The sequence below is a fragment of the Hippoglossus hippoglossus genome, chromosome 20 (genome assembly GCF_009819705.1).
Source record: "Hippoglossus hippoglossus isolate fHipHip1 chromosome 20, fHipHip1.pri, whole genome shotgun sequence".
Lineage (NCBI taxonomy): Eukaryota > Metazoa > Chordata > Actinopteri > Pleuronectiformes > Pleuronectidae > Hippoglossus > Hippoglossus hippoglossus.
Window position 1 is genome coordinate 6,485,497 of NC_047170.1, and position 144,179 is coordinate 6,629,675.

At 41.6% G+C, this 144,179-nt stretch overlaps 2 protein-coding genes and 1 pseudogene across 14 annotated transcripts; 2 read left to right on the forward strand and 1 right to left on the reverse strand.

Moving 5' to 3' along the window:
* The first annotated feature begins 216 nt into the window (after positions 1 to 216).
* On the forward strand, positions 217 to 1,359 carry LOC117754015 (annotated as a pseudogene).
* Positions 1,360 to 21,691: 20,332 nt separating this feature from the next.
* col11a1a (collagen, type XI, alpha 1a) lies at positions 21,692 to 96,930 on the reverse strand. 12 transcript variants are annotated; one of them, XM_034572220.1, is made up of 68 exons: positions 96,476 to 96,856; positions 91,732 to 91,893; positions 91,257 to 91,470; positions 88,436 to 88,598; positions 80,833 to 80,958; positions 78,586 to 78,675; positions 77,501 to 77,686; positions 77,179 to 77,277; positions 75,345 to 75,629; positions 74,151 to 74,216; positions 73,927 to 73,968; positions 73,761 to 73,823; positions 72,310 to 72,384; positions 72,140 to 72,223; positions 71,149 to 71,205; positions 69,938 to 69,991; positions 69,766 to 69,819; positions 68,847 to 68,900; positions 68,656 to 68,709; positions 67,440 to 67,493; positions 66,998 to 67,042; positions 66,729 to 66,782; positions 66,589 to 66,633; positions 65,481 to 65,534; positions 64,632 to 64,676; positions 64,269 to 64,322; positions 62,373 to 62,417; positions 61,933 to 61,986; positions 61,761 to 61,805; positions 60,170 to 60,223; positions 59,968 to 60,075; positions 58,266 to 58,319; positions 57,271 to 57,324; positions 56,672 to 56,716; positions 56,476 to 56,529; positions 56,235 to 56,279; positions 54,028 to 54,081; positions 53,350 to 53,403; positions 50,266 to 50,319; positions 50,040 to 50,147; positions 47,689 to 47,778; positions 46,455 to 46,508; positions 44,115 to 44,222; positions 43,902 to 44,009; positions 43,048 to 43,101; positions 42,801 to 42,854; positions 42,328 to 42,435; positions 39,408 to 39,461; positions 39,273 to 39,326; positions 39,025 to 39,078; positions 38,453 to 38,506; positions 36,573 to 36,680; positions 36,126 to 36,179; positions 35,933 to 35,986; positions 34,837 to 34,890; positions 31,998 to 32,051; positions 30,577 to 30,684; positions 30,220 to 30,273; positions 29,769 to 29,822; positions 28,752 to 28,859; positions 27,226 to 27,279; positions 27,095 to 27,130; positions 26,939 to 26,992; positions 26,593 to 26,839; positions 25,718 to 25,830; positions 25,407 to 25,475; positions 23,495 to 23,728; positions 21,692 to 23,051 (listed from the first exon to the last, which is right to left on the reverse strand). In XM_034572220.1, exons 1-68 carry the CDS (start codon positions 96,588 to 96,590, stop codon positions 22,905 to 22,907), a joined length of 5,616 nt encoding a protein of 1,871 aa, XP_034428111.1. In that variant the 5' UTR covers positions 96,591 to 96,856; the 3' UTR covers positions 21,692 to 22,904. The 12 variants fall into 12 exon arrangements, with proteins under 12 accessions (XP_034428111.1, XP_034428100.1, XP_034428101.1 ...); XM_034572209.1 differs by lacking the exon at positions 77,501 to 77,686 and having other exon boundaries at positions 91,257 to 91,473; positions 91,732 to 91,896; positions 96,476 to 96,930; XM_034572210.1 differs by lacking the exon at positions 77,501 to 77,686 and having other exon boundaries at positions 22,905 to 23,051; positions 91,732 to 91,896; positions 96,476 to 96,930.
* Positions 96,931 to 115,373: 18,443 nt separating this feature from the next.
* On the forward strand, positions 115,374 to 131,470 carry rnpc3 (RNA-binding region (RNP1, RRM) containing 3). 2 transcript variants are annotated; one of them, XM_034572796.1, is made up of 16 exons: positions 115,374 to 115,461; positions 115,847 to 116,030; positions 116,113 to 116,160; positions 116,313 to 116,422; positions 116,878 to 116,967; positions 119,235 to 119,346; positions 120,010 to 120,078; positions 121,855 to 122,000; positions 122,754 to 122,879; positions 123,277 to 123,425; positions 126,170 to 126,355; positions 127,192 to 127,286; positions 127,450 to 127,508; positions 129,200 to 129,332; positions 130,920 to 130,992; positions 131,121 to 131,470. In XM_034572796.1, exons 2-15 carry the CDS (start codon positions 115,878 to 115,880, stop codon positions 130,986 to 130,988), a joined length of 1,545 nt encoding a protein of 514 aa, XP_034428687.1. In that variant the 5' UTR covers positions 115,374 to 115,461; positions 115,847 to 115,877; the 3' UTR covers positions 130,989 to 130,992; positions 131,121 to 131,470. The 2 variants fall into 2 exon arrangements, with proteins under 2 accessions (XP_034428687.1, XP_034428689.1); XM_034572798.1 differs by having other exon boundaries at positions 131,406 to 131,460.
* The last annotated feature ends 12,709 nt before the right edge of the window (positions 131,471 to 144,179 follow it).

Sequence of the window (144,179 nt, forward strand, 5' to 3'; positions counted from 1 at the left end):
TTGTTTCGCTCGCATGACGACGTTGTCTCCTCTCTGGAGCAAATGTTTGAAAAATGTCAGAGAGGAATGCAGCTAATGATACAGCGGAGGCAAGTCCTTAAAAGTGTGAGAACAATTCTTCAAAGAAAATAAATAAATGCACATGGTTGAATCATATTTCTCTTCTTTCCGCAGCGTGAGTGTATCTCCGTGCATGTTGGTCAGGCCGCTGTCCAGATTGGCAATGCCTGCTGGGAGCTTTACTGCCTGGAACATGGGATCCAGCCGGATGGACAGATGCCCAGCAACAAGACCATTGGAGGAGGAGATGACTCCTTCAGCACCTTCTTTAGTGAGACCGGAGCTGGAAAGCACGTCCCCAGAGCTGTTTTTGTCGACCTGGAGCCCACTGTCATCGGTAAACTGTTGTGAAAAGTAGAAACCACGGTTACTCTGATTTCCTTAAAATCATAACTCTTGAGTCATTTCTGACTGACTCTGTCTCTTCAGATGAAGTACGCAATGGAAGCTACCGCCAGCTGTTCCACCCTGAGCAGCTGATCACTGGTAAAGAGGATGCTGCCAACAACTACGCCCGTGGACACTACACCATTGGCAAAGAGATCATTGACCTGGTGCTGGACAGGATCCGCAAACTGGTGGGTAACTTTACATCAGGAGTTAAACTTTTATTAATTTTGACAAACGTCAGACTAAATCATAATATTGTCTCTCATATTTAATCCGTCAACCTCTCTGTCTTCAGGCTGACCAGTGCACTGGTCTTCAAGGCTTCCTGGTTTTCCACAGCTTCGGAGGTGGCACCGGCTCTGGCTTCACCTCACTGCTGATGGAGCGTCTGTCCGTCGACTACGGTAAGAAGTCCAAGCTGGAGTTCTCCATCTACCCAGCCCCCCAGGTGTCCACCGCTGTGGTGGAGCCCTACAATGCCATCCTGACCACCCACACCACCCTGGAGCACTCTGACTGTGCCTTCATGGTAGATAACGAGGCCATCTACGATATCTGCCGCAGGAACCTCGATATCGAGCATCCCTCCTACATCAACCTGAACAGGTTGATGAGTCAGATTGTGTCCTCCATCACTGCTTCCCTCCGTTTCGATGGTGCCCTCAATGTTGATCTGACCGAGTTCCAGACCAACTTGGTGCCATATCCCCGTATCCACTTCCCTATGGTCACCTACGCTCCTGTCATCTCTGCTGAGAAGGCCTACCATGAGCAATTAACGGTGTCTGAGATCACAAATGCCTGCTTCGAGCCAGCCAATCAGATGGTGAAATGTGACCCTCGCCATGGTAAATACATGGCCTGCTGCCTCCTGTACCGTGGAGATGTGGTGCCCAAAGATGTCAACGCTGCCATCGGCACCATCAAGACCAAACGCACCATCCAGTTTGTGGACTGGTGCCCCACTGGTTTCAAGGTCGGCATCAACTACCAGCCGCCCACTGTGGTTCCTGGTGGAGACCTGGCCAAGGTCCAGAGGGCTGTGTGCATGCTGAGCAACACCACCGCCATACTCTGTATGTGGAACTCAAACTCTTTATGACTCAAAGAACTTGTCTATTGTAAGATCAGTTCTTGAATGTAGTGATGCCAGCCTCATGCAGTTAGATGCAGAACTTTATCATAACGCTCCCCTGTAGGTAACTTTTACCACTGGTGTAGGATAGAAACTTTATTTCTAAAAACTTTATTAGAAGGATTTGACAGTAGTTCTTCTCATGTTCTCTTAACCCACAGATACTTGCTGTATTTGGTGTTTGTTGCATTTTCTTATGCTCTTTGTTACTTCCCATTTTTACTCACAGCAGCAAAGTTATGGGTCTTTTACTTTAGTTGAGAGTTCATGCATTATATCTGCTATGTTTTAAGCAGTGTACTGTTCTCAGGTGACGTGCTGTGTTCAGACTACAGCACAGCGCTCCCTCCATGGCAGGTAGGAAAAAAATCCCCTGTCATACTTTAAAGCTACAGGGAATGAAACAGCTTTTCAATAAATCACTTTAAGCAGTGCCTACCAATGAGATCCTTCGACTCATCCTGCTTTAGAGTTTAAAGGAATCTTTGGCATTCAAAAGGAAATAGGCTTACATCCATGTTTGCATGTTAATTAGACAAGCATGGCCTCTAGTTTTTGGTGAACTGATGAAAGGAATTATTTAAATCCAAACTATAAAATAGATTTGGGAATGATGCCATGTCTTAACAGCAGTATGATGGAGCAGGTTTAATAGAGCTACTTCAGACAGGTAAATTGGGGGAATTAAAATTAAATAGACCTACTAGAGGAGACCAATGGGCTAATTTCTATATTCTTTCAGAAGATTGTGTTTGAGGACTCCAGGCTGTGCTGTAGAATCCCATGCCGTGGCACAGGCACCAGATCTCAACCCAGTTGAACACCATTTAGGACCGACTTGTTAGACGGTGCTCTCCCCCAACACCATCAAAACACCAAATGTGTCACGTCCAATGCAAGATGAAGACCCAAATTCAGACTCCGTAGGCCAAGGTATTTGATAAAGCAAGCAGGCAAACTTAAAGTGACTGACAGAGGAGAGTGGGAAGCACAGAGACCTTAGGTGTGTCTCAATTCATGGGCCGCATCCTGAAGACCGATTGTGTGACAGTGGTGCAACTAGGCTATCCCAGCTCCTTCTAATGCGGCCAATAAATGCATTATTTCCACCCTGAGATACAAAGGCTCCAGCGGGTGGGTCCTTCCCGTTCCAACCCATGCCAGGGATTCATTGCACCTCGTTGACAAATGAATTATCAAAGCGGTAAGAGTTAGTATCATACTTCAACTCAACCAGACAACTAACAGGAAACATTAAAAATCCAAGGGCAATTAAAAAAAATCCTAATGTGCAGCTCTGTTGCTAGGCGACAACAATAAGGATAGGACAAGTTGTTGATGCCAATAATCTGTCTCTTGACCAGACTGCCTCATTTTGGTTCGCCCTTCACAGTCTATGGGGCCTAAGAAGGAGGCTTCATGGGCTGCATAGACAACGTCCTCTGAAGGATTGAATTGAGACACAGAGAGAGACATACAAGTTTATAAAAAGTTAAAATAAAAGAGGAAATAATGAACTAAAAATGCAAAGATAAATCAGAAGTGCATAATGTAAACAATACTTACAACAGAACGTTTCACAAAGGTAAAGCAAAAAAAGTCTAAATACAATAAGTGTCATAAAAAGTTCAAAACTGGAGCACAATTAGGACAAAATGATTAAAAATGTTTTAGAATAACGGTGTGTTTAATTCCAGTAACATCCGGAGATTTGTAGAATCAAAGCCAAAGAGCACTGCAGCTGTTCTGTTCCTAAGACACTTTTGTTTGTGTTTCACCCACATGTCCATCTATGTGTAACGCCTCTGCATTATTTAACACTCCATTATAGGCCATTTAATGGAGAGTGCTAATTTTAAACATCTGTCTCATCTCTGCTTGTTCACACCTGGAAAGGGCTCCGACTCTTAAGGAGTCCTCAACAGCAGTCGCTCTGTAGCGAACTCATAAAAGAGCTTAGGTCTATAATGTGTCCATTATTTAAAGAAACACAGGACATTAATGGCAGCAGATTTCACATATCAGACGTGAGCTGTTGCTTAAAGGTTAATGCATCACTGAGGGATAAGTGTGTGTGTGTGTGTGTGTGTGTGTGTGTGTGTGTGTGTGTGTGTGTGTGTGTGTGTGTGTGTGTGTGTGTGTGTGTGTGTGTGTGTGTGTGTGTGTGTGTGTGCGTGCGTGCGTGCGTGCGTGCGTGTGTGTGTGTTTTGCATGTGTGTTCATCTGCATTAATTTGCCCATGAGGACGTCTAATGAGTTGTCTGGGGAGAAAGAAGTGTCATGAGGGAGTCAATCTGGGTCTTGGTAAACAAGATTTAGCAATACCAACCACAGTGTTGTCTTCCAATGCTATTGCTCTAAACACGACCCCCTGCAGCTTTAAATAAGCATGAAGGACTTGCTGTTTAATGTTATTTGTCATCTCCAAACTGGTAAGAACACACAGCTGAGAGGAAGCATGTCCGTCCGTCCAAACAGGCTTGGTGACAACACAACCTTTGCCTCGGGAGTTTCTGCTCCTACACTTGTCACATATGTTAATGAGCTGTGGAACACTTTGAAAAACATCACATATCCCCGAGGTATCAAGTATCTGCAAAGCATGGCCCTAATCTGCATTCAGCTTATTCAAGGAGAGGCGTCTATGACCTCCCCATCTCCCTGCACACCACAGTTACTGAAGGACCAGTTCAGCAGGATGATCTGGGTCACTGACATAATGCTTCACAAACACAGACAGACTGTCGGTTGACAGGAGATTCTGTGTATATAGTTGAGTTTTGCAGGAAACTGCTGATGCATCAGATGCTCCCGTGACTCTGTCAAACTGCACTTAAAGCAGTGTCAGTAAAAATCTTTTAGGTGGCTTAGCTGCTTATTAAAAGGCAGGTTTCATTGCAGGTTTTACCACATGTTGTAAATCCCACCAAACACACTGGAACAGCCACCTGAAAGTGCAGCAGTTAGTCACAGTGGTGACACATAATGGAATCAATCAGAACCATATCCTGCCTGCAAAATATTTGGGTGTAATACTGCACCATCACATATTAAATCAGGAGAGATTTAATTTAAAAAATGAACTAAATGTATTGCCAACCATAGTAAGAGATTGGAGTGATGTGATATGAATGAGAGTCTGTGTTGCGTTTAACCCTGTGTGATGTTATCAATGTTGAAAGGGGGTGTGGCTGCATAGTAAAGGAAACTCTAGAAACCCCAGGCGGTGGTTGATGGGATCTAGAGAATGTTGAATGAGATGAGATGAAAAGAAAATGAAGCTTGACTGGAGTGTCCCTTCTCGATACCCCTTCTGAGAAAAAAGTGCTGCAAGCCACCAGCAGAGCAGTACTTGTGCAAACCAGAGGGAAATCTGAGGCAACCAAAGAAGCTGAGAGGGCCACTTGGACTTTGAGCTGGGTTAATTTGAGATATGCACTTGAATCGTTCAAAAGTTCCCCTCCTCTGCTGTGACATGACGCATGAGAACATCCCAGCTGGGTTCAAGCACAACCGGGTTAACTGATGTTTATGAAGACGCGCTTCTACACTCGGATTTCAGCTCAGGGGTAGAATTCCACATTAACAGATTTCAGATGGAAATACACCTGTCTTGCATCGGACACTCTCGACCCCACATCACCTACAGAGAATACAAATAAGCCGGCTCTCATCGGCAATTATTACACACACACACACACACACACACACACACACACACACACACACACACACACATGCATGTACGCTTCCACACATACACACCATGAAGGAAAATTGCACAAAGCTAAAACAGACACCATAAACCTACGAAAATATAACCAGATACAGCTTTTATTCATTTATTTGATAACGAACTTTATGGTGAAGCTCTATGTGAACTATTATATGATAATGCATTTGTGCTCTGGTAAGAAAAGCATTGATTTTTGGATCAATTGACTTCATTACATACAGGAACCCCTCCTACTGCTGTTGCTGCTGCTACCTTAAAACAATGAGTGACAGACAATAGGCTGCCACCCATATATCCTAAAAGGCGATAAGCCAGTGTTTGTCCTGTCGGGGCTTGACATTACATTAAGCATGAAAATGGTTCCATTGCTGCTCTCTCTGCTCCTCTCTTCTCTGAAGCATTTTGTTCTAGAATTGCCTTCCTGCCCTTTTGCTCAGCTCATTAAAAAAAAAAAAAGACACCTTATGTGCTGCTGCAGTTTCCTCCTTCCTCTGTCATTCCCTGCGCTGCACTTTCCCTTTTCCATTCTCACCCTTGCTATTTTCTGGCATTAGTTGCCCAGCAACATCAAGTGGTATGTGATGGTACATAAGAAACGGCACATTCACTGGGAGGGGTCCTTTGACATTTTGCTCCTTGGTCTGAAAAGCACTTGGGTCTGTGAGTGGAACTGGGATTAAACAGTTCCTGATGCTGGTTAATGGTGCCCTGTGGAGGTTCTCAACACGCGTGGTGATGTAGCATTGATCTTTGATGGATGATTCCCTGTATTTTTTTATTATCATTGTTATTCAATTGCACAGTGACTTGGATGCACATTATGACACTCCATTATAATAGGAGTGATTTCTGAGGACTGCTGACGTCAGTAGTGTGTATCGACAGCTGGTGTTAGCAATCGGCTGTAAAAGGTTTTAAAGCGTCGTTAAAGTGAAGAGGTAGAAGACTGGAGGCTGCCGCCACCAAAACATTTAAAGACATCCAAAAAAAGGTGCTGCAAGATTTGGTCAGAATGTGTGTAAGACCTGAAAGAACACACACACCCACACTGCCATTTTTATTTCCGACTGATAAGATATGTTTCAACCATGTATATAAAGATGAACAATGCGAGTCCAGAAATGAAGATAAAATATCCTGTATATGAACATGGCCTTCTCGCATTTAAGACATTAAGGAGCCAGAGTCTGCACAGTAGCGATCGGGGTATGGCGGCGAAGTATCGAGGTCCCACCAATACACGTGCTTGACCAATCGCTAATCGTCTCAGCTGACAATAATGTTTCACCCTGCGATTCACTCCATTTTTATACCATCAAATAACTAACGAAAACTCATGTCTGAGAGGAAACATCACATCCTCTCACTGGATTTCCTAGAAATAAAGATCTGTTTGATTTTACAGTGCATACAAATGAATGTCACTTAAGAGATATAGATTGCACTAAGTATGCACACAATTGAGATAATGTACAATTTAATAAGAGTTTTTCTATCTTGTGGCTTCATCTATACTTATATATTTTGTAGTAATTGCACTTCATGAATTTTTTTATATGTTGAAATTCTTTATGTATTTTTTTTTTTAATTGACAAACTGATTTCAGGTTTTCGATTTTAAGTTTTCATTTCCATTTCTCTTTATAAGCTCAGGCACTTTTTAAGTGTTTGAGCTACATGCAATACAACAGCTCTGCAGCACTTTCAACCATTACTACCAGATTCTGTTGACATACAGGTGTTAATGGCATGTTGTTTTTAAGATAAATGATTACAAAATTGTCAATGTAACACAACCTCCATCTACAGCCTCCAAGCTCCAGTTCGCAAGTTTGGAAAAGTGGAGGGACCCAGGGTTTTAAGGTGATACAATTTTTTTTTAATTACCTATTCAAGACTTATGGGAAATGTTTGTCTGGTTAAGGTTATACAGACCACAAGATTATAAAGAGCCCCCAGAGACGATTGGTGGAGTCGTGCACTAGGAGTGGGCAATAAAGATTTCCATTCTATTCTATTGTCTGCCTATGCTGAACAACAGCTGCTTCATAGTCTTTGTATATGAAGGTTCAGCCAAAGTTTTTGAAAGCAGAAACATTATTTATTAAAGCTACCTTCAGCCATCACTGACTCCATCTAACGACTGAATAACTGACTCAGAGGCAGCAATTAATGGTCCAGCACTGGCCCCATATATCAGTCAAACACTAATGCATATTGAGCACCTGATTCTCCACTTCCATCACATCTGAATCCAGTCAACACGGTGAGAAGCTCAAACACTTCCCACCCACAAGTCTCATTTGCTTGTTTGTGCCGTCGGCCGCAGTCCTGCACTTTCTACTTGCATTTCTAATCAAAACCTGGATGCAAAAAGTCTAGGCCTGCTCTCTGGGGATAGTTTGAAGTCCTCCTGGGAAAACAGAGGACATTATTAGGAGAAGAGAAGTAAATAGAAAGAGGCTGCGACTGCAGAGTAAATTGCAACATTTCATTCCACAGCGACTCCTGGAATACACTGATTATCATCGGCTGATCAAACCTCAAAGCCTGAGATTATTCGAGGATAGATGTTTCCATTATGATATTTTTTGGGGCTGATACTGACATTTGCACAAAACGCCTTCATCTTCATGCAGAGATTATTTCATAACAGTTGAGCATCAAATTGTTATGAGCTGCCTCTCTCTTCATGTTAATCAAAACTTTCATCTCTGTTGGATTTTCTGCTCTAAAAATACCCGTTGTTCTGGCTCTGATGTATTGTGGTTTGGCAGGAGAAAAATGTAACGCTTTTTGGGTCCATGCTTGCACAGTATAGTGGATTCGTGAGTTTTTAATTTGAACAGTAATGGCAGCTGGACTTTCCAACTTTCTCAAGTTGGCATCAAATTAATATTTGAACAGAGAATCAGCCGACATGTTTCCTAGTTCTCATTGATTTGTTTCTGATCCTTGTTCATTCCTGTCACGGAGGAAAAGCCTCTGAAACTGCAATTAGACCAGGTCGAAACCTTAAAACACAGAAAATATGCCTAAGTAAGACAGAAAGAAGTTCATGCAGGACTCCTGCTGTTACCCCACAGATGGTTAAGCACATTTCCTGCGAAGAATTTCCACCCTGTGAGGAGGCAGATCTGTCGACACACTTGTGAGGTTGTTTGAATGATACCAAACTGTAAAGTAAGTCTGATATTGTGATGTTGAATGTGATTCTTTTCAATGACTTGAAACTTCACGAGACTCCACAAACTGGGACCTGGGATTAGAGCCAGAAACCTCCTTGCTGTGACCTCATGCCGCCTGATGTGGCTACAGTTTTGGAGTAGTTTTAACGAAAAATGTCTTACCCCACTGGCATTGGTCTTTTTGATTTAGGATTATTTTACTAGTAAGGCTGAATATCCATTGCATTGTCACAAAAAATTCTAAACTGCTTGGTTTTTAAATGAGTCACACATTGTTTGTGTGGTAACAATACCAAAGGTGTCATTGCAAATACACAGATGTGCTATATATAACTAATGGGGGTGGGGATTAGCAAACAGCCAATCATATTTCTGATGCTGCAGAGAGAAAACAGAGCTTTAGGGCACACACACTTTGAGTATGTGTAATTAATGTGAGGGGCAGATGAGGACAAAGGTTCTGTGACTCCTTCTTTGACCATAGGAAAATTAGCCTTGCAATGAGCCATTAAAGTGTCAGCTTGGCCAACTGATGGTCAAACGCTCGATAAAAGTGAATTCATCATCTCTCTGCAGTCAAAGCTTTACACTTCACCACCAGCCCTTTTTCCAGTCACAATAGAAAATCAACCTTTTAGATTTAAACGCAGATATATAGTCTCTGCTTCTATCTGCCATCTTCAATTACTGGAATTTATTGTGAATGAATACAGCTACATTGAGAGGCACAGAGCGCTGCCCCTCTTTAATCAACAAGGCCTGAAGTGATCAGGCTGTTGAAAATGTGATGAAATGAAACTCCACAATGTGTGGAAGCAGCTCCGTGGCCTCACTTCTCAACTTTCGATGGAAATAAAATGCAAAGTGATTCTCGTGGCACTCGAAGCCACATTTAGTTTTCCTCATCACATCGCAGTATGTCTCGGATAAATGACTTGCCATTTAACAGAGTGACGCTGAATGAGGTTAGATTACATCATGTCATTTAATTACACATTCTGGCTTTTAAAAGTCAGAAAAACAAGCTGATACTGTGGCACTATCACCAAATTGCAGTAACTCAAAGGTGTCCAAACCTGAACATAGCAATCAATATGTGCAGTTAAGCCCAAAATCATTCAAAATGATACCAATTTCTGTTCTGAACAATTGCAAATGTGTTGAATTTCACCTTTTTCATTCTTTTTCTGGCGTTACCACATTTAAACAGTTCTTGTAGCTGCTAACACACTTCTTGCACGTCTCCTCTGGGATTATGGACCTCTATCTGACTTTTGTGAAGATCTCCAGGTCTTTATGGTTGGAATCATTCTCCCCATCACTCTGGTCTTTAGTTCCCACCATAAATTCTCCATGGGATTTGCTTCTCGACGTTCTAGATTTAGAAGTGTCCTCTTTTCTCTTCCACTTTGCCAAGATTGCCTGGCCCACTGAAAAACACCCCCTGTAGCATTACATTCCCATCACTGCTTGACCCTGCATGGGGGAGGCTGTCACTTGGGGGTTTAAAGCTTCACCTTTCTTTCGCCAAACAAAAGCTTTGTCTCGTGCTACTATGAAATTGATGAAAGCTTTCCTCTTTGTCCAGGTGAGATTCAGCAAAGGCCAGATGAGCTTTCCTCTGCCCGTCTTGGTCGGCATCCATTGTGCACACTCCTTGCAGTGTCTGTTGGAGTGTCTACCTTAGGATGAGATGTTACTCAACTCATCAGAGTGGCCTTGGTGGGGATTCTCTGATTCTTTTGAACCTCTCACACCGCCGTTGGTTCCATGTCAGGGGTCAATTTAGGCTTTTACAGTGTGGAATTTGACTTTAGTATATTCTTTGGTTTTAGTCTTTCATAATTTAGCACAGTGGCGTATCTAGGATTTTTCGAATTAAGGGGCCATAAAGGGGCCTTAATTAACAAAGAGGGGCCAATAAGTAAGTCATTTACTTTAAGTCATTCCTTGTTTACTGTCGCTCTATAGCTTTGAGCGAAGCCACAACTGAATATATTTTGAGAATTGTTCCTTACCCAAAGATATTTATACTAACCCTAACCCTTTATTTGTTAAAGATTACTGATTGGACAGGTGCACTTCTGGGGCCAATGCAGGGCCAGGGGCGGGGCTGGTGGCCCCCTGACTCCGTGGCTGGATCCGCCTCTGTTTTAGCTAGTGAATATTAATGAACCAGTGGACCACTGCATCAGTTTTGCATTTTGAGTAAAAACATAGAAATTGCCAAATAACATTATGAACATCTCTAACACAATGCCTTTAGTCCTCTTCCACTTGTCTCTGTCATTTTCAGGCACATGAATCATATTGGCAAAATAGAAATTCACTATAAATTTAAATTTGGCATTGGTATAAACACTTGTGGGCTAAACGGTACATCAGGACGTACTGTACAACCAGAAGCCTACAGACCACACTGTGTGGCCTCGGAGGGCTTCTTCAACGCAAAGGATTAGACCACTGATGTGTGACATCATCAATTTATACTTCAAATAGGGGATTTAGCTTAAATAAGCGCTCCATCGCCTGGTCAAATAGAGGTGCACGACCACTGCCTCTAAATATGTCGGCTCTGACCGGTTTGTCAGAATTTATGGATTGAATATGGATTTTTATCATGTAAGTCAGATGAATGAGTCTTGAGGCTGCAGACTGGAGCTGCAGTGTAATAATGTGCTATTTATTACCGTATGTTGTTATTTCAGAATGTTGTGCTGAGGTCACCTTTGCAGATCAACGCAATTTCAACGAAGGTAAAAAAAGTTAATGGGAACCAGAAATGCTAATAATGTTCAACGGTGGGGGGGAAGAAAAGCAGTGTGGACATAATGTGAGCGCTTCAAAATAATGACAGCTCTTTCCTGGGGTATCGTCTGTTTCCAAATGAAAATGCCAATCTCTCAGGTGGAATATTTCCTCTCTCTGAATGTGACAGGACTTCAAATGGCCTTGATGTGAACACGGCTGTAGAGCAGACGTTGGTTAAATATCAAATCCATCAGAGGCAGGTCGATAGTTGTGACCTTGTGTAGAACCTTCTTCCAACTTGTCTCGGAGGTGACCAATTTCTCATATCTGTGACAACAGAGCAGCATCTGTTAAGGTGGAAACACGGATGAATTACTCTTTGATTCTTTCACTTTCTTTACAGCTGTCTGATTCACCTTCATGTCTATTTTATTTTTGGCCAAAGTCATTGTGTAATGTTTCGGTATAACCGAAGACATTCAGGCCTTATCTACACTACTTTATTTTATGAATAGCTGCTCAAAAATTAAAAAAATAAAATAAAAATCTCCGTCCACACGACCGTCCTTTCACAAAATGTCTCCAGACAAGTATACAAAACGACTATAGACACTCAAGTAGGTCAGTGGGTGGCGATAAAGTCTACGATCCGTGAAAATACCAGAGAAGAACATAGGGAGCACGTTCAGTAATCTTACTGTGAAGGTCCCATGCATCAAGTTGTGGTCGTTCTGACTTGTGTTTGTGTAGTTTGAAGTCGCAGTGTGGCTGTAAACAAACTTTGATCATGCACATGTGAGTGAAGGACATAAAGTCTGTAAGTGACTATTAATAAATAGTAAAAAAAATATATTTGACAGGTTTACATTAAAAGCTTCTATTTTAGAGCTCTTTATTGTAAAATTATGTTTAATGGTTTATATATGATGACATCAGCAACTAAATGATAAAAAGTCGCAGACTTTCCGAGTTATTGTTTGGACTTTAGATGGTACACTTTCACAGTAAGGAACAAATTTTTACAAATATTATTGTTCCAATCCAATTGCTATTGTCGTTGTTGTTTCTGGCTCACGCTAATTACCCAATGCAACAGTGGGCATGCACGAAGGATGCTGTGACGATATCATTTCCAAAGTGCTCTGTTTCACATGTACACACCTAAATCAGAGTTTTTTTTAAATCTGCACTCTGGAAGGCGTTTGTAAAAATCCCAGTTTTAGTCATTTAGTCAGTTCATTATGATAAATATCCACATTAGTGTGGATGGGGCCTCTGCTACCGAGAATCCCTCAGGCTGAGAAACAAATTATAAACCAGTTGAAGCAGATGTTAATGTACAGAATAAGAATGTGAACATATATAAGATTCATAACTCATTAACAAGCTTATAAACAGGGATATGATTGATTGTGTAAGATTCATGAGCTGGAAAACCGGGATGTGAATATGTAAAACCAAACAAACCACAATTAGGTTTCACTGCTCATAAAGAATATACTGATGAAATCTTAAAACCAAGAGAGCAACAAAAGAGGGAAATGGAATATCCCACATACACACACACACTGACCAGATTATTGCTCATCCAACCAGCCACAGCCTTTTCACAGAACACTTGATTCACAAAATCAATTCAATGATAATGATAGCAGCAACAATTCAAATAATAAAGAGAGAAAGAGACACAGAGAGAGAGAGAGAGAGAGAGAGAGAGAGAGAGAGACTACGGAATGGAAAAAACTAAAAGTTAGTGACGTGTAGTAAATTAAATAAATGTGTGGGCAGAGAGACAGAGAGAAGGGCAGAAGTGCTCAGTGCATGATGGGAGTTCCCCCAGCAGTCTAGACCCCCAGCAGCATAACTAAGTGATGGTTCAGAGCTCACCTGATCCAGAACTAACTCTAGGCTTTATCAAAAAGGAAAGTTTAAAGTTTAACATTAAATGTAGAGATGGTGTCTGCCTCCCGAACCTAGAGTGGGAGCTGGTTCCACAGGAGAGGAGCCTGGTAGCTGAAGGCTCTACCTCCTGTTCTACTCTTTCAGGGTCTTTACAAACCACAAAAGAGGCTGTGTTTTGGGAGTGAAGTGATCTATTTGGATAATATGATATGAAGGGGCTTGATTGTTAGGGCCTTTGTGTGTGTGGAGCAGGATCTTGAATTCTATTCTGAATTTTACAGGGAGCCAATCAATTGTGCAGCTGGTCACACAGAGAGAGACACGCGCGGCGTCCGTAACAAGCTTCACTCGATGTGTTTTCATCCAAAATACACCCACAGGTGCCAGTTTAACCAAAGCACTGTTATTACACTGCTTCAGTATATACAGCTTTTCCCCACAGTCAGATTTGTTGGACTTAATCCCCATTCCAACATGATTCATTAAACGTGAACATGGACAGCTATCCCCTGCTTGTGTTGCCCACTCCTCTTCCTCCGCTTCCACTTTCCTCTGAATCCGCTTTCACCACCTTCGAGTGAAGAAATGGCTTTTAAAAAGTATACCTGTTAAATGTTTTATCAGGTGCTGCGAAGATCTATCCTGCGCCGTCTCCCCGCCCTGGGAGATTTGCCTCCCTTGTCCTTGGCTGGTAAACACAATCTTCACGCTTGTCCCTTTACCTGCTATTTAAGTGCGCAGCGGCTCACTAGCTCCCGGGTGGATTTGCACTTTAGGATTTATTGGTTGGGAGGTCAGAGAGCCTGCTGTCCTGTTCAGGATTCATTCCCCCGCGTGGCCGCGATACACCTCACCCGCCGGATGGGGAAGAGTGCACAGCGGGGGCTCATCTGAACGTATATTCAAATGAGAGCGTGCCTTTGAAGCAGGGCGAGGCGTGAGCTTTGTTTCGGGCCCCCGGTGGACTGTGCTGTTGACAGTCTCAGGTTTTCTAATGAGAGGAGTCTTGGCATGTGCCTCAGGGCCAGTTCACAATCACTTGGTGTGCATCTCTGATCACTCCCTCGCGCTTCTTTATCCCCACTCTTACACGTGGCCTTGAAGTCCTCTGGAGGATATTGAAAGGCAAACACAGAACAGGGCTGTGTACACTAGGTGGAGGTTCACCACTACCACAGGAGTGTCATGTAGTCCGCTGAATCATTCATGACTGCAAGGATTTTCCTCCAAGGATGTTTTGGGGTTGACTGATGCCAGGAGTCCACTTTGGCTGCTACAGAGGATTCAGAAAACCCCTACACACTCACCGCTGACAGTCATAATCTATCTTATTATCACCCCTGCAGCCACTGGGAGATTAATATTACTTGACAGTTTACTGCAGAAAAAGATGATACCATCTATTAACAATCAGGTAACCATAATTGTTTAAGTATAATAAGTATACCCTTGAAAAACTTTGGGAAATATTCTCAGTCTTAGCAAAAGTTAGATGAGAAGATCAATGTCACTCTCATATCTCTAATGCTTAACATTAGCTAGAGCTATAGGAGATGTTAGCTCAGTGCAGCACAAAGACTGACAGAGGAGGGGGGAGCTATTAATCTTTACAGATGTCTTAAGTGTAAGAACAGTAGTTGTGGTTTTATGAGAGGTCATGTCAGCAGAGACAAAGTCATTGTGCAGCGAAGAAGCTGCTGGGAGCAGCTGGTCAGTGTAGTTTAGCACAAAGGCAGGAATCTGAGGAAATGATATTGTACGGAGGAAAAAAGGAGCTATGACATGGTGATTAGTGATAAGGAGGTGCTGGTGAATCATGTTTTTAATTCTCCACAGTGCGAGACCAACTCTTTCCAGTCTTGACATTAACGTAAGGTGTATTTGATTTGAATTTTTGTGAATTTGATACAAATAGAGTTACCATTAGAACGTTCTGCCTCCAGGAAACAGCTAAAGGCTGCACTCTCAACTTCTCCTTACTCAGTTTTTATGTTACCAAACTAACTATCAGACATATCGACGATAGCATCACAACCTTAAATAGTGTTTAAAAAGTTCTGCTTGAACCAGTGCAGGTGGTGACTGACAGCTCTGGTTTTGATTGTGCTCACTGCTGAGACCATACAGTCCATGGACTTTATTTAAAGTTGGACAACATGACAGCTCCACTTAAGTGAAGCCAAAGCCTCTTAATCGCCACCTGGTGGCTGACTGCAGTATATGCCATACACCTTGCCTCATCCATGTTAGTGGATGGGACATGGACCAGATTAAAAAGTACATAAAGCGTCCTTGAAAGGCACTTCATTTAAAAAAAATATTATTATTAATATGAAATAAATGTTTATTTTTCTCGTAAGTTTGGTTAGTTATTTGATGCTATAGAAAATGGGTGAATTGTCATGATGGACAGCTGAGGCGGACTCGTGATTGGTTGAGCACATGTATCTGTGGGACCACAGCTCCATTCCAAAATCACAACTGCACAGACTCTGGTTTAAAATAACATAACCAGCCCAAGATGGCAGTGTTCATATCGGTGATGTTTTGGCTTCATTTCTGGTTAGTGGGGGGAGGTGGAGACAAGTTGTCCATCTTTATTTAAAGTCTATGGTCTGGTCCTCCACACCTGAAATAACACTTAAAGGTCAGGATCCAGCATATATCCCAGCTACCACATGAGTGAAATGTACCACATGTGCAACGTGCATGTTAAATATAACAACAACACCAACTGCACAAAACCTGTTGATCTGGAATGGAATGTGAATGGATGTACATGGGTCAGAGAACAACAGATTATAAACACTCACAACTCAACTCAAACTTCTCTTCAATATGGTTTCCTATCTGAAGGTTTATGCTTTAAGAAAACTAAGGAGCATTTCCATTTAAAACTTAACCTCAGCATGTTACATACTGCTGATTTACAGAGAGAATAAAGTGTTGATGGGAAAAATGCATATCCACTTAAATCCTTGAAAATCCCACGTACTTTTGTGTTTGACGTTCGCTCCATCCTGTTGTGGCTGATGCGCCCAGTATGCGATGAGAATATTTAGATGACAAAAGCAATGTTTTTGACACGTACTGCGTCTCACATTTCAGTTTCCTCTCAGCAGGACGTTTCAAATTGTTACGAAAATTGTCAAAGTTGGACAGAAGCATAAGTATGAATCACTACGCTAACTGCTTTTCACTTGTCTGATCAGAGAACAGCTTTAACGTCAGTCTGAACAGAGGACGGAGAGTGACAAGAGTCTGAAGAGCAGATACTCTGTACAGACCCACGGCAGAAACATGGCAGTGATGTACACACATGTAATTGTGAGTTGTTATAGAATTAATTTCAATCTCTCTGGCTCACAATAAAGCATCATCAGGTTGCTACTTAACTGCATCTCAGAAATAGCTTATTAAATCCACACAGCATTTGGTAAAGTATGGATGTGACTGTGACATAATTGTTAAGTCAAGGGAGTTAAGAAGGGAGGATCCCATGTTTCCCGACCATGCAGTCAGTGTATTGAGCAGGTTTCCCAGGCTCCCTTTTCTGAGAAGCCCTGTGGATTGCCACCAGCTCCTGATTTGTGCTGACCGAGCACTCTGCCTGCATGTTTAATGCACTGCTCTGGCCAGTCGTATAGGAATAGTAAAGATGACAGATGCTGAAAAGCCATGTCTTATGCAGAGAGGCTCCCTGCTGTATGTGTTGTGAAGCAAAGGTGATCTAAAAAGTATATGGACGGTATAAAACGTGGCGCGGGGAGATGGATACTGTACATCAGTGCATATGAGAGGGCTTTTTATTTTATTTTTGAGTGAGGGAGCAGAGTGTGTGTGTGTGTGTGTGTGTGTGTGTGTGTGTGTGTGTGTGTGTGTGTGTGTGTGTGTGTGTGTGTGTGTGTGTGTGTGTGTGTGTGCGTGTGTGTGTGTGTGCATTATAGAAGTTAAAACCCTCCTATAAGTTTGAATAAGACATTAAAAGGCCACTCGTTGCATTGTGACAAACATCCTGTGTGTCTCCAGCTACTCTCAGGCTCCGGCCAGCAGCATCACAATTTGATATTGATTGTCACCAGAGAAGTTAGATTGGATTAAAGCTGAGTGGGAGCCTCCTCTCGGCTGCTGCTGGGCCTCATGTGAACCAGAGCAGCTGCAGCCATCGACTGATGCGAGCCAACTACTGGGACTGAGACTGTGACAACTCCCCAGTCTTAGAAATATATTCAATTAAACCCCTTTTAACTAAATTGCATTTATTTGTGGAACATCATGAAGAGCATTATTCTCGTTCTACTTGAAAACAGAATTATTATAATTGAGCAACACAAAGCATTTAATTTAATTTTCCAATATGCCCAGTGAGACATAAACCCCCCGATGTTAAGCGCCCTGGGCTGTGTGCACTGTATTTGCTGGCCTCTCTTTTTTCACTAATTGCAAATAACAAAAATTATCTCTTGAAAGGGTGATGTTGGAATAATGAAGAATACAGTTTGTTGTACCTCATAGTGGGTGGGAGGGGGTATAAAGGTCCATCCATCATCTATACCGCTTATCATAGGAAGGTCGTGGGGGGGGGGGGGGGGGATTCGCTACTAAGAGTATAAGCAACAGAGGCTTCAAATATTAGAAAAAATGCAAAGCCAAGCAAAGCCCATTGCAGCAGAATGTGAATAATTAACTTGTTTTACCACCAAAATCAACAAAAAAAACTTTACCCGAGGAACTCAACAACACAAACTGGCTTTTACTTGTTGTTGTTTTTTTTTTACGATTTAGTAAAATTAGTTTTGACCTGAGATTAAAAGGAACCTGCTTGCTGTAGATCAGGGTGATTTAAAGTGAGTTCAAATCTTCTTTGATGTCTCCAAATAGAAAATTGCAGCTCTCCTGTCTCCGATGAGTATCGTAGCTTCTCTTAAAGGCCACTGTGTGACTCTGAAGTCACTGTGTGATCCTGGGCTGCTGCGTAATCTCTGCACATCCTCTGATCCAGAGGAACCAAGGAGCAATTTGCCTTCCTCTTTTATGTTGGTGCAACATGGAGTTTTTCTAAAGCTTAAACGCTCCCTGGAAGTCACCGTCCCTGTAATTATGTACATACTGCAAACGGATAGCAACAGTAACTGTAATGTATAAACTGCATTTATAAAAGTGTAGATGTTTAGAGCCAGTGTGACCTGGATGGTAGCCACTCAGGGACAGAAATGTAATAAAAAAGAAAATCTCTTGGCGTGCGATTTCCTTTTGAAATCTCAACATGGGTTTTTGCCTCTTGACATTTGAACGTAGCAGCTGCTCTTTGTTGTTCACAGACAGTCGTGGTATTTCTGCTCCGCTCCTCTCAGCTGTCATGTCAGTCATATACAGGGCAGTGATGGTCTGATGATGTGTACGCTGTGTCTCAATTCAGGGGCTGCATTCTGGAAATGCATCCTTCCATCCCCGAGAAATGAAGGCTCCACCCAACCTATCCCTGGATTCATTGCGCTTTGGTGATAAACTGTTTTTCGCAGAAGCTATGGCGCCGGCAAGCACTGACACATCCAATGCTTGAATATTGCGCTTCAACTCAACCGAACAGCTTACGGTAGACATGTTTAAAAAGCAACGGGCATTAAAACGTTCTTGTTTTCTCCAACTGCAGCTCTGTTGCTATAATGAAAGCATTAAGGCCTTCGTGGTCCCCGCCCCTATATTGACCGTGCTTAGCCCGTATCCTCCAAAGGACATTGGGACACAGCTTCAGTGTTGGTGGTTGTATTGGCTAAAGAAGTGACAAACACCTCTTCCCGTGGAGTGGAGGCTCCACAGAAAGGACTGATCACACAGTGTTTACAACAGCAAATGTAAACGCTCTTAAAAGTGCATACACTTCAAATGGCTATTGTGTTTTAGTTGGTAACAAAAGTGACACTTATTAATATGGTAATGTGGGAGATTATTACTGTGATCTCTCACAACAGCTCATGTAATGTTGATTGCTTCATTTAAATGAAGAGAGCGCCCTTGAATGTGTAAAAAGAGCCATTAAGGATGCGAGTAATCTCCCGAGACAAACGCAGTATTTGTCAAAGGACTCAAAAGCGAGTTGAAAGCATAAGAAGACTGCGGAGCTGAATCCTCCTCTGAAGCCACGGGGAGTGTCTCTTGATGTTTTTCCTTGTGTGTGGTTCCACATGAGTATTCGCTTTGGTTCGCCTCTCCACAAAGACCTCCTCCCCAAAGAAAGGCAGATAAAAAGACAATACAAAGCCCGGTTCTTCTGCCGCTCCGCACACACTTGTCACTTGTCATTATGTGGATTCCTTTTGCGCTCTTCGAGGAATAAATGAAAGGCTCCGCCGTGGTCAGTGCTTTTTGAAGTGACGCGGGGCCGTCGTCGACATTTGTTTCAAGGAGACACAGGAAGAACGTATAGTGAATAATTAATTTGTCCTGTTTTTTGCTTTTCTCCCTTAATTTTCAAAGAGACAGAATATTACAGTGATGTGGCTGCAACAATGTGTAATGTTGAAATGAAATTTAAAACACAGGATTAATTCAATGACATAGATCAAAGAAGTAGAGAAACTGTTTAACAGTATTGGCTTTCTTGCCAAAACGTAATGTTCAGATGTAATATCTGAATAGTAAATATGAACACACAGCCGACAGCCACTTAGCAAAAGGACTGGATCCAATAATGAATTGTTTTTATGCACCAGTCTATCTTGGCTGGGAGCAGATATACATACTTAAATATAAGAGTTCAGCAGCAATAAAGACAAGGAGATTACAGTTTGTCAACCAAGTTGCATCTGCTCTTTTAATTAATAATAATATAATAAAAACAGTGTCAGTTTCTGTTTCACTCCATTCTTGTGGAGAAAATATACACAAAATGTCCTTTAAATAGTTGAATTTTTGTCTTGGCAGTTTTTAAAAAGTTGAAAAGAACAAGATACATGGTGTTCGTTTTGTGTGTGTGTGTGTGTGTGTGCGTGTGCGTGTGCGTGTGCGTGTGTGCATGTGTAAAAGCAAATCCTCCATATCGATTGTTTACCTGAACTGGGATGGAGGTAGCTAATTATTTCTAACTCTGATCCTTTTAAAACTGTGTTGCAGCTCCTCTGTCCTCTTTGAATTTTAAGGAAGAAAAGGACTCATCAATATTCTGTCCTCCTGAGCTCATGTGTGCTGTTTTTGTTTCGTTGATTTCACCAAGGTCAATTTTCATTTGTGTAATTATTAAGTGGGATTAGCTCTGCACTTTGAAACCTCCTTCAAAGAGAGAGCCTCTTCCAATACAGCCATTTGCAATAAATGGTCCTTTGCTTGACTCAATTGTCTGAGACGAACATGCAAACCTGCAACAAACCACCGAAGAGACCTCTACAAAATACAGGCAGTTGCTTTTTGTATGGTTTTAGGGAGCCATGTGTGCATGAGTGACCTCTAGTGGTGCTGCTCCAGTATTAATGCTAAGTGTTATAGCTACATAGACGCTGTGTTCCAAGTCAGAGAGGCATCCGTCGGCCTTCATGGGCCGCATAGACTGCAAAGGACGATCTGAAATGACACTCTGGTCTACGAAGAATTTCCATGATTCGTGTCGCCAGCTTCTCCCACCCTCATATCGCTGTCGCCTAGCAACAGAGCTGCAGTTGGACACTCCAAGAACGTTTTATGTAGACGATGTAGGCATCGGACACTTTGGTCAGTTAGTAACTGGAGTGCAATGAATTCTGGGATAGGTTGGCCTGAGAAGGATCCACCTGTTGGAGCCCTTGTTGCTCAGGATGAATGGACATATTTTCTGAAAGGGGACGGCCTAGTCCCGATTGGAAACCACTATTTACTGAACACGTGTTGGAGTGTTATCACCCTCCCGCAAGCCGAAGAAAACGATCACACATTACAAATTAGACAATGCTCTCTCTGCTTTATACGCTGCAAACAAAGAAAACACTTACAGGCCTAGTTCTTCTTTAACTACTGTAATTCAGGTTTTGCAGAAAAGACTTGAGTCACTGAAAATAATTCACAGTTGTCTCTGTCACACACATGCTGAGATTACTGGAGTGAGCCTCAGTGTTTTCCTCTATTCTCTTCTAAAAAATGGTGAGCGGCTGTGAGTGTGTGTGTGTGTGTGTGTGTGTCTGTGACATATATTACACTCAGATACATATATATATATTTTTATAGTATATTCCAGCTACATATTAAACCACAGCTAATGGTTCTGAGACACACATGGAAATAAGCAGCACATGTGGCACTAGTGAAAGAGTAACGTGATTTTTCTTCCATTCTTTCTCTTACAAAGAAAAGAGGACATTTTTGTCGTCATTCTTCACGTTTCCATTCATGTACTCAGAATGAAAAGCAAATTACTGTAAGATTGTTCTTTATTGGTTTCAAGAGAGAGAACCAGAAACTCGACTCAACATATCCTCAATTTTAAAGCATTTGAAATGTACAGTAGTTTGATCTACCACCCCCCCCCCAACGTCATCTCACACAAACCATCGAGACATTAAGTTCACTGAATCCAGTTTTTAATATTTAAATGAACTATAAAAAGCACATTAAAACATTTTCTCATTTTAGTTACAAAAATGGGTCACCTAAAGGGCTTCTCATTGCATTCATAGAAGGATTTGAACAGTGGATGTTTAACAGGTAATGTATTTTTCTCTCTCTTTAAAAAAAAATAAATCCCCACCCAAAATATATAAACTTAATTGTTTAACCAAGGTATATACAGGGCATAGCATCCTTGCATTTTAAAGGTTATCAAGAAAGTTTGAGGTATACAACCAAAATAAAAAGCCTGTCGGAAAACAAAACAGAAAAAAAAAAAACGACAAATAGAATTAAATAAAGGAAGATGAATGCCATGGTCGCTTCCTACGAGCACAGGATCACAACATTAGTGGGAGATGTTGCCGTACGCGTGCTGGTGTGATACTTCCGGTTGTTTCGCCTCTGGTCACAAGGGCGAAACAGCAAATATCCTCAAGCTTTGGACTGTCAATATATACAAAGGGCATACAGTCTAATTTAGCAATGGGGAATTGTTTGAATGCTCACTTTATTTCCTTCGTGACAGGTACACACAGTTATGTGTTGAACAATAACAAATACCTTGAGAAATATATTTGATTGCGTGATGTCTTAAACTTACACTGTAAATCTTTGAGCCAACATTGAAATTAAAGAGCCAGAAGCAGAATCTGATACACATGCAAGTTTTGAAAGTGGATTCAGAAATAACAGTATTGTACAAAATAATAATTACAGTTTTTTTTTATAATTATCAAAATACACCTTCTTTCTTAGCACCTCTTTATACTTTTGTGTGTTTTGAACAAGCACCATTGTAGTCGTTTTCATACAGCACCGGGAGATCCAGAGAGGAGGTCCGTGTCCCCTCGTGTCACCTGACCCCCTCTCTTGGTTACCTCCGATTCACCCTCCTCTGCCACGCGTTCTGATGTCCTTCACCTTTTCTCCGTAACGTGGTTAAGTCATGTGGTTCGAGCCCTACAAGGGCAACAAGTATTTTCCTGGGTTTACACGTACATACATGGAAAGACATGTTTGCTACACCATCTCTTATTCAAAACTTGCATGTGGCATAGAAAAGGGTGGGGGGCTAGAAATGGGGTTTGGTGGTACCCGAAACGTCTCAACTTGACTTTCTTTGCTGACCCCATCAAGTCCTTTTTTTCCCTCTTTTTTTCATTTTTATTTAGCCAAGGAAGCAGACGGGCCCAACTTCAAACCCAAACTTCTGGTTAGGGTCCCCAAAGTCAGTAAACATGACATCGACGATCGGAACCTGATCGATTTTGGGAGTGTTAATCTCCATCACAGTCTTTCCGTAGCCCTTCCTCGTCTGCAACAAGAGGGACACAGAGGGAGAAGGCAAACAGTCAGAACAGCACATCCAAGAAAAAATACACACACTATTACATTTCTAACTGTCACTATCACAACTCTACACTGCACCTTAATGCAAAACTAATGTGATTTAATTGAAGGAATAACACTTCTGATGAGATACTTACGACTATTCAACTTTTATTTGAAATACCACAGGGGCAAATGGGTCCGATCTTGCTTGATTTTTTGTGGAAAACAATCTCTAAATGCATTAACTTTTTTCTAAAATTCTCCCAATAACGAGGTTTACTCATCCAAAAAATCTAACCTGAAAGAAACCTAAAAACAAAAAGTGTACACAGTAACAAACTCGTTCAGTTTGAATAATGCTGGTAACAGTCCGAGCTCATCCCTCCCTGCTCTCCTAGACAAACAAGATCTACGAACGGTTCTTACCGCGCATCCGTCTGAGATAGCCTTGATGTAAGGGTTGTTGTCGTAGGACATCTCCTCGTCGTTGGCGCCCAGGAAGCGCAGCGCCTTGTCGTAGCTGCCGCTGGTGGCGTCGTGCCACGCCACAGACTGGTGGCAGCTGTAGGTGAAGTTTTGCCTGGCCGAGGCCGTCAGTAGTCTGAGGAAGGTCATCTGCACCATGTTGATAGAGTTTCCGTCAGCGTCAACATAGGAAAGCTGAAAGAGAGACAGAGAGTTAATACATGAAGCAAACATCATAAGAGAAACATGTCAAATAAGAAGTAAGAGTGAAACATAATAATAAAGCTATGTATAACAAAGCAATGATTTCATGAACGGATAAAGATGATTGTATTGAAGTAATTTAGCCAGTTACCATATAGAGTAAACATCTGATGCACACATAGCTTTTGCAAGGCAACACCAGTCACTTTGTCACAGGTACTTAAAACATTACTAAATAAACTGTCAGCACCACCATCCGCTCTGCTCACAATTCATCTACTGACATCTGATTCAAGCATCTCGTCAACCTCCACACGGCAGAGCAGCACGAGGAGACACTGCCACATGAGGGACTTACTCTAAAGAATTAATTAGTCTTAGTAATTAGTTCTTTCATTCTATCATGGTCAACGTTATCTCATTTCTACGTTCAATTTAGAGTCTTCTTTAGAAGGCTAATGCACAATGAAGAGGACAGGACAAACTGGTGTGTGAGAGTTTAAACAACAGAAAAACTGGGGGACAGACTGTTAAAGCTTGTGTGAGTGGAGGAGTGCAGCTGGTTCCGCCGTTTTTCTCTTCCAACCCAACTGAGTCAGAGACAACTAACCAAGCTTGAACCGAACCCAGTGTTCTTTCCGATTACATGCACGTGCAGTGCAAAACATCAAGTCGATTTAGATGTTCAGACAGCCCAGCCAATGCCACCGAGCCCGAATATCATTTCAACATCTTTGTCCGGACCCTGCCCAGACCGTCTGGACCGGTCGGGGGTTTCATGTCGGGTGTGCACGCTGTAATTTGTGTATGTACACTTATACTGTGCAGAAGTTTGACAACTTGATTCTCAGTTGAATATAATATATATAATAAATCTTGACTTTCCCACCCTGTTCAGTTCTTCTACAACGTTTGAAGCTGGATAACCAAGGTCCCTACATCTCCGATGACCCTGATATTGACATCAACTTAATGTGAACCTTGTGTGAACATGTGCATTGAAAGCACCCTCAGTTCAGAGAATGGTGAGGAGGGCGGTACTGTTGATCCCACAAAGCTGTGTGACGTCCTGTGTATTCTCTGTACATCAACGTACACAACTGTCTGATGGAGCGCGACAAATGTGCGTCTTTCATTCCCGACAGAAAGAAGCAGCAGCAGATGTTTGCAGAGAAACTGTTCAAGGGCAGAGTGAGGGCTGACTGCTGGAACGCTGAACTGCTGAGGTATTCTGCTCCAATCCTCTGCAATGTTTTATTTAATGCTTTGTTCTTTATATGGAACGCTCTAAGAATTGTAATGTGCCTGCAATGACTGAAAATGGGGCAGTGGTTCAAAAGGAGGTGGATTATTTAACTAAAAACCAATCGTGCACTGATACTCTCTCTGTTCTGGCTGTGCCTAAAATGAATGAGTGAACACCCTCAAACCATTAGGTGGCTCTTTATGGGGAGCGACTTTGTGTCACTCCCCCACAATTTCATGGGTGGTGCTGCCATTTGATGCTATTAGAATCTGTTTGGCATTATGCGGAATCCCTGCACAGGTTCATGGGAGAGAGCCGGAAAAATATTGGTGGGGGTTTGGGGGTTCAATCCATTTACTAGACCTCTGAGTGAAGGAGAAGGAAGGAGGTGGATGAGAGAGGGAGGAAAAAAAGACGACTTACTATTTTTCCACGCTTAAATTCACTGAACCACGACCCAGGAAGTTCTTTGGGCCATGAAGATATTCTGACCTGTAGAAACAGACATACATTTTTTATGAATAATGCACCAAACATGGTTCCCTTAAAGCGCAGCCTCAAGGGAACCATATCAATTTGCCTTTTGGTAGTTTTTTGTGTAGCAACAGAGCAGATATCAAACGTCTCCAAGCTCGGCCCTGAAGCTTAACACGATGGCCCAAAATTTGGTGAGAAATCCTAATTAGAAAGAGGCAGTTATGAATCTAGTGTTTGTCAAATCCAGTGTCACTTACTCCATTGGACTTCTTATCTGGGTAGATGCAGCTTTCGCCCCCGGCGGTGAAGTTACAGTAGACTTTGAAGGAATCCCCCGAGCAGCCTTGGTTTGGATCAATCCAGTATTCGCCTGAGGAGAACCAAGAAACGCTCAAACACGCTGTTCTACTGATGTCACAGAAAATGGCTCAAAGCTTCATGTCAAAGAGAAGTGTGATGGGTTCCTTGATCTGGGGCGGATTTTTCTGCCTAGGAGTAATTTACTACTCATTTTCCTGGCTGACACGCTGATGGATAAAGTGTCATTATTATACCCGAAACAGGTTGTAATATATGAGCAACACATTTTTAGTTGCTTTTTTCCTCCAAACAAAACCAATCCATAGTTCTGTAACAGTCATCTTTGTCCTGAACAGCTTCATTGCTCCACTTTGCCTGTTGCAGTACTGAGCACCCAGAAGTTATATAAAACTCTGCATTAAACTTGAAGTGTCAACAGTTGGCAGATATTTACTACAATGGACACTAGCGTCTGTACTTGTCACCAAAAGCTCTTGAATGTCGCTGTCTCTCCAAGCGGACATCTTAGCCGGAATCTTCTACACCTATTTTTCATCCTGAGATTTATGGTCATTTTCCCGCTGTATTCTCACATGGGCTCACTCAGACATTTTACAGACATTTTACCAGGGGGCTGGCAGTTAAAGTCCAGAGCATACAACTCGTTCTTTTGCGTTCTCATATCCAGCCCCTCGGGAAAATGTCTGGACTTGTGTATGTTTGATCAAGCTCCTCCTAACTGACTTGATTTGATTTACTTGATTTATACCAAAAAGAAACACTAATAAACGAGCCATTCAGCTAAGAACTCTCCTGTTTTGATTCGACTTACCATCAGGGAACTCTGGGTGGCACAGCTGCAGGTCTTTGCACGTTCTGGCGGGGTTGTTTTGCGTGCCCATGGGGTACTTCATGCGTTCAATGTCCTGTTTGAGGTTGTTGAGTGAGCCGAAGATGTCCTCCATGCCCTCGCCGTAGTCCATGATGGTGCCTGCGGCGTCTGACTGCATGTCACTCGAGCGCTTTGTCTTCTTAGGTGACCGGATGGGCAGCGGCTGAATCACCTCACCAGGTGGGCCCTACAGAGTGGGGATGCGAAATAATGTTTTAGATCTGATACAAGTCGGAAGAGAGGGGAGGTTTGCACAGTGATACTATGAAGAGTAGTGAATACTCACAGGAGGACCAGGAGCACCAATTATACCAGTGTCTCCTTTTTGACCAGAAGGACCCTAGGTGAGACATGAATGGAAATATTATCCGGGCTGGATTTCACATCAACACGTATTATCACAGTGACAGTACACCTTCAAAAAGACAATGATTCTACTCACGGAGGAACCCTTGGAACCCTTGGGACCTTGAGGACCCTGCATTAGACAGGACAAAAGCACAGCAATTTAGCAAAGTCATTCTATATGTGGTGTGGACTCTAAATGAGTGAGAGAATGGGTAAAAGACTCACAGGCAGACCAGGGGGACCTGGGGGGCCGAGAGGACCGGCAGATCCACCAATACCCTGTTGTACAATGAGATAAAAGCTGGAGTCAAATATAAATCAAAGAAACACTGGAGACAAAAGATTATTATGATGCTTGAATAAAAAGGATCATAATCCTTTGCAAAATGCAAGAAGAATGGCATTTTGAATTATTTATTCATTGAGATAGAGATAATATTATTTTAGCCATTAAGGGATGGCTAAAAGCCCTGCACTTGTTTCCTTGAACTCAGCAGTTCTACTCTCATGGTTAGATTTTGTCAGAAAATAAAGCCAAACTAGAAATATCGCAATTATCTATTATTAGATGTTAGAGAAATATGAGCGTATTAGAAACAATACAATAGATAGAAGATCCATTAAATAGGATTCAAATCCTAAGGGGTCACCCTTAGTCACAAGCTGTGATCTGGGAGTAACCAGCAGGGCTCCATTATCGAGAGGGCACACACCAGATAAATCAAAAAAGTATTTGGGAGCGAGACTGTTTAAGGCCTTAAAAGCCAGAAATCTAAATAAAACAGGGAAGGAGTGTAGGGAGGCAAGAACAATGATGGTGTGGTCATGACTTTTTGTCCCTCCAATAAGTGGAGGGAATGTTTTGTATCAGCCATTTTCAAAAACCAGTGTTGTGAGGTCACAGTCACCTTCACCTTTGACCACCAAAATGTCATCAGTTCATCCTTGTATCAAATTTGTAGAAAGTCACTCATTACTAAGATATCTTGTTCACAAGGGACGGACTATCTGAAAACATAAATGGAGGCATAACAACAGATTTCCTAGTTCGAGGCCCTAAAACAGAAATGGTAAACTGCTTGATAAACTTTTTTGAAGCCCCTTTGTGCTCTGACAAAAAGCGACATTACAGTTTCATTAGGGTTAATCCCAAAACGCTCCATCGAGCCCATCACCTTAAATCATTGAGTAAGGGCAGGCTGAGGACACAGCAGGACAGACATTCAGTCATTCTGCAATGTTTATTTAAAAATGGATGAAGGCTGCCATCAGTGCTCTGTCGAGATGAGGTTTAACCTTCTTTCAACACTGTTGAGTAGTTGTAGTAGTTGTTATAGCACTGCTCACTGGACAACGGGGAATATTCAAAGAACAATGGTTGGACACCTGCCGATAGTGGACAACTAGAAATAAAGTTAATACAAATAAATAATACAAAAATAAATAAGTAAGGAAGTGAAGAGTTCAGAACAAGATACCTCAGAGGCATGTGTATAAGCTTCATCTGCATTAGAGCAATTTGAATGAATAAACCAGTCTGTCAAAAGCTAGAACAAACAGAATGTTTGCTCTCTGTGAATATGCTGAGGGAGCAGATGTGCACTGCACTGCACCACTCAAATGCACTACATAGGTTTCAGTCAACAGCAAATGACCATAGCAAGACTTGTGGCCACAGAAATGGGCAAAGGGGCCGAAAAGATGGCAAGAGGTGGAGGGCCAGCGTGGGAATGGAGTCATCAATCACTTACACCGTCGCCCTTGCCACCATGAGAACCTTGGGGTCCAGGCAAACCTCGGTCTCCTTTCTCTCCTTGCTCTCCGGGGGGTCCGATCAGACCGATCAAACCTGGGTGACCCTGCAGGATGAAAACAAATGTAAACACACAGAGAAGAAGCAAAGATTACAGCAATGTCCCTTTGTGCAGTCAAACTTTAAAGCCACTGCATACGAGTCTGACAAGGTCAGAGCTAAAAATGAAACGGGGAGCTATGAACGGTGACGTTTCATTACAATACAAATCCTCAGGCTTTATAATTGAAATGTCTGTTCAGCAAAAGAAAAAGTAAAACAAAAAGATTCTGAAGAAATGCAAACTGGACTTCGGTTTAGTAACTTTATACGCTCACACATGCAATCATACACTCAATCTGCCATCAGAAGCAGCTTGGGGTCTTGTGTCTTTGGGCCCTGCAGCTCGTGGACAGGAGGAGTCAGGGATTGAACTCCCAACCCACTCTACCTCCATGGCCACAGCCGCCTCAATTCACATCACAAGGATGATGACTTTGAAAAATTAAAGCCCCGACCATGCCCGGTGGCTTGACAGCATTAAAAACATCCAACATGGTGCCTGTATTGTGCGCTTTGAAACTGCTCTCTTTCAAGCCATCATGTCAGTGTGTGGGAGGCAATTTAGATAGAATAATGTGTGCTGTCTGAATGTCCTGTGCAGTTATATTTCACCGGCAAATTCGACAGAGGCAGCAAAGAAAAGATTAGACGGTTTATAGAGTTATATATCACAATTGTGCTTCATATCCAGTCCTGTTCAGAAACTAATTCTGTTTCCTAAATGTTAACATAAGCCTGCATTGGTATTAACTCTGCTTGGTAATTCCAAAAGATGTGTTATGTAACAGAGGCTGTGTGCAATCGACAGCAGACTCAGGATCAGTGTCCAAAGGTTCCAGTCGCTGTTCTCAGGTGTATATTTCTGCCGATGTGGAACTTGGTTAAAGGAAAGGGAAGAAAGGTCGACACTCACCTTTTCACCCTTAGATCCGGGGTCACCTTTGAGACCAGGAAGACCGGGAGGACCCTGAACAACAACAACAACATCAGAGGTTAAAGTCAGTTTTGCAGAGGAAAGGCAGCAAGGGAAGTGTGAGGCAAAGACACAGGAAAAGAAGCTGGGAATACAGATCGAGACAATAAAGACAAAGAAACATAAAAGGGACAAGAGAGGAAGACAAAAAGAGTCAAAATGAGATGGAACGGAAACAGAAAAGAAGAAACATATAAACACACATGAATGAACATTTCTAAGATTGTTTATTTGTCCAATAGCAACATTTTCAGTACAGTGACACTGTAGGTTTAGTTTAAACTAAGGACTAGGAGAGGGAACCTGCTCCTAAAGAGAACAATTTGAGTTGGATAGATAAATACTGAGAGAGAGAGAGAGAGAGAGAGAGAGAGAGAGTATGCATACTAACCATGGGACCAGGTGGGCCATCTTGTCCTGGGGAGCCGGGTAGTCCTTGTTCACCCTGTAAAGAGCCGTTCAGTTGTAGTGAGCATTATAGCCTGCTGTATTTTCTCCCACTTCCCATTGATTTTCTGTGCTCAGCCCAATGATTAATAGCCCAAAGTGGGGAAAAAAGTGTGCTGGAATAAACAAGTGAAACTAAATTATAAGCCAAATGGGAGTATTGATTATTCCATGAAGTCCATCATCATGCCTTAGCAGGACTTTTCTATGTGTGCACACACTGAGTGTGCTTCAGTTTCAGCCTGTGTGAGAGTGCAGCTGAATGTATATGTTGCATTTAAGAGGGAAAGATCAGACTTACAACAGGACCGGGGATTCCACGTAGACCCTCTGGACCAGGCTTTCCCGAAGGTCCCTGGGGCCCAACTGGTCCTGTTTTACCTGCTGGACCCTCTGAACCAGCCTCGCCCTGTATGTGGATATACAAGCATCATGAGAGAATGACAAAGGCTAAACAATATCTGAGGAGTCCAATGGGGTTGAAATACTACTAATAAATCTGTAACTGTAACAGTAGAATTTACCTAAAGTGTAGTATTAACATGTTCGGATCAAAGATGCTGATATTTCACTGACATTTTGAGAAGCATCAAATTTATTTAGTTTATTTATTTAGTTTTCAGTTTCTCTCTCATGGTGGCAGAAAACATCCGGTAATGGAAGACATTGAACAAGACATCCCTGAAGTTATGAATGTCTTTAACAAAAACTTTGGTTAAATAGGATTACAAACTTTAAAACTTTAAAATAGATTGTGCACAGGCAACATTAAAACCTGCTGAAAATAATAATAATTTGTAATATTTGGTAACGGTACAGAATTAAACATCAGTTCCAACTTCTGAAATCTGCAGCACTTTAGAGCCTCTCGGCAGCGCTGGATATTTTTATCAGAATTCAGCAGCGGGCGGCTCTTAGCTTTAATTTATGCTGAGACAGTTTGCTGTATGCAGATCCGGTAAATGGGAACAAGCAAACAAGAGCCAAATGAGGGAAAGAGCTCCTGCTAATCCACATTAGAAGTGTATGAAAAAAATCAGCATGGCCACAAGACAAACAGTGACAGTGCTGACCGGCTGTAATCTGAACGATGTCAATATTCACGCAGAGAGCTCATGGAAAGATGATTGTCATGTTTGAGGTGCAACATGTTTACAGGTCTAAATGCGTTCACATTAAGCAGATACGAACAGAACAACGGCTATTTTGGCATAAAGCTGTTTATTATAATGTTAGGTTTTATTTCAAAGAAAAGAGAAGTCATTTTATAGTATGTATGACTTATATAAAACACGAATTGTCTGATGCTAACTGATTTTACATGCAAATCTATGCAAAAAATGCATAGATTTAGAAACATGGAGATTTGTGTAAAACAAGAGGGAACTACGGGGAGAAAATTTCCCTGAGCTCCCATTCCCACTAAAATAGAATTGCACAGTCACTCTGAAGACCCCAGGGCTCGACATAAAGAGCGTCATCTCCTTTTCGTCGGCCTTGAAATTAAGCCACACCACAATGCACGAAACAAATGAATCTTCATTTTACTCAAATAGGCTGCGTCCATAAATTTCCATCTCATCTATGGTGCAAGTGAAATGACTTTTGAGTTTTTTTTGTGCTTTTAATTAAAGAGGGGTAACAATGTGAGGGTGCGGGTGGTGGGGGCAGCAGAGGGAGTCGCTGCCGTTAAATGTGCAAAGGATGAATTGATTGTGTTACCTTAGCGCCCTTCTCTCCTTGCCTGCCCTCTGAACCTCCAGCTCCCGGGGGTCCCTGAGGAAGAGACGGGACACTGCGTTAGTATTTCATCACATAGCAAATAAAACAAAACTGTACAGGTGAACGTTCATCTTTGACCTTTGTCACCAGGATGTAAATAAGCAGAGATCTATTCATTATGGATCTGTTTACATGTTGGTTTGTTTCATGAAAACATGGAGTCGCTGCAGAGCTGCCAGGTCGTCTCCACAGCGTTTCAATTTACTTCAGTTTAAAGATTTCAGTTTGACCAGTAGTCTTGTCTGATAAATACATGGTGGGTGCTGCCTTTGAAGAAGAAAGGTAATCCATTGTCCTTGAGCGCGCATTACTTCACTTATGTCAAGATCTATATGAATGAGTTGGACAAGCCTTTGTCTGCCCGTGAAAACATACAACCACACAGCCACACAGCCACACACACACACACACACACACACACACACACGCACACACACACACACACACACACACACACACACACGCACACGCGCGCACACACACAGAGCCTTCATCAGTCACACCCGGAGCTGGCAGGCCATCTTTTCTTTCTGGTCAGGATCTTTCAGGCCCACAATGATTTCTTTCAACTCCACCTCCACTCGTCCCTCTTTAAACTCGCTCTCCATCCAAACTCCACTTGTGATCCGCGGCCAGTGTGCTGCTGACTGAGAGCCCGTAGTGGGAGTGCACCTTCTGTCTTCGAGCTTTCATCTTCTCCTGATACGTGCCTCTTACTGGTGGTGAAAAGGCAGCCTCTTGATCAGCACAATTGTAGCACGATATACAGCAGCTATGGTGGCAGGTGTTTTCTTCTTAACAAAGCGGGCCGATGAAGAGCAGTGGTGCCATCGTCAGAGAGTGAAAATTAGAGTGTGCAAGCTCTTTATTTATTCATTTTTTTCCAAGGCTGCCAAACCATCTTTCTGTGTTGGCTCTGCAGCATCAACAGTATGAGACACTGTTTATTATTGCTCTGAATTGCATTAAACTGCTCCCTGCTACTGAGGAAAGATAAATAACGTACAAAAAAACAAAGGCGCGACCTGAACAAAAAAATATATTATTATAGCTGAATGAGAGTAATAATCTTTTTCATATTTCTTTTATTCAAGAAGCAAGGTTGAATACATTTCCAGTATCAAGGCATTTATCAAATCAGATGAAACTAAATCCGCTGCTACGCTAAAAATGAAATGGTTCAGAATCAGGACCTGGGCAGGAGAAAATTATGACTGGAGCTAAATTCAACAAAATACTGAAAGGACCCACAAGCCAACCGATCATATACAATCCAAACTGTGTGATTATGTATTCAGGGCAGCAACCTGTGGCGGATCATAACAGACCCATTTATTTTCTAAGTGGGTTAAGAGCCATGTGTGATAAAATAGCCCTTTTCCTAACCATAATCCCGAGGCCATTTAGCTGGAACATATGCTGATACCATGCTAAATGCTCCGAATGCAAAATTCCTCAGAAAATGAACAAACTCTGGTTTCAAAATGCAAGACATGTTTCCCTGTGCCGCCAAGTCTTCCTTTGAAACACAGCCGCTCACTTCATATTGTGACTTTTCTTTGAAATTCAGGAGAATGGCTGGTCGTTTTCATGTGGACTGAGCTTTCACATCAGATTGAAGAAATGTTAATGTTTCATCTCAGATATGCATTAAAAAAAGAGCGGCTGCTTTGATATCTCAGTGTCTCTGTGTCTCAGTGATCATCAACTGTACGGTGAAGACACATCAAAGACACGTCAGCTTTTAATGTGTTAAAAGTTTTACGTCTTGTTTTAAGACTTGTAACCTTGATAGGTTTGCTCAAAGTAGAAGTAACGGCTGACCGACATTAACCACTTCACTATCAACACAAAGATTAAATGTTTTATCTAAAAACCACTCAACCAATGTCCACAACCAGTTAGGGATTAGGCCAAGAGAGCACCTATCAATTTTTGGGCCAGATCTGTTAAGAGGGATAGATTCTAGAATGTTTTAACAACTTCCTTTGGGACTGATAACCAATGCCTGTTTGCACTTATGTTCTATCATTGGAGGGTTATTGGGCCGTGGTGGAGGTTTGCACTGCAGTGCCATTCCAGTTTCCTTTTTCTGTTGGTCACTCCAAAAGCCTGCTGTTCTCTTCTCATAACCTCTTAACAACTTTACCCCGTCCATGTTATGCCTTTGTTGTGCTCCAGCTGTCAGTCAGGGAGCCATGGATCAATAACGTGTCAGACTTGCTATATCTCTCTCGCTTTCTTCCCACTGCTGAGGACATAAATGAGTTTGGGACCTACAGCACCTTTTTTCCGCAGCTAGTTTTTGGTAAGTCTTTTCTATTTCTTGCTAGGGAAAAAAAAAGGTGAATGATTTTTTACATCTCGACGTTCACCTCTGGGTCGTCTTTGAGACAGCTTTTCTTCGCCTTGACCGCTTAAATTTCCACTTTGTTTGCCTCACTCTGTTTTTAACAAAAACGAATCTCCTGCTTTAGTGCCAAGATTGAGTTGTTGAGGAGGTGGGAAACTGGTCCACTGGCTGAGGCCTCAGTGGGCAATGCCAACAGGCAGACATTCATTTATTTCTAAAATAGGGCTACGACATTTCACATGAACTTATCGAGCCGTAGTTTCATCATGACAAAAGCTTTGGTCAGAAAGAGAGTTCATGTCAAACAACTTGAAATTAAGAAATGCCAACGACGACAATTGGACTGGTCAATTTTGGATTATAGCTGGAGGCACACAAGTGGAGCACGCACACTAATACTGAAATAAAATAGGATTTAATACTTACTCTCTTGCCTGGTGGTCCAGGTGGGCCAGCTTCTCCTGATGGACCTGGAGGTCCCTGAAAACAAGCAAGGACAAGCAAGATGTGCCATTAAAATAAACAATTTGTATTCACAAACAAATCAGAGCTGTGAATTCTGATGAGTGTTCAGCTTGCTTCACCAAACCTCTCATTTTGTGTGGTAAAAGGACATTAACTTTTAGGGAAAATTCGGACACAGAATAGTCCGAAAGAGTTCAGGCCAAACCCACAGATGGATAAGACACTGCAGTGCCTGAAATAACATACTGTGCTCCCAGGGACACTGTCATCCAATTATCTCTGGGCTAATTGCAAGCAATCAAAGGATTTGTTTAATCATTTGCATTAGTAAATATTCCCGAAAATTAAAAAGGAAAAGAAGAGATTTATAAGCTGAGTACATGGTTGTATGCAGGGAAAAACCAAAGCATATATATGTTTTCTTGTCAAGAACAACTGAACATATGTTAATTTGCCTTCTAAACACTATTTTCCATTTTAGAGTTTTAGCATGCAATCAGAGTTCACAAACAACAACTCAAAAATGTGATACTCATGGAGTAAACATTTTCTGTTTTTCTTTGGCTAATTTAAATTCATTCATGTTAATGAGAATCCCTTATTCCGATCCACATTAGCTTCGACTAAAGCGCTTGCTAATCTACCCGATGTCGGCGAGTTGTGATTCACTGCACTTTACACAGGGTCAGCACATTACCATTTGCCTATTATTTCTAATTATACTTAATGAATCTGCAAAGCATATAGTAAAAGTCCATTTACCTCACACCCAAGAGAATGAGGCAAATATCATAAATTAAAATGCTGTAGTGTATATTATTTACTCACTAAATATAATTACAGCTTTTACTGCAGGGAAACTGGTGGTAGATGAGTACATTATAAAATAAACAAAAACAAGAGATATTCATACCCGTTCATACAGAAAGACAAGGTGACTGATTATTAAGATAATTGGATTACTGTTTATGTCTTTGTAAAACATCCCTCCAATGAAGTGTGAAAAGCACATGATCTACTTTCATTTAGTCATTTGTTCAGTCTGAACACAACTTACCGCCTGACCGGACTCCCCATCCTCTCCCTTCTCTCCCGATTCACCATCAGTGCCCTGCAACAGACAGATGTGCAGGTTAGACTATGACACTGGAAAAATAGATTGTTTAATTCATGGATTTAACACAAAGACCCACACAATTTACTAAACATGGGTATTTTATGGGGTAATAATTGATTAAAGATTTACTTACAGCAACACCTGCCTCTCCAGGAGGGCCAGGATCTCCAGGGAATCCAACGGGACCCTTTAAGAGAAATGAGATGCATGAGGTTAGCAGAAGAAATGCAAGGCGCCGCTGCCGAGAATTAATCTCCCTGGGTCCAGGCATTAAGAGCATGCTTAGTAATTTAGACAGTGATTTAGTCCTGGTGTACCTGCTAACAGCCACTGAAGGCAAATTGATGGACTTAATGATGATGTTGCAAATCCATGAGAAAAAGGCTTCACTGCATTCCATTACCATGCAGGCATAAAATATAATCTCCTGCAATAAAAAGGCTTTTTACCCCTCAAATATGTTCTAAGATAAAACTGCCGCCTGCCTCCAGGGTGTGCAGGGGTGGGGGGCTTTTCCTTTAAAGCCGTATGTTTTAGTCTGTGTGACTGAAAACCTCCTTTGCAGATTTGGCTGACTTACAGGGTTGCCCTTTGGACCATCGTCTCCAGGGGGTCCTTTGGCGCCAGCGGGTCCAGCTGCTCCAGGGGGGCCAGACTCTCCTTTCTCTCCTCTTTCACCTTTGGGTCCCTATGGTGGACGGGAGCACATTTATTACACCAGTACCACAGAGGGCAGCCTTTTAAGAGTCTAAGATTGAACTGAATAGGGGATAAAAACTGTCATGTGGTGAGATCTCAGTGTGTGTCACAAAAGGAGAATGGTGTCGGGAAAAGTCAACAGGTGTTTTTCAGAACCAAAAGCTCTTAAATATGATGTTTCTGTTACTCGACAGAGCTGATACAAACACACAGCTTCATCTTTATACAATCAAAACCAATGAATCCATATTCCCCAATTACAATGAATATTTTGGATGTGATTTTCATATTAATCGGTCGAAAACTTTGTTCTCTCCATCTTCTATAGCTTAATTTGTGCTGATAAAACACAGCTCTCTTCCTGTTCTATATGATTTTCCTTGTGGCATGAAAAAATCTGGTAAATTTCTAAAATTGTGATATGGTGTGAAAGCTGATGTTTTAAATAGGACATTTGTGTTGTATTGCACTGCAGCAACAGGGGAAGCTTTTTCTACTGATTCCAATGTTCACATAGACAAAATCTAGTTTAATCCTTTGTGTGGCTTTAAATGTTATTACTGAAATATAAAAAATAGATAACAGCAACAATTTACTTGAATTTTCTACATATTTCCTTCAAAAATAACAAAATAAAGCCAAAAAATGGTTAAAAGTAAATCTAATTCCATTAATTTATTCTCTTAGTTATGTTTGTTCCAATACTAAATGTAGCACTTGTATGTAAAAACCTGGAAAACCTGAAACACATTGGATTGTTACTGGGCTCACGATGGAAACCTAAATGGCAAACTGACATTGGAGATGTCACTGACACCAGCAGTGTGACGGGGAACAAGCAGGGAACAATGTAAAAGTCTGTAATCAGGCTCCTCTGCCACTCGGCCATCTTCTACAATCTACTGTTGTACCTCAATAATGATAAACGAGGCCGCAGCGCTTATCAAGCCATGAGCGATGGGTGCTTAGTAAAAGTTTAGAGAAAAAAAACATAAGGCTGATCAAAGTGTCGTGAATTTCTTTTTGGCAATAACAAACGCAAGCATGTGGATATGATAAATCATTACACATTTTAATTAATCAATCTATAATTAACTCTGACATATGAGAGGAATTACAAAACTTGGAGTTTACTACTGCCTCAGTGGGTCTATCAAAACAGGCCAAATTACAGCTAAAGGCTGCGCTCAGCAACACGGGTGTCTGATGTGTTGCCGCCAACTTGCTTCACGGTGTCTGCAATCATTGTTCGTTAGGACACAAGCACCAGTCACTTCCCCCTGGTAATTGTGTCTTAAGAGTCTGGGAAGACACTTCATTTGGCAGGCCATGTAAACATGGTGTGCAAAGCAGGAGAGCCAAGTTGAGATGAACTACCAGCCTCAATGTGATGAGCTTTCTCTGTGATGAATACACAGTGTCACTGTCTCGTTAAATGGGATTTTGTTCTATATTTGCCTAAAGCTATCCATTAAGAAACTGTTTTCCTGGGGATAACCTGATGTGGCTGATACTGTGACCTGTCTTACTGTAGCAAACATAAATTCCGCCAACCTTAGTGGTGTGCACATTAAGGTGAAGAGAAATGACTTTTCAAAATGTTTTTTCAGCTACAGCTACCAGGGTGGTATGCTAAAGACTGAGAATATACGAGCAAGATGCACCAAATGTAAAAAAATACATAAAGATGTTCAAACGTAAAGCATAGCACACAAATATTTAGCTTTACACATTAGTAACACAAGAACAGAGCTTACTTACCCCAGTTCCAGGCTCTCCAGGTGTTCCTGGGTTTCCAGCCTCACCTTGTTCGCCCTGTGGTTAAACAAATGTCAGTGTCTGGACAGATTAACCATCAACCTCACACACGCAGAGCTTCCACACTCAGGCAAAGCATTTAACGTCACATCTACTACAAGAAATGTCCTTACACACCACTACAGGAGCCAGAGAAAAACCAAGTCTTAAACTCTAGTTGATTACAAGGCTGTTAAAAGTTACAGTAACTCCAAGTGCCCTCTTAAAGTGTTGGTAGCTTTTCATGTTTCATATTCCACAGTCATTTTAACAGCATTAAGTATTTATGGTGCAGCCGTCTGCCAAATGGCCGTAAAAAATGGACGAATCTTGTTGGAAGTGTTGTAAAATAGACATTAATAGTGTCAACTCACTAACTGAGACAAAATGCCTGAGCGTGTGAAGTGATTAGACTGCAGGTGGTAACAGAGAGAGAGAGCTGGATGGGGTTTCCCAGCAGTATTTCAGTCCCAGTGCCCGACATCATGCTAGGCAGGCAGAACACCCTGGGTGCATTGTTGTGCAATGGCGCTTACCTTCTCACCCACAGATCCCATGGGACCCACGCCGCCTGGAGGACCTTGTGGACCCTGCGGCAGGAAATAAGGAAAGAGATTAGTTATAACCTGGGAGAGGACAAATGATCATATCCAAGGTTTTCAAAATAAGATAGGTGAGGTAAAGCCATTAAACATGTAGCTATACTTACCTCACAGTCCTACATGAAACTGATTGTATTTGTAAAATTTGTGAATACAGATTTTTATCAATTAGCCATACGTACGTCAGCTCCACTAGGACCCTGAGGACCTCTGGGACCAGGGGGACCAGGAGGGCCCTGCAGAAGAGAGACACAGTGTTGTTTAAAGTGCATTAAACTATCATAAGAGGACGCACATGAAGCAGATGTGTCTCATACCATGGGGCCAACATCACCGTTCTCTCCCTTCTCACCAGGGGGTCCAGGAAGCCCCTGAGGATGAGAGAAACGAACAAGCAAGTTATCAAAAAAGAAAATAATCATGTTACAAGCACAAGGTGCTGTTGCATGAATAAGCAATGGCGTTATTAATGATCTGAATTTGTTTTTGCTGTTAAGTGCGTTCACAGCAGCTGTTCCTGTTTTGAGATCTAATTGGAGATTGGATTTGATTGCTAGAATAAATTTGTAGTGGCGTACTGAAATGTTAAACATTGCATATCTTTGGGCCAGAATGTGCATTAATGAATCATGTGAATCTATGTTTTAACTGCGGCCTAGTCCTATTATCTGTATCTATATCTAGTGAGCCTGTGCTGAGCAAGGTCAACAACACGTCTACTAGCAGATGAAGCGTAGACCCTCAAATCAGTCACTCTCGAGTGGATACACCACACAACTCAGCACTATTAGTATCATACGCACTACAGCTTAGTGGCAACACAAGAAAATATGTTAAACATTTCAAAGAACTGCATCAAAATATTTGACTTTCATCAATAGGTTCTTTACATGAGGGACTCTGTGATGTACAGGTAGCAGGTATCTCCACACCAGAGTGTGAGCACAGCAGGGAGTTTAATCTTCTGTATTAATACTCAGATGAAGCTGAGATGATTATATTCAGCAATTCTGCACCCAGCTCAGCAAACATCTAGCGCAACCCTCCTTGTCTGTTTGCTCTCCTTGTTGCCTTCAGTGACTTGTTCATCTTCACTGCGAGGTGCAGACATCCGGGCAGGTCCTGCTCACCGATGCATGTTAAATGAGCAGCGTGGTCAGGGCCTCATACGTGCGTTTGATCCCTGACATTTCTACCGGTAATTGCTGTGATTAAATTGCTGTAGTGTGCTTTGCCCTCTGTGTGTGTCTGCTCTTGATTCAGAAGCAGTTTGTCATCAGTGTTAGGTGGAAGGTTATCGGGGAAGAAATCTAAATCAATTCATTCCTCTACATGCGCTGACACCAAATACTCACAACGCAGAGGAAAAGTGTGTTTGTGTGCATCGAGCTATGTCTAAAGCGCACTGTGTTTTCGTGCTCGTGTTTGCATCTATTTTCTATGCTACAAAGTGTGTGTAGCTTCATGCTGATTCCGCCCGTGCTGAGAAATCTCATCTGTGTAAAGGTCGCCTCTAGTCTGAGATCGTTAGCTGTGCTACTAATTATGCAGCTCGGTAAATGTGTTCGACAAGGAACTGACTATCAGAGCAGGTCAGTCCAAGCAATTAATGGAATAGCAATGGGAAGTGTATTACTTCCAATTAAAAGTCCATTGAACACAATCACGCAGAGATAGAATAGCACCTTGGTACGATGAGCGGTCGTCTATCTAATTTCATCACAACACTGACCTCAATCTCTGCAGTGAACTTTTATAGTGTTTAGCTCAAGGAGCTGATCAGTAATAAACAGATGATTACTAATAAATAGACTCGGACTGAGGGGAGGTCTTACCTTCGTAGATTATTGTTACATTGCTACAAAACTGTAAAACAAAGTTGTAGAGTAGATTGGTTTGCTAGTGTGCTGCATCCTGGTGTGCCAAAAAAAAAAAGTTTGTCTTGCCAAGACTGCATTTCTGGATATTTTGTCCAACATAAATGCTGCATATCAAAAAGCTAATTATAAAAGTGAAGAATAGCCTCATTCTGAAGCAGCATTCACTCTGACAAAGGCTCATTGTTGTGTGTGTGAATTCTCAACGAGGCATGTGGACATTTTGACGTTGAGCCATATCCCAGGAGGGGATGGAGGGAGGAGGATGCCATTGAAAGAGAGAGAGAGATGTAATCACTGAAGGTCAAAGCAAGGTCAGGATACAATGCACATTACAGATCCTATTAAAGCAGCGTATACTGAGCAGGCAACTGCGTGTTTTTGCCCACATTGAATGTATGAATGTTTTTCATAACTTGTAGATGCTGCTTCGACTATGGGCAAAATGAAAACTGCTGTGGCTAAGAATAAATGACATAAGGGTGAATGCTTAACTCCTTTACTTTTGGTTTATCAAGGTCCACAGCACTTTATATTCAGCTCTACGTCATGTGCCTCCTACAGCACAAACCGGATGCGTAGCAACAGGATAGAACAGATTATGAAACACAATATTGAGAATATCAAATGACTTAGAAGTGATGCCCTGGATTCATGTTTTCCTGCTGTGTGCTATTCCTCATCTGAAGAGTCAATCTCAGCAGCTACATGTAGCTCCACAGGAAATGTCTTTTTATTATTATCTCGAGAAAGCCTAGTCTGTGGCTTACAGAGGACCCTGTATTTTTATATTTCAGTGGTGAGTTTCTCATCCCCTGTGACTGCTGCGAGACCACAGAAGAAGACACGCTATCAGTAAACCAGTTACAATATGGTTGCAGCATAGTGGGAGCAAGTCTGAGGAAACCTTTGGAGCTTTGACTCCTCTTTATACCAGACAGAAAATATGATGGTGGCACGTGTGGTAACAGTGGGGGCCAGTGGGTGCTTTCCCAACACCTGTATATCGCCACACTGAAAATAAACACTGTTATCTTTTTGATGTCATATGCTGCTGATATTTGTTGGAAATAAATGTAGGTGAAACGGATAAAACCATTTTTATAAATTATTCTACATTAGCTGGTCTCCCTCTAGACAGTTTCATGATATATAAATCATCTAAATGATTAATTTGGTCTCATTTCATATTATATGACATTAAAGGACCAGTGTGTAGGATTTGCTGTGTAGAAAATGTCGAACTGCTACTGAGACAAGTGCTTATATGACACAAACAGGAATACTACATAGCTAAGCCACTGTAATAACAGTATGTAGCATGTGTTTGTAGGTCTGTACACATGTGACCGGCACTAACCTGCAGACCGATGGGACCAGGTGGTCCAGGGAAACCTCTGGAGCCTTCATCTCCCTTCTGTCCAAACATACCCTGCTGACCTCTGGGACCAGGCTCTCCATCACCTCCCTGAGGAAACACATACACACGTTTACTCTCCATTTGAACATTATTACTGAATTGTTTATTCACACCACAAACCTTTAATTTGTTTTTGGCAAAACAATACAGCATAAAATCCCATGGCCACTGAAATCCTCATATATAGAGAATATGTGTGTGATGCTTACTGATGTAAAACAACTCGTGGAGAAGTAAGTGTAAATTAATTACAAATCTCAGTTATCTGCAGTGTCTCCTATTAGGAAATACTATCAACTGCACGTTGTCCTGTCTGTCTTTCTGTCAGGATTGTCTCGCTATTCACACAACACATTAATGGGCAGTTACAGCAGGTTCATCCATGCAGTACAGGACAGTTGTAGAGGACTTACAGCAGGACCTGGGGCACCAATGGGACCTTGGAGACCAGCTGGGCCGGGAGGACCCTGAACATAAGAAACAAAAAAACAAAGGTTGGTCCCACAACATCCCAGAATGGTCGCACACAAGTAACAGCAATCATGCATTGCTTTGTGATGCGTAAGCAAAACACATCAGTGACTCTTTAATTACAGCGAATAAAGGGTTGAAATGTGTGCGTGACACAGAAATGAATGGACACTGCTTCCCATAACGCACCTGTTCTCCCTTGTCCGCTTTGCTTCCTTTCTGACCGGGCTCTCCAACCTCTCCCTGGGAAAGAGAAACACACACACACACACACACAGTCAACCATCTCAGATCAGCTCTGCTTCATCTCTAAATGTCAACAGCTTATGTAAAATCACAGAAAAGCCTCATTTTTAACACTAACAACCATTATCTGCACAGCTATGGAAAATGTTGTTGTTTTTATCATCTAGTTAATTCCATAGCAAACCACTGCAGTGACATATGGTTGGGTACGAAACCTGAAGGGACATAATGATTGCAGGGAACAAGCAACAGTATTTTACTTTTACATCTCTTCTGACACATTTTACAATTTGCACTGGCACATTTTGTGATAAGGAGGGGTTGGGAACAGTTTGGAGAAGAGAGAAACAGATTTCCATACAGATGGTCTGAGTGAGGACATGGGGATGAAGACTGATTGGTAAAATTGTTCAGTCCTAAAACGCATCCCAGTCTGGGGATGGAGAAGCAGTAACTGATGGGTGGGGGTGAGACATGTCATGTAGTCTGACATGGGTAGCCTTCACCCAGGACATCACATAATTGTATGGTGGGAAAACTAGCAGCTTTTTATTTCTCTTTGGTATTTGATGATTAAAAAAACTACAAATAAAAAAAAATGGTTGTTGGATATTAGACATAAATGTGCTTTAAAAGGGACCCGAGCAGAAAAATAGATGTGGAGGAGTTGTAGGATGTGGAATTGTGGGTTAATAGTAACGAATGTATATTTATAGTAGCTAGGCTCCAGACCCTTTTTTTTGTACATTTGTATATTTTCATCTTTATATATTTATTTATAGTGTGGTTGATCTGACCTTGTCACCATCCTCTCCGGGTGGACCCTGAGGTCCAGCAGGCCCTGGCAGACCAACGGGACCCTGGACACCGTCACGACCAGCCGGACCTTGAGGCCCTTTCTCACCCTAGAGGAACAACGACATCTGTTGAATTATATTTTGAAAACACAAACAGCAGATGTGAAGTTCAAAGGAAGGAAAGGGGACTAGGAGAGAAAAAGAAATACTTACAGGTGCTCCCTTCTCACCAGCAGGACCTGGAGGACCCTGAGGGCCAGGTCTACCAGACAAGCCAATGGGACCAGCTTGACCAGCAGAACCTCTCTCACCAGGAGAACCCTGTGTGAGACAGAAAGAGACGTGATGAGTAATAAGTTTAATCCATAGAATGCAGAAGGCAGGTTTTTCTTTATTGTAGAGACGACACATATTTCATGTTTAGTAAGGCTGTTTGAAATAGAATCCCTGTATAGTGGACAACAACCATTAGACATCTACAAAGCTAGAGCGAGCTGAGTTTGTCCACTAATGGATCAACACACCTCCGAAGAAAAAACATTTCCAGAGGAATAATTAAAAAACAGCCGGGGCCACACACAGTAAAACCTGGCTTTTAAGTTCTAATAAAGCAGCGATGCTCCTTGAAAGCAGCCGGCATTATCTGCTTCCGGCAAACTGACGTCCCGGTTTCTTTCTCGCTCCTGCTGCTGGAAATGCATTTCTTAAAGAAAGAAAGAGGCTGCTGCTGCTGCTGCTGCTGCAGTGTATCAGTACTCTCATACAGGAGCTCAGTATTCACCAATATCCATAAAACATCATGGAGAATGACACTCAGCATTTCTTATTTCTGCTGCACTATGTCAACACTCTGTTTACCTGCATGCACACTACTTTTATCTCCACCGGGGAGACAACCTTACCTGCAAACTGTAAAAGCAGAACCAAAGCAGAAATATAGACAGTTCTATGTTTTTTATTTAACTAGTGCAGTTCCCGTTCTAAGCCTGCCTGTTTGAAATGTAGCTTTGTTTCTGAAACTGTAAAAGTGACCTGTGTTCCAAATACACACAGTGTTTTCTTGTATTAGTAGACAGATAGATGCATTCCTGACGTAAAGACTATGATAAAGTCATTGAAGACGTGAATCACAAAACTATCCTTAACAGAATGTGAGTTTAAGTTTCCCCTCGTAAAAATGTTGGAGGCAAATAAATCTACTTTAAGGTGTGAAACGTGACTTTGAACTGCAATTAACCTTTCCCTATATTTGATTTTGTTGTTTGTTTAATGTACAATTACAATTTTTATATAACACCTCTGGCTAATTGACAACGTGACATGTTTTTCCTGAAAGATGTTTCATGCAAAGTCCTATTTTTAGCTGCTTTGCAGTTTTTTATTACTTCGGTTGCTCACAAAACACATACGTGGTTGAAAAGTGAATAAAGCAAACACCTGTCCTGATTAGGGATTAAGAAATAACTGTTGTGACATAAACACTCTGAGACATCATGCTGCCCACACAATGTGTTTCATGAAGAATCTCCCTGTGACGATCTGATGCCTAAGTGCCAGGATGCGACCTGCTGGGACTGATGAGGGATGTGTTGGAGCGACGCCCGGGATGACTAGACACTGTGACTCACCATATGGATTTTCTCCTGGTTGTTTGTGTGTGTGTGTGTGTGTGTGTGTGTGTGTGTGTGTGTGTGTGTGTGTGTGTGTGTTTGTTTGGGTCCGTGTGCCAGGAGGCAATGAAGCAAACAGTGTTGATACCCAGCCACTCTCGCACATCGCTTTGGAGTCGCTGTGTGCAGTGGGACGAGATGATATGAAATGATGAATAAAAAATTGTAAATTACCCGCAGGTGACGTGACTACAATGGCTAAATGACTTTATATAAGTGTTACACGTGTACTTAGTTCACTTGCTGCAATTTAATTAATTTACTGTGTTTTATTGTCTCTGCCCTTGTTTTCCTTCATCAGATCTGATTCCTACTGAAAATAAATATCTCAGGCTCATCTTTCTGTTTAGCAGCAGTTGTGATGTCCTCAAGCAAAACACCTAATCTATCTGCTGCAGTGGGATATGCACTGGACATCTGAAGAATGTGCGAGTGAGTATAAATTTAAGAGTTGGCAACACTGGCCAGCGGAAAAAGAGCATACGTCTCATCCAACTTTACCCCAGGCAACGAAGGCTCAAACACATAAATAACTTACTGTTTGTTGTGTTGCCTGATACAGACAAAAACCTCCCAGCAAACATAAAGATGACTAAGCAGGTTTTTTATCCTTTTCTTTTTTTAGTGGGGGGGGGGGGGGGGGTATGGCAGACCAAAATAAATTCTTACAGCAAATTAAATTCCTATTTTAAAGCTTTTTCTGCCAAAATGTGAACTGTCTCTGTTTCTTGGCACATGCAGAGGTCACAAAAACTTGAAATATGCTGAACAAGCACCCGCAATAAGCAATAACACAAATCTAAAGATCCAATACATTGAGGAAGGACATTTTTTTTAGTGAATTTCCCAAAGGGGCTTTGACTTCAGGTAACAGTGTACTTACAACAGGACCGGATGGACCCTGGGGCCCCTCTCCTCCCTTCAGACCTGCAGGACCCTGAGGAAAAGAAGGACAATAAAGACGTGAGTATTCTTTCTTGGCAGAGCTGTAAATATGTTATATGTGCCCATGCAGCCTTGCATTTCAACAGCTCCATCATCAGGCACCAATCCTGTATTCCTTTACTGTTTTGTCACTTCAGCCAAACACCACCTGTGAGCACTTCCCTAGGAAATATCATTGCCTTGTCACTTTCATCCTGAGAGACCACCAGCATAAATCAGAGGCCATAAAACATACAACATGGAAAACCCACATGCATGATGGGTAACAATCCCTCCAGGCGTATCAATCATTTCTTGCGGATACTGTAGCTGGAGGGCGGGGGGGACTTCATTGCACATAAGTGGTGGATAAACATGATTGTGTGTATGTGGAATTTATACAGTGTTTATTTTGTTCTGCACATGCTAACCTGTGGTTTTCATGCAGCTGTGTGTATAGTGTATTTCATGCATGTAAGTTTTCCTGTTTGTCAATACCCAAAGAGTGTGTGAGTGTGTGTGTGTGTGTGTGTGTGTTGCTCCCTTGTGGGCCACAAAAGAGCGCATGGCAGTATGGGTAATGAGTCTCTGCTGGCCGTGGCTGTGTGCTGGAGTAAATTACAATGGCAGGAAACAATCAGGGGTGCTGCTGCCCTGCGGAGTCTGACTGACCTTGAGGATCCAGGCTCCACACATCACTACCTGTCCCCACAGTACAGCCACCACAGTCTATTTGCTAATGTGTCCCATTTAATAATTTATTAAGTAAATAATGCATACCAAGGAAAAAACAAATATCTTTGCTGACCCGAGAAAATAATGGCACTGAAATATGGAAAACAATTCAAGACCTTGACCTAAACTCGGGGAAAGATTTAACAATTCGTTTCCAAACAACTGCCTGCTTCCATAACAGAGGCCCATGATGCATTACTTTGGTTAAAACAGTGGTGTGAGTGGCGTTGGAGCGATGCAGAGGCATGCCTATTCATTTGTAAGATGTCGCTTCAGATTTCTCCGGCACCGGATTGATTGCTCGGAGCGAATTCCAAGGCCGATGTCTCTAATGAAGTCAGTGGCTCTACAGAGTTCCTGGCTCATGTGTAATGTGGCAACCTTCTGTCACTTTCTATTAGCAGATGCATGTAACGGGAAGCAATGATGAAGAAGTGCAGGTGGAGGGGAGCGCTTACCGTGGCACCAGGTAGACCTCGCTCTCCGGGGAAGCCTCGAAGACCAGGGGGACCGTCTTTACCTGTGGATCCCTGTGGTCCATGGTCTCCCTAATAACACAGTCACACATAGTCAGGGTTAGTGTGGTTCACAACATGGTGCATCATACAATATCATAACACTTTTATGTTCTGATATTATATATCAGGGAAAACGTCTTTTATATATATCTGATGAGCAAAATTTTTTCCAAGATAGATAAGAAAAGATAAGATTAGTTCAAATCTTCTTTATATGAATGTTATTTATATAAATACAGACTATTTGTCATGTACTGCTGTAACAATGTTACCTTTGGTCACACAGAGGTACTTTCTACGGAATAACTACAAATTTGAGTTTGTTTCTTTCACTTTGTTTCTCTGCTCACTCTGTGACAGTCTATCAGTCATTACCATGTTCAAATTCAAAGTCAGAGACTGGAACTTTCCTCTTTAGAGTACTCTCTTGTTTTATTATTTAAAATTGAGTCATCTACAAACTCAATTTTAATGTGACGTTTTTTCTTGTGAAATGATAAATTGGTCTTGACACGGTGTCGATAAGGGTTTAGAGATGCAAAGCATTTGACAGCTAATTCTTGAAAACTGCAGCACACCCAACTTCAGAAATGTCTGCCTCCTCTGAGCCCCCCTGGCGAAATGTGTATATGAAGACATGTTCCAGCATTTATGTATTAAACATGAAGCACTACCATGCACAGCTGGTAACTGAACAAGAGAGGGCTCTAAAAAATAATACTACAGATTGAAAAGCATATGAGAAGCAAATATTATATACACTAATGGCTTTGTACATCACACCAGCAACAGATGTGTACTTGTTTTGTAGCTGACATGCATCTTAATGGGCCATTAGCTGCAATTAGTTTGAAGTATGTAGGTATTCCGTGGAATCATTAGCGCCGTCTCCACAGTCAATACACAAGCCTCAGTGCTGATTATACGTTCACATAGTCAGCCACAACAAGAAGCAGACAGATGACGGCCTTTTTACACTCAATGTGTGTTTGGAGACAGATTCTTTTTTTTTGTGTAAGAGGTTTCAAAATAAATAAAAGTTCAGGGGCGACTCCAAAAATATGTGGAAGGAAACTTCTGAATGCTTACTACCAAAAAAATGTATAAAAATGTCAGCTTCTGCAGCTGTTCGCACACTCCTCCATCTTCCTTCAGCTCACAGACTAAACTCTAAAAACTCCATTTGTTTTCTGCCTCCTCAAAGGAACCATGCCAACACTTTGCTGCAAGGTAACTTTATTTAGTTCTTGGTTTGTTTTCTACAACACATTTCTAAAACCAAGACATTTGACTTCAGAAAAACCTACTCCTGACTTCTCTCTCTTTTCTTTTCTGTTGGCAGGCTGACTTTATCTGCAAACAGGGAGGCACAGAAGAGTTGGCTTGAGAGGTATAAGAGGATTTGGGCTCCGCTGCCAAGACCTCGACAAAGTGTCCCTGGCATACTGATGCACCGGCCTGAGCAGAGCGGGGAGGGAAGAGGTTCTGTGAGTGGCGGAGGGTTTGGAGTTAGCCGATGGACTTGATTAAACTGTCTGCTTGGGGAAGACGGGGAGAAAATGAGGATCTGAAGGAGGGGATGGGGAGCGGGGCCATGCTGAGTGCTCCTGGGAGTCAGGGTGGTGGTTTGGAGCAGCCCATACTTCTACAAAATGGCCACTGTCTGCTCCTAATGAGCACTCAATTGCCGGGCAGATAGATCCAGGGAGGGAGGGAATGTCGCCAGATGCTCCCTGGATCTCAGCTACTGTATCTTCCACAGTCGCTTGCCAGAGCGAGAGTGATGGCGAGACTCAGTGCTTTGGCGTTTCTGGGTGAATTTATTGCTACAGATTTATTCCGGCTTTCTCCCCGTTTTATTTAAGCAATCCAGTAGTCTACTGAGATTTGCATGCCCTCAAGAAACATAACTGCTTGTGAATGCAGCAGGTTGCTTCTGCAAAATCAAATCATGTACAATAATTGCAACTGCATAAGTTCAATTTTCAGCCTGCCTATATGCTGTTGATCTCTATATCAACCTCACTGGCTCCGTCTCTTCTGTGTAACTAACACAAATTTATTATAGCTCATGAGAAAAGCCGAGCTTGCTCTTTTTCTTTTTATGAATTACGATGTGTATCTTTGAGCCAGTGGGTGAGAGAAGGGGATGTTGTGGTACTATGATAAAATAAATGAGCATTTATTTCAGATTAATAATTTTGAGACAGCTAACTACTGTCCTTCAGTATAGGAAATGTATATGATCAGTTTAAGCTCTAAACAATAAATGTTAGTCTTGTTTTTTCTACCTTTGCTCCCTCCTTGCCAGCAGCACCTGGAAGACCCTGTTCTCCTGGTGGACCTGGGGGTCCAGGGTGGCCTCTCTCACCAACAGGACCGGTCTCTCCAGTGGGTCCCTGAGAGGATATCACACAGTTTTATATTATTTACGGTTCAACATATCAACAATACCATATAAATCCTTGATAAAAAGGCACATGAAATCCTTCTTATTAAAATGTAACATTACATTACCTGGGGTCCAACAACACCTCCTGGGCCTGGTGGACCAGTTTTGCCTTGGAAACCCTGAGAGAAAGATGACAACAGGTTTATAACAGCAACAGAAACACACAGTGTATCTAATGAAGCCGCAAAATAAAGAAAGCATATTGATTCCACTTGAGTTTGTTTCAGCCGATAAGCAGGGATTTAGGTTGTGGGTATTTCCTTGATGTAGGATCAAGAGGCTTTTTCAGGTTATGTTCACAAATCAAGGACAGATTCTGTTATATTGAAATTCTGGGCAATAAACCGCTGCAGGTACTGTTCATTATCTAAAAAACTGCAATCATTAGAAAGTTGCTGAAAGAAATAGGAAACGTGGAGATGAGACAACGATCGTGAGGTGGAATCAAACCAGACGTTCAGGCGATGCATATTAATCTTGTTTACTGTACCTGAACATACAGCATCTAACAGCACCAGATTCCTTTAATCAGTGTTGATGAGACAAAAACAACCCAGAGCAAAAAGCCTAGTATCCAGATACCTGACTCCTTAGAGACGATAATGATGCTCAGATTCCTCGGAATGTGTAATTATGCATCTGCTAGCTACCTCATAAACCACAACTTCATAAGCCAGTGGTATTATCATTCTGCCACTGTAGACCTAGATTTAGTTATTGCTCAATTTCAGAGAGGTGACACACTCTATATATATCCTTATTAGGCAAAGCTAACTTTTTAATATTGTAGGTCTAATAATGGCATTTCATAGTGATGTAATTGTGTAATTTATACCATATGAAGACGAGTGATTGGTTAAGCTTGAAAAAAATATTGATCTTGTTTCAATTCTTATTGGTTGCAAAAGTAAATTGCATTATACTATGTTACGGAATTTTCTGATTTCATAGCAAGTTCCTACTATATAATCATACACTCTTTTTGGTTCTATAAGCTTCAGGTGGTGTCTCTAGTCCTATAGGTTACAGAAATACCTTGTAAAATGTATTTTGAACTATGTCATTTTTGGGACTGTGGAAGTGGTCTCAGAGTTACCACAGAGACGGGTGAAAACAATACCCTGCTTGCTCGACTCTAATAATAATAATGATTGTCCTTTAAGAGTTAACACAGCGTTCTTCAAGGTAAATCACAGAAGTTGAACGATAAAGTTATGCTACAAGTTTCCTGATTTGCATTACAGTGTTTCCTATGGATATGTTGTGATTCAAAGAGCAGAACAGGACAAGGCAAAAACGATATAGGACTCAACACTGTAGCACAAATCAGATGAACTTCCGTCTTCTGGGAACGGAGCAATTCAATCTGCATTGGTTTGAGTCTTTTCTCCAATTACAGTATCTACAATCCAATGACTCTACAGTGTATTCGCCAAATGCCAACCCAGCACGAAGCTTAGAAGTTCACTGAATCAATACAGCAAGAGTCTACAGATGAAACAAAGAAAGACTGGTAACCTTAACAGAGGTCTCATAATGCAATGGAGACCAATCACAATCTGCTAAATGCTAGTGTATTTCCAGGCACGTAACTGGTAAGTGATGACAGACAGTGATTAGCATTGAGCTAATGCTCCATGGACAGAGTGCCGGTTGTACGCTGACTTTTCATTCTGATTTCCGACTGATCTTTGGATCCCCTGGTCATCAAACCCCACATGTTCCGCTTTTGTAACTCATTTCATCTGTAACTTGTTATCCCACAGCCAATCAAAGTCTTTAAACCCCAGCTCTGAGAAGGCCGATCCTGACTGACTTACTACTCCAAGCTCATTGATCAGTGCGTGTTGTGAGTTATGGTGATGCAACCCTCAGGCCGTTCAGTTACGGCATCGACCCTGACTCACAGACAGCAACTCAAATCTTTATCTGCACTTCCTCAAATGCAACGTGTGTTGCCGGGGCTTTGAGCGTCTTTATTGCTGTGATCAATTCTCATATTGCATGCTTGTGAAGCCTGCTCATCAGACCATAAATCTACAGCCATAAACACCTTAATGAAGACTCTTGCGTTGCTACTTGTATAGCAGCAGAGGCAGGGAAGCACTCGTGTGTGTGTGTGTGTGTGTGTGTGTGTGTGTGTGTGTGTGTGTGTGTGTGTGTGTGGTGTATTACGTTATCTATAGGAAAGAGGCAAGCGGTAAGGGAAGCTTTAATGATAGAGGCGATGATCTGTCAAGCTTTTAGTGGAATTTATTTCCCTCTGAGCCTCATCAAACCAAGGTGCACCGATGCATACCAAGTGAGGGGGAATCGAATCCGAGAGCAGGAGATTGCAACTAGGTGTGATCAAACCAAACTCTGCTTGGTGTTTTCTTTTGTTGTTGATGAATTCTGTGTCTTCTGGATACGGCGTCTATGCATCATCGGTGCAGATTTAGCACAACCATTTCTCTTGATAAAAAAAACTCCATGCTGTCGTAACAAATATTACTTAGTGTTGTTATTGCTCAGATATTTTAGAGAAGGAATTGTCACAGAGCCTTGTTGCAACGGGACAAAAAGTTCAGTTTCCTGCCAGTGGATATTTGTAAACTTGCCAATTAACAATAACACAGAAGAAGGATGTTTCCCCAGCTTCCTGTTGTCCGTCAGTGTCTGAACTGTCTGGCTTTCCTCAGACAGAATGAAGTGTGTGAGTGTGCATGTTTGTGAGTCTATGGAGACAAGCAGATAGTTCACAAGGGGCTATATCATCAGACTTCATGTCTTTGGTAGACATGTCTGCCGCTCTGCCCCATGTGTATCGCTGATTCAAATCTCCTGGATACAAGAGCAATAGAGTTAAGAAGTGGAGGAGGAGTGTGTCTGTGTTGTGGTGTAATTGTGTGTGTGTGTGTGTGTTGGGGGGGAGGGGGGGTGTTGGAACTATTAAACATAATTTTCATTTTTTTTCACTTTCATTTTTGGAAAAACTAATTCTAAAACCTATACAGGAGGAGATACAATCCTTTATTTGCAACCGCTGTGGAAATAGAATGAATCTGTCCCGAGTGTGAAAAATAACACTGAGTTCCCAGCGCGATGTGAGGTCCTATGTTTCCAGACTTGGTGAGAGGTTAGAGGCAGAGGCCACACAGGATACTCACCGTTTCTCCTCGCTGGCCAGGGTGTCCGGGCAGCCCATCTTTTCCAGCTGGTCCCTGTGTAGAAATTAAAAGTCACTTCTACCATGTAACCCAGTACATTCACTATCATCACATTCATATCTGGTTGAGAATGATGGCACTTCGAAATTGTCCCTGGTGTTGGACTAAAGGTTTATTTTTCTGAGCAATGAGATTTTATTGTTGCAAATTTGTGCAAATGCTTTGGGCGCAATATACAGTACAAACATAATTATAGTTAGACTAACGGAACACTAATGGAAAAATAACAGGCTCTGTTTTTTTTTGAAGAACCAGATCATTGGTTGAAGCTATGAATCTAAACCTGAATCGATAGGTGGAAATTACCACTTGTCTACCGCCTCAATTGGAGACTGAGAAAATGGGTTCTGCTTCAATAACAGTTAGATTAATGATCCCTGCACAGATTTATGGATATTGCTATATATTACTGCACCGCACCCAATGAACTCCTTAGATTGAATCAATCGTGACTTATAAGGTTTGCAAATGAGGCTAATTTGCTATTAATACAGTCAAGGAAGTGAGAGTGTAGACATTGTGCCCCAGGAATGAGCTTCAAACTGCATAATTTCCACGCTTCTTTTTTTTTTATGTTGAGCTGTCGATGGCTTATATTGGTGGAGGAGAAATACTCACAGGGGGGCCCTTTGGTCCAGGGAAGCCCACGGGTCCCTGGGGTCCTTGAGGTCCCTGCAATCAGCACAGACACAGATATATGAGAGATGCACAAAGAAAGAAAAACACAAAAACACAAAATGTACCAAGAAGATTGGGAGCTGCATGGACATCGTGTGGATGTGGTGACTGTGACAGAAAATGAACCAAAATTATAAGGGTGAGTGAGTCACTGTTCATCAGCCCACGGAGTCTATGCTCGTAACACTGATTCATTACAGGGAGCACGCTGGAGTGGCACAATGCATAAAAGAAAAGGTTTCATCCCCTGTCCTGCTGCAGAGTAAAGTGTGGAATCATAAGGTCTCTCTGTCTTTTCATTAGTCCAACTTGGTTTAATCTTACAGTTAGCAAATGCCTGAGGAGTGATATTTTTTTAAGGGGAACATTTCCGTCCTTAGTAAGCGAGTACTGCTTGATGAGGTAAAGGTCAGCCTCTTTCAAATCCACAGGTTAATATCAAAGGGCAAAGGGCTGTGATCATGTAATATAAACCAAATTATAGGGAATCACTGGATGTGTTTCCCGTGTACTTCACATTAAATGACCCAGAATGATCGTATTGTATTCTAACATATTGTTAATAATAATACATTTATAAATCTTGTAAGTTCCTCACCTAATAGAACTTGTGACGTTTTAAGAAGGGCCAATTATATATGTCATTGCAAACTGTATACATACACAATAGCTATTAGGTTTAAAGTGACAGAGAGATAGAAAACAAGTGAAAACGAGACAGAAAAAGAGAGGAAAGTAGAAACCAATAAAATATCCGACACACAGAATGAAGGTTTGGATCAGGAGGAAAAACTGGTCAGTGCAAAACTTACACAACATAACTGACGAGATATTCATATTCAAGAGTTGTGTGTTGAAGTTTGTTTTACGGTGAAATATGTTGATGATGTGAACATGTGTTTCTGGAAAGGTACAGAGTATATTGTTGAGGAGTTTGGGATCTAGGGGGGTGCAATATAAATCACATATGAAAGTCCTGTGAAAACCTGAACTCTATAAGAAGCTCCACACGTTTTAGCCACATGTTCCCGGAGAACGTTTAACCCCTGATACTTAAATTGGGGTTGATTGATATCGAGTAATATGCACAGATTTGATATTATATTTTTCAAAACAAGAGATAATGATAGTCTAGGCGTAAGGCACCAACTCAAACACCACCTCAGTAGTGTTTTGCAGATGAGTGGTTCTAAGTCTACTGGGACTAAACTTTTATTAAATGATGAGTCACCTTGTCCTCACTGAGTTACTGTACCTGGCTGTGCGGCCAATATAGAAAGCAAGAGGTGCCTTTACAGTGTTTGCTTACACTCTTGTATCCCTGTTATGTGTTTTATCTAACAGAGGGGAGGATGTTCTCTGACAGGCTCCCTGTCGAGCTCTGTCAGAGTCGTAATAAAATCTGCTTCTCCGTGTGTAGCCTGAACACAAACTGAGCTCACGCTGCAGCTGCCTGTTTTGTTTCATGTCTTCCTTGGATTTTCTTTGTTAGGCAGCAAAAAAAAAATCGAATTGCTCTAAAACTCCACTGGAAATATAACGGGTATTAAATAAGCTGGCACCGCTGGAAGGCTTTTACTGTGAAGCAACTGCAGAGATTGTTAATTTTGCCACTGAGTTCGCCACCCAGGGCTTCCACACTACGAAGAAATCATCCTGTAAATCTAACTCTGGACCATTTTCTTTTGTCTTCTGTTTGATCATCAGTTCAAAACGCTTCGGATGAGAGATGTACTTAATTAAAACTCTGAGGACTGAGGCCGAAGGGAAAGAACAGTTATACTGCTGTCTGTAAGAGGAAGATAGGAACATGAAATTTAGGATAAACCCCAAATCACAGAATAAAAAGTTATTCTTCCTAAAAAAAAACTTTTGGCAGCTAAAACATTTTCGTTATTGATTAGGAACTCACAGTGGGACTATGGTCATTTTAAAATCCTTCTCATTATCTTTAAAAGCTGGAGGATTTGACCAGAATAAAAGCTCCTCTATTGAAGAGAATTCACACTCTGACATCTTAATAGTAGAGATGGAGCCACTGTAAGCGTAATTTCTTTTAAAGCGTGGACTGAAAACGTATTTCAAAATGCTTGTTTGTTTTCACATGCATTGGAACCATCCCAGACTGTGTGTTAATATGGACTTACTCTCTCACCGGGCGGGCCTGGAGGACCATCGTGGCCTGATGTCCCCTGAAACACACAAGAATATATCATCAGTGAACATTGAGCTTCAATTTTACATTTTGCATATGTGGCGAAGTTGAAGTTCAGATATACGTATGTCACAATGTTCAATTTAAGTTTCATTTTTATCTTGAATACAGTGTTTCACTAGTGCAACCCAGGGAGAAGCCCGAAGTCAGTGTGACAGTTTTAGAAATTGTACCTTGGGACCTGGTTTTCCTGTCGGACCCCTGGCTCCTCGTCCACCGCGAGGACCCTACAGAGGAAAAGATACAAGTTACAACAGTGTAATATAATGAAGTCAAACCGTAACACTGTCAGTGTATATATATATATCATTCAAGTGGATAAACATTAAAAGATGACTTAACACTATGCGATCACAGTACAGTACATACCGTTGGACCTCTTTGACCTCTTGGACCAGCTTTACCTGCAACACCCTATTAGAATAATTGTTGGAAAAAAGTGCACTTCAGTTAATTTCTTCATGACAACAAAAAGTCCCAGAGTTGTGTCTTCACAGCTACAGTAAGCACTCTTTGAATGGAGGTAATATTTCCACTGCTCGGCTGACGACAGCAGCAGAAACAGCCGCCAAATATAACCAGTGAAAACGTTTCTACACTCAGAAATGGTTTTCTGCCTCTGAGTCGACACCGGACGAAATTTGATTGAGAAAAATGTATTTCATACTTTCGTAGATGTTCTTCAAAGTGTCCATGAATACTGTGTACTTACTGATGTACTTAGTTGCCAATAATCAATAGTTTTAGTCAAACCTGTGCCTTGAACCATTTCTCGGCACTCAACACTGATTTTTCCAAGTCTAGAAATCCGGGTATTTCATGGAGGCATGATTGTGTCCACGTCTTTTGTTTTGTCCTTCATAATGGGAATACATTTTCTTTTCTGGGAGAATATGATGGAGTGGTGACTTTCATACACAAACAGGCAGAGAGAGTGTGTGTGTGTGTGTGGGTGTGTGTTTACTTACCCTGGCTCCTTTCTCTCCGTTGGCTCCAGGGAACCCAGGGAAGCCGCTCGAGCCCTGTCAATAAGAGAGGGAGATATGGAGGGAAATGAGAAAATCAAGCGAGAGGCTGGGTGGGTCACTGCATGCATGATAATGAGCGTTCTTCCTGTATTTATCTGCACTATTATTGAACGGGTGGATGTCATCCCCAGTCACTTTCACGCATTCAACACCATGTAAAATCCCTTTGAATTTAGAACAAGCTTTGTCATATTAAACCAAATTCAACACTTTCCTTCCTCTTGAGATTATTAAAGCTCTCTTTAATGGAGTCAAAATGTTCTAATCAAAAAACACATTAAGTAATATACCTGCAGGTAAAAGTTTAAATCAAAATGATATTTCCTGCCTTCCATAGACAACACATCAAATTCCCAAACTCACTCACTCTCTCTCACACACACACACACACACACACACATACAAACACACAGGAGGATTTTAAGACAAAACGCTTAGCACAGGGCCGCTGTAAACACAAGATAAGGTGACATTTTTTCTTTAGCCGAACATAGGATTTTAAAAAGGGCTTACCTACTGTGCAGCGCCTCACCAAATGTTGCATTGGTAACATTGAGTAAGACTCAAATCAGTAACTTTCTCCAGATGTAAAATACATCACTCTTCTGCTTTGTCTAATAAACTATTGTCTCTATAAATGAGTAAATCTTTAACGTTTTTGTCATCATGTTTTGAGATTAGGAGTTGATTTTAAAAGCCCTTAGAACAACGCAAAATTCAAATAATCCACTATTCCCACCAGAATAAGTTGATTGATTGATTGATTGATTGATCGATCAATGTTTTTTCCCCACTGTGCAGTTTGTACTGATACTTTATATGGTCAAATATATTGTTTCTAAAATCCATTTACACGCAATTAGTAAACTCTCCAATGGGAACGTTTTTCTGTTTTGTGTCTAGTGATAAAAAAACACTGATGCAGATTTACTCACCTTTGGTCCTTGTCTTCCTGGATAACCTGGTAATCCTGGGACACCAAGTTTACCCTGAGAAACACAAACAACACACGTCAGCACAAAAAAGAAAATAGGAAACATCCTTAGTAGTTTAGCTATGTTCCCTTTTCCTTAAAATGTAACTATCTCAAATGAGAATTACTAGCGGAAACGTTAGGGAGCTGAGAGAAGTAGCTAGATTGTAAGAAAGATGGTCATGTCAGCTCCAATACAATAATTATGTTAGGGCTGTACTTGTATTTATACACAAAATCTATACAACTACAATTTGCTAAAGTCATTCTTGATCAGTGTAGAAGATATATAGGGATGCTGATTATCCAAGCTCAAAAGGAATCTAGTTTGCAGCATCTATTCTTTTAATGTGCCTCAGAGATTTGGTAGTTTTGTACACAAACCCAACTGCTGGGATACTGACGAATATTGACGTTTTTTAGCAATCAGCTAAAAAGGATAATCACTTATTGACTTAATTTGTATTAGCCACAATGTAATGCAATCTAATGTACAATAGAAACAACTTCAAGTCAGCATGTATTAAAATTAGCCCTGAGGTGAAAAGAATGGTTTCCAAGGAGATGCTAACCTGACTAATCCAAATGTCTAAGTCTATGAATGGTCCCAAAATATCATAAATGCAAGACGAGCTATTCAACAAATGGAATAATAAAAAGGATAGACTCCAACTAAGCCTATTAAATCTAAAGTAGGAAAGAGGAGGGTTAATGTTAATCCGAGTTCAGATCAGCAACACAGTTTCTCTGTGGCTCCTTTTCGAGCTGATAACATCAGGTCTTCCGCTTCAGCTGCAATTACTGTATATTCAGCGAAGGTTAAAAAGTCAAACAGGAGAAGAATCAATTTCTTAGAAAAACCCATCTGAGTTGGACTCCGTGCATCAGCATGTTGGTGGTACAGCTGCATTCTAACGTTTGTTTTATACCCAGGTGAGCAGGTTATTGATTAAAGATGTGGTGTGGAGAAAATCTCAGATGGGTCTGAAGAAAGAAATTATCCTGCCATGTTTTTACATGTGCGAGGAGTTAGATAATATTTAAAAATATATATATTTTCTGCAACAGAATCGTATAACGTATCCACACATAAGAAACTGTACCTCCACTGTCTGAAACTGCAGAACTACCAGACATGGAGAATTGATATAAAAGATAATATCCAATGAAAACAACAATACAAGTGCTTAATTCAAACGGGTTATGTCAAACTTGCCCTAATGTTCCAGATATTTGTGAAAGTGCTGAGAGGGAAAAGTTGCTTTAATTTATTTATTATGGGGCTGTATAAGGTTATAAGGCTTATAACTGGAAATAAAATTCCTTTAAGTGCCAAACTCTGAGTAATCAGAATATACCCTGAACACTTTATTTGAGGTCTGCAGCAGTTGCTACTCAATGACTTTACACAGTCACAAGCCAAAACGATTTGACTGCACCCCAATGGAGCCTGTCTAACTTTGGAGGGACTAACTTATATTGTAAAAAGGATAAACAAGAACTTCACTCCTGTTTTGAAGTCTGATATTTTGAAATGTCATCATTTTGAATGAAATGTTGTGTTGCTACGGTTGCGGGGGAACATACTCACTTTTTGTTGACTTATTAATGTTGATATTTATTGAGTTAATTAGAGCACACAATTACACACACAATTGGATTACCTTTTCTCCGGCAAGTCCAAGGGGCCCTGCTTCTCCGTTGGGTCCAGATCGACCTTTAGGACCCTCAGGACCGTCCTCTCCACGGGACCCAAGCATGCCGAGCTCTCCCTGTAGCACGAACAGGGAAAATACATCGAGTTGACGTCAATGTTTTCATGCGTATTCATGAGACTGTTGATGTTATTTCAGTCAAGCTCCTCACCCGGTCTCCTTTGATTCCCATGTCTCCCTTGAAACCTGGGAAACCGTCCTCGCCCTAAAATCAGACAAAGAAGAAGTTGACGCATTTGCAAGGAACTGTTTGGGTATTTCACTCCATTGTCATTTCAAATCATGTATTAATTTCATCACATCTCTTCATCACACAGGGAAACAGAAATTTATTTATTTTACGACATGTTGTGTTTGTTAAGCATCTGTTAAAAATTCAGCCTGCTCATGTTCCCTCTGTGTATCACAGGATCGATGCTGCTCCCTGCTGGTCAGACTGTAAAATAGCACGTGTTAGGCCCTCCTGTTTAGCTGTTGTTCGATGAGTTGTGTTGTATTAACATGATCTACATTAAGCACCAGCATTAGTCTTAGTTGGGATTTGGATTATATTAATTAATTATAAAATTGTATCAAAGGCACATGTTTTACATTCTTTTAAGTAAAACTAAAAAGTTCGTAGCTCTGTCAAACAAAACCAAATGGATGCTGAAGGTCACTGTACAAGTTCAGCTAGATCTTTCTTTTCTTTGACACGTTGTGCTTCTAGTCTGTCACCTGTCCATGTTTGAGACCCTATCCTATGCATAATGCAGCACTGAGCATGTCTGTTTCCAGCAGCTCGCTTCACGAAGACCATACACACATGCGCACACACACGCGGAGACACCTGAGGTAAGGCACATCCTTTATTCATAACAAACCCTTTCTCCTCAAGGTTTTGGCTTTTGAACCTCTTGCTATAAATAATTCAATAAAAACTGATATGAATACCTGTCACCGCAGTCAGAACAACACCCCTAAGTCAGATAATTGATTTTATACAGCGGCATAACTGTATTGATCTTACATAAACGTCAGGCATATTAAAAGGGAGCTTGGATTAATCTCTACATGGTGACACACACGCGCAAACACTTCAAAAGCGCTCAAGATGGATCGCAGTGTTGTTTGAAGTCCCGATCATTGCAGCTTTACAAACTTCAAAAACCGATTGAGGGTCACGCTAAGAAAGTCTCTGTCTCCACTGAAGATTACTATCGACTGACCTCTGCATAGGGCTTTCAGCCACTCTCTGCAGCTCAAAGGGTTCAAAACAAAGTTGGGAGTGCAAGTAGTGGCCACAGCAAGAGAAAGAACAACTGGGACATGCATATACTGCTAATATACCCAAACTTTTATTTTACCGTTTAAACCTTCTTTTCAAAGTTCGACAAATCCTGTCTGAACCGCAAATTAAATTTTGGTCTTTGACAGAAATGAACCCTTTGAAGTAAGTCTGATTTAGTCAGCTAATTCAATTTTATCAAAGAGCACGAGACACAGACCTCAGGTAGATTTATAATATTAGAGGCTGGGAAATGCAAAGTTCACAAATCAGAATGAAGCATCTGCTATGTTTGTACACTATTTTGATTCAAAATTAATTATTTCCAGAAAATGTGTTGACAACCGCAGAACTCTCTGTCAACAAGGTTCATTTATTTTGCAAGGACATTAGTATACATATGATTCATGGCCTCTTTTGGCTCATTGGCTTCAGCCCAGTGTAGGTGGGCTAAATTAAGAAACAATGGCTTTACCTTCTCTCCCTTTCCTCCCTTGAGACCACGGACACCATCAGCTCCCTTTTGAAAAAGAAACATACAACCATGAGAAACACTTTACAGTTATGTGCGACATGAGAAAAGAGAGGACTTGCTTAAAGGGTCACTTTGTTAATCAAATGGCAACATGGTCGAACAGAAACCGTACCTTCACACCACGAGGGCCGGGATAACCGATTGGACCCTGTGGACCGTGTGGACCCTGGAGAGAAGAAACAAATGAGAACTCTTTATCAGAATATAAATGTAGGTTCAATTTACTTCAGCTACTGTAGCCGAGAGGAGTACTCTTTACTAGTTGTTTTTTTTCTTTTTAACTGCAATTATGTTTTAAATATACTGACTAGTTTAAGTAGTAGCAAAAGACACATCAGTATGATAAAACCTCAGATGAATGAAAATGTTATTTACTGTTCCCAATACGAATGATTGATAAAACGTAATTGGATTTATCGAAACAAACATGGTTTATCTTTGGAGTGAGATGAGTTGTAATTTATAAATGATTTGTATCTGTATATAATCAACTATTTAAAACATCATGTTTACTTGGATAGAATGATATCAGCACACGTTCAATAAACCTACCTGTGCTCCCTTCTCACCAGTTGGCCCCTCCTTACCAGGATGACCCTGTAAAAAGAACAAGTCACACAGTTGTTTAAGGTGGTGGTTGCAAGAGAAACATTTAAACTGAACATAAGGACGCAAACAAATCTGTCTTATTCAACTTTTGAATGAAACAGTTGCAGCATCTTTGCAAACAAGCAGAGCAGCATTATATTTTCAGCTGTGATAAATCCAATACAGCAAACATGGTCAGAAACTTAAATATTTTATCTGATCCAGCAACAAGACAGGATTTCCCATAATGCTTTGAGTGAGAGACAGGTCAGTACGTTCCCACTGCACAAATTCAGGTCACAAAGGATTGTTGTGCACACTTTTCTTTTGTTTGCTGTTTGTTGTGCACACAAACAGCCGACACATCACTGCACTTTTATGTGACTATCGGGGCACCATAGCAGGATAAGTGATGTTGTGTATGTCAGTAAAGAAAAGGAAATTGGACTGTCTCTGTGGCAGTTTGAGACACTTGTGTGGCGGCCAGTGTTGAGTGATGAAGTAGGTGAACAGCTCAATACACCCCTCTTCCTCTACACACACACATATATATGTGTAGCTGCAAACACCTGGCACTCCCAGCCTGAGGGGCCTGAGGGGAACTGAGGGCTGCCTGCTTCTTCAACCTACGCACCTCTCATACTGAGGGCAGAGGCAGGAATGACAAGAGAAACTACAGGTCTGGAATAACAACCCCCCATAAATGCTTTGAGGGATCTCTGACACACAGTGCAGCAGTATGTTACAGGTCAGTGTGTGTCAGGCACCTCAAGGGTACAGACAAGTTTCTTGTTGACACTAATATTCATGGTTTGAAAATGAAAAATTTGTTTTAAAATAAAATGTATCAATCGAAAAAAATGTCATTGGTATAATTGAAAAAACAATATTTAATTTCACTGTTATGCTGAAGATAGTCAGATATGTCTGGCCATAAATGAAGTCACTAACTTACCCATGCGATTCTTGATTCTGACCTTAAGTTTTATTTTCTTCTCATTTTCATAACATAACAAAGACAGCTCAGGAGAATGGTTAGGATTGTTTTCTTTAATTCGAGGATACTGCAGCCCTTTGTTTACAGCGGATGGGATCATTGTAATTCCAAATTCAGTGGCTGCCTCAAATATCCAGCTTGCACAAAGTCATGCTGCCAGGGTTCTCACAAAAACAAGCAAATATCATCATATTCCGACTGTTTTTGGCTTCCTGTCACTGGCTGCATGTGGCTTTAAAAGCACAGATAGATATTGCCCCATCCGACACTGCAGACCTCCCCTCTGTTCGCCAGCTCGTAGCCTGAGATCCGATGACCAGTTGTTTTTGTCCCCAGGTTCAGGGTGGAGACAAAGTCAGGCGCTGACCTTTAGCCTTTCACTAGACGAACAACTCCGGTGTCCTCTTTTAAAGCTCTATTAAGTCATCTATATCCATAGATAACCTTTATTTTTACATTGGCTTTTTATCTTGCCATTATAGTTCACTTATTATTTATTTCTATAATCTATAATCTGGGGTTTGAGAATATGTAAAAATGACAGTTCGGCCTGTAGAGAAAACAATGTCACATACTACCTGACCTGAGTCCTAAGCACACATATTGTGTTAAAAAGCTCAATGAGGACATCATCGGCCATCAAAGTGAATATAAAAAGGGTCATTCAAAGGTCTGATCTGTGTTAAGACCTGCTGGTTGAGCAGAGGTTATGTCCACGTTTACTTCCACCATTTTAGCTATTCGCTCAACAGGGACATTATACCACATCCTGTGCAAGTGTGGGACCCTCTGTGAGTAAAGTGGTGTCATTTCTGTGTTTGTTAAACTCATACTGTGTGTACATGGGAAATAGGAGTACTCACAGGAGGCCCATCAGCTCCAGGTAATCCAGCCAACCCTGACCTGCCGTGAGGTCCCTGCATGAGGAAAAGATGATGACAAAAAAGGTCAGAGGTCAGGGGGCAATGTCAACTAGATTCCAGTGCAGCAGAGTTATTCTGTAAGACTATTGAACATTTGACATTTTTTTGATCGAAGGCAAATAAAGTTGTTTTAATCATACAAATTCAATTCAAGGTAAAAGTCAAACAAGCAAAAGCGACTAATCAATAATTTCTGATGACGAAATATGAGTTCTTTAACTGAAACCATGATATTTCCTCTGAGTTATTAGAATGGCACATATTGTTCTAAATTGTTATGGAAAACCAAAAAAAGGAACCCACTTTTTCTCCGGGTGGTCCAATGGGGCCTTGTGGTCCAGGAAGACCCTGTGAGGAAGAGACAGATAGATATACATGAGAGCCTGTTGCCATAGCAACACCAAGCATGCTCAAACACGTGCGCGCACACACACACACACACAAAGGCTGGATAAACTAAAGTTTGTTAGAGCTGTAAATAGTTGAGCTTGTGAAGGAATGTTAAGCTGGTGTGTTTGTGTGTGTGATGGGTCAGAAGGCGTATTAGCATCTAGCATACTTGTGGAAATACACTTAAATATTTGTGGACATGTTCTGTGTATACATTTCTAGGTGGCTACCTGATGAGTGTGTGTGTGTGCATGTGTGTGTGTCGCAGTGTAATTTGAGGCGCTGAAACTTGCTCCAGCATGTGCGGCAGCTTCGCAGGAATTCCACCAACATGAATAAGATGCTTTCAAATGATTAACCCTGAACCCCCCCCCCCCCAAAAAGAAAAAAAAAAAGTAAAAATATTTCAGAAAAGTGTGTGTGTTTGCGTGTGTGTTTGTGTGTGTGTGTGTGTGTGTGTGTGTGTGTGTGTGTGTGTGTGTGTGTGTGTGTGTTTGTGTATCTTGAGAGGTGGCTGCTGCAAAAGAGAGGGAAGTGTGGGAACCCAGCAGGAAGGAGCATTTTAATGTATTTGAGAACAGTCAATCCAACGTAAATCAGCTTTTCTTTGTGCGTGGAGGTTGTGGTGATACAATGCACTAAAGCCAGGGTGTAAATGGCCCCTGCACTGTATTTACACATCATGTGCAGTGCATGCATCTATTCCTACACACTTTGTGTCTGTCATGGGGAGCTGTGACATGGCATGATTTCTTTGTTTACCTGTGTTCCTGAGGTTCCTTGCTGCCCAGGTGGGCCTGGCTCTCCTTGGGGTCCCTAAAAAATAAGATAGAATCTGAGAAAACAGAACAATAAACACTAGTCCCAGAGTAAACCCCTTTCCCAAGTATTACCCCCCCCCCGGACTACACACCAGCTGTCTGCCCAGCAACAGCATACAAGACTGTGGCACTAGAACATGCTTGTATTTGCTGTGCACAGTCACAAGTGGCCTCAAAACTTTACTTGTAAGAGGATAAGTAATACTGATTGAATTACTTATTTAAACAGATACAAGCAGCCTATTAATTCCACATTATGTTACCTTTATGACTAATGTAAAGCAGATGGAGGTATAGTATAGCAGTTTTAGGTTCAGTCATTGCAGGAGCATTAGTAGTCCTAGTGGTAGTTATAGTAACCTGTTGAGGAAATGTAACTTCTCCCTCTGCCCTGCCTCATCTTCTCCTGCCTCTTAACTAACTGTGCCGTGAACCCTTTGTGTTCCATTACATTAAGTGACACATCATGTAATTGCTATAGATAGTGATTCACACAGGGGGCTGCCAGAATATAGAGAATAAAGATCTGTCTCTCATAATAAGATTTTTGAGTGTAAAACATTAGAGCCAAATTAGAAGCTCAATTAAGACACCACCTGAGGGACATCAGAAGGATGTGTTCATTCCTTTCTGGTATCAAACTGCACTACAGTTGTGGTGGGAAGATAATGATTGTAACAAATGGATACAGGCCATTGATAAAATGTGTCTGATGGTAAATCAGTGCCCCTAAATCAGGATTATTTTCAGGAGCTGTTGCGAAATTTAAACCTACCCTGTCAATAAACTGTATTTATCTCATTATAATATGGCAGAAAGAGGGCGGCGGTACACTTCAGCACTTGATCCTCCACTGCGTTAAGCGGTCACTCTCCTTCTGACCTCCTCTGAGACCTAGGAATGGCCTTTAACCTCACAGCTTTGCCTCCTACAGGGGTTTTAACAGAGTAATCTACACTGTTCAAGCCTCCACAAACAGTGAGGTACGACTCAAAGTGTGCACTGATCTGGAGCAATATTTCCGACAGTTTACTGACAGGACGTCATACCATGTTTCCTTTGGAACCTGGAGGCCCGTCGACTCCAGCAACACCCTAAGAGGGACAGATTAGGGAAGATTCATGTTTACCACATATCAATTACAGGAAGTGATGTCAAAAAAGGGAAGGGTGAAGTTGATGGTACGTACAGGTGATCCAGGAGGTCCTGGAGAACCACGGGGTCCCAGCAAACCTCTTGGACCCTAAGAAGGGTGAGAAGAAATGACGTGAAATAAAATGCAAATCACTCAATGCTAATTACATTTTCAGTGTGCCACTTTTGCCCCCTAGTGGACACGGCTGTCAATGAGTGATCACGTATCACTTGAAAGGAAGATTTAAGAGGATCTTGTTGCAGCTTGTTGGAATCCTATACATTGAGGAAGGTGCGATGGTATAACACCATCAGAAGCCTTACACTCTCGCCCGCTAATCCTCTTGGCCCGATCTCTCCATCCTCGCCCTGAGGAAAGAAAAAGACACCAGTCAGAGAGACGTTTATTGAACTGGGATTCATTCAACGCTTTCAACACATTTAATATCAGCTATCACCATGGAGAATCCAAATTTCCAAAAGCTCTTATTAGTGAGGGCTTCATCTCCATCAAATCAAACATAGTTGAACGTAGTAGCAGCTTAGTTGTGGGGGTGTGTGGGTATAGTTAGTTTCATGGAGAGGAAAGGTTCATCATAAACCACCCTCCTCCCCAGTTAATAGTCTCCACCCTGCTGCTGCAGCCTGAGGGCTGAGCTGGTGGATAACAGCTGATGTAAACGTATATGTCGGTGGTTCACTTAAGCTCAGTACGGTTTTCTAACAAGTTGTTCGTGGATGTTGAGTAAAAAGAGGAAGCTCTTACTCTCTGTCCATCCTCTCCAGAGGAACCTGGGGGTCCCATTGGTCCAAGCTCCCCCTGAGATGGAAAGAGTGGAAGAAAAGAAGAGAGAGAAGATGAGAGAAAGCGACAGATATGGGATAAACCACCACTGATTTTCACTGACACTGCTCCTCTTGGGGACTTTAAGTTAAAACCTTGTTTCTCCACTCTTCTATTTGTTCTTGCTGTATTACATTGTTATTTGCTTATGCAGCTCTCAAATCTAAAGAGCCATTTAAACTAATATGTTATATATGCCTATGTAATGAGGATGAATAATGTATCATTCATGGGGCGGCGTATAGTTCGGTCTGGTAGAGCTGCTGCCCTTTGCTGCGTATCGTCTCCCATTCTCCCTGCCCCCCTTTCATCACTAGATTAACTTTGTCCGATTACATAAAGGCTGTAAAAGTAAAAAATATACTTAGAAAACTATACTATTTATTTGAAAGGGGCAGGTAGTAAAAGATATTTCTTCTTCCTGCTCCTTTTTTATTCATGGAATATTTATAAATGAATAAGTGTATTGTTTTGTTGGTTTGTTTTTTTATTTTTGGATAACACTTAAATTAACGTAAAAAACTAAACTAAAACCACAGGCTGGTGGAATAATGATAGGAGACATTATATTCATTTAGAGTTATCAGAGCAGTGCACCAGACGGTTGCAGTCTAAATTTATATCCCACATAACTTTGTTTTGTTTTCCCCTGCCCTCCAGTGATGTAATTTCTACTTTCTAAATAATGTGGTTTATTCTACAGACATAGCCTCTGTGCAACAGCCTCACAAAATCTTTCCAAGTTGTCTGATTACTGCAGGCACATTAGTGGAATTAGACAAATTAAACGTCTAATTCAATTACTCATTGCAGATATTCTCTTATCACACTATTTAAGAGGTGTCTCGACTGCAGCCAAAACATCCCAATCTTTTTTGCCATCTACAAAAGACAACCAAAATAAACTAAGAGGACAAATCTGCAATAACGAGAGGATTTTGTTTTGATGCCAGTTTTGTGACTTATCACACAAAGAAATTGTGTTTTGCTCTTAAGCTCGTTTACAAGAGTTATAAAAACAATACTTTGTTGTTGTTAAGGATTCCGTATAAATCTATTTTGTTATTCTTCCAGTATGGAAATCGAACAGCGGGAATCTGACAAAGTGAAGTGGTGGCATCGAACACCCTGTGCTCACCCTGTGTCCCTTTTCACCAGGCAGTCCCGGGAGTCCATCGAAGCCTCGGTCACCCTGTGATGAAGAAGAGCAGACAGTGTCACCAATGCATCACAGCATCAAACTCATCATGGCCTGCACGCAAAGGCTTTTCCTATTTCTCATTTGAATTCAGTGACAAACATGAAATGAGGCGTGCTGATAGTTGTTACCTTGGAACCTGACTCTCCGGGCATCCCCCGAGAACCATCAGCTCCACCACGACCCTTAAAAAGAAAAAAAGTTAAACATATATCAAGATCTATGTATTTTAACAACCTTGAAATTCAAGAAAATCCATGGATGTTAAATACAAACAGTTTTTAGCATTTTTTTTCTGCTTTCTTGTTGTTACATAAAGGTGAAGCATCATCTAACTTTTTCTAGAAAACAGTTATAAAGTCAAATTATAAAGTATGATTATTTCAGATGTGACCATTTTATCAAAACAATTATGCAATGGTGGTGTTTATTGATTTAAAAGGAAGCTGCTCTTCCTGCTCTTCCTGGGGTGCAGGTAAAATCGTATCAGTAATAAGAAAAATGTAATATTTCTTTAAGCGGCAGACAAATGGAGGATATAAAGCCTGAAGCAGTAAACGTTAAGTTGGAATGAAAGAGCAAGAAGTCAAGTCAATTTTTGCAAACACAAATAACTGGTATTTGGTCACTTGAGAAGACGAACAGGGAGTCAGTTCTTCAGTTTCCAACACTGAAGGAGATGTATGAAACCTTGTGAAGCTTTCAACATTAAAATCAGCTGACAACTAACCCATGAATCAAGCTTGTATTACTTATTTGCCTATGACTGGTTTATGTTAATTAACCACTTGGGTCTGCCCTGTGACACTGACTGCGGCCCACATCCGTAGTTTTTTCCCATTTGGGCATTTTCAGACAGATTAGCTGACCGGCCATTGATCCGAGAACTGGAGGCAGCGCAGGCCTTTAAGCACATATCACACAATTGTTTGTTGAACTGGAAGTAAGCCTCTCAGCGTTTGAGCAGTGGCCACAAGCACAAACAACCACACAAAAACAAACACAGGGGCATGTGAACACACACACACACACGTCATTGGGTTCACTCACCCTCTTGCCAGCTTTTCCCATTTGTCCTGGAGACCCCTGGACGCCACGGGGACCCTGCAAAGACACAAGGATCACTTAGTGAACGACAGACAAAACAGTTTGAATTTGGCCCTACAGTAGCTGGTGAGGGATATTTTTATGCCTTAGAGCAGTGGAAACACTTTTGTCTCACCTGAGGACCATGGTCTCCACCTTCACCTTTCAGTCCAGTAGAACCATGTAGACCCTAAACAGAGAAAAGACACACCAAATACAGTTCCTTCAGTTTGTCACACATGCACTTTGATGAGTAAAATTAGTTTCAAGGAAACAGCAGATGGCGATGTTTAGCTTAATATGCAGATTATCTATGCAAGTTCATCGGAAGTAAAGGGATCCACACATTCCTTTTGCTGCGAATGCATGAAGTACCTGCAAAGAGAGTCGGAGACATGATGAAGTTCTTAGTAATCACTAAGATTGTTTTTTTTATTCTGGATTGTGTGCATCTGACACAAACGTTGCTATTTCTTTGTTTCTAGCATATCACGTTACCCTGATATATCTCAAAAGGATCATCAGAGACATGCAGGCACACTAACTCCCCTGGGAGCCTTATGGCATATATTTAAAGTCTATAAGTGCGATCCTAAATTGTCGGTATAGGCCGAGATGTGGGGCACACTGTGTTCTGTAATCTGTCTGCAGACAGGCATGGATTCGAAGCTGGTGATTTGGCAGTTACAGACAGATGTTTTAGAATCATAACATAGCTTTACTGTCTGAAACACTGACATTTCAACATGTAATTTTAAAAAACGTATATATTTTCAGCCACAAATTTAAAATGTCTTCCACTATTCTTTGCATCTGATTATTGCCATGTATTTTCAGATCAATACACTTGGCCCTTTAGCTCGCAAACAGCAGTTTCAGGAAAGTTCCCCGTGCCTTTACCTGCATATAAATAGGGGATCGTGTATCAACAAGCCCCAGAGAGAGGAGGGGAGGGGAATGGGGGACAGAATGACATTTTCTTGGCAGGTACTACACCTAGCAGACAGGCAGTGTGGCCACTGAGCCACCAGGTGTTGATGCAACAGCACATTACAAAACTAATCATCTGCTTTCTTCAGTTTGACAATTAGATAAGTGGACATATACTGAAAGTCATTTTAAACTTGTTGAAACATTGCTGTTTGTAGAAAGTCACAGAAAAGTATACACCACAGCATGAAGCTTTGATTGAAGTTATCTTCAATTTGATCCAATTGGAGTTTGTGCACATGTGACAACTTTAATTATCAATTGCAAACACAATAGATTGGACAGTAAGCATGAGGTGGAAAAGTTATGTACCCAAATTTACAAGCAACCGCAAAATAAAAAAGAAGAGAGACTCACCACTGGCCCTGATCTTCCTGTCAAGCCCATCGGCCCTGGGGGTCCTCTCATAGCCAGCTGCAGGCCAGACACAGGCAAGAACAAGGTCAGATTCCACTCAGTCAAACATCTATACACTGTACGTAGAGCACACACACGTTGAACCAAGTTTGCATGTATTTTTAACTTTGATTTCATCCTCAGTCATGCTTCAGATTTATATAGATTGATTTGTTTCATTTGGCCTTGAGTGATGAATATTTGGCAGGAGTTTATAACAGAATTAAATTCAAATCAATAAAATGAATCATCACTGTAAGGAGGTTACTTCATTTTATTGTATATGAGCATCTAGAGTAACAATCTCTGTTATGGACATTTTACTAAGACGTTTTCATTCTAAATGACGTGCATATTTGATTACACAACAAATACTTCTACAGCAGAGCAAAATATACATGACAGTAACCATTTTTCATTTTGCGCATTTTCTATATCATGTATTTGGCTCATTTCCATGCTGTATACATTCTCTAACTGCTGTTTTATAATGTTGTCTTATGACGCAGTAGACCCTCATCTCTTGGTTCACTGTGGTGTCTGAGGGCGTAACTAATGTGGGATCTCGTGGAGAACCCGACAGCTTCTCAAAATACCAAGTCCAGATTTGTATCTTTTCTCCTCTCCCACATGCACAGAGACACTTCCTACACCTGTCGGTTTAGCCCACCCGCAGGTCGAGAGCCACAGGAGTATTTTTAACAGTCTCTCCTGTCCATCTGTTCAAAGTGGCCTTTTTATGTTGCTGCACTTCAGCCTGCTCGGCATGTCTCCTTTTAGCCTCGCAAGGTCAACTAAACTCAGTGTGCGCCCCTCCCCTCCCCTGTCCTCTCCACCAAAATGCTGCCTCCCTCATCCTTCCCCTCCTTTCCCCCTACAGCTGTGTGTAGGGAGCCAGGCAGGGGGGGGGGTTTGCTACGTGGGGGCTTGTTTAATGTCCTTGTGTACTTACTCTGGCCTGGGAGAGGATGGCCTGGGCTTGGGCTTCTTGGGCAGACACCACTGGACCCTTCTCACCGTCTCCACCAAAACGGAACTGTTGAACGCAAACACACAAACAAAACGTTACTCACTCTGTTTGGAATTACGCAAACAAATATTTTTCTTATATCGAGCACTTACTGGCAACATCAGCATGGTACCAGGAGGTCCAGGCAAACCATCAGCACCAGGCAGTCCACCACGACCAGTAGGACCCTGTATCACAGAAGAGACAGAAAAATCAACTTTAAGTTTTACTGGGACACAGGGAAGAAAAGAAAATGTTTAAGGGGAATAAAGACAATTTCTCTTCCTTCAGTGACTCTTCAATAATGAGTAAAAATAAAAATCCATCTCAAATCTATTCTAAGTAATGCAGATATCTTCATATTAAAATTTCTCAATTTCAGAAGATAAATTAATCTATATTAGTGACATGTGTTGTTTAAATTAAAGCCCTTTCTCTAGGCTTTGTCACACGCCACAAATGTTGTGTTGTGCTTTTAAGAGAAGATTTAATCCAGATGTAAATGTTGTTGAGAATTAAAATGACCATTGATCATTATGGAAATCTGTGCAGACAAAATGTACAAACATACGTATCCAGACGTTGTGAAAAATGTACCTGATGCTGTGCTATGCTCCTATGCGGTTAACAGTGGCAGTAATGTGGAGGGAAAAACAAACAGAGCCACACATACTTTCACACACAGTACACACACACACACACACACACACACACACGCACCACACAGCTGGGGCACTAAATGCTGGAGGTGTGCTGTTTGTTAGGTTCATTAATATGTGCTCCTCCTCCTGCAGCACACATAGACTGAGCCTGTCCATCTGTAAACCCCGCTACTGTCTACAGTCCAAAACCAACATCCCTTTCCATGAATTCTGGTGCCCATGTTTGAGTGTGTGTCTGTGTGTGTGTATGCATGCGTGTGAGAGAAAGAGGGAGTGTGTTGCACATCTGCGGAACAGAGATGGATACTTCTTCTGAAGGAAAACCCAGGGCAAATATTCTCCAGCTTCTAAACTTCCACAGTTTGACCCTAATAACTTACCTGTTAGGATTCATTCTGGTCTTAATGTGTAAACTGGTATCTAATTTCCATCTACCAGTTTAATGGTCGGCTCAGTTTCATCGCATCATGTGAAGCACAAATAGTGTTGCTTAGTTTACTACTGTTTAAAAAACTAAGCGCACCGATTTGTAGCGACGGTTAAACTGTTGGGGTTTGTTTGGATCTTTACAGGAGCAGCATGTGATTACATTTGGCACAAGCAGATCCAAGTTGCACTTTGCTTCATTTGACATGTTAGCCGATGGGCTGGTGAATTCTTTTTAGGAGGCTGGTTTATTTTGTATTTATTCTACAATACTGTGTGCATATGCAATGAAGTAGACGAAGGTTAAGTTCCCATGAGGCATGAGGTACTCGTAAGTATTAATATGTAGCTCTCATAGTTGTGTATTCAGGGGTATAAGCCATCTCTGCACCATCAATCACTATATAAACAGTTTACACACACATACACACACAAACAAAACAGTGGGTTTTTTGGAGACATAAATTTCAACTCACCCTGTCACCGGGATCTCCAGCAGTGCCTGGGGGTCCCAGTAGGCCTGAGGGACCTGGAAGACCCTGAAAAGACGACGCTAAGTCAGACCACCGGCACGCCAGCACATTTAAACCCAGACAGAGGTCGTGTATTAATGACGCTCAGGACTTAAATCAATATACTCACAGCTGGGCCAGGAGGTCCTGGTGGTCCTTCAATCAGCATGCCCTTTAAAAAAATAAAACAAACACATTGTTTCACACCACAAATGCTGGCCTACACAGCCAAAGATGAGTGAGCAGTCAAATTCTGATGCAAGTTTTAAGTGTTTTATATCACTGCAGACATTTGGACATGTCATGTTTAAAAAAAAATGACAGGTACATATCAGCATTGACTCTTGGACTTACAGGTTCAATCACTGCCGGCTCGCCCTTCTCTCCCTTCTCTCCGAAGGCTCCTGCGGCACCAGCGACCTGCAGTTACAGAGCGAGCACAGAGGTGGCATTCTTCACACAGCAGTCACACAGTTCACAGGTGAATGAATGGCAGCGATGAGCAATGGCAACTGTGGGGTGGGGGGGTGGGGGGCAGCTCAGCCAGGGAAAAGAATGTGTGGGAACGCTTGAACGAAATGTTTTACAGAGATCAATCAATATCACATACTTAGTTGTAACTACTGCAGCTTTGTCAGAGACAGAAAAGTGAGTGAAGAGTTGCACCAAAAGTGAGATGACGTTACGGAACAAAACAGGCAACATAGAGTTAGTAGTCACGTTGAGAAAGAATGGACCTCTACATTGTGCTGTGCTTGAAATGGAGCAGTGCTGTCATTGCATTACCATTGTGCAGTGTGGCTGAAGGTGACCAGATAAAAAAAAAAACACACCCAACACCAGCAGGTTATTACTGTCATGCAAAAAAACCCCCACAAAAAAGGTAAATTAAACAGTGCTGGGGTCAAATGAATAAAGATAAAGACAAAGTGTGGAGAAGGATGTGAGTGAGATGTTTCAACTAACTGGTTGACAAACTGTGATGAGCTGTGAGGGTAGGGTTCAAAAGTTTGGGCATGAAAGTGAGTGAAAGGAATCTATAACAGCCTCAATACAACCGTGTGTTTATGTGTGTGCACTCACTGTGCAGGCAGCTGTAACCTATGAGTTATAGGATAATTGTAGTGTATGCAGGGAGGGTTGTCATGTTGTCAAAATGGAGGTATAGACAAAGGGGGAGGGGCTTGTTGGGTATGTTTGAGAGGGTTGCAGGTTGGGCCGACATACACTAATTTAATAAAGAATGTGTGTGGGGATAATGAGTTGTAAGAAAGAAAGAAAATAATGAGTGTGAATCATTCCTGTGCTTCTCAGCCAGAATGAAAACTACCAAATAAAAAATCAGTTACACCCAGATGCATGCACTGTCCCTATGACAACTGTCAGTCATTAAATCAGAAATCACACACAATGCATTTACTGACTCCACACGTATCCCATGACAAGCAACCCACTAGTAAGGCGTGCACTGGAGGACAGAGTGAGTCCCTGATGCGGGCCCTTCATGCACACACCCCTCGGTCAGCAGAGTCGGGGTGTGATACTTACGGTGCTCTCAGAAACGTCGGTTTCCGCGGCAACCCCGGGCCCCACCTCATCCTCGTAGGCTGTCGTGGGCTTGGGCGGGGCCAGGCCGTACTCATCATATGCCCCGTAATCATACAACCTGTTGTCAACATCGCCCAAGTCATACTCGTTTAGGACATATTCCTTAAAGTTGTATGCTTCCGCACCAGTGTCCAAGTTGTCCCCCGTCTCTGGGACAGCGGTGGGCTCGGCGGCAATGGGAGCAGCGTCGGTGACATACGCACCGACAACATCCTCCTCCGCAGCCTTTCAGGCGTTACCCAAGATAGGAAGGGGGGAGGAATGGTGAGCAACCAAGGAGAAAGGGATGTTAATTAAGCAGTTGAGGTGAACAGTGTACTTTAAGATGTTATTAAAGCAGACTGCAAATGAATTCAGCATATTATGCAGAAAACAAAGCAGCAACACTTTATTTATTCCAAGTATAAAGAGGAAATTTGATGACCTGATAGTGATGCATGATTGTAACTAGGATTTTTAAATCCAGCAGCTTTTTTATCTTTTTAGCCAAATTAAGTACTGAATTGTGTTACTTATATTATGTAGTTACTTTAAGCAACACAAGCTCAGTAAATACACAATGGAATAAATGAAGTGTTACTGTCTGGCTGACTCTGATGATCAAAAGTTTGTGATTTCAACACGTGGACAGACGTGATGTTATTTCAGCTTTCTTGTCTACTGACACAGACAGTAAAGAAAGGCTGAAACACACGTCTGACACCAGCAGCATCTGCACAAACATCACATCAGTCACCAGGTTGTTGCAGCTGTGCAGATACACAGAGTGCATCATGATATATAACCACTTAAATTTGAATTTGTTGGTTGACAAATCCGTTTTTGGAGGCACTTTCCCTTGTTACGCTCTGTATTTGGCACAAGTGCTGCAACCACAATTTTGTCTTTCCCTCCAAACTGTGATCACTCTGGATTTAGCTTTAGAGAGCGACAGAATGGATGCAATTACACAGTTACAATTGGCAGGATTTCCCACTTCCCATCTCACCGAATCATGTATTTAGAACTTCCTGTGTAATCACATCCACTTTGTCAGATGCAGTAGACAGTGTATGTTTGTAGCTGGCTGTGATGAGATTTCATCCTCGTTGATCATAGTTCTTTTAGAGGTAATTAGCAGAACTACTGATCAAAACCAAACTCGTGTGATGGACAACAGGGCATATCTAATTTTTTAAATCCAGTATCATTTACTGTCAGTGACTTGGCTAAGAGACGCTCTGCCATGAACAGCGTCCTTTAGTCCTGGATGAGGCTGCAAGTCTTGTCAACTCTCCTCTCTTTGTGTGCATGGGTAATAAAAGCAGACAAGCTGGTGTGACTGGGACAATAATTCTGGACACATTTTTGGCTCCAGGTAAATAAACGTACACTATGCATGGCAGAAACTGCTTGTTCGTCTGTCTTTTCTATTACAATCCATCACTAATCACTAAAGACTGATGTTAACTTGAAAACTAATAATATCTGCAGCCTTGGCAAAAATTGAGTGTCAACATAATGCTACAAATGAACTCCACAGTGTCCATTGCATTATTTTCTAAGCATGCAACAGCGTGTCTGCAGTGAAACAAGTGGGTTGTAGCTTTGAAACTTAAATAAAAACTCCTCCTGTCCACACCAAAATTAAGTCAAAAGACACATCCGTTCACTTGAGTGGCTGTGTCTTTGACATTTCATACCAGATGCCTCCTTGGTTAACTCTTCTTTGCTCACATTCCCCCAAAGAACCCACTGGTTTTTAAAAGTAGATGAGAATAAAGATGAAAATTACCTCGTGGGGTCCACTCGTGCCATAGGGGGACTGAGTTTGAGAACCATCTACAGTTCCGTAGTCATTGTCTGTATTGTAATCTCCTTCTACATTGTTTAGCTGAGTCATGTTGAAAAAAGGAAAGAAGAATAAAGCGAGGGTTAACACAAAGGCTCAAATCAAGGTTATTTGCCAGGGTTCCTCTCAAGCTGGCTACAGACTGAGCTACTTCTACACAGAGGAGGTTAGGGAGCTCTACGTTGGCCATCACAGATTTTCCCTTCAGCGTTCAGGGCGGGAAGATCTTGATGGGACTTGATCTTTTCTGAACGTGAACGTTTACCCTAAAATTGCCTCTGGGTCGTGCCGGCGCTGTGGCCTGGTAGCCAGGCATCTGTCGTTTCTTCTTAGCGGCAAACTTTTTAGTCGGTGATTTTTTGGCCGCCAAGAACTTTAAGGGCTTGGCCTTAGTTTTACTGAGGGACTTTCTGGTCCTCTTCTTTTTCATGGAGACACTACGTTTCTTTCTCTGGAAGAGGTTTCGGCGACAAAGAAGACCAAGACAAACATGGAACATTCAAAAGTGGAAATGACGATTTTAAAGGCACAGTCTGCGACTTTTGCACAGAATCTTTACCGTTCCAACTGCCAAAAGACCACATGCTCCATTTGCCGGCAGCAGCCCATGTACAGTAGTTGGTTTGCATGCTGTCCTTTCCCGATGACACCATGTTAACCAACTACAAGGGCTGGAACTGGAGCGCTGGTCATATTAACACTACCTTCAGATTACATGACAGTTGGGTGGAAAGGGTGTTGTACAACAGCCGGGGACTGAGCCTTTCATGTGACACACAGGAGACTTTTAGGGACATACTGTATATGCTAATCAATCTGGGACTGACACAAACACAAAACACAGAGGATTTGCCTTTCAGCAACACTTTAGAGCAGCAGTGGAGCTTAGATTTGCTTTTGCAAAATGTCAAGTATAATATTGCTGATATCTCGTAATATATAGGAACAGTTTAAAGACGTGCTGAAATGCAAAAACGCACTCAAAGCAAATGGCATTCCCAGTGAGAGGAAGCAGCAGCCTCATAAAAACAGACACAAGAAGGACTGACACAACAAGTATGTTGACACGCACACACCAGAGTCTACTGTAGCTCTGCTGTGTCACTGTAAGGTCATCGGAGAAAGCATAATCAGCTCAAAACTCCAGCCTGATTCTTTGATCATTTTGCAGAAACAATTCGAAAATCTGAAGGACTCTTATTCTCGTAAAGCAGATTACTCCCAGTAAATCCGTGTGCACATGAACATAACACTGAGACGCAGACAACACACAGGACAAACTCGTGGGGTGGGGTGGACAAAAAAGGGAAAACATCTTTCATTTTCTTTTCTTTTCCTTTTTTCATTTACCTGCGGTTCAGAATACTCATCGGTGGGAACGGTGTCTGTGGCTCCCTCAGAGTAATCATAGAACTGAGAGTAATCTAAATCAGTAGTGTACTGGAGAGGTTCAGAGAGAGAGAGAGAGAGAGGAGAGAGGGTGGGATGAAGAGAGGTGTTGGTGTTAGCATTAGCATTAGCATCAAGGATGCAGAAGAAGTAGATGATACACATATCATCCTTCAAGCAGTTTAAGTTTGAATATGGCTTGAGCATTAAAGATAAAACACATTATTATTGTTAGAGGCTGAATAAACAGTGCAGTATTAATAATATTATATCCATAGCATCATACAAAATGCTACAAGCTGCAAAGTGTAATGTTATTATGTATTAATAAATAAATAATTAATAAAACGTTAACATATTATGGTTCATTGATGATGAAAAAACATCATCATTACCCTCAAGTAATCCAAGCCAAGTGCGATTAAATCAGATAATGTTCCTCATACGCAGAACAAACAAGTAAACACACGTTGAAACAGGACATGTGGGCCCTCGCCTACAAACATTTCAACAGATGGGAAGTTTAAAAGCTCATAAAACAAAGGAAAACAACAGGGAAACCTCAAAGACAAAATCACCAGCTGCATTTCAGGGATATGGTAATGGAACTTTCTCACTGCAAGCATGTAAATTATACACCTCAGAGTGTTTAAGATTAAAGGTTTCGGATCTAAACAAAGTGCAGCTTCCTCGCCGTCTTCTTCTTTTTAGACATGTAGTTCTCTACCAGTCCTTTATCAAGGAGGCAAAAACTAAACCATTTAATATAATAGCAACATGAAGTTTATCATGCTTAAATGCTGAACATGATACCAGGCTTACCTAAAAGTCACAGCTCATGGTATCAAGCAACATGTGTGCTACCAAATTATCTAATTAATTATAGTAGTTGTATCTAAACTAAATTGGCCCTGATGTAGGATAAGTTAACACAAAATTATTTTACAGCTGGTCAGTGTCCAAGAGTGTTTCAGCGAGCCCATAATAATCATGTTAATGATACATGGACAAATATATAAGAAGCAGGACTAACTTGAAGCACTAAGTCAGACATGTTTACATGTGTGATCAATTAAGATGTATGTGTCCTTGGCTGCTGCTTGCACAACAATAACAACTGTGAGCAAACAGTTGGGGTTAATAGAATTTTATGTTGCGTCCTTAAGCTGTTAATAGATAACTTAGGGACAGAGGAAGAGATGAGAAGAACAGAATTCGTAACCCTCTCAGCTCCTTTCAATATAACCTTTTAAATTAAAATCTTGTGCTGTCATGTGTCGCGCTCATAACATGATCGAACTCCTGAGTGCTCGCACTGCAATCAGTAAATCATTATGTCATCACGGTGAAACTTTGAAGTGTGAAGACACACTTAATCTGACAGGTCACAGCGGGTCACAGCTGCTGCGCTGCCCTCTGTGCACATCTGGCCACACCTCCAGTCCAGCACATCACTGCAGGCGTTTTACCTCCACCTACCTACTCGATGGAAAACACCTGCTGTGACATCATGTGATTCAGGGTGTGGCCAGGTGGGGACCATGTGTTGAAGTTTCAATTATTGGTTTAGTGTGTTTTCACGCTTTAGAGGTGCTGGTGCAATACGGAGCATATGACAATGCTGAAATACTGTTCTTTGTTGCGTTGTCTTCATGTGTAGTACACTGAATAAGGACGGTACTATACAATTGGATCAAATGAACCAGTTGATATTGATAAACAGGACTCACACAAGTCTGTTCTTACCACACCTGATATGTATTCCAATATTTTAACTACTGTGGATTACTCTGTAGATGTCAGTTTAAACATGTACAGTTACACTAGGATCATATAGATTTCCCAAAGTGTAAAGCCTGAAGTGTATTTGTGGAACGGACTGAGAGAAAAGCCTGGCCTAAGACAAGAAAGGCACAATGACGCTTTCCAAGAAAACGCCACTTATCCCTGGAGCAAACTTCCCAAGGTATTTTTACTTACTGACATGCTACGGCCATTTCTATGTAAACACATTGAACCACCTATAAGGGTTCCGTCCAAATTCAGACTAAACACACAGACTTAAATGTGCAAATAAAACCAAGTAAAAAGCCTCAACAGGCCCTGGATTTAAGTGAAGCTCTTCAATCCCTCCTCTTAGAGACTCTCAATAAATCAGGACCCTTCAACTGCTGCAATACCCCCTCCCACCCTCCCTGGTTGGCTGACCTCTTCCTCTGGCTCCTGGGCCTGCAGGGTTTCGCCGTGGGGAGTGTCACAGTCTGGGCTGTAATGTTCACAGTAGTCGTACGCGGCTTTGGAATCAGCCACGATCAGAAGTTGCTGGATGTCTCCCTGCGGAAAAGAGAAAAAAGAAACATGAGTTGGTTCTCTGGTCTCTCCCACATGTAAACTCCCATGCCAGTTTAAAAGATCACACATCAGACATCCGCTTTGAAGATTTAGTCACAGACGAGATACGGCTACGCAGACATACCGAAAAGAGCGTCATGTCTCATCTTGCTCTCCCACTTACACACGCTGGGCAAAGTGGCATAAATGTACATCTTAAATTACAGATGCGATCTCATACGGCCCCATACACTTACAGAGTCTGGCAGAGTAAATTCCCCCCTCATATGATTAAATGCCTCAACACTGAGTCCTTCACGTTGTGCGGGGAGGAAACTGGGGAAATTATTATTATCAGCAGAGAGGTTTACCTCCGGAAACAAACATGTGTTATCACCTGGCATGAGACAATTTCATTCTTACTATTAACAGTTGGTGAGACCACATTATTGGCTTATATTTCTTATTTCAGATATAAAGTATCATGTCAGTATACAGTATGTTCGACATGCATGAAGAAATACGACCTGGAAATAAGTTCATAAGTATTTCATGTTTTCTTGTTTCCAGAAATTGTTAAGTAAGAATGACAAATATAATTTTTTTTCTTTACACTCAAACACTAAAAATATTGTTTAAAGTCACTCAAGCGCTGAATCAAATTGATTGTGAGCAGCTTTCAATTTGAAGGCTTATCCCACAAGCCCACATGGTTACCGATGGTGTCTGGTGCAATTAGTGTCAAAGGGGATTGTTCTAAAATTAAGCCATCTCTAAAAATGTAACAATGCATTATGGTTTTGTCTGGAAACCATTAAAATAGCGCTCCTCAGACATGGTTTGAGAAAAGTCCCTCAAACCACATTGTTCTCTCTGTGGTGGGGACCGGACACCACAGTGCTCGACACCATTGCAGCTCTGTCTCGCCTTGTTGTCAGTCCAACAGCCAAAGCACACAGCTCACTGCAGGACAGTGAAACATATAGGAGAAAGCATCTGGATTTTTCTTTTCACTCTGTAATTGCTTGAACCGTGTTCGTTCAGGTTTGCTGAGCCTTCTCATACATTGCACAGAAAGCTCAGGGGGCTTGTGTGAGGTGGGTGAACAGGCATGTCCTCGGTGAGGGTGTTTGGCAGGGGAGCGCACCGAGATGCTTTACTAAGCCCAGAGGTAAAATCCTGTGTCAGCGGGGGCACCATACGTTAAAGAGCAGAAGAGAAGACTGGCAGTGAAACGAGAGTGAACAGAAGCAGGCTGCGACTTGTCAGGAGAATGTGCTCTGGTGTGTCAGTCCTCCCTGTTTAAAACAACTAGATCTATGGATCCTCACCATGCAGCTCAGAATAAACATTCATGTGTTAATGCTTGTCCCATGGAAAAAAAAGGAGCAGTCGTCCTTGAAACCTTCTCTGTGTAACCATCCATCAACATCTCTGTGCACATTGGCTGGGTGGACACTCTTTTCAAGAGACCTCGACTACACAAACACAATGGATTTGCAGACAACCTTAAAATGGGATAGTTACAACCTGAATCGTCTATGCTTTTATCAGGATTTCTAGCCTGTTCCTGCCAAGTATCTGATCTTATCTCATTGTTATGCATAATTCCAGCCCTCTGATTTGGGTTGCCAGTCAGTAAGTTTTTACACTGCAGGTATTACACTGTCAGTAGCGAGAGTCCCAGTGTAACCAGCTCACTCCTTCTGTCTGAAAGCTTCTCGACAACTGAGGGTAATGACGGTTCATTATATAATAATGGTCATATACATAAATTAGGTTTTAGCAGTGAAAGTGAGCTAAGCTAGCAGAGAAGTGGAAATTCACAGCATGTAGAAATTCCCCAAAAAGTTTTGCATGCTACAAAGAACGAAAAGAAGAAAAAAAAAAAATGAGAAGGGGACAGTGTGTGTTTGTGTGCATATGCACATGTGTGCATGTGTGCATGCGTGTGTGTGTGCTCGACAGAGAAAGAGAGAGATCAAACCTTGCCCTGACTCAAGTTGACATGTATTACCTCATGTGTCACCCAAAGACCAACACTGAACGCTTGAACCCTGCCTAGAGTCAGCTCTAATTAGTCCACGTCTGAGAGCCACCCGTCTGCACACAAATAGGCTGCGGAGACATGGTGCTCAACTCCCAGATCACATCAGATCAGCACAAGCAGTAGGGGGACGTGAGCAACATGGCCGACGCGTCCACATGGAAATACAGATGAGCGCCGATATCGACATGTCAGGATAACGTATAGTATTTGCAGCATTAACATGACAAATTAATATGATCGCAATAAGCCGAGTGAGACACTGATGTCAGCTCAGTGAGGTGACGCCCAGCAGCATCCAGCGACAGACAGGCAGGGCTTTACAGAGAGCAGCTGGGATGGTAAAATATGTTTTGCACTGTGAAACACCTGGGGAGAGTTATGCCGAGGCTCTGAACCTGTCTTCCATTGTGGACAGCTGAGATAAAAGCCTCTGGCAACTCGGAGCGGAGCCAAAAAGGTATGCCCCTCCCACCTACAGCACAGCACAGAAACAGGCCCATGAGGCTGTGTGTTAATGGCCGGGGTGTCAGAGGTCAACGAGAAGAGAGAGGCTGAAAGAGAGAAGCTGGGTCAAGATCAACAGCTGAGACAATCTGTACCTGCTTTATCCACTGTGTTGGGATTCTTGGTCAGTGGAGCTCACAAAGTGTTTAAATGCACCGCTAACATTTGAAAGACAAGCTAGTGCATGACAATTATTAATGTGCTGATGATAACATTCAGTGGTAATGTGGAAAAACAATATGAAGTGTGACTATGCATTAGTACAATGTCCTATCTTCATTTTTACTAGAGAGCTCGCTGCAAGTGTCTGTCCATCACTGATCTGTGAGGCTGTGCAAACAGGGTCAGAGACACCTTACAAACATAAATATGAATGTAAATGGAAGGGGTCAAAGGTTAAAGCACACGTTTCCTACATGAAGACAACATCCATGCTTTGAATGTTTCGATTGCTCTTTTGTCTTACATGGTGTAATTACAGGGTGAGCGCACGTCAACACTGGCCGAATCAAAACGCAACTAGTCGTCTCCCTGGGTCCTTTGACGTACCTTTGCCTAGGGGAACATACCTTTAGTCCTGCCATAGCTAACTGTAATTAGACAGCCCCACACAACAATTAGCCACTCCCCCAATGTCTATACAGTAGAGTGGGCCTGAGCAGAGGGGAGCTAAGAAAAGGCAGAATGGGCTTGAACCCCCGACAGCTGGAGGACCGAGGCTCCAAAACATGACATTAAAGGAGCAATTAGCAAGTTCAGCATTTTAGCAGTGCACTAAGCTACTGTTCTATAACGAACAGCAAATTATAATGCAGGTAAACACAGATCTGACTACAATAAGTTTAGCTAAATTATAAGTGGAAGTGAAATCAATGTAAAAATGTGTTCAGCATAATTCACTGGCAGACTATTAATTGCATGTGTAACTTTTAGGCAGTAAAATAACTCATCTGTCCACTTCAAATATTGCTCTATTTTTTCTAGGCTAAACCAGACGCTAAGAAATACCCAGCAATACCACAAACGGATGCACCTTCTTAAACAAGATGCACCGTCTGGCAAAACTAACACCATGTCACAGACACCACAGCACCATTTAGCCCTTCAGCTAAGCCTGACTGAGCCCTGATGAGTGTTTGCTACCCAGAAATAGAGGGGCCACGCAGGTATGTATGTGTGAGCGTGCTCGGTTCAGACAGGTAATGTCAACCAGGCATGAATAGACAGTCTTATGGCTTTGACAGGGCAGGGAGGCCTCAGGATGGGGAGGGGTGGAGAGGGAGGAGTAGGTGGTGGTGGTGGTGGTGAGGAAGGGGGAGAATATGCAGGGAGGGGAGGGGGATGAGGAAATGAGGAAGGCCTGACGGGGCAATGAAAGACTCCCATTCATCCAAACCCAGATCCCTTTGCGACGGTGGTCGCCCTCCAACCTGGGGCAGGTACGGCATGAATAGACGTTTATGCAAAATGCAGGTCAACTAACAAAAACAAATGTCAGACTTTAAATATCAGAGAAAATAAAAGTCATGATTAAATTCCCACTTGAAATTCAAAAAACGTACCTTCCAAGGTACAACATTGCTTGCATTCCTAAAATTGTCTTACAGGTGATTCACTGTACTGAAATCAAATACTGGAAAGTCTGCCAAGGTCCCATAACCTTTCAGCAAAACTAACATTTCGGACCCATTTATTTTCTCATTCTAACCACTGGCCTGAATGCACAAGGCCGAGGTATTTCCTTCCCCTGTATGTCCCAGCATGCACCGGTCCCTGTGGATCTCAGAGGAGAGCAGGGGACAGAGAACAGACAGGAGAGCTGTTCCAAAAACCACACAGTGAAGACCCTGTTAAGCCGACTTATGGCTCCTATTTTCAGCACTTCCACTGGCCAAACTCTGACTGGACACACTGTTTCATATGAACGCTGGTTCCTAACCAGGAGATATGAAAACAAATCTGTTTATAAAACTTTGCAGCTAAGGCACAATAGTCCACAGATTCTCACTCGTTTATTGTCGAGCATTACGACACAGTAATCTCATTCAGAGATTTTGAGCAACATCCAGGTATCTGAAATTTGATTAAAAATTTGTAGATTAAACATAATCCAGTCAGTTTACTACTGAATGAAACAAAACAAAAATCTAAGTTTCAAACTGATATAGCTTATATGTCCTGTATGATGGCAACACAAAAACAAATGAGTGCTTTCTCCAAAATATAATTGATATTTCTTTCATTTTGTTGTCTGACTTAAAATGATAATACCAAAGGTTGCATGCAACACTTCATCAGCAAATACCTGCATGTCAAAAACCAAATGACAGCATAGCCTGAGGTGAGACAGAGCAACTAATGCCCAAAAAAGAGGATACAAAAGACATGTGCACAAACATGCAGGATGCTCTGTCCCTGTGGCGTTGACAAGGGATGCCAAAAACTATTTATACATGCATATATCTCTTTTAAACAATAGCAGCCATTCATCATTATAATGACCAGCCATTCCCACTGCCCATAAACAATCCAGCACTCTCTCCAAAGCAAACGCAGCCCCCATACAGCCTTCCAGTGACCTTTACCTCCCACCACACACCACGACTGTCAGGTCAATTCAGCCATTGTGTGTAATTATTTACATTTGCCTGATCCTATGGCAGCATCCGCCTCTGGAGTAACAGCAACATCGCGAAAAAGTTGGCAGAAAGATTTGTATTTGTATTATTTATATCAATTTGCTCTTAGATATGATAGTGAGAAACAGTCTGGGATAAAAAAAGACTGAGAATCCAAACATTTAATTTCAAGGTGTTAAGACTTTCCCAGCACAACACAAACTACTAATAACAGAAACAACAAGGATTCAACCACTGTTCAACCAAATCACAACAGCAGCAGCTCTGTTTCAGTGTTCACCACTTATTTAGAGCTAATAGGTAATTTAGTTCAGTTTTAGCTCTCTGCTAGAGACACAGTAAAAGGATTTGGGGGAAATTTGACTGTTTCTGTCTACCTGCATTTCTGATACCTGGTGGATGGAGCAGTGATCATCTGTGCCAACTGGTTGGGCGCAGTGTTTCCAGTATATAATGCCAGTATATAATGTGGCTATTGCAGTTACGTAGGACTTACATGTATTTAAGTTTTATTAACTCTTGACAGTGGGTGTACCTAAAGCTTAGTGCTGACCTGATCATCATGCTTGGGACACGAAACAAAGCTTTTGTGCTAATGTGCCACACTAGCTACCAATGCAATGCTAAAGACAGGAACACAGAAAATAAAATCACACCATGTTCACCAGCTGCCTCTGCTTCCTCTTTCACATCAATGTGATTTGTTTTAACACGATTTGATTGGTTGGTAAAAATGGTGTGTCACTTCTGTCATTATCTTATGACTCAGACTGTGACACCTTACATCTGACCTATTCTAAAAGTAAGAGTCTCTAAGTGTCTTTCTCATCCAGTGCCAAGTATCATATACTTCCATGAGAAGATAATAAGATTTTTATAACTACTGTTTTATTCATTTAAGTTAATAAAAAGGACAAATACAACATAACTGCTATTGCACTGCTGGACTGCTATTGCACTGCTGGACAGTAACAACCGACAGCTTTGTAGTCAAAAGCAGGGATTTAAAAACTGGCTGACTATGGTACACTTCTCTCTGTCAGTGAAATACAACATGGCTGCCAAAATAAGTTATAAAGCCAACCATTGGTTGGCCACTTCAACCACTTCACTTGCACATCATCAGATTAACAGTCGATCCAAAAGAAGCCTTCTTAGGTAAACCTCCAACAATTAGCTGTTGGCCAGGAAAGGGGGCTCCTTTGCCTCTAAGTGTCTCTAATTACAGGGTAAAGAGAAGCTTCAACAAAGGATCTGAGAGGTTTAGCAAAACCCTAAGTGTGCTTTGTAGAAAAAAATCAATAAGGCAATGATAACATACAAAAGATGGCAAAGACGTTCAAATGCTTACACGTGACTTAGGTCCAAATCCCAAAATATCACAAAATGCAGTCAGGTAACCAGATAAAGATGACTTTAAAAAAAACTCCCAGAAACCATTACATCACCATCTGTTCACTGTCAGACTTTATGGGTAGACGCTGCACCTCAGCTGATGTGTGGAGGTGAGAATTGATCTTTTCAAACTCATCCAGATCACATTTCCATAGGCCTTCGTTTCCAAGACACACAGCCACAACACAACATCTCCCAACATTCATGCCATTAAAACTAAGCTCTAAGTAGTAGTGCATGCTTTCAATCTATGTTGATTTTAAAAAGCTACCGAAGCAGCAACACTGTGCTATGCGTCCGTTTGATCTCCACATATAATCTGAACTGCTCACAGGTGGAAGTTAAGAGCACCACATTGACCAAGTTACAACAAGGAAAGCTGAACACGTCTGTGCAGGGTCATTCTGCGCTGTAATATCTATGATATATGTGTCATATCTAGAAGATGCGTATAAAATCAAAAGACGTGAGGAGCTCCAGATCCTCCCTGGTTTCTATCATCTCCACATTCCTTTTTGGCAGCATCAAAAGGAACCAGTGCTGCCTCCATGGGACTTCAACTGAAACCCCCCCCCCCCCCCCCCCCCCCCCCCCCCGAGTCAAAGAGTTTGAAGCAATATTTGGCAGAGGGGGAAATCTGGACACAATAAATGCTATTATTTTGAATGACTAGATGTACACAAAGATAAAAGCTACATAACACACGAAGACTTAAATTCAGAACAGACTAAAACACTGCTTGCTGGGAAAGCCTTTGTAGAGCCTACATCATTTCATTTCATGTGGCAAAAAGCAGACCAGCAATAAGGCCAAATACGCAGCTCATCATTCCTCTTGCAAAAAAATCAGTCTTAAATGATATGACCTCACAATCCACAGCCGACGACTTTACCTGGAAAACCTCCTCGTCCAGGAGCCTGGTTCCGAACACGGTGATGCCGTTGGTGTCGATGGAAGCATGGTCACTCCTGAGGAGAGGCTTGACGATCTTCTTCTTGCAGTCGACGATGATGGTGACCGTCTTCTTCTCGACGCTGATGGCCACGCGGTGCCACCTGGTCGAGGACACAGTGAGGAGAGGTGAGCAATACAAAAAGAGGCCACTGGGTCATTCAGTGCATCAGAGGAAGAACTTTACTGGAACGGAGCGCAGAGCAGAGCTGGAAGAGTTAATCCTGTTTCAAATTGTTTTCAGGAATTCAAATGAAATCGCACACTTACATCAAAGTACCGCAGCTGCTTTCACTAAATAATCCTGAAACACTAGTTACTGTGGCGCACATGAGGCACTGCAACTGCACATTGAAACTGTGTGATAATGATGTCATCTCAACAGCAAGTTAATAACATGTTGTTTGAGCGTTTGATTATAATGGCACTTTATCAGCACTTCTAATGGGATTCTAATCATGTTAATGATTACAAATCACCTCAATAAGAAAGCAACTGTGCAATGATGGCATTTATTACAGGACGAAACGCTAAAAGAAACACGAGCAACAGAGTTATGAATGACACATTTGGATCAACAACACCCATGGACGCAAAGGGTTAATCGAGGTCACACGTGAGTCTGACACCTTCGCCTCTGGACCATTTGCCACTGCACTTAAGGAAGGACTATTGCATACCAGGCAGCAGTGGACCACATTCTTGCCCCCACACTTTGGCCCTGTTTAACACGGGATTACACTCATTAAACTCCAAACTTAATCCTCCTTCTGGGTTACTCGGCATGACAGACGTGGTGAACATTGTGGAAAGTGTGTGTCAGGATCCAGGAAGGCCTGCCTTGCCAGAGCAGGAGACACACAGTCAAAACATTGTTCTGAGGTGGAAGATGAGACCTGGCACCACTGTAGCCCAAGATGGCTGCATGGGAAGCGAGTATCACAGATCTGATACTTCTTTTACTTCTCTATGGTGCTATATGTTGTTCATCAGACGAGGGAAATGCCCGACTCCCTTGAACACAGCTAGATCATAGAGAGACATTCCAGGGCAGGCAGTGAAGCTTAGAGGAAAACAAGCATGCAAAACTCTGTGGGCTTAGCGCTACAGCAGGAAGGATTACTTGTCACTTCGTACTGTAAGGCAGAAAAGCAAATGCTGACTTCAATAGGTTTGAAGAATATCTCAAACTCTTGAAGCGCATTACGATCGGAAGAAGTCGAGTAACATTGTGTTTGAAAAGGAAAATGTAAGACAGGTCTTTCCAGAAAACATATTTCAAGAGTTTATAAGCCCAACTGTATACAGTGTAAGAGTTAACGAGAAGCCCTCCCAGTCCCTGTAAAGAGAGGGATTATGCTCTTTTTCACCTCATCAATGTCATCTTTGTGCCTCTCTTTTCAAGCTTGGCCTTTGCTTCTTAGTAACAATACATCCACAGGGACTGCACACTGTACGAAGCCTGAGCTGAAGATTTAGACAAGGCCTGGAACTGGAACTGATCCAGGCCGAGAGGTGATAAAAATCCCCTCTGCCTCTTCAAGAGTGTGTCACAAAAACTACACAAAACAGGCAAAGAAACTAACACAGAACTGGCTGTAAACACGTTCTCTTTGTCATAACCTGTACATAAAGGATTTATTTATGAAATGAGCTTTCTTCCATCATTATTAATCATGTCCACACTAGATCTCATCTAAGAGCATTTGAGGACACAAAAATATTGTGAAAGGTAAAAATGAACTATTCTATTATACTACTCTTTTAGCATGTTCATTGAGTGAGAAAACCGTCAATAATATTACACCATAAAATACTAATTCACATGTTGTATTTTCCCATTCGTGTATTTTCTCCCCTCTGCCCCAGGACACAGGCTCATGTCAGCTAAGCTGAAGCTCTGAGCGAGAATTCAGGGATTTCTGAATTTGGGAGCAGATAATCAGGTTTATGTTAAAAGGTTAGCAGTTCTGTTTCTGGTTGGGTGAGGTAATCCAAGGGGGTAAAAAAGGAAGTTTAGGCCCGCCCCCATTTCCTCCTCCTTCCTTTCCCCCCCTTTTCTAAAATAACAGAGGCAGTGAGTTCATGGATGAGGTCAGGTTGCCCATAGCAGTCCCTGCTGTGCCCCAATAATCCAGTGTCTCCCTGTCTCTGACCTGTCTCTGTGCCCGCGGACCCCTGATGAGATGGATAATCCGGTGATGAGCACCTGTGGTGCAACAATGGGAAGATCTAGGTTGTTTTCTTGCTTTTATCAAGAAGAACGAGTTGGTGGTAATAAGACAATATCTGATTGTTTGAATGTTTCAGTTGATTTAGTTAGTTAACAAGTGTTTGCCACTGAAATCCACCTCTCAGAACTAATTCAATGAGAATACAGAACAACCCATGCTGGTTTTCCTTTGTCAACCAATACACAGATCAATTGCATCCAAAAATATATGATCAATAATAGGACCACAGACAGTTTTCGGAACATCTGTCTATGCAGGGTGACTTTCTATCATGTCATTCAGTGCTGCAGATTGGCCGGGCCTGGACGGCCTGGTCAAGTTTTAAATCCAGGGAGATTAAACTTGGTGCGCTCATTTCTGCACCATTTACCATTTCAAACACTCTCATTCACCAACAAGGATTTTACTTCCCTGCCTGCATGCTACAACACCCTTTCCCTCTGAATCAGCTTCAGCCGTGAGCCTGAAGCTGCGTGGGCGTGTTATGAGTATGTGAGTACACGAGTGCACATCTGAGATCTGACGTACTTTCCGTCCGCAAGGTTGAGACTGCGGAACAGGGGGTAGTCCTCCGGAGCTGGTTTACCAGTCTGATCCTCATACAGGAAGACAGGTGAGCGTCCCACCTCCACTCCCAGCTGCTGCACTCCCTGCCTGTTGTAGATGGACAGCAGGAAAGACTGGAGGCCGGACTTGGGGCGCACTGTTGTCAGGATGGAGAAGTCCTCAGGAAAGACACTTCCTGCTAAGACAGGAAGATGAAGAGTGGAAAGGACACGTGAATGGGATGGAGTTGTTGCGACCTTGGACACTCCGAACATAGCTAACTAGTTAAAACTGTACTGTTATGTCGTGTTTTGGTTACAACACATTCACGTTCATGAAACTAGGCTGGACCAAATCAAGGTTGTAAATTAAGTTAAAACTTTTGCATGTCTTCACTTTGAAACACATTAATACCACATTATAGTGACCAAGGAAAAGGCCAAGAGGTTTCTCTTACCGGGGAACAACTGCGTGGTGGGGGCACTGATCTGGATCTGCTTAGCAACTCTGTAAGCTGAGTCCGGCTGTGATGCTCTTCGGTTTGTGCAAAATCCTGAGGTTTTCGTCACTCCTTCGGGGTAATTTTGAAAATCTAATACTTTTAGGACATCCACTGGTTCTGCTGTTCAGGGAGCAAAAATAGAACATCAGTTAGGTCATGGTACTTCATCACAGTAATCAAGCACATGGATGACCACAGTAAATCTTATTTTCATACTGTTCCATAATGTTAAATACATTTATGAATCCTTGTCGACAACCACTGCATGATCAATACAAATATCATTGAAAGGCATTAATATGGAGGGGCCTTTCTCACACAACAGTAAACTATTACTGTGATTTCATTGTCGTACGTTTGTCGTATTTCGAGTTTTCTTGAAGATTCCAACCTAATTTATAAGTGGTCCAGGCCTGTTGTAGGAGTCAGGTGAAATGAATCTGCTTTTATTCAAATTAAAGTTTTTCCCAAATAGATTGTGTATTTCTTTAGCTTGGAGCAAATATAAATAAATCTACAAATTACACCTCATATTCATTGTGTTTGACTCTACAATTTCGAATATATTATTATTCTAAATGTGTTCTTGTACCCGCTAAAAGTCAAGATTAAATCAGGGAATGTTGCCTCGTCGTGGCTCTACAGGTTCCTCTAACTGGGAACGTCTCCATCAAGGGCCAATCAAAGAGCATAATGAACAAACTGGGGTCTAGTTCTATAACACCTGGATAGGTTTACCTCACCAGAGCCTCTCTGGGTTTCCCAATCTCTTCAGTCTGATACACTTGACATAAAGGAAACCCATGGGAAAAGATTGTAATGATGCCTCTCAAAACACCCTCTCAGTGTCATACATTAGGCTGGTGAACATGATCAGGCCATTCCATTGGACAGAGCATACAGACCCACATCTGACTGAACACAATGGCAGACTGTTAAATCTCACTAATCTGTTTTTGTAAGGTAAGTGAGCATGCCAATGTGCCTGAAGGCATCAATGCCCCTTTTCTGATGGCTCTAAAGCCACTGTTTTGGTTAGCATGTAGAGTTCAAATCGTGATAAAAGTTTCTTTAAATTCTTTATTAAAAGGGGACCTTAAAAAATGTTGATCTCAAAACACTCTGGTCAAAATTCCAGCTGTGGCAAGGACAAGCAAATTAAGACCTGTTTCATTCTTTTCAGAGAAGCATTTGGTTTGGGGATAAGTCCCTGTTTTAACATGAATGTATTCCCAATATAAGGTTGCCGCAAGCACTGCTCGTGCAAATGTTTGTACGAGATCAAAAAATAATTAGAGCTGATTATACTGTGGTTTGGGCACAATATTCAGACCTATGCACTTACACATACTAAACTCCGAGCTGTATGCAGCCCACCAATATAAATGACCATCGAGCTCAGCTAGAATAACTGAGCGTCCTCACACACTGTCAACTCACCACAATCCCACTCTCTCCCATTTCAGCGGAGCACAGAGGAGACAAAGACAAGCAATTTTATATAAGACACGAACACAGTGTTGCTTTATAGGAATGACTAAAGTCAACTTGGCCTTTTTTTGGAGCTTGTGAGGATGAATCGGCTACTTACTTTGGAGAGTGAACTGAGAACCTCATTGTGAGTTCCTGTGGAGCTGCTTTCAGTTCAAACTCCAGGACTCATAGGTTCCAGATGTGGCCAATTGGCCAGACTATGACCCTCACACCAGGGCGCTGAGAAAACGTCAATACTGGCCCATCCATTAAGGTGACCAAATGAGTGTGCACAGGTTTTAAAAGAGTGCATCTGAAGAGCTGGTGTGAGTTTGCCCTCAGGGCTAAGCAAACAGACCACATACAGTGGATACCAGCAGAACTGACTGTGGCACGGAAGATGGACCTTCCAAAGTCTGGAGGAGACCGAAAATTTGAGCTAAGCCTTAAATCAGCGGAGACCGCCTCTAATGCTCGGTTGCTGGATCTTTATGCAGAAGCATAAAGAAAGGAGGAGCAGTACTGTACATTACCATAATACATAGATGGAATAATCTGATAGCATCTCCGTCATGTTCACAGGTGTAACCAGTGTGTTCCAAGAGATTATGTAACACCATTCTTAGGACAGAGGCCAAAAACAGTCTCAGCATTCTTTATCAAACAGTGTAAGACATAAGCATACTGATATTATAACCCCCTCCTGCTGTGTCATCTTCAGCCTTTATATCTTTACACAAAGGTGAAATTGGCTGGTAAACGGAGGAGGACCTTTTCACCTGCAGCTCCCTGAGACTCCAAAAATACCTTCAGCCACAAAGTCCCTCTCTATACATGTGTATATAAATATATACACCCACCCACCCCCTGTCTCCCTCTCTCCTTCTTTTAACTTTCACCATGCTGGCGGCTAAAACAAGACGGCTTTATACTACTGTCATTCCAAGGAAACTTCACCAAGACCTACCCATGTTTTTCAAAGCATTTTTTCCCTCTACTCTTCCCCTCCCCTTGTATTTACTCTCATTAACTCCCTTTACTCTATCCCTCCATATGGATACGTGTATGTTGCCACACAGCGTTTCATACTTTTTTCAAAATCCCAAGAAGGTCATGTTATCACAAACTCGAAAGTCTTTTGTGTTCCTCCCAATTTAAGAATTTGCGCGTGATTTCACAGCTTTGTGTTGCGGAACCAAATGATCCAACGATGACTATAAATATGTGACAGCTTCAGCAGGACAAAGGTCCAGCAAGGAGCTGATTAGCTGATGTTCCTGGTTGAGCACATTGGGGAGAGGACTCTGAAAACGCTAGCTTTGTCTCCTGGAATGCACATCTGAGCCTGCGCCCGGGGGGGGGCTGAGAAAACGTGTCTGTACACTGCAAGATGGAGAGGGCACCCTGCAGGAACAGCTTTCGACTGCCATAAAGAGCTCAGGAGAAACTGACTGAGTCCCTGGAAAACAGCGCCTGCAGCACAATACTTTCAAAAATAGAGGCAGGAGATGATGAGTTTGTGAAGATGAGATTTACAATCTGAAGTACTTCAGTCCAGTATCTCCTGAGCAGGTTGTAATCCTAACTCCTTAAAAGTGACATAAATTGACTTGTGCTGTATAAACAACAGCAATGAAACTCTATTAACTTGCTATAACATCACTAATTGTTTGGTTAAAAGGTTGAGACATCTAACCACCAATGTGCTCATGAAACCCTTTTAAAACACAGCATTTAATAAAAGACTGAATTTCCATCCTGCAAAAACTGTCATTCACGACCTAAAACTGTTTCCTAAATCTTTTCCTATACCTGTGTGTATAACAATAAATCCCTGCAGATTTGTCTATAGGATAAAATATAAGGCCTGTGTAATCCTGGACCCTGTGACGGGTAACCATTATGGCTGCAGGCTAGGCCCATACACTGGGCCTGCTCTTTGAAGGCTCTGAAATCATAGGGAAGTGCAACAAGGACCATCATCAAATAACTGCTCAGTACTTAGGAGAGGAAGCATTCCCACCGCTCACACAACACTGCACTCCGCTCCTGCAGTTCACCAAACAAGTGCAAAGTTGAGGGTGAGGGCTGTGGGCACCCGGTGGGCTGGGGGTTGGTAGAGCGTGGGGAGGGGGGGGTGAGGGGGGTCAGCCTTTGGGCTTCAGTGTGGACCAGGGCACTGTGGAGATAGGGTGAACCTGCCTGACCACTCAGCCCCCTGTTGACACACACACAGGGCTCTGCGCTATATGCACTGACAGTTAAGAGATCCAGTGAGGAGGCCTTTGCAAAAAATGTACTTTACATCTTCTTATTTAATATCACACTAAAGCTGCACACTGACAGAACATCTTCATGTCTGCAAAAAACTTCTATGTACCTCATAATCTCCAATTAACCCCCCCATCTATGGTCAATGGACCCTCACTGCAATCCTTTCTGAAGAGACAGCTGCTTTCTGAGAGCGCTGACAACCGGGGTCAGCATTTAAAGTGTAAGTCTCAGCACAACGCACTGTCCCTTCAACCATCTCACTGCACGTTAACGTGAGAAACACCATGGTTTTCAGCGCAGCCCAGGCAAAGTCCAGGGTCCGACAAAACGTCCGGTGTCATCTCGCTGAGGAAATCCACCCCGCTAACCGTGTCCACATCCACCCAGCGGACCCCACTTCAAACAAAGAGCTTCTTCTCAGCCTACAAGGGAATCTTAAGAAACGCAGGGATCACTGCTGAGTTCTAGTCCTGATCTCTGCAGAGCACATACCAGCGGTTTAGGACCAATTTAAATTTGGCGAAGTGTTTCATCTTCGACCCTCTCCATTCATGCGTAAAAGTAGCCCCGCGGTAAATTGTTACAGTGTTTTTGGCCAGAAATAAAATGTGCGCACCTCAAATAATTAACCCTGAGAGTGTGCACTGACTAAATTGCCTCTCGGCCAGAGTTTGAGCGACCACTTCACTGCAGTACAGTGTGAGCTGGGTACAGCTTTACTGCAGCCAAGCTTTTTATCTGGTGCTCGAACGCACAAATACGCAGAGCAGCCTTAAAATTGGCTGAGGAAGAATCGTGTATATTTGACTGTAAATAAAGTATGACGCCGCTGTTTCCAGGTATATGAGTTAATCCCTCAATCTCCATCATCTGTTCCCGAGTTTCCAGCCGCTGCGTTCCCTTTGGAGCAGATAAAGTTCGTTAGACAAGTTTTGGCCCCTAATATTCTTACCTGCTGTGACAATGGCAGCCTGCAGAACCAGGGTTAAAGTGATGAATGCGGTTACAGTGGAATCCATATGCCACCTTTTCGTTTTCCACCTTGTGGACCACCTTTGCATCTCCATGATCGAGCGCCAACAAGTGAATAAAACTTTTCAGCGACTTCAGGTGAATCTCAGTGACGTCCCTTCCACAATCCCAAACGACGATGGAAACTGTCCTACAAAATAGCCATATGTGTTTCAGCCTCTTCTCTCAGCCACGAGGCCCCCGATCCACCTTCCCAGTGCCCAGCCTTCACAGTGAAGGTAGTCGGGCTTTAACCAGAACGCGCAGAGTGCAGTCGGTACACTTGGTGCGTCCGCGGACAAGAGGGCTGGGCAGGCTCCACAAACCAGAGCCACGATTACAGAGGAATGACAAGGGAACCAGCCCCCGATTAGCAAATCACGGGGCTGGAAAGTCTCCTTCGGGTCCACCCATTCGCTCTGTAATGCGCCCCCAGGTCTCTCCCGGGTGCGTCTCAGGGAAGGAGGGGCGGGGGGAGTAAAGCAGGGACAAAGTTGGAGACGACCTGGGGACCATGAAATGGCAGAAAGGCGCAGGCAAGGTGTTTCTGTAACACTGATAGCAATCCGATTTAGTCCACTGCTCGTACACTAGTAGTAGATTAGTGTTACTTGCAGTATAACTGTTTAAATGGGACAGAGAAATGAGAATTCAGATTTTGCAGGAACAGCTGAGCAGATTTCAAATGCAGATGCTTCCATTCAGGACATTCAGGGATGACTGAGTGATTCACACAGTGCTGTGAACTTCACTTTCACCATATCTAAACCTGAAGATTGTGGGTAGTGCTCTTCATCACCATCATCATGATCTTTTTAAATGAATGATTTCCATCCCTCTTAGACTCTGTCTTGCTGCAGTGAATCTGTTCTGGGGAGTTCACTGTAGTCATAATAATAATAACAAGAATAATAAGTGAAATTCTTTCTATATTATGACCTTTACTATTTGTAAGAAATGGCATGTTTAGCTCAACACAACTGATCATATATTTTATTGTGTTTTATTGTGTTATTGTCAGTGCAAGTCGGGATTTGTTTTTATCTATTTTTACTAGCCCTAAACCAAATAATAAAGTTGTACTGTATTGTATTTACAGGGAAGAAATACCACCAGACAAGGAGATAAAATGAGGATAAACTAATGTATATATATCATACATGCTGGTTTTATATCAGTGAGCCATGTTATACTGAGTGCCATTACTATACAGTTATAACATGGCTACAAAAATGCTTGTAAAACATCTTATTTTTACAATAGGTCTACAGGGTCACTATGCTTTTAAGATCCATCTGCACACAGAACACATGGGGTCATGTGCCAACAGTGTGAGATAACTCCACTTGTTCTCAGTAGTTTTCTGCTACTGTGTGACATCCTGAAACAAGACACGCACAAACAAACTTTTGAACCATAAAAAGGCTGATTGCAAGGGGATGAAGGATTCCAGGGCTCCTCATCTAATGGCCTTTCAGAGGCAGGGGTCACTCCAGAGGACAGTCAGCTCCTTGTATCTCTGCGCTCACTCCAGTGAAAGCATGGATCCTGACCAGGCTCCGTCTGTCAGCCAGCTCGTCCTTCCCCAGCCAGCCAGCCAGACTCAGCCTGTTTCCAGACAAACCGTATCAGATGCTCCTCGTGGATGCCCAGCGGTAGAAAGCCGAGCCGGTTTTCATGCTCTCATCCTCATGGTTCAGAAAGATTCATTCATGAATTGGGCTTCAGTGTCGTCCATTGATTCTTGTAGAGGTCATTTTAAAATGAGTAAAAAACTGATTTTGATTCCCAGGAAATTATTCCAAATAATGAATTAAGCAGTGCTAAGCATTCCTTCGACTTTTCCTGACTTTTTCAATTTATAAAACCATTGACAGACTTTACTTGAGATGGCTCAGGGTGCAAAAGAAAATATTGGTCATTAATGACTGATGCAACTGAAGGATGGTAGGCAGCAGCAGATGGTAGCCTCAGGGATGTTGAGGCACACATTTGATTCAGTTTGATTTCCCACAAGATGGAGGAAATCTGGAAAAAGCACCTCTTCTTTCAAGAAAGACTGCAGCACACTAAATTCTTTGAGAGGTGCATTAAGACCAACCGCAGATATAACTATAATGCACAGTGTGGGCAATTACAGCTAACTTTCAGTTGTACAGTCACAGACTATTTCTGCTGAGTCAGCTGATTATGAACGTGGCAGTATCAGTGGTAAGAGCAGCATCTCCAGCTCTTTTACTCACAGCTGCAGCAACCATTTGTGCATCAGTGTAAAATTGTAGTTGGAGTCAAACATGTCCGCTGCAGGTCACTATGACAGCTAACAACTTTTCATTTTTTAAGTTGTATTTTTATAGGTTTAGAAATTAAGTTTTGTGATAACCAGTCAGGTTTCAGGAGAAATCGCTGATGATTCACCAAACATATTGTGAGTCTGATGTTCTCCTGTGATTCCTGAGAACATGTGCATGTAAGTGTTAGCAGCTGTGACTTTAATAACAATCAGCCTTCGTCCAAAATTGTTCCTGCCTCCACAGATGAGACGGTCTAAAAACTAACAGATAACAAAACCAACTAAATGCTGCCATACGAGTGAGGAATCATCTTTTGCTATGTTGCCAACTCCGCAGATACATTGCACGGAAAAGCACAAACTGACAGTTTCTTAGTCCTTATATAAGTTCATACAGATTGTTGCTTTGACTGCTTTCTGTTCAAAGAAGCCTTGTGCTTGTCCAGCTCAGCTAATAGCTGCAGCTAGCTCATCTGTTAAGTTACCCTGAATACTGACAGCCTTTGATACAACATTCAGCATCATCGAACAGGTCTTGCACTATGTAGTTCCTTTAGCACCTCCTCTTTTTGGTTTCTTCATCTGGGATGGAAAAAAAGTCAAGTTTGTTTAGCACGTCGATCAAAGCAAGAAGCTCTCCACCATGACTAGGATGTGATTCTCATTTTCCTTATGGTCGGACTTTAGGATGACTGAACGCCATCTGATTTCTCATACTTTACTTCATTCTCCAGCCATGCATAGATCATACTCATCACAGCGTCCATGTCCAGAGCTGATATCGATGTTTAGGAGGTTTATTTAATCAGATAGTGATATATTGGTTGATAATAATTTTCCTTTTAAAACCTCTAACAAATATTTATAAGTCTCCCTTCATGTACTTTTAACTGTTGTGACTATTGTATTAGGCATTTTACAGTTGAAGAATAAACCTCTAGTGGACATAATTGGTATTTCCATACTTCAGTTTCTTGTTATATATCTGCAATAAGCTTACATTTAAGCCTGGCAGATTTATCAGCCACCTTCTTTTCAAGCTACTTTCACTATGAGTGAAAACTGAAGAAAAGAAGCATATACTGAGGTTATCCTCAAACAGATTAAGAGGGATTAAAAGCCGCAGTGTTTGGGTAGTTTTTCTGTGTTATCTGACTGAAATCAAGTAAACAAGAATCAAGTGCCCAAGGAGCAGCCATACAACGTACTCAACCTTACACAGTGCACAAAGCTACATTATTTAGGCTGTATGATGAAAACTAGTCAACCAAGATGGACCAAATAAGAGGCTGAATGGTGGAATCAAGACATCAGGAAAGTATGTCTTGTTGTTGGTGTACAGAAGGTAGACTCAGTATCATTAACAACTGGCTTACCAGAAAGAGTCAAAACCAGTCAAACAGAAACGCAAGAAAATATGAGCTTTTGCCGTTTTTAATTCATTAAAGCAGGGACCACAGGTCGGGATTCTACACGGATTAAAAATACTTGTTGACAGAGCCCCAGTCGGAGGGGAGCATTTTAAAACAAAAACACACAGGACCCACAGAATGTGCTACAAAAAGACAGCTGGTTTCAGATTCTGGTTATTGGCTGTCATATAAGCCGAAATATTAAAATGAGAAGAGCTGTTCTGTGCAGTGAGTTTTACGTGACATGGTATCGAAACACACGCACTTTTCACAGGCACACTCGAGCCTACCACCGGCCACTGTCTGTCAGTGTTTACACACTACACAGGAGCATAAAGAGCTCTTTCTTCACACTCGCTCCAGCCCTCTGTCTAAGACAAGCAAGAGAAAGGTCCCTGACTTTGCTGACATTATTTTTGGCCACCACAGTTTTGTGGCATGAATACGCTTTATAATCTTGTATCACATGGTAAGTTTAGTCATCGTGGCACTGAAATGCATCTGTTCAAAGCTTAACCTGGTATTGGCTAATTTGAGGTAATGTGCGGAAAACCTGGGCTTCATTTGTTTTGAGGTTACTGTGCCATGGTTTGGGATTTTTTGAGGAATATATTTTTGCCATTCAAATGACACTTCATGTCATGCCCTGCCAGTGACAACCATTTATTTTCAATGTGGTCTACCATGTGGCACACCAGAATGACCATCTGGCTAAATGCTGTCTCCATTTTCAGAGGGCTCGTGCAGGAGAAATAAGACAGAAATGAGCTGCAGCTGCAGACCTGATGCTTCGGGTATCAGATTGTCAAGCATTGACTACTTCCACTTATTTGTTACACATCATTTACATAAGTAATTTATTGTACAGCAATCTGTGACTTCAGAGCAAGTACTTGTGTTGGTTCAGATGGCATATTCTCTGATTTTATAAATCTGAACACTCGATCAGGCGAATTTGTGAAACATTCTTTAGTATTTAACCTGTTGCTATTTTTTTTATGTTTGCATCATAGACTGTCCACTTCCTCCCACTATACAGAAATGAAGCTAAGATATCCTGGATATGAATGCCATGTATATGCTCAATTAACCAAAGCAATATTACCTGAAACATAAACACTGTGAATCAGAGTGATCAGAACTACCTAAAATGATGCAAACAATCTTTGAGTAAGTTGAATTTGACATTTACTTAAGACTTCTTGGTCCATGCCCCATCCATTAACATGGGAGAGAGGGATTTATTACCTATACTGCCAACCACTTTGTGGCAATCGAGGCACTTTGGCTTCACATTTTGCGGAGCAGTAATTTCGTCCATCGACTTAAATCATCAGATCTAATATGACTGTAGCTTGTACATGGGAAAGCTTCTCCCAGCAGTTTTATGTTCTTCACACTGACTTAAATTCACAGGACTGTCTCAACGGGGCCAAAAGACTATGTCATGAACTGAAGTCAGTCTGGTCTGGGCTACAGGTGTTTGTAATGGGAAGCAGCCCGATGCTTCAGAGCATTAGAGAAAGGAAGCAGCCAGACATGCAACAAGGCATTTAAATGTCTCAAAAAGTCAGGAATGTCCTTCTGTCTGAGCACATCGTAGCTGAGAGGCATCTATGATGGCTTCAGCCAGTAAAAGTGTGATTTGAAGGCTGCTGTGATGCGCCTATGCGAGATGATGTTGTAATTACACTCTTATTGATGCTGTATGAGGCACATGAGCCACAGCAATACCAACAGGCTGTAACCAGATCTATGGTAAGTATATTTATGAGAACATTTTTGGGCCATTGAACTTTCTCGCTTTGTGCTCCTTAAGCTTCAAATTTCTTACATTTCAGCCATTACATTTTGGAAAAAATGCAGTGGTGCACCCACAGCCCAATAACTCTATATGATAGCCTCATGGACAGTTTGACTGCTAAACCAATTTCCCTCCAATAATATAACAATTTATCACCAACTGCAATGCTCTGCTTTGAGCCAATCATGAAAGTACTGAAGGTAATATGTGTTTTAACCACCTGGTTGGGGCGGATCTCCAGGGAGCCCTCAGGATGAAAATGTTGAGTTAGGAGAGTTGCATGACCTTGGTATGTGGAGCTGTTAAAAAACAGACAGCAGATATAATCTGCAGCAAATACACTGTACAGACTCTGTTGCAGCATCCTTATTACAGGTGTCAAGGTGAAAGTGTGAGGTTCATAGTGAGAGTAGAGTCAGTTGACACAGAGGAAAAGGTTAGTGAAGGTTATGGAAAAATAAGCTTAGGTGGCTGCAGCAGGGGAGAAGAAAGCAGGGCAATACGTAGGCTGAATGGGACAATAGAAGGGCTACTGTGAAATGAGGGTGGGTGGCCTCAAGTCTCTTTAGCTTTCTTTCTTTCTTTCTTGTGTGTGTGTGTGTGTGTGTGTGTGTGTGTGTGTGTGTGTGTGTGTGTGTGTGTGTGTGTGTGTGTGTGTGGCCAAAGCCTACCTTTAGGCCAAAGCCTACCTTTGGGGACTCACAGCCAGTGAAATGGGAATGGCTGGTCCATTAGGGAAAAAGCTCATTCTTGGGTCAGTGGTTACAGTTAGGGGAAGTCTCCAGGGAATAAATGTAGGTGTATGTAATTTAACCAAATATGAGCGTGTTTGTGTGTCTTAGTCTATAGTGTTGAGTACAAATTTTGGTTCAAAACAGTCATTGTGAGGACATTTTGGCCATTACTCACAACTTCAAAGAGCTGTTTGACTCGACTTTTTAGGGTTTCAGGGTTATGGTTCGAATTTGGCTTTGCTCAGGGTAGTGGTTTGGGTTAGGTGTGTAGCTGTGATAGCTAGGGAATGCCACTGAATGCCACTCACTCGCTGGGAATTTCCGGAAATGGTCAGGAACAACTAACTCGAACATTAGTGTTCTCACATACAGCCTCTCCAGATTATTTCAGGGAAATTACTTGAGTTGCATGTCTGAAAGCAGCTTGAGTGTCCTCAAAATGATAGATAAACGTGTGTGTGCATGTGTGTGTGTGTTGGTGGTCTGATAGGTTAACAACAGAGCCAGTCATCATGACTCCTGCACATGCAGATTCATGATTTAAAGGCTGAAGTTTCCAGCAGAAAGCCACACACTGTTACTCGTTTGATTCAACACTGACACTGAGACCTGCATGGAAAGTATTAAGCTTTAAATAGCCGTAATAATAAATTATCATCAGTACAAACATGTGAAGGTTGACAAGGTCCATAGATGTGACCAATAACTGGAAAGTATATTGACAGTTACACATTGAGACTAAATTTACAGTATCGATAAACTGGAGATGATTTGCAAATATCAATTTTTGCAATATCACACATGTGAGGCCATCTGTGCTAAATGTGGCGTGATGAACACAACATGTCCTGTATAATTTGTAATATTTTTACACACTGAATACTGTTATAAAGCAATTATAAAACATTCATGTTACCAATATAGAACAGAGGTTTGCTATTTTCAGCCAGTACTGACTAAAATTTTCTTTCTCACATTTCCTGGTTTGCTGTGTGGACATTGGAGGCCAGGCCTCGCTCACAGAGCTCCTTTTCATATGTGTCCGTGTCTCCCTCCCACCCTCTCAGTGGGTTGTTGAGCACCGTCCTGGAGCAGTGTGCACCCACAGGAGCAGCACTGAGCGAATGTGTGTCACTATTCATATTCCAAAATGACAGGGTGTGTTTGCTTCTGTAGGGATCTGATGTGGTAGAGTCTGGATGGAGGTTTGATGAACGTCTGCCTGTCTGTAATTGTAAGGGAGTGTATGAGTGTTACCAAAGTTTTTTTTCATCATCACATGGTCCTTGTTCATGTTCTCTTGTAATTACTGTATGTCCTGTATCCTAGATGGTAATCCATTAGCACTGAGTAATTTTCACCACACAGCTCCCAATGGTACAGAAGTACAGAAAAACCTAAACCATTTCCTTTTCGTCATACGGAAAACACATCCTTCTCATCATTAAATTCTGCAGGTTTTTGTTCTTCTTTTACAGAAAATGTTTTGTCACACTGTCCCAATAACCAATTCAACAGAGCTCTCCAAACCGGGTTGTGTAATATAAAATGCTCTCCTTTGTCAATCATTATATAAAACCCACCCTACTTGATTGGTTGGCTGTGATTGGTCCAAACGTGAGTGAATGTAAGCTAGCAGCTAGATGATTGGTCTGGTTTCCAGGCTATTTCCAAACTAAAACAAGTGCAAAAGCTCTAGCTCATAAAATTGCATTTATTCAAGAAGCCTTATACAGTGTATAATGCTGGGTTAGGCTGCTTCCAAAATAAGTTGTGTATAAATGCAAACCATTTGCATTGATGTCTCAGATCGGATCCTTAGTCGGTCCACTCTGACTTCAGACAGTACACTCACATGTAGTACACTGTGAACATGGTGTACTGTGGTGTAGATTTGAGTGTCTCAAATGACATGCAGCCCTTGCACACTCACACTAAATTAAGATTGTGTGTAGATTGTGTCCCCCCTTCACGTGTCATGGACACACCCATCAGCGCCAATCACATGTGCTCCTTCCTCTTCTGCCATTTTCAAGTTTGAAGTTACATTGCTGGTCCCTCGTCTTCCACGTCACCTAAAATAACAAAGACCACTCACTTTGAATTGCTCTACTTAAGAGGGGGAAAGCAACTGACTCTGACTTACACCTCTTTCCTCATTCCAAAGACAAAACATTTCTAATCGGGACATTTCAAATGTTGATTTGGAACATCTTCTACCCCAAAAATGTTCTGTTCAGCATCTCATTAGACTGGGATGTTGTAAACCCCAGTAACACCTGAAAGCACCAAACCTTTCCATGCAATGAGGGTACATTTTTGACATGAAGTAAAAGTGACAGCGAGCTTTCACTGTGATAGATCACCCACTGTATGTCAAGCCCAAGCCTCTTACATGTATCTGCAAGTGAGTGCATGTACGACCCACTCATGCCCTGTAAGCAGTAGCTTGGAAGATAGAGAAAATCACTGGCTAGTTTAGTTTTAAAAAATTTGCCACTGTGCCTAACCCTCTAAAATTTTAGAACAATTGTAAGTATCAAAATGTATTGACTTGTACCTAAATACCAGTACCATGTAGTCACATTACATTTGTAAATGTATTATGTAACTAGAAAACACAAGAAAATCTGCAGAGAAGCATAACATGAAGGCATCCAACCTAATCATGTGTAAAGTCAGTCAGTCAGGAAAAGGCAGAAACTAGCAGAGAAAACTGTGCCTCACAAATATAGATATACAAATCATTATAACAAATAGTTACCATAAAAATGTGAAGTATTACAGTATATCAAAAATATATATATATACTTTTTCTAAAATTATAAGTGAGAAAAACTGACATTGCTCCAGTTATCATTTATCTTTACAGAATCCACTGAGCTCAAGCAAGTCTTTGCACAACTTAATTACATGAAAACTCACAACTCATCTTGGTGGAGTTGCTCTTATCACTTCAGACCGCAAAATAATTACATTTTAAATTCCTGTTTGTGTAATCACTTCTAGTTTTGGCGCAGAAAATCATTAACTCACTGTCAGTGGACTAATTGAAAAAAAGCTGTCATGCTCCCGTTGAGTACAGCTGCCCCATTTGACCTTCGACCCCTCAGGGAGCTTGGTGAAGAGGTCATCACATAGCTCAAGACGAGTCATGTAGCACTCACCTCCGGCCAGAACTCTGTTCTTCCTTTACCCCGTCAGGCTGTGGCAGGTTTGCCCCCCCCCCCCCCCCCCTTCAGGTATGCTGCGGGGGAAAAATGTCAGAAAATGTCAACAACAGTTTTTTGTACTTTACCTGTCATTAGCAGAAGTACTTGAGATGTAAGATGATAATACCACCACCTTATTTATTCTTCTCTTTAAAACCGATTAAGCTGCATTCAGACTTGGTGATACATGAAAACAGATGTAATCTCCATAAACAGATTCTGCATGTGAATGTGCAAAATCTGCGTGGGACAAGATTTTGGGGATCGAAGCCTTCTGGTTTCCCTTGATTGTTTGACACCACATTTGAGCAGGCCTTGGTTACCTGTAGGTAAACAGCACGTGTGGAGAACAAAAGAGATGGAACACACTGAGCGAAAAGCATCGGCTATGGGCTTTTTAAATGATCTGTATTCATATGCAGACAGCTGGTAATGGCCAAAATGTCGTCTGGACCTAAAACACCGACAAAAAGTAACACTGTACACGTTTTGTGCGGAGAACAATATAGTTAGACTGTTGTCAGTTTACAGCAAACAGCAGATGGAGTCTTGGCCCCTTTGCTTCCAACCTTTGTGGTTGGAAGCAAAGGGTGAAGCTTAACAGTGAGGCTAAAGAAAGTCATTATCTTAGGAGAACCAATCTTTGGTAGTGAGTCTATGCACGATGTAGACTCAGTTTATTAGGAACACATCGCTAAAACTGATGCCGCCCAAGACAACAGTCCTGCAATAAATCCTCCTCCCTGAAGGTTATGGTGATGATGGTGTGAGCAGAGCTTTGTCTGGAATCACTTAGAGATGTGAATGGTCTCCGTATGTGCAGCCTTTTGTTGCTGATGGCATTTCACACTCAGAGGGCATTTTTTATGGCTTGCCCATCAAAATAATGTGGAGTTTTTCCTTTATCACTATTCTCATACAGAGATCTCTGTTGTTTAATACGAGATTAACACAAAAGCAGTCAGTGTCCCTTTGGAGATCCAGTTGGAGAAATGATCTGAAGGCGTGAGAAAAGCCATACAGGTGTTGACAGTAAATAAAGTAGAATTAATCGTTGACTTACATGGAAAGTTCTCTCATAGTGTCCAAACAAGACCAAAAAGCATAACTCTTACATGCATCCACTGCTGTTAAGCCAGCTCTGCATAAAAGATACTTCAAAGGATCTGCAATGCTGCCAGAAAACATTATTTCTCCCAAAGAAATAAGACGACGCCTGTTGTAGTCCATCTGTCTGCCTCCATTCTCCACATGGTCGCATCAAACTCAGGGAGGTGCCTCCGCATTAGAAAGATAATGAGCAGTTTGGAGAGGGCAGTCTGGCTGAACGGGTGGATTGGAGTGACTCGGAGAGATGAAACACCGAAAAGAATAGAACATATAAGACTCAATTGTACAGAGCAGCATGCATTGAGTTTAAAGGGGCTGCATTTGTACGGATGGGTGTGTTTTGTGTGTACTTTCACTGACAGGAAGCTAAAATATAGACTGTATATAAATGAAGCAACCCTTCATTTATGATGGGTGGTTATAAAATGTTTAGGAGGATTCTTCACACTACCTGTAGGACTCGTCATGCCAGTATCTCAACAATAACTGGATGGACTGACATGACATTTGGTACAGATGTCCATATGGTGCCCAGAGGAATAATCTTAACGACTTTGGCAATCTCCTAACTTTTTATTTAGTACCAAAAGAAAGTAAAATATTTATAGAATCCAGGGAAATGTCAACACTTCAACTCAACTGACTGGCACAAAAGAAATCAGATGGATTCCTGTGTATTGTTTCATGGTTTCTGAGTTATGACTACTATTTAATCTAGTGATCATAACAGTTTTCCTTTTGACATGCCTGTTTCCCTTAGGAGAAAACCAAAGCCAGACAAACACAGCAGGTTAACCAGCAAACATGATTTGCTTCACAGTTTGTTTGAACATGATTTGATTGGCTAGAGCCTCCTTTTAGCAGATGGTTAATGCGTAGAACATATTAATGTGAGTTCAGCATAATAGACTCACAGAGACCCCAACATGGCTGCAACCAGTTAGTCTTGTTAAAACAAAGGAACCTGCTAAAGTTTAAAGTTAGTTTAAAGAAAAACATATTGGGCGATTAAAAAGTTTCCTCTTCCTGTGTACTGTACTTGGTTATACCAGATAAGTCATATCCCAGGTTATATGAGGGATTGAATCATAATGATAATGATTGGTTAAGGCTTGTGCAAAGGAAAACCATCTGTGGTGCCATAACCATCAGACTAGACTGAGGACATGTAAAAGTGTCAAAGCAAGATGATGAGAGGGCAGGAAATGTTTGAAGTGACAATTTACTGTGCAAGTGATTTAAGTTACACGTCATGAAGTGGAATAATAATTTGCTGGATACAATTTTTATGGCGTCTTGGATAATGCAAAACATCTGTCATGTTTTTTGGACCTGGACTAATTTCACTCATCCTGTAACTTTGACCCTGAGCCATTACCCCGCAAATCCTTAGATGGTATCTCTCTGTGGTCACTGGGTTTCACTGTTGAGGTCTGCAGGCAACATTCCTCACATTCTGCCTCAACCTGGGATTCCTGACCTCCCCTCAACCTCAGCAGTCTTCTTCCACGGTTGGCGACACCGTGTTTCATCCTCTGCACACGTCTTACCTTTCTCCACCGAGCCTGCTCCTCTGTGCCCAGGAGGAGATAAACATGAGGACTGGTTTGAGACTGTCCAATGGGAGCGCAGGACCTCATTACCATTAATCATAGAGAGCAGCTAAGAGCAGATACCTCCTCACTCTGCTTCAGACAGTGATTGAAAATAGGAAGCATTTGACTTCTGAACCTGTGCTTGCGGAATGTTTGACGCTAGCACCAAACAGAAGCTTGAGGTGATGTCTGCAGTGACCATAGCCGCAGCCTGCACCACAGTGGGATGTCTTATGTCTACTGTATATTTTGTGCGTGTTTGGGTTGATGCTGAACCCACATATCATGTGAACCGGACAGGCTGAACTTGGCCATTTCCTTTACATCACCGTCTATCAAATGCTTTCTGGTAAGCTCTGATTAAACAGAGACTAACCACAGTTTTTGTTATTTCTGACTTAGCCTGGACTCTGATCAGCTGCGGGGACGCCCCAGAATTAGAGGCTAGCTCCGTACACGAACCTGCCACATGCCATGATTATCAGCCTCTGTCTTATCCAGAATGTGCAGCTTTACGTTTGCACATCCCATCTCCCTTTTCTAAGCATTGTTTAGTGTAAAACAAAAACAGAAATTATCTTTTTTATCCCCGAAGGTCTCTGAGTCATTTCATGTGACAAAGAGTAACTGTGCGAATGTAACTGAGGACACATAATAACATGAAAAATGACCAATAAATCTTTTTACCCCGATAGAAGCAAAATCTATCAATAACGTATTGCATAATAACAATGACATTGTCAGCTTAATACAAACAATATGGAACATCTGTTGGCCACATGCGTCTTCAGTACTCAGATGGCTTTGTTGGCTGGTATCCACGCAGACATGAATTAAACACAATACAAACAGCATAGTGTGTCTGTTTCTGGTTGAAATATATCTGATAACTACAGTTTGGTTGATGTGCATGCACCAGGGAAATAATATGCAGTGAAACAAGAAACGTAGCTGAAAAAACATGATTTATGTCGAGAAAATAAACAGACAACAGTTTGATGATTCTTTTGTGCTGATGCTGTATTGACCCCTTTTTATTCAAATTGCCAAATTTTTTCAAGCACAATGCAACAAAGTGCGATTGAAACATACCTGATGAATAAATCATGACTTATGATATACAAAAATCAGATCAGTAGGGACCCTGGGTGTTCCTAACACATCAAATAAAAAAAATCTAAATAAACCAATACATATTGCCTCCCCCACCTCCTTCAAACCCCAAGCCCCCCTCTCTCTGAGTCAGTTAAATATCATCCAAACATTTTACTATCACTTAGTTTATTTCTATTCCCGATAGCAACAGCAATTCAGCATCCAAAGCCACCCTGGTGGAGGGGAGGGTGATGAGGGAGGATCAGTTGATTTAACCTGCATCACTGTGTCGGTCTGAATGGGGTATAAGGTGGTGAAACTGGTAGATATTACCTGGTGAACATAAGCATGTAGTGTTCAGCTGTGCAGTTAAACCTTTCGGAGCCGCAAGCGTGACTGTGTATGAGTTCCTACCAGAAGACTTGTGATGAAACAGTCAATCTTCCATGTATGTGAGCAGTAACTATAAATGAACATAGTCTTCTAGTTTTCATCTGCAGAGTCTGGGAGGATATTGCAGATTGTGTTAAGAAAACCACTTAAATAGACATAGCAAGAGTGGACTGAATTGTATCCCTTCATGGGCTCATCTATCAGGAGAGTCCCTGAATTTGTGAAAGTCCCAGTGAAAGTCACAACCTACTTTGTGCAAACATACAGTATAAATAGGCTGTTCAAACAATTAGCTTGGCTTGTATGTGTCTGTAATCATGAGTGCACTGCTCAGAGAGAGAGAGAGGAGAGCACAGACTTGAAGCCCAAGTCACTACCAGCATTCCACACCAATCCGAGAGATGGACTTTGTCAAACACTCACACATGCACAGTGTTTAACAGATAGACAGGAAGAGGAAGGGATGTGGCTTCTGCATGCTGATGCAGCTAAAGGTCTCGGCTCAACATTGTGGGAAATGTGTTTCTTTTCTTCCCCAGAGTGAGACGAGCAAATAGATTCCTCATTCACATCAGACTTTTCTGTGGCTTATTGCAAACTCCTAAAGTCTCTCCTCAAAATTTTTGAAAAAATTTTGCCAAATTTCTGTCTCATGTGTTACAGTCATCTTGCCTGAACTACGAGCTACACTTTCCCCAACAATTTCATGTGGTACTGCTTGATTTTGTTGATTTCTTCCATATAGGTAAGCTTTCGGAAGACGTGCGCAAGTACGAACAAAATAAACACAGAGTATAGACAGAAGGCTCTGTCTGTTCCTGCATACGTAACTACCGTTGAGTATAAACGGGCCTTAAAGCTCACTGCTAAACACTTTATATCTTGTTTCTTCAACTGTACAGAAAGCAAAGTGTAAAAAGTTTGCTTTTGTTCAGGGCTAACCCCATAAAGTATGTTTTCTCTCTGCCAAATCTGTAGAGGCACAATGGAGGTATGGAGGTTTTCAATGTAGTTTCCCTGCAGGCCACACTGGAAATACACACTTTACCACTGCTCCATTCAATGCTCCAACCATGAAAGAGTCAATTTATAGCCTCGCGAGCTGGACCTGACCTGGGTTTACTGTCTAGTGTGTCTTAGCCTTCTGTGTGTGGCCAGGCTGGGAAAGCAAAGGCTATGATCAGGACTGTATGGGACCCTGTTGAAAGTGCAGAGTCCGAGGAGATTCTCCAAACCTCTGCAAGTCTACTTTCCATATTGTTTACCCAAATATACACTAAACTCCAGCTGCTTATGACAGTAATTATCCTCATATGTGTCACATGCTGCAAATCTATGAAGGACTTTTCGGGCAATTTTCTTTTTATTGGCAAATCCCTGAAAATCACAAACAGGAAGAGACGTGTGTAGGTGCCAGGTTTTTTTTCTTCCTCTGAGGCTTGAACCTAGCTTGAAAGTTTTCCTGTGGACAACATCAGAGAGGAGATGAAAGACTGGGGAGACATGAGCAGAATTCGAGTGTTGACCTTGTTTTTTCTAGGCAGCCATTTTGAACAAACAGGTGGGAAAGTGTGGAAACTTCAACACTTACCAGAGCAAGTTATATGTGTGACCAAGATATCATGTCGGAAAGGTTCATAAAATCTGTCCTCGATCCCAGCTCCTGTCCAGGTTCCCCAATCTGAAGGCACTAAAGTAGTGGCTTTGTTAAATGAATTGAATTATTCACTGTAACTGTTTATACGATGGCCTGTATATAAAGATGGGCAATGCATCTCCACTTCCTCCCACTATCCAGAAATTAAGTAAAAATATCCCAGATAGGAACACAGTGGAGCCAGAATTGACACAGTAATGATCAGGGGATGGAGCCAAGAGCAGCCAGGTCCCATTGATACATCCACTCGACCAATCATGAGTCAGTCTCAGTTGTCAATCAACGTTCCACTCGATTTTTATCATATTGCTTAACAAATTAAAACCAAACTTACCGTAAAAATGAACACTTGAACAAACATTGTACCAAAAATGACAGAAACAAACTTTGAGAAAAATGTAGTTTGGCTCAGGTCCCCGTCGCAAACATGGAGGAGAAGAGATTTATGATCTTAACTGCAGCCAGTACCACTGATTGCCAGTAGAGGTAGGCTCTAAAACCTCTCGCAGAATAAGTGATGGGCTACGGTCGTAAAGTCAGAAAAATGTCCTCAACACTTTTCTTTGAACTCGATGCAAAACAGCAAGAGGAAAGATGTTCAATGGAGAATTCAACAGGAGGAAAAAGAGTTTTTTTTTCAACCAACTTCATTTATAGCACATGGAAGATAAGTTCAGTGACAAACTACAGTTCAAATAAGGTTTCCTATCCAAGTCCAGAAAGGATGTTTTCAATAGAGTATCCATAGAAAGTTAAAACAAAATAAAAACCAAACAAAAAGGACTGAAAGTTGAAATCATTGTAACATGAAGAACATACAAGTAGAGACGGTTGACTCATTAAAGTAATAATGAAAATGTATTATTAGAGTTTGTTGCTGTGGCTTCTTTGACCTATTTATACATTTGTCAGAGAAAATTATTTTTGGTGTCTGTGCTAGAGATTTAGTGAAACAACATACATAATAACATCTTTTGTTTTGATGATGACATTGTGTAGCTAGACATTCAATATGCTTGTTCTTCAACATGACTCCTGGCTGGACACATATGAAAGAAGAAATCTAAATTTATGGAGTTGGAGCTCGGCCAACCACACAAAGATTACCATAAGTTCTGGATCGTGTCACGAGAAATAAATCCGATGCTTTGTTGTTTCTATATTTACGAGGGCCTGCTGTAGAGAAACTACAAATGTATTGCTTTATATGGTGTAATGACTGTGGGGAGGCTTTTTCTATTTATAAAGGATGGTCCAGTGTATATGTTGAAGGAGATAAGGAAAGAAGAACGGAGGCCTCCTCTCTCTTATCCCGACTTCATCCTCACCTGCCCAAATTTGGGTTTCCTATAGAATAGTGACTGTTGAGGTATGAATGATAAGACACATACATGAAAACCTCACGATGTTCATTCACAAACATGGGAGTGACCTGGAGGAACAAGGTATTTAGCAGAATGAGCACTATTGACAGATATTTCAAAAATGATTTGCTGTTTGTGTGTCTCTGAATGCCACCTGAATGGAGGAAGCTGTTTAACACCGTGTGTTAACCTTTCTCTAACGACTCCATTCGTTTTTCTAATGAATTATCAAAAGTCCTGCTGACTGGGATAAGAATCCGTTGCCAATTGATTTAAGCATCTCTGGGTGAGAGCATCAGCTAAGTGACTACAACACAAACATCAATATTCATCATGGCGACTGCAGTGTATTTTATAAGGTCTCGTTGACTGAAGCAAAAGGCCTTTTTCTGCCTCTATCGTTACCTCGTCTTGCCAATGGAGGCGGTAACATCACTTCTCCTGTCTGTTTTCAGATTTTACTCATCTCCTCTCCGCTGTGGTCCAACTCCTCTTCCCTCAGCTCTTTTTATTGGACTGAGATTTGCACTGGGATTGGCATTTTAATAAGAATGAGATTTATTGTCGTTAGTATCAACCTTTCCAGGCATGGTCATCAAATCTGAATGTTTTACAGCAGCTTCATCCCCCCCAAAGCCTCCTATCCGCCCATCTGATTGAAACTGAGTCACTCGTCCATTCGCACTCAGCTCATTTCTTTCCGATCAGCATCTCTCTCTCCCTTTTCCTCTCCCTAAGTCTGATGTGTTACGTCGGAGGGAGGAAGGGAGGGATGGAGGGATGGAGGGATGGAGGGAGGAGGATCGAGTGTCCAGCGTTCCTCCCATCACCTGTGAAATTTCAGAGCCAGGCCACGGTGAAAGGGGGTATTGTGTCCCCCTGAGGAGGAATGCCCTTGCGTCGCTCCTCAAAGAAAAGGCTTCATTTGGCCAGGAATTTGGAGGCATCTCGAGAAGTGTAGGGGGGATTTTCTCGGGGGCTGGGATGGTCAGCTGAAGGCCTTCTTTAAGGCTGGACAGAAGGTCAGGCCTTACCCCGCAACCGGTTTTCATAAAATGTGATTCTGATCGATTAGTATCAAACAATAAAATCACCTCAGGACTAGAAGGAAAATATTTGTGATTCCTTTAAATCTACTTTACATCAAATCTAAATGAACATTATTTTTACATAATTGAAATTTGAATTATGAGGGACATTTTCCAATTAGTCTTAAGACATAATATTCTTAATTTGGGTTAGCGTATGGCTGTTTGTGTAAGACTATGTTATGACTGGAGAGGGGGAAAGTACATTTCATATCAGAGATGCAGGAGCGGGAAATATCACATTGATCACTACTGCAGCAGCTGTTATTACATATGGTTACGCTGACACCTGCTGGTGACAAATAGCAACTAGCCTGTCCATGTGTCGGCCGGCTGTTAATCAGAAAGCTTTACATTGGTGCACGAGATTATATTGCTTGATAACAAAATGTGCATCATAAATATTATTGAAATAGATGCATGAGCATTAATACCTTTTTAATACTAATGAAGTATAATAATAATAGAGTTCCTGGAGACCCAGCACGGTTTCAACCCACCAGTACTCAGCAGTCATTACATTATTACATGAGTACTCAGCTGTAACTGCTACATTATTACGTATATACTCAGAAGTCATCACTATACTTGGAAGCAATATCAGCCTGTGTTCTTTACTTGTGAGTTGTAGCACTCAACACCCTGTGCCATAGACACTAACAGTACTGTTTTCAGGAGTTGTATAAGGGTACTGATTTTGATTTATGACTCCAGAGATTTTTTGTGATTTTCAGTAATACTATTACATTAATATATCATGTTATTTAAAAAATGAATATAAACAGTCTTTAATAGATAATAACTTAGCAACTCAATTGATTTCTGTCAGTTATATATAAACTATTAATAATCAAATGTACTTTTCTTAAATAAACAAAAGATAAAACTGATCAGAAAGTGGAGAGACCACAGTTTGCTAGTAGAATAGATTATCCAAAGGTAAAGTGCAGGAACTGCAGTTTTTAGGGATGTGGTAACAACTGTAAAGATGTAAAATGCTTTATCCAGTCTGAACACACCGAACTCTCTGACCCTCTGGTCACTGCACAGATTAACGCTCCCGTCCTCCAGTCCATTAGGGGGCGGTATAGCTCGAGGTAACATGTAATTTCAAACGAAGAAGACGCAGAAAGCGGTAGTGTATCTGTTCACTGGTTGATGCTACAGGAGGTAAGTGTGCGCTGGAATATCTTTGTTTAGCGCTGTTTTTTATGCGTGAAGATTTACTTATTTGGGTCATTTAAAGGCTTTGGCTTGATTCAGTCAATAACAAACAACAGCGGTCCATAGAAGTGGTGCATTGACGTCAGTTAGCCCTGAGCTAATGTTGTAGCTAGCCCCCTGCAGCTTACCACGGTCCTTCTTTTGAAGAAATCAAAATTAAACTTTGCCTCGTCTGTTTAAAAACGTACAGAAATGACACGTAATGCCCGGTGTCATCTGAGGCACCAGCAGGACTTCTTCTTGAGTTCGTCAGTATGTGTTTCTGCTGTGCTGGTCCACCCTGCATTCTGTGAAGCTCCTAAACGTGTGTTTACACTGTGTTGCTCAACAAGAGGTAACAGTGGCTGTTGTCCTGCGGGGAAATGGACACGAACGAGGACCCGGTGTCGACCAACGTCAGCAAAACTCTGCTCATCCGCCACTTGCCAGATGAGCTCAGCCAGGAAGAGAAGCAAGATCTGCTGCAGTATTTCGGGGCTGAATCCGTCAGGGTCTTCTCCAAAAGGGGTCGTCTGGTAGGTGGTGTTGTCACATGGCCACAGTCAGTGGATTTTCTGCCCACGCTGAGGTTTATGACATTTTTTTCGCTTCCCACAGAAACACACTGCCTTTGCCACCTTTCGAAGTGAGAAGTCAGCAGAGGAGGTGAGTTTTTTTTTTTTTGTCAAAAGCAATTGCAGTTAAAGATTCAGAAAGTCATGCATGTTTAGATTTGTAGATACAAGCTAATAGTAATTTCAACATGATCTGATTTTCTCTCCCTGTTTGGTAATGAATATCCATCACATCTCCTTCAGGCTCTTACCAGGCTCCACCAGTTAGAGGTCCTTGATCAGACGCTTGTTGCTGAGTTTGCCAAAGACCAAGAGGATGTGACAGTATTAAAGGATCCACCAGTGTCTGACAGGTGGGTTGCTTGAATTCTATGTAAAACTAGAATGCTCAGGGGAGAACATATCTCTGCCAAGGCCCAATAGTGCCTCTAAATGCAATATGCACCCAATTGCACACTCATAGATATCAGTCCCCTAACTATGCCAGATTTGTTAATATCTATTGATTATTCCCAGGGAAATCATGAATAATGTTAAAAAGTGTGAACAAATTCCTCAAATCCGCATTTGCACCAAAATTGAAAGGGTTCTTCCATGACCCATACCGCACCCTTCTAAGTTTTGTCTTTTGGTTTTTATGTAATGTTGCTTACAAACAAACAAACACACAGTTTGGCAGCAGTAATAAACTGGACCATGTTAAGCCTGTGACTTGTAGCCAGACACTGGCCTCTGTCTGAGTGGTCTAAAGATCGAAATTGTAAGCATTGCAGAGCAGAACCAGGTTTCTCCCTTTTTCTTTCTACAGTGGAAAAGGTGGGAAAGAAGAGAAGAAGAAAAAACCGACCCGAAAGCCAAATATTCCCCTTATAGAAACTGGCATTGCACCGAGCCTCGGGTAAGTGTTGAATATATTTCATTATTCAGCTTTTTGTACAGTTGATTTGTGATTTTAACCTTTTGTTAATATAAATGTTGAGTTTCTAAAATTTAGACACTTAAGTGGATCAGCTAGTCCGTGTGTTACTGTCATCCTCTAGTGCATTACTCTTCAAACGTCTCAGGATTTGTTCTCACCCTGCCTCATGTCATAAAAATATATATTGTATTACATTGTGATTTGGTAACAAGCAGTTCCCCATGACTCCTGGTGACAACTGGTAAAGGTCATTCCGCACTCAAATTAGACTTCATACTATTAAATATGCACGTGTGACACATGCTTCCCCAAAGTGCTGTCACTTCAGGCGGGTAGAAGCTGCCTGGAGGCCAACTGACAGTAAACCTGGGTGAGAATCTGAGAGCAGCGGCATCATGTCCAATTAGATGGTCAGGCTGCCACAGGGTGTCTGACAGAGCGTCACTCCTGCCAGTTGGTGGGACCAGGTGGTCTCTGAGCTTGTCCTTCAGTACTGCAACCCACTCTCACCTCGCTTCATATTCAAAAGCATCATATTCTAATGTTAGTTATAATATGCTGAGTGTGGAAATATGTCAGTTGGTAATAGTTAGATCAATAAAATGAGCCTGTATTGGCTTCTTAATAAAGGCTGCATTCACTAGTGTCAACAACCCCCTGGTATTCTGCAGACACAAATTGATTATGGAAAAAAATGTTCCTGTTTCATATTGCAGTTGCGAGTTCTTGCATCTTATCGCTAAAAAGCAATGTTTTTGATCTGATGAGAATATAGAGTGGAATTATATCCAGGTGTCCAAAAGTAACACTGTTCTTAATGACCTCCAAAACTTGTGTATTAAATGTTTTTAGCACTGCACTCTTTAAAACTGACTCAATGATTCTTAGAAACGATATAAATTGTCAGTGGGATTTCGTCTTCCCAGTTGTCACCATGCTGATGTCTAATGTCAGCAGCACTGCAGAAAAAAATGTGGTTCGTAAACACACCGAGCAGAAGAGTTTTAATCTTCAGGGCTTTCTTGTAAAATCTGAAACTGCACTGAAGCACAGCAGGAGCTCTGCTGCTGTATCCATCCCTCTGTAGAGGCCACACAACATTTCCAGCAGTGAGCAGCCAACAATGGAAAAGCTGTGGCAGTTTTGCTAATTCTAGCATCAGTGTTACTGATTTTAGGATGAGTGATGCAGGTTAAATCACTCTGTCAGATGTAGAAGCAAATTTATTTTCTGGAACAGGCATTTAATACATGTTAATACAGTGACTCCTATAAGATTAAAAATAAGTCCTGCTCATTGATTTGTAACAGCAAACTCTTAATGCATCTTTTGGTAACAAACTAATTCCAAATGTGTATGAAAATGCATCTCGCACCTCGTACGGATTGTTCTGCCCTATGAGGCAAATTGTGATATGTTAATATGGACTATAAAAATAGTTGGTTGATTGACATTTAAGATGGACAAGAGGAAGACAACAGGCCAAGACATAACTACAATAGCTGCACATCACTAATTTCAAAACACCGGACCGTACAATAACCACAGTGTTGATGAGACACATTCGCTTTTTAAAGTTTTAGACTGGGAAAACTATTCAACATTGTATTCTTCTATTTGATAGATTTTTTTAAATTCTACTTGTTAATATACCTTTTTAATAATTGTGATGTATTTGTCTTAACATGTTTTTTACAACTTAGTCTAAAGCCCAACTCATGCTTCTACGCCGTAGCCTACGCCGGGCGACGCAGACGCATGAATTGGGCTTCACAGGCAATGAATAGAATCAAGATTTACAACATCAAAAGAAAAGTAAACTTTGTTACCAAGTGAGCTATGACTAATATTTCTGATTGTTGTTTTCAGTCCCAGCAGCACCGGCAGCTCATAGAACACACACACACACTCTGCCCTCACCTTTCCTTATTAAGCCACAATATTAAGATTTATCCTCTCAGTCCTGCCTTATAAAAGTTAGCATTATATGTGGACTAGCCTCGGTGCTGACGTGGCAGGCCGGTCCCAATGTCCCTTAATGGCTGGATTTTACATTTTGTTGGCTGAGTGCTTGTCATAAAGAATAAGTTACCCAGCTAAAGCACATATTCATGTAACACATTCATGTGTCTCCATTACTTTGACTTATTTTGTGTGTTGTTAAGCGAAGGGGTTGTTGTGTTCAAGGCAGCGAGTTTTGGCTGCAGAATCTGCTTTTAAGTAATTCTGTCTTTTCTCTCCTCCAGGTTGAAATATCAACCCAATCCCACTTTGAAATATTTATACCCACCACCTTCTGGCGGCATTCTGACAAATATATCGCACGCCCTCGTGAGTGTGCCAAAGTTTTACGTTCAAGTGAGTAACTGCGGCTTCTCTCATCATATTTTTCATCCAGAACCATCACACCTTTGATAGGCAGATGTCGGTCATCTGTGTGTATGTATTTGTATCTTTCAGTCTTTTTTTTTTTTTTTTTTTTTACTGTTCCTGAATTCATACTCATCGTTTTTTGGTAAGTGTGAATCTGTACAGAAGAAATGCAGAGTTGACAGCATGTGTAACCTTCAGATTGAGCATGTAGAATGGAAATACAATTCTGGACTAAGTGCCCCAGAGATTTTTGAACTGCATCCAACCTCCTAAAGATCAAACCGCAAACATTTGCCTTTTAAATTTCAATTTGGGGAAGCAAGTATTAATAATAAACCATAAGTGGGAGGCATGAGTTATGGGTTTAACATTTCCTTGGGAGCTGCGCTGCCTGCATTTTCATTGCTGCTGCTTCCAGTGGCAACATCTTGGTGGTGCTGGTGTGTTGCAGAGGAGCCCTCGGTGTCTCGCCTCAGCCTCAATCTCACCTTGATCCATGTATTTTAAATGAAAATGCAGAAGCCATGCAATCTGTTTTACATATGGAGCCCGGGTTGTAGGCAGCAGTGTATTTATATTACCAGCTCTTGGTAAGAGTCTTGAGATGCAGCCGCTGCTGTTCTAATGCTCTTTATTCCAATTATACAGGTGCTTCATCTGATGAACAAGATGAATTTACCGTGTCCGTTTGGCCATGTCACTCCCAGACCCCCCTTGGTAAGCTGGAACACATGATCTTTAGATGAAGAAAAAGAACAGGATCGTGGCCTGTTTAAGTTTTTGACATAGAACAAGAAAAGCTGTGTTTTTATAAGGACACTAGTATTTAAATGTGAGTATATTTCACCTATAAGGGAGGCGGTGAACCAGCTCAAAGTTTGTCCACTGAAATCAGCAGCTTATTGATTTCCATACTAAGTTTTATGCAGTGCGAACACGACATATCTCTTAAGCTGCTTTCAGACACTAAATTCTGCTTAATCTCCTAAAATTATCTGGAGGGGCTGTATGTGAGAACGTAACTGTCCCACTCAGAGGCTCAGAGTTTCCCCTGCCAGTCCCTTAGTAAATACTTGATTAACTGCGAGCGAATGCAAATATGCGAATGCAAATATGTCAAGATGGAAAAGAGGACATCTTGAGGAAGATGTTAACTTGGAGAGCCACTGAGATTTGAGGGCTTTTGGTTATTATGGCTGATGCCAGGTGTAATGTCCTATAAACAAAAATATGTGTACTCTGCAGCAGGAATTTATATGTTGTGTCCTACCCCATGCATACGGCTCCACCCCTCGCTTGATCGCTCCTTGTCATCTAACTGGAGAATCTTCTGCTCCTGCTCATATGTTAAAGGAAAACTCCTGACAAAGACATTTTCGAGTTCATCTCTTAAACTTTGCTGAAAAGAAAAATACTTTCTTGCATTGTGTTGCATGTTGGACCATAGTTTTTTTTACCTAGTTAAATTGTCACAACTTCCTTGCTTGAACAAACACGAACAGAGGAACATTCCACCTTTAATAGTCGTCTAATATCCAGCTGCACATATGTTTTTCTGCAAGGTGGTGGTTAAACATCCTAGCAATGAACAAAGAGCAACAGACACTTCACACTTTAATTCCTTGGCATTTAATATGATGATGAAAAACAAATCGATGTTCGTTGAAGACGTGTGTTACAATAGACACAAAGCCACTCACTTCACTCTTTTGCAGACATATTTTATATATTTTCTGCTACAATAGTTTTTTTTTTAAACCATTTTTTATTATCTGAGTTATGATTCAACAGTAAAATCCTATTCTTCAATTTTCAAGTAAGCCTGAAAGGCAGACATAATGAGTCATCTTAAATGTGAGGAGACACTCTGTGAGAGTCTGTTTAACGAGAGCTTGATTTTCACCACTTCAAAGTAAAAAAATAAATCAATGTTCTTACCTACAGGGCATGAAGTGTTAGAGTCACTTGATAAGTGTATCATCAGAAAAGTATTCTGCAATAGTTTTAATCATTTTGGGCAAAAATGCCTAAAATGTTCTAATTCATCTTTTTAAAGTTGAAGATTTGCTGTTTATTTCATCTGTTTAAATTTTTTATATTGAGCTTTCCCACTTTTTGACAAAATAAACAGTTTAAAGAAATCATTTTAGGTTGTTGTAAACCAATTTTATTAAATATATGATTAGGAATAGGAATATAGGAATGTTTCATCAGATTAATCAACAAAGAAAATAATGGTGAGCTTGAACCTTGTAAACTACACAAATAATCACAATTCACTTTTTTGTTGTTGCTGTGGGTAATAGTTGAACCATTGGAATAAGTCTCAGAACCTTGTGATTTAATTTAAACCTAATATCGATCACCACAACTAGGATCATAAATGAATCCTGACTTCGACCTGCTCTCACCAGGGACCTGGTGCAGAGATGCACATGAAAGCATTTGAACCCTGAGGTATTTGTAAGGTAATCCATCTTGTGTTGTCTGCAGCCGTTTGAGCGGCTGCCTCCCGCACCACCTATCCCCATGCCCCCTCCCTACCCTCCCGACTACCCCCCTTTACCAGAGGAGGAGATGGAGCTGTCCAGTGAAGAGGAGTCAGAGTACGATAGCGGAGATGACGAAGACAAGGAGAGGTGAGGCGCAGATAACCACCAAAGTCCAGTTAGACCAGTGTAGCCTCTTGGCAATGCCCAGGGCTGTTATTTCAGGCCAAAAACACCAGGCTCCAACTGTATTTGTATACTACATTACACAGAGATGCCCTTTCAGTGGAGACCAGGACATACAAACCACATGTATATAACCACCAGTGAAATCTAATTAAAAAAAGCAGTTGTAATGTTTTGAGACTTTGTCTCAAAATAAGATTTTTACGCATGCATTAGTTTTCACAACATCATCCTCTTTAATGCCTCAGTCCAGAGCACCATCAGCTTATCCCACTAGAACACTTGAACAAATGTTTATGTTAATGATTAAATCAATAGAGTTGATGCATCACACACATTTTTGTGTTGATATTCTCCTCTTCCATTATAACAAAAGGATGATTACCAGTCGGCCAAAATAAGCCTTTCATCCTGTATTTTCTTAATTCAGTTCAATAGATTTAGTTATATTTGTGTTTTCTTTTTATAGCTATCAGTAACAAAAAGTTTATGAACAAAAAAGGTGATAGGTTGATTGGTTGTCTCATGGACGTGTCATACTCATGTGTTACTGACTTTTCTATTCAGGATTCACTTACCAGTAATAATGTCGCTGCACACAGAAGTGGCTTGAAGGGAAATGTCTTTAAATTTCCATTGGTGTGCAGGTTTTGTTTCTTTTCTTCATTCCAAGGTAGACATTATTTTCCCTTATTCCTTATGCTTGCTTTATTTCAGGATTGTTCGTCTGATGGGCCTGGTCAACCAAGCATGCAAGAGACCCATGAGACCAAAAACAGCCTCAAAGAGAAAGAAGCCCAAGATCAAGGATCTACTCTATGCTCCCAAACCAGACTCTCAGAGGTACAGCAAAGGCACTCATGCATGTCACAGTCCTCACGCAAAGCTCATCTCGAGACAGTATTCATAGGCTGCTAAAAAAGGACAGAAACCCTCTAGACAATAAATCTTCCTCATAAAGACAGCCTTGTGTGGCTCTTATTGTTTCAGTGCCACAGTAACACACACACACTTACTCTGCCTTAATGACAGGCCACAAACTCTGTTTCTAAACTATAAATACACTAACACACACACACCTCAGTGTCTCCTGGCTTCTTGTTTGTGGACTGGGAAATATCTCCAGCTGACCAGAGCGAAATATCTCAACCCTTAAGCCGCTCAGGAGCCAGGTTTTATTGTGGGCACATTTTAGAGGCTGCTGTGGAGGGGGAGCGCTGATTGTCTCTGCTCTCCTCAGTGCTCCGGTGCTGCAGCCCTCCGATGTGTTTGAGCAGCCCCACCCTGCTGGGCCCAGGAAAATTGAATTCCACATTTCGGTTCCAGAGGTAGCGTCCACAGTGGAGGGAAGTGGGCCAGGTCACGAGGCGCCGGCTGATGAGGGCCGAGGTAAGTGCTCCCTCACACTCACTTCCTTCAGTTCACAATTAGTCGATTCATCGTTGACCCGTTGATGCACTGATTCCACAGTTCTAGCTAATTCTCAGTGATGCATTGTGGTTTTAATTTTAGGACTGTTGATAAAAAATGTTATTCACTTTCTACACATAGGCTGTCACTCCTGTCTCAGTCAGTATTTGGAAGAGCTCCAGAGGTGTGTGTTCAGACAGGGACATGGGAGCTCACTCTGTGGGAGGAGAGAAGGCTAATTGCTGAGATTGCTTTTTTCACTTGCCTTGTGTGGGTTTCCAAAAACCACATACATATTCATCTAAGTCTCCACCATTCGTCTGTTATTATTATAGGAATATTATTGCTTATATTTTATATGTTCTTTTAATTTATATATATATATATATATATATATATAGGTCCTATATGGAGGACCTATATAATCTATTTCACGTACTGTCACTATGTTATAGTGACAGTTGTGTAATAGAAATAGATCATTTTTCCCTGCTGCAAGGACACAGTTGATGCTAGTTTTCCTGGGGTCCCCCGCAAAACATAAAACACTCTTTAGTTTGGCCCATGTCCCACTCACTAACATGGAGGAGGCAGGGTTCATTACTTTTAATGCACCCAGCCAACAGGGGGTGATTGAGTTGCTTTGGCTTCACTTTGGGGGAGCTGTCATGTCGTCCATCTTTATATACAGTCAATGGTCTCGCCACAGTTTCACAATGAACTGCAAAAATGTTATTCTCTCTCTCTCTCTCTCTCTCTCTCTCTCTCTCTCTCTCTCTCCTCTTTTTCTCCTCTTTTTCTCTCTCACTCTTTCTTGGCACAACAGTGGTAGTTTCCTCTTTAGCTGCGTGTCTTCCTGCAGTCATCTGGGATGAGAGTGTGCCGTGTCTCACTAATCAGCCTCCCCCCCACCCTCGGGGGGCAGCTACCACCACAGATGGAATTTAATTGTGTGGGAAACACTGTGATAATAATATCCACTATCTCCCATCCTCTAATGAAGTGCGGCCGTGGAAACAAATTTGGTCGCTTTGAGTCACAAATATAACAAAACTGCGACTCTCACAATTGGCCAGTCAAAATAAATCAGGCTGATACTGTAATCTACAAACACATGGGTGGGGGAATCCGTATAAAAAAAGTTCTGTGGAAGCAGGAGAGACACTGTAGGAATTTGATTGTTACTGTACATCATGTTTATTATCACATTGAAGCAGGAGGTGGTTTGATACTCCTATTGACATAAGTTAAAGCCCTTACCAGGGGTGGCCTGAGCAGAGTGTTAACACAGCAGTATATCACAGCAGAAACTTGCACCAAAAAAGGCTTTACCATTATCTGTATGAGGAAATGTCACTGGGGCTACAGCCTGTGTTACTTGTCAGCTGTGCAGTTCCCCCGTTCGCCTTATCTCGCTTCTCTCTAACTACAACTTCACTCCCTGGCAAGCCCCTGAGAAGTAAAATAGATCTCAAAGTCAAACACAAAAGATTTCCTAAAGGCAGGGGGAAAGATAAACTATGACAGGTGGCTTTTTGGATTAGTCTTGTTTTGCAGAAGTGAGGGTGTGGGATCCGATAAACAAGCTATTTAAATGAAAAGGGGAGGTGTGGGGGGGGGGTAGATAAGGAGGAGGATAATTTTGAAAGCTGTGGTCTAGTTCTCTGCCGAGAGTGTATCAGGAAAGCTCCCCAACACTTCTTGCTCCACTGCACACACACATACACCTTATGTGGATGACAAGCTTTTTTTTTTTCACCCCTCCTTGGATTTGTACGGGCTCACTGCTCTTCGTAATTCCATCTACGGCGTGTGTGTGTGTGTGTGTGTGTGTGTGTGTGTGTGTGTGTGTGTGTGTGTGTGTGTGTGTGTGTGTGTGTGTGTGTGTGTGTGTGTGTGTGTGTGTGTGTGTGTGTGTGTGTGTGTGTGTGCACGAGCATGCGCTTCTCAAAAGTCGGCCAGAGTTCTCCGTCACTCCGCCTTTCAAACTTGTACACAAGTAATCGATTCATTGATCAGTAATCAAGTTATTTTATTTTGATCTTCGATTAATTGCTTTGAGTGTTTTTTAATTATTATTATTATTATTTTCTGGTTTATTTACGCCTCTATTGACACTAAAGAATATCTTTGGTTTGTGGCCATAACATTTGAAGAGGCCATCTCTGGGGTTCGGAAACACAGATCGATGTGTTTTAAAACTGTTTTATGGATTAAACAACTAATTGATTAATCAAGAAAGTTGCGTGAAACATGAGGTGTTTGATTTGATTACTGCTTGTAATTTGACGTTAACTGCCTGTGTAATGCAGCTAATGTTGACTTTTGACTAACATTTTTCTCTCTTTATTTTATTAAAGCCACATGACGTAATGATTATTTTCATTACATTCAGTTTTAAATAATGCTGTGCCTCAAAATTTTAAACGATGACAATTATGACCAAGAGGATTTTCTTCCTCTCCACCATCCTGAGCTTGTTTCTTTTTTTCTTTTACTGAAGAGAGTAAACATCGTGGAAGTGATTATTTCACCATCTGCTATTTCTAGACACTTTGAAAACTTCCATCTGTATTTGGGCTGCATGTAGACAGTCCTCATCCTGTTGTGTGTCAAACAATCCACCGGATTCCCCACTAAACCAACTCAGCTGTACATAAAATATAATGAATTGTTTTTGTTTGTGCTATTAACTGCTCCTAAATCATCTTCTGTGCCCTCAGAAGTGGACGAGATGGAGGTCGCTCCCTCTCTCGGCGAGGAGCGGGAGGTCACTGAAGGTTTTGGGAAGCTCTACCCCAGCGCCCAGGAGTCCCAGCAGCAGGAGGAGCAGAGCGACGACGATCAGGATCTCACCTCGGGTGTCATCTCCAGAAAGGAGCTGGAGAAAGGACGGCTGTCAAGAGACGGTAAATAAAAGCAGGACTCTGCTTTGACTTTGAAAAAACGTCCAAACCTAGATTTCATCAGAGGGTGAAATCTTGGCTAAATGAAAATTGTCCGTCGTCTTTGGAACACTGTTGTGCGATCACACAGTGTGGCTGTATTATGTCGGCTTTGTTTAGTTAAGTGTAAACAAGCAGAGGCGACACAGTGGAGGACCTCCTCAACAGCCGTACAGCACAATGCAGTTTAAACAAGTCACCCTGATAACCACTAAAAGATATTGGTTCTGTGCAGAGAAACATTACAAAGGGATTTTCGTTGTAGAATAGAATAATGACCTTTGAATCAATGTTGTCGTGTATCAAAGGGGCTGAACAATACAAAACATACAGCAGCTAAATAGGCACATGCATGTATTCCCCAGGAGATGAAGAAGTGCAAAACAAGGGTAAAAGAAGAAGGAATATTTTACATGTGTCAGGTGACCCGAGACGGAACTGCTGGATGTGTATCATCTGTTTGGTAGCATCTTTGCAGTATCAGCTTAAGAGTAATGGGTTGTGTTACTTTTTGTCCTTCCTCCTGCACACATCGCTCAGACATGTTTTCCATACAAATAGTGTTACACATCAGCTGAGACCGGATACGTCCAAGTCACGTCTAAAATTAAACAGGACGGCTGCTGCCGAGATCAATAATCACTTCATCGGCTTTAACGTCTTCAGTCTCTCTTTCTATAAAGCACTGAGTTGCAGTGGCTCTGAGTCTACCTGTGTGTACTGTGTGTATAGGCAGCTCTGTGATCCTTTTGTACTTGTTTTTGAAACGCACCTTTTTTTTCCCTTTCTCTTTAAATCAGAGATGAAACGCATGTCTGTGTTTAAAAATTATGAACCGGGCGAGCCGACCTGCCGACTGTACGTCAAGAACATCCCGAAGCAAGTGGACGAGAAAGTAGGTTATTATAGAACTTGACCCACTTGTATGTTAATGTTTGTTATTTATTGCTTAAATTCATGATATGTATTCAGACCTTTTGTGTTGTAATATTTTGAAATTATATGTAAATGTCATCAACAATGCACTTATATTAATTTCTGCGTTATTTACCTTCCAGGACTTGAAGTACATATACGGGAGATTCATCAACCCTTTGTCAGAAGACGAGAGAAAAATGTACGTAATCAGAAATTATTTCTTTTTTTTCCTTTTGTTTTTAATGGACATGCTTTGCGTGTCTCTTCGCTCCATTTTCTCTTCCGGAGCTATTTCTGACTCGAGCAATTTGTCGCCTCCTCTTGAGAGATGTTAGTAATTCATGCTGACTGTGTGTTGTGTTATTAATAAGTATCTAACCTGACGTCTAGATCATGAGGGACATTTTATGTTTGCGCATCAGCACTACTTCAAATGAATCGTCCACCTGAGTCATCAAACGGCGCTTATGTTGGGAGAAGGCCAGACTCTGAACTCAGATGTCGGTGATAAACAGGAGGGTGTAGCTCTGCCAGAGAAACAGCTTGTCCTCTGCTAACCTGACTCTAAATTGTGTCTTTTTGACCCTTTCGGACTTACTCCAATTTATTTTATTTTCATAAAACTTATACGCAAACAAATGTTTGTAGAAGTCATAACCTCGACAATACCAGCTCCTACCCCAACCCCAAAATCAGTTTATTTTGTCCTCCAAACACAAAGGCAGACCGCACAGAGCTGTAACACTCACAATTCACAATTCATGCTTGGATACGTCTTCGTCTCAAAGGTTTGTAGTTTTTGGTTCAGTCTGGAAACCAAATAAATGTGAAGGAACATTATAACAAGCCTAAACCATTTTGTGCACATGCTTCACGCCTCTGTTTTCTACAGCTCAGTGTCCTCTCACATCTGCAGCCAAAAACAAACCTGTGGTATTTGTTATCTCGCCTGCTCCGCCAGTAATAGACACACACTGGTGATGTTGCAAAGTAGTTTTTGTGTCTGCGACTTCTGCACATACTGCACAATGTTGACACTCTTTTTGTCCAGTGTTATTTATTATTTAGCAGAAAACTATAGTGCTCAAAGTATTAGCCCTAAGAGAATCTATAAACTCTGGCTCCACATTAACCCTATTAAATTAAAGAATATATATATAGTTTTTCCTCTGTGTTCCAAACCTCACCTAAAATAATTGTTTTTTTTTTCTCATCCAACACAGTAGCTTTTCTAAAATGGTCTCCAGAGTGGATAAATCTTAGAAATGCCATCTCGCTGTTTCAGTGCTGATGATAAAAAGCTAAAGGCTCAGGGAGGAGGGGGTCGGGGGGCCGTGCAGTAGCAGAGTTAACAGGGTCTTTCCATCGCAGCTAATCTTTGATGTTTATGTACAGACATTCAGATGACATTACAGTTGTAAAATAACCTTTTTTATTTGTTCTGTTCAGAAAAGTATAAATGAGAAATATGTTGTGAATATTGGCGTATTGTTTTTGTTGGTGAAGAAAGACATTTACCTGGAAACACTAATGAAATCCGCTAAACGTATTTTTTATTATTTAAATTTAGTATTAAAAATAATCTAATGATTTGACTCTTTGCACAGCCCTCATAGACATGTACTTTTACCTCAGTAATCCTATGAACAATGTGTTTGGTCCTTGTATTAGTTACATTTTTCTTCCGTATTTTATATTTTTATTTATCATTAACAATTTGACTTACCTTCATTATGCTTAAGTCCTTAACTCTTGCCCCGTACATGTGTTCGAAGCTACTGGATGCCTGAAATTCCTTCGGGATTGATTAAGCATCTATCTGTGGATCTGTTGTGTTGAATCAGTGTGGTGATGATGACGATGTGTCCCTGCTTCACTGTTCTTCCTCAGGTTTGACGTCGTGTTAATGAAGGAGGGGCGGATGAAAGGCCAGGCCTTCGTAGGACTCCCCAGCGAGTGGAGCGCAGAGAAAGCCCTGCGGGAAACCAACGGCTACATTCTTTTTGACAAACCCCTGGTGGTCGTATCCTTTTATCCCTCCAGATGAAACTGGGACGAAGGTTTGGGGGTTTTAGTGTGTTGAGTTGCTGACATATTTGTATATTAGTCACACAATCAGGTGTTCATTTGTAAAATCTAATATAAAAAGATATTTAGTTGACACACAGGGCCAAACAAAACGTATCAAAGAGAAAAACTGTGCTAGATTATCGTTTCCTGTGCATCCCTCACAGGAAGGAAAGCAATTTGAAACCATTACCAGTAACTGTTAGATAGAGAGGTAATTTCAGAATACAGACATTAAATGGCTTCTTGTGAAAATATCAAACCTGGGGTTAGATTTCCAGAAAAAAGCTCTGACAGCTGCGCAGGTAGCACCGTAATGTGCGTTCTGCTTTGTGCAAGACCCAATTTAGATTCCCTGTCATGATTTTCTCAGTGCCGGCCTGACACTGCCGTGCATCCTCAGTGAGCTGGAAGATAAAAACTACCAGTTTACAGTGTAAAGGTTTTATTAACAAACAGCTCCTCAGCCGCGGAGCCTCACACTTGTGGCTCCTCCCCCCTGTTCTTCAACCTTTCGCAGGGATGAGCACTTTAAAAAAAATCTGTGTGAACAACAGTCGCTGTCATTGGACAAAGGTCAGACTCTTACAGGGTCCATTTTGGCCAGTAGTCCTGTGGCATTTATGAGCAAACAGCTGTCACCATTTCTCAAGTTAAGTTCACGTGAGGTGGCGAGTGTCGAAAAGAAAGCGGGCCCCTGTGGCTGAAAGCTGCTGCGGGAGTAAAACATGACTTTATACGAGTATAAATGATCAGTCTGTGAAGCTGTGCTGAAAGAAAAACTGGTGTGTGGTCGGGGTTTGTATTTTCTGTAATACCTCTGGTGAATTACATCTATAGAAAGAAAGGTGAATTTATAAATGGGAGCAAATCATTTTTCAAAAGAAACCTCATGTCTTTCAACTACATCATCGTAAATGCCCACACGCATTGAAAGTATAATACAATATCTTGGTTTCAATAACACTTCTCTAAATAAAGTTACAAAGCGCTTCACAAATAAAAACACACAAGTAAAAATTCATATACATTGACATAAAAAAAAAAAAAAACTGTTATAAAAGAATAAAAATGCTAAATGTGTGACAGAAATATAAGCATGAGCACCCGATACAATAATAAAAAGTAGACAGGTCAAATTTAGGGAATGCAGAATGATAAAACTAGGTTTTAAGCTTTGATTTCAAAGGAAGGCTTCTTGTGTGTTTTTGTGTGTGGGTTGTGTGTGTCCCTCTCACGAGCGGTCTCTGGTGATGTGGGGGGGGGCTGCCCACCTTTGTTCAGAGGGTTTTTAAATGTATATAAATGTCACGACGCAGAGGCATCTCAGAAGGTTGGCTCTATGTAAGCATTGGCCCTGCAAGGTGTAAGAGGGTTTGAAACACTAGGTGGCGTTTTGAGCCATGTTCAACCCATAAAAGTTATTACATTTAAAATAATGTGATATTAAAACCAGCATTAATCTGTTTCATCAAATAACAGTCATATGATTTAGTTGTGCAGTATCTCTTCAATGTAAAAGACCTTAACTATGAATCCACAGCAATTTGCCAGATCTGCACGACCAAAACCAGACAACACGGAGACCAAGAGAGGCCCGAAGCAGCGATGAACAGGTGAGTTTTACCACAACAGCAAAACAAACTTTCCACTGTACCATCGTGTATGTGAAAAAGAACCAGCCCTGATTATCATTGTAATGGTGTTTTCTTTTACGTTTGTGTTTACACTTTATGTATTCAAGAAACCAAGGCTTGATATTGTGGCCCTGCAGGAGCATTTGTATCCTTATTGTGGCATATCCTTTGGAAGATAAAAACCATCAGAAGGAAATGTGGGCTGTTTATTTCTAGTTATTGCGGCACAGTTGGATTTCAAACAGCAGTCTAAATTTAAGGACTCAGCGCCGAGCTTTGTTCCCGAGTCTCGTTCTATTGTGTTATTGTCTTGTCGTTTTGTTTACTTGTGCTATTTTAGGATTCTTTTATAAACGTGTCTTTACAATGTTCCTTGTTTGACTGAATTTCAGGTGATGGTCGTCAGCCGTCGTCCTCTTCTTCTTTTGTTATTTAATAAAGTATTTTATTAAAATAACTTGTGCCGTGTGTTCTTTACGTCCACATATGTCACAATTTATGCGTGTACACTCCACACAATCATGACTGATTATCCTAAGTCTCAAACTTCAAGTCCTGAAACACCGACCGAGCTGTAGGTTGGCTGTGTGGCAGATGGTGGGCTGTCAACACAATGGTAACGCCACAGTCCTGAGGAGACGACAAACAAACCTAACACACCGCAGTGTGTGGGGAAATAGATGGGACTGGGTTAGTTTGCCTTTTCAATCCCTGCCTGGCCCCATATGTGTGATTGTATAGAGTAAACCTCAGGGGGTGGACTCGCCCTTCGGCATCGTCACATCTGGCTGTGTGTCAGTCAGAGCTCTGTGGGGTCTGTGGGTTTTCAGGATCGCTTTTCTTCACTGATGGCTTGATGGCATTGCAAGTATCTATAGTGCATCAGGTCCTTGAAACCAAACCATAACTCTCAGAGTAGGAGTGACGATGCTTGCTTGTAAACCTACAGTACTATCTTGTAGAGGCTTTTATTTTGGAAGGCAAATATGACAGGTTCACAGTGCATAGACAACACTGTGTGGAAACCCTCAGAAACAGAACAAAATAGCATGTTTACAAATAGACAAGCGTGTCCTTGAGTTTGTACTTTTAACTTAATACTTTGCAATTCCCGTTGAGCTGGTTGTCGCACAGAGGTAATGACAAAAGCAGCGGACATGGAGTCTTATAGGAATTATTTATTGGCCAGACTGTTAACTATTACTACTAAACTACTACTACGCCTATCTACTATGACTACTTTATTAATACCCCTATTCCCCTTCTCTCTTTCCCTTCCTGTGTCCTGTGTCCTGTCTTTATTTACTGTATCGTTCATCCTAATAAATATATACTCACAAAAGCTAAACTACTAAATTATACATCAGAAACACAATATATAATGTGTAAGTCAGTAGGATCTGCAATGTAAGTCTATTTTGTATATGAATTATTTATAATGTAATTTCGGGGAATTGAAATTTCAGTTGAAGTAGTGTTGCTCAGGGGCTTTTTAAAAAATTTGATTTTGGAAAACCCATTTTAGCTCAAATTACAAAGACAGTTTTAATCTCCAGATTTCACACATCAGCACATTTATCTCATTATGCATCAGACTTTGAAGCTTCTCTGAATCAAATACCTTTTTCTTTTTTTTTTAAGTTTGACCAAATTCCATTCACATTTTAGTTACTTTTCAGCTGAGGGATCTCTGTGGCTGGAAAAACCAAACTAACATCTAGGTGTCAAGACTCGTGATGGAGCTGCAGCACTTTGGATCCCATTCAGAATATTAGCACCCTGAAATACAGTGTGGGGGAAGGCAGCCATGACACCACAGGACATCCTCGATAAAACACAAGCATAAGCCCAGTTAGATCAGATGTTTATATCTGACATGTAAAAGGGCTTATTTATTTTGAAGAAGAAATGTTAAAAAAAAAGGATTTAATTACTCGTATTAATTGTCCTGAATATTCCTCCTCTGCAGATCATGAGCTCCGTGCTGATGAAGACCTCATCGTGCATGCATCACACTGTTGGATCACATCTGGCCTCTAATGTGGCGATGATGTCGTTGATTTGACGCCGCTTTAATCTGCAGATGCAACAATGACGGGTTAACGAGCTGCGATTGACCTCGGCATCCTCAAGAGGGGGGGGAAATCACTGTAATTAAACAATTATCTGAGCGTCCTTTAATTGCGAGTTGAGGGCTGAAAGTGTGTCGGTGTTTATTTCACATCTCATAAACCTCGTCATTAACCTTTCACAGAGCTGCAGCTTTCATCCACTGATTTACCACGACGGTTCAGAGAATGAGTCGGATTCAGGTTTGGGGGAAACAAATCCATTACCGGTTTTTATTTTTGTGCAAAATAGGTTTGTAGTTCATTAAGTCCCAGCTCTGCTCGTGAGCTCGGCCTCTCTCTGGTTACCATCCACACGGCGGGTTATTAATCACATGTGCTCGTCTGCTCCGACCCGCAGCTCGTACGTCAACGCCAGTGTGAGGGAGGAGTTCCCATCTGTGCCCCACTCTGCCCGCCATCTCAACGATGACAAATGGGCCCCCCGCAGTGGAGATATTGAGAGTTACCGGGACATTTATCAGGCAACATTTGAGCAATATGAAAGATAACCTTTTGTAAGTGGACGCAGATAAAGATGTATGTTCTGCCTTGTCCCTGCTCCAGCTCTGTCTCTCATGTGTAATACCCAGAGGTAAAATCGTGGAAATCCGTTTCTTATTTTGGGTTCAAGCAGGTGTGTGGACTGTTCGGTGGATAGAGCCAGTGTTTGAAGAGTTTCAGGCCGTAAACACGTGGCCAGTTTTTCTGTCTTCACATTCATTTCTGCCTTTATACAGGGTAACCTGTACAAATTGAGTGCAACGTTTACTCATAATCCTGTTGAAACTTTTTCGAAAAAAATGCCAGTAAAACTCAAGGCAACATCAACATGCCTCGGGCCATAAGGTCTCTCCAGACACTTCCAGTGACAACACCTATGTGTGAGTTTGCCTGTGGGCTTCTGTGCAACGTGGAAACTGAATTTGAATGCCTCCACGAGCTGGTGTAGCTCACTGTCAGTCAGTCGGTCCGTCAGTCTGTTCCCTGTGCCACTGAGACACTGTCGCTGTGAGCCTTGTTGTGCTGTGTTGCTTTGGGTTGAGACCATAGGGGATGAAGACGTAAAGAGAGTTTGTTGTGAGGATAGCCGACACCGGTGTCGATGGGGTGTCAACAAAACCATGTGATCGCTGCAGCGGAGTTATTACGTGATGTACAGCCTCTGTATATTTTGATGCAGAATAATAAGCAGAAAAACTAAGTAAACATACCTTAGTTAAGTAGATACATAGTCTGTCAGTGTCTTTCAAAATAATATAATTAAATCTAATAAAAGGATAGTGCTGCGGAGAATGTGTGTTTTCCAGCTAAAATACAAAGGAATAAAATATAAATAGATATTTAGTTTTTTTTTACATATAAATGTTTGGTTTTCATCATTTTGATTGTGGACCAAACATCAGCCACAGCGCTGGTTGTCTGTTTATTCAAAGTTTATTAAAAAATAAATCACAATAGTCACAAAAACTGCTCTTCAATCGGCCTTTGAAGAAACATGTGTGTAGCTGATAAGAAGAACAGTTCTTGAGATATACAAGTCACATACTGACAGAGCTTTCTGGAATCACGAGACAGAGGACAGGTCACTGTTATTGATAGATTGTTCTTTTTTATTTTCTAAAGACTAAAACTTATCCAAGTTACACACTTTCATACTGGTAATCTGGTAACAAGATTCTTGATTAAAAAGGTTTGGAGAAGGCGTTGCACAGTCTGGAGAAGAACCTGCTGATGGCGCTGGATCTTGATGGTGGTGTCACAAGCAGATCTTTGACGACAGAGACAATATATTTGTCCAGTGTTGGGTCTTCCATTTCCAATTCTAACATTAGACTTACAACCCCGTGCCACTTTTTGCAGATTTTTTTGAAAATGGCTTTGTCAAGTTGTTTCATCATTTTTGGGGTGATCTCAAAATCTTCATCCTTGATTTCGACCCATATGTTTTCGAGTAGACGCTCGATGATGGTGTTTGGTGATCTGAGAGTGTTCGACAACTTTGCTTTAGCAAAGATCCTCGAAACCAGCTTCAGAACAATTATCCTGATGGGTAATTTCCTTCCTTCCACTGTTGGTTCTTGCTCTTCTCTGTATTCTTCACTGAATTCAGGAGTGGTCACCTTGCTTTCTGAGCCAGACCCGTTACCAGGTGCCGAAGGCAGACTGGCCCCACCGATCGGGCCCTCTGACACAGCTTTTTCTAAACTATGTGTTATCACTGTGGAAGTGAGAGTTTCTGACTGTGTGTGAAGCCACCACCTCATTACTCCAAGGAAACACCACACAATGGCAAGGATGTCAGCTGATATTATAGCACGTGGCGGACAAACCGTTATGCTTGTGCACCGTGCTTGTGAGGCTTTTGGTCGTGAGCTCATCTTAAATCTCATCCTATCTATGTGATTGCTGAGGATATTATTCAGCTCGTTGGTTAACTCGAGGGTTTCACCACTGAAAATATCATCCATCCATTGAGACCCATTCTGCCCCTGCTGTATCTCACCAACTGCTGTTGGAAGCAGAGCGTCAATATCACTCGTAACAGATTGCATTGACTGCCTACCCAAAACCTTGTCAAAGGCCGGGTTGTAAAGGCTGTCAAAGTACTTGTTATTCAGTCTGCCCACAATACGACAAATGGACGCTTGGGCAAACTGCTTTGCAGCGATTGTCCTAATCTTTTCAGTCACTTTCTTCAGAGAGGGTGTGCTCTGGGCTGTTTCTGGATCATCTTTGTTTTGCGACATGATTTCATCCACAATCACCTCAGCAACGTCATCTGCAACATTCTTAATCTCCAGAGTGGAGCCAGATTCCAACTGATCATAATCATAGTCGGATATTTCATCGTTAGTAGATTCTGTGTATTGAGAGACCTCCTCCTTAATGATCTCCTGGACAGTTGTGGATGTTGCAGACAGAAGACTTTCCCTGTCTTCTGAGATTGTCTTCTGGGATGAGGATGATGACTGACTGTCATCTTCATTGACCAGTTGGTAGACCTTCTTTTTGCTCTTAGAAGGTGCACACATACGTTTCAGATTCCTCATGAGTCCCTTGATCATTTTGCCGGCCTGTTGAATCATACCTTGTAGTCTTTTTGGAGGTGTGACACGAGGAGTAGTTGCCTTCACACTGTCCACGCCCATGGAAAGGACAGAGTTGACACACTCTGCAATCTCTTTAGCAGTCAACTGGGTCAAATTCTCTGAACTTACAAGATTGATTTCATCTGGAACGTCAAGAGCTTGAGCAAAAACCTGAAGAAGTGTGTTGCCCAAAGAGCAAATCACACTCTTCTCAGACACAGGCACAGCTGTGCTCTCAAGATCCTTTAGGATGGATTGTGTCATCAAAATGACAATTTCCAGCAGTTTCTCTCCGAGTATGGTCATTGTGGCCACATCAGGTTTGCCTTTTTTCGAAAGATTCCATTGTTCTGATGTCATGCCTTGGAAAAAGGATGTCACAATGGGCAGAATGCTGTCGATGTCCATCTTCATGTTTCTGATATTGTTTTTCAATACTTCTCTTATTGGCTTAGTTTTTAAAAATCGTACTATTCCTGTCGGAAGTGCTCTCTCTGTTCTCCGTGTACTACCCCTACCATACACTGATCAACTAGGACAAAGGAGATATCAGAAATGAGATTATAGCACACACCAAAGGGAACACACACACCAAAGAGAACTTGGTGCTAAAGCCTGGTGCTATGATGTCAGACTAGCTGCTTAGTTCTCTTTGATGTGTGTGTACACACCAAAGAGAACACTGTTGCGTCAAAGAGAACACACACATCCAAGATAACTAAGCAGCTAGTCTGACATCATAGCACCAGGCTTTCCAACAAGCCACGCCCCCAAATATTGACTGTTGCTATAGCAGCGGTAGCTACCTTGGGAAGCCATGGGTTCTTTTGACTTCATGTGACTCTGCACCGCACTGATTTAACGTGATGCATGCTGGTTAGAAATTTTGTCTGACTTTTACCAGCGCTGCAAAACATCACCATGTCACATGACCTTAAAATATTGTGGGAGCGAGTCAGCTGCAATCAGACCGTGCAGTTGTTCTCCTTCAGCTGCAGCACCTGGGTGCATAAAAAAGTACATAAAATGACGGAAACTATCGTTGTTAAACTTTATTCAACATTCAACGGCCGCAGTAAACACCAGAACATGTGCAAACTGCATCATCATTATAACATCTGTCAAAACCACGCATGTTCACAGTAAGACAAGCTGGAGGGTTTTACTTTACATTTCTTCTTCACCCCTTTAAAAGTCCTCTCATAATTTGTCATTAGGGTACAGATTTTATTGCTGCAGCCGGAGGAACTGTACTGTGATCACTCTGCAAGGAGCTGCCTTTGGGCAATCAAAAACACACATTCATTTTTTAACATCTGCTGTGGAGAAAGAGTCACTTTGCTGAAAATCTTTGTTCAAAAGCCTTCAAATGTCGCAGGCAACGACAATTAAAATGGAAATGGGAATCTGTGGGGGACTAAAGACTAAAACTTATCCAAGTTACACACTTTCATTCTGGTAATCTGGTAACAAGATTCTTGATTAAAAAGGTTTGGAGAAGGCGTTGCACAGTCTGGAGAAGAACCTGCTGATGGCGCTGGATCTTGATGGTGGTGTCACAAGCAGATCTTTGACGACAGAGACAATATATTTGTCCAGTGTTGGGTCTTCCATTTCCAATTCTAACATTAGACTTACAACCCCGTGCCACTTTTTGCAGATTTTTTTGAAAATGGCTTTGTCAAGTTGTTTCATCATTTTTGGGGTGATCTCAAAATCTTCATCCTTGATTTCGACCCATATGTTTTCGAGTAGACGCTCGATGATGGTGTTTGGTGATCTGAGAGTGTTCGACAACTTTGCTTTAGCAAAGATCCTCGAAACCAGCTTCAGAACAATTATCCTGATGGGTAATTTCCTTCCTTCCACTGTTGGTTCTTGCTCTTCTCTGTATTCTTCACTGAATTCAGGAGTGGTCACCTTGCTTTCTGAGCCAGACCCGTTACCGGGTGCCGAAGGCAGACTGGCCCCACCGATCGGGCCCTCTGACACAGCTTTTTCTAAACTATGTGTTATCACCGTGGAAGTGAGAGTTTCTGACTGTGTGTGAAGCCACCACCTCATTACTCCAAGGAAACACCACACAATGGCAAGGATGTCAGCTGATATTATAGCACGTGGCGGACAAACCGTTATGCTTGTGCACCGTGCTTGTGAGGCTTTTGGTCGTGAGCTCATCTTAAATCTCATCCTATCTATGTGATTGCTGAGGATATTATTCAGCTCGTTGGTTAACTCGAGGGTTTCACCACTGAAAATATCATCCATCCATTGAGACCCATTCTGCCCCTGCTGTATCTCACCAACTGCTGTTGGAAGCAGAGCGTCAATATCACTCGTAACAGATTGCATTGACTGCCTACCCAAAACCTTGTCAAAGGCCGGGTTGTAAAGGCTGTCAAAGTACTTGTTATTCAGTCTGCCCACAATACGACAAATGGACGCTTGGGCAAACTGCTTTGCAGCGATTGTCCTAATCCTTTCAGACACTTTCTTCAGAGAGGGTGTGCTCTGGGCTGTTTCTGGATCATCTTTGTTTTGCGACATGATTTCATCCACAATCACCTCAGCAACGTCATCTGCAACATTCTTAATCTCCAGAGTGGAGCCAGATTCCAGCTGATCATAATCATAGTCGGATATTTCATCGTTAGTAGATTCTGTGTATTGAGAGACCTCCTCCTTAATGATCTCCTGGACAGTTGTGGATGTTGCAGACAGAAGACTTTCCCTGTCTTCTGAGATTGTCTTCTGGGATGAGGATGATGACTGACTGTCATCTTCATTGACCAGTTGGTAGACCTTCTTTTTGCTCTTAGAAGGTGCACACATACGTTTCAGATTCCTCATGAGTCCCTTGATCATTTTGCCGGCCTGTTGAATCATACCTTGTAGTCTTTTTGGAGGTGTGACACGAGGAGTAGTTGCCTTCACACTGTCCACGCCCATGGAAAGGACAGAGTTGACACACTCTGCAATCTCTTTAGCAGTCAACTGGGTCAAATTCTCTGAACTTACAAGATTGATTTCATCTGGAACGTCAAGAGCTTGAGCAAAAACCTGAGGAAGTGTGTTGCCCAAAGAGCAAATCACACTCTTCTCAGACACAGGCACAGCTGTGCTCTCAAGATCCTTTAGGATGGATTGTGTCATCAAAATGACAATTTCCAGCAGTTTCTCTCCGAGTATGGTCATTGTGGCCACATCAGGTTTGCCTTTTTTCGAAAGATTCCATTGTTCTGATGTCATGCCTTGGAAAAAGGACGTCACAATGGGCAGAATGCTGTCGATGTCCATCTTCATGTTTCTGATATTGTTTTTCAATACTTCTCTTATTGGCTTAGTTTTTAAAAATCGTACTATTCCTGTCGGAAGTGCTCTCTCTGTTCTCCGTGTACTACCCCTACCATACACTGATCAACTAGGACAAAGGAGATATCAGAAATGAGATTATAGCACACACCAAAGGGAACACACACACCAAAGAGAACTTGGTGCTAAAGCCTGGTGCTATGATGTCAGACTAGCTGCTTAGTTCTCTTTGGTGTGTGTGTACACACCATAGACTGTATATATAATGGACGTAGGGTCCGTGACGTCACCCGTTGGTTTCTGAAGAGTGAAAATTAGGCTAGTAGTAGGCGTTCACCCGGTGCCATCTTGCCGGTGCTGACTCCTCCTAGTTCCTGGCTAACCAATAAATGGGCAAAGAGGAGGAGCGCGAGTGAAGACTGACAGCTGAGCCACGCCCGCAGAGCTCAACGTTACCTGGTTAGCTCAGGCTAAGGAGCTAGGCTACATGCTACCCGCGGCTGCTAACCGGCTAGCGCTGCGGTGTTGTTGCTTCAGGATGGTCGCGATCTTTACAACGAACTCACTAGAGGTAAGTAACCTTGAAACTACACAACAACAAAACCTATTGCTTTATCTATTATCATAATCATATGCTTACATGCCTCAAGTGGTTTTTAATATGTAATTGTTATAAAAGGTACCGTTTATTTAACACGTGTAATGAACAGATTGAAGCAAATTAACTACACTACTACAGTCGTGTTTGGTTGTGACTTGATTTAAATTTTAATAAGTTAATAAGTTAATATCAATACGCTACATGTGTAAGTTGCATGTGATAGTAACTATATGTTTCACAAATGTTGTGATACATGCTGGTATAACCACCATTACTATTGACACCTTGTTTATTTAGCCTGTTATGGAATTTACAGTGAATTAGACAGTTTAGATAAGATTATAATCTCCACACACCACTGTTGGTTCTCATATTTATTATATAATTATGTTTTCACACTGAGAGAAGTGGAGAGACTTGATGTGGACTGTTATCAACAGCTCTGTGGGAGATTATCACCTTGAATATTACAGATGAGGTAGAAAGACATTTTATCTATTTGTACAATGTTTTATTTCTTTCAGTACATTACATTTCATTTAGCTGATGCTTTATCCAAAGCGACTTACAATATGTGCATTTAACCATGAGGGTACAAACCCAGAGCCCAGTACATCGGTTCTGTCTGAAATCTGTGGTGCTTCCACCTGCTGAACACAGAATAAACTGTAAGAACCAGTCTTTGCTGGAACATACACAACATAAAACCTTAAATCCTTTTATAGTGAGTTTCTTCTTTTCATTAGATGAAGCACTGCAGCACCTGATGTCCTCAGCATCCACTGTGGCAGCAGCAACATGGTGGAGATCGGCAGCTTCAGGCTGGTCAACATGAGGACGACCTGCACCAGCTTCATCTGCACAACACTTCATGTTTTCCTCCCTTAACTAAAGATGGCCTGCAACTGTTTAGAGTCATTGCTAAGTATCATGGATAATAGAGTTAATTTCTATATTCATTATGGTTGGTTAAAAAAATGAACACTTATCAGAACAATGTTTATCTTTTACTTTCTGATTTGATACACTTTAGATAAAAACCCAGTGTTTTATTTTTCTTCTTTGCCATAAGAGACAGAACACGGTCAGCACAGCTGTGTCCTTCAGGCTCGTCCGTCACTAATAAAATGACAGGAAACATAAAAGTATGGCATTATTGTAGAGGAAGTGTTACTTATGAACAAAGTTTGTATCCTTATTTTCTGTGGATATTCAACTATGTATTTGAATATGGTTTTGGATTAAACAGTGCACTACCAAGACAATGAATGTACAGTATGGAGTTCTTCCACATTAATAGTATTGCATTTATAATTTAATGCATTATGTATTATGTGCAATACTTTGCTTTGATTGTTTGTAAGTTATGAAAACAGGTCTGTACCTGGAGTCAGTGTTGAAGTGATGACCCTCAGTGTTCAGTCTGGATGGATTCCAGTTGTGTCTCATGTTGGACATCCACAGGTGCAGGCTGTCTGAGTCACCTAGAGGAACATTCAACACAAATACACAGATACGTAAAGTCATACATGTGCCAGGTTAACTCCTTAACAGACTTTTACATGGTAAAAATAAAAGTTTATTACTTCAAAGTTCATCAGATCATAATCATTTCAGCTTAGGAAATAGGTGGTGGACATCAGCCTCAGGTTCTCTATGTGAATGTCTATTCTAGTAAAGTTACACTTCCTATAATTTATTTATGTGACAAAAAAATACATTATTCTGCATGTCCACTTATTTAACACAATAATTCAGTAAAGTCTGCCTAAGATTAACGATGTAAAAACTGAATGTAGCCGACAGGTTTAGTTTTCACTAACACGTTACAACACATCAACACCAATACTCTGAATAAAGAGCTTTAGGAGACGTAATGCTACTTTAAACAGCTGCTCTTAAAATGCAGATGTGACTTTAAATACTCACGTTTCAGTTGATCACAGTAAATCTGTTACTGCAGAATAATAATCTGTGTAACGTAGTCAAGTCAAATGGGTCGGCCATCAAGTGATAATTATTCATAATTTCAAACCTCTATATAATTTAAACGAGTGAGTTAGAAAAAAATTCACCCCCCTCAGAGTTGTCATGAAGGAAGAACTTAGTGATTGAGACTAAAACCGTTTTTTTAACCAGGCTGTAAACAGGTTTAATTCTGCTCTAAAGTCTGGCTTTTTAACATGGAGTCAATGGGAATTGACTCCTTCTTGGAGCCAGCCTCCAAGTGGCCACCCAGTGAACCCGTATTGGCCTCATCGCTCAGCCCGGGATGTTGCCCCTTGGTTGAGACGTGTTGGCGAGGCATTGTGGTCACATCGGGGAGAAAGGCTTTATCGGATACATGTCGATAACTTGACCATTTCAAGCAAGTGGCTATACACAAAGATGCTGGCTATCGAGAATTCTGAGAATCAAATTTTGGTTCAATTAGATTAATTAAAGTAGAGGCCGGAGGACAGAGGGAGCTGCAGCAGCAACGGTCACTACAGTAATAAACAGTCAGGCGGAGATGGCATCAGCTAACACCTGCTAATGTGATTAGACATTAGCTGTGAATGAGCCAGTGACTATGATGCATGAATGAAACATTATTATTTCATCAGATGAGTCATAGTTTATTATAAATTATTTCTCTGTCTGGTGGGTGGGGTTACATCATCAAAACAAAGGTTAATTTGAGTGCTTCATCCCATCGTACTGGTCAGTGGAAGCGTTTTATTAAACGAAGGAAAACCGTAGACTGTGTGTATAAAGATGGACGACACGACCACTCCCCAAAAGTGAAGCCAAAGGGTCTCTATCACCCCCTGGTGGTTGCTTGTAGTATAGTTCCAAAAGCCGGCCTCCTATATGTTAGTTGATGAGACACTGAAAAGTCAAATAATTTTTTCTCAAACTTGATTTCTCTCATTTTAGGTAGTTGTGATAGCCGCCATCTTTTCTCATTTGGAATCTGCACAGTAGTGAACGAGGGATGGAGCCGCAATAGCGAAGTCCCAATGACACACATGCTCGAATAATCATGTGTCAGCCATCAATCATTCAAGTTTTTACAGCATCAAACTAACTAATAACATCAAACCAATTAAATCAAACTCACTAGATGTACATATCAGTGTGATAAGACCTACCTAAAATGATAGAAACAGTCTTTGAGAAAATTATCCCATCCACTAACATAGAGGAGGCCGGACTTGGACTGTACTGTAGCCAGCCACCAGGTGGCAATCGAGACACTTTTGGTGGGTGGTCATGTCATCCATCTTTATATATAATCTATGGTTAATGGTACATTTAAGTAGTTATTTAATGATGTAAAAATGGGGTGAAACAGCTTGTGGCCCCAAACGGCATCTCAAGTTTGTATCAGGGATATTTTGGCTTGATTTCTGTTTAGTGGGAGGAAGTAGAGACGTCCATCTTTATATACTGTCTATTAGTAAATACTCGGTCCCACAAAGCTTTAACATTCATTCGTTGCTGACTGATGTTTGTATTCTGTTTTCTTAAGTCTTATAAGTCTGAAGTTGCTGTAAAAAAGTCTAATTTATCCACATCTCTGCTTGTGTACACAGCAGATGACATTCAGTGTGAACCCCATGTTTCTAAAAGGCCTAATGAGATCTAGTGTAACCTCAGACATATTCATATTTCAGTTTGTCAATATAAAACGCTCTCTGTGCACATTTGTTTGTGATTTGGCTCAGATGGAAGATTTTAAGCAAAGAGGTGACTTCAGCTACATGATGCCTGTGCCAAGAACTCATATAAGCAACTAATGGATGTTTTTACGTGTAGATTAATTTGTCACATATAAATCAGTTTGAATTTGGAGAAAGTCCATTTATTCCGCTAGTTTTCTACAGTAGAAAGTCAGTCTGATGGTTATTTATCAGTGGAGTAAACATCATGGAATCACTATTATTTTGTTAATTTTTCCAAATATTTCTAGCACAAAGTATTACATTTTAGTTAAGAGCAAAGAAGTTAAATGTGGCCACCAGAGGGAGTAATATCAATATATGTAAAGGAAGCACACAAGATCTAAAA

What these genes read in the sequence shown, in the direction of transcription:
- col11a1a (XM_034572220.1), bottom strand. Translation starts at nt 96,590, where the DNA reads ATGGAGATGCAAAGGTGGTCCACAAGGTGGAAAACGAAAAGGTGGCAT. An exon ending in AAGGAACCTCAGGAACACAG is followed by an intron (nt 64,677 to 65,480) that starts GTAAACAAAGAA and finishes TCTTCCTCACAG; the next exon opens with GGTCTTCCTGGACCACAAGG. An exon ending in TTGGTGCTCCTGGTCCTCCT is followed by an intron (nt 26,840 to 26,938) that starts GTGAGTATTCAC and finishes CCCACTCTGTAG; the next exon opens with GGCCCACCTGGTGAGGTGAT.
- rnpc3 (XM_034572796.1), top strand. Translation starts at nt 115,878, where the DNA reads ATGGACACGAACGAGGACCCGGTGTCGACCAACGTCAGCAAAACTCTG. An exon ending in TCACTCCCAGACCCCCCTTG is followed by an intron (nt 120,079 to 121,854) that starts GTAAGCTGGAAC and finishes TGTTGTCTGCAG; the next exon opens with CCGTTTGAGCGGCTGCCTCC. An exon ending in CGAAGCAAGTGGACGAGAAA is followed by an intron (nt 127,287 to 127,449) that starts GTAGGTTATTAT and finishes TTTACCTTCCAG; the next exon opens with GACTTGAAGTACATATACGG.